The 144,179-nt window shown below is 40.1% G+C and overlaps 1 protein-coding gene across 1 annotated transcript; it reads left to right on the top strand.

The window, feature by feature from the left end:
* The first annotated feature begins 3,991 nt into the window (after nt 1-3,991).
* On the top strand, nt 3,992-119,224 carry pcolcea (procollagen C-endopeptidase enhancer a). Its single transcript, XM_028799033.2, has 9 exons — nt 3,992-4,190; nt 51,924-52,032; nt 68,875-69,133; nt 70,471-70,595; nt 78,571-78,707; nt 85,554-86,029; nt 90,258-90,338; nt 116,208-116,378; nt 118,229-119,224. Exons 1-9 carry the CDS (start codon nt 4,096-4,098, stop codon nt 118,357-118,359), a joined length of 1,584 nt encoding a protein of 527 aa, XP_028654866.2. The 5' UTR covers nt 3,992-4,095; the 3' UTR covers nt 118,360-119,224.
* Nucleotides 119,225-144,179: the final 24,955 nt, after the last annotated feature.

A 144,179-nucleotide genomic window follows, 5' to 3' on the forward strand; every position in this document is an offset into this window, starting at 1 on the left:
TCTGCTGGAGATCTCAGGAAGGATCTTGGCTTGAATATGATAGATAGATAGATAGATGGATAGATAGATAGATAGATAGATAGATAGATAGATAGATAGATAGATAGATAGATAGATAGATAGATAGATAGATAGATAGATAGATAGAAATGCAGTCTCCTAAGATAAAAAAGCCTGCTCTGCTCATTCTTAGATACAGTGCATCCAGAAAGTATTCACAGCGCATCACTTTTTCCACATTTTGTTATGTTACAGCCTTATTCCAAAATGGATTAAATTCATTTTTTTCCTCAGAATTCTACACACAACACCCCATAATGACAACGTGAAAAAAGTTTACTTGAGATTTTTGCAAATTTATTAAAAATAAAAAAAAATGAGAAAGCACATGTACATAAGTATTCACAGCCTTTGCCATGAAGCTCAAAATTGAGCTCAGGTGCATCCTGTTTCCCCTGATCATCCTTGAGATGTTTCTGCAGCTTAATTGGAGTCCACCTGTGGTAAATTCAGTTGATTGGATATGATTTGGAAAGGCACACACCTGTCTATATAAGGTCCCACAGTTGACAGTTCATGTCAGAGCACAAACCAAGCATGAAGTCAAAGGAATTGTCTGTAGACCTCCGAGACAGGATTGTCTCAAGGCACAAATCTGGGGAAGGTTACGGAAAAATTTCTGCTGCTTTGAAGGTCCCAATGAGCACAGTGGCCTCCATCATCCGTAAGTGGAAGAGGTTCGAAACCACCAGGACTCTTCCTAGAGCTGGCTGGCCATCTAAACTGAGTGATTGGGGAAGAAGGGCCTTAGTCAGGGAGGTGACCAAGAACCTGATGGTCACTCTGTCATAGCTCCAGAGGTCCTCTGTGGAGAGAGGAGAACCTTCCAGAAGGACAACCATCTCTGCAGCAATCCACCAATCAGGCCTTTATGGTAGAGTGGCCAGACGGAAGACAACTCCTTAGTAAAAAGGCACATGGCAGCCCACCTGGAGTTTGCCAAAAGGCACCTGAAGGAAAGAAAATTCTCTGGTCTGATGAGACAAAGATTGAACTCTCTGGTGTGAATGCCAGGCATCACGTTTGGAGGAAACCAGGCACCATCCCTACAGTGAAGCATGGTGGTGGCAGCATCATGCTCTGGGGATGTTTTTCAGCGGCAGGGAGTGGGAGACTAGTCAGGATAAAGGGAAAGATGACTGCAGCAATGTACAGAGACATCCTGGATGAAAACCTGCTCCAGAGCGCTCTTAACCTCAGACTGGGGAGATGGTTCATCTTTCAGAAGGACAACGACCCTAAGCACACAGCCAAGATATCAAAGGAGTGGCTTCAGGACAACTCTGTGAATGTCCTTGAGTGGCCCAGCCAGAGCCCAGATTTGAATCCGATTGAACATCTCTGGAGAGATCTTAAAATGGCTGTGCACCGACTCTTCCCATCCAACCTGATGGAGCTTGAGAGGTGCTGCAAAGAGGAATGGGCGAAACTGGCCAAGGATAGCTGTGCCAAGCTTGTGGCATCATATTCAAAAAGACTTGAGGCTGTAATTGCTGCCAAAGGTGCATCGATAAAGTATTGAGCAAAGGCTGTGAATACTTATGTACATGTGATTTCTCAGTTTTTTTATTTTTAATACATTTGCAAAAACCTCAAGTAAACTTTTTTCACGTTGTCATTATGGGGTGTTGTGTGTAGAATTCTGAGGAAAAAAAATGAATTTAATCCATTTTGGAATAAGGCTGTAACATAACAAAATGTGGAAAAAGTGATGCGCTGTGAATACTTTCCGGATGCACTGTAGTTACTAGACCCGTCCAACCTATAATTGATGTGGACCCCCAAGTACTTATAGTGATGTACTCTCTCCACATCCACTCCCTGAACAGTGACCAGATGTAGGGGCTCTTTGGCATGCCAAAAGTCAATAACCAGTTCGTTGGTGTTGCTGATATTAGAATGCAGACAATTCTCTTTGCACCAAGAAACAATCTTCTCCACCTGACTCCTATACTCCGTCTCAACCTTATCAATACACATGATAATTGCAGAAAAATATGAGGATATTTGCAAGTGACATGACCTGGTGTTTTATTTATGACTCCATTTGGTCCCATGGCTTTTCCTGGGTGTAGCTTCCTCAGTTGTCTCCTTACTTAGCCTTCAGTTATTGACAGTCCATATTGATGGTCAGAGGTGGACTTGTCATTGGCCAATCTATTAAAAAATTGCCTCAGGTCATTAGCTTTGTCAACATTGTCTTCTAGCATCTGAGCCCTGAATTGTTTGAATCTAGAAATTATGCCCCGTTCTCACACGAAGTGAGGAGTGTGTGGAGCCAGCAACATGGATGTGTTGATAAATGGAGCCTCATAGAAAGTGCAACAGAATATTCGAGTGGCAGCAGTGTTGGAGGGCAACCAGGGAAGTTGAGTCCCTCCAGTAAACCTTGCTTAATGGAGCAAGGGAGAGACGCTGAATTTCACAGTTTTTTAGGCCACCAGCTTGATGATAAAAAGTCAGCCAAATAATGTCAGAAAAATCACACACAATGAATATCTATGAACATGTTGTCATAGAGCACAAACACCAAATTAAATTATTAAAAGTTACTGTCAAGTGCATATCCAGTTTAAAGGCTCAGGTGATGGTAATTCTCCACCAATCCAGGGGATGCCACTCCGTGATATTGTTCTCTCTTTTTCTCCCTCTGCAGAACAGAAGATTGACAGCTCTCCTCCACCACCGTCACTTCTGGTGTTCATCCAGCTGCACCCACCTCTTTCTCGATTTTGCGTCTTCATGGTCTTTACTTTGGAAATTAAATATTTTCAATTATTTGGGGTTTGCTCCAACACTCTGTCTGTCTCTGTTATTTTATTATACTATCTTAATATCAATATCAAATAATCAACATTGAAAGCAGAAATACAAATGAATATTTATAAATTTCCAATTTTTAGATGGGAAATTCATATCATTCATGATAATGATGATGGCTACTCAGTTATAGTGAGATGTGCAAGTTCATGCACTCTGTAAATTGCATCACAAAAAATCAGTCAATGGATCACTTAAAGAGGGTTGCAGTCTTCAGACCCCAAAGCAGAAATGAAAATATAAGACTGTGCAGTGCACACATTAGCAAAGGTAACCCAAGACAACTTCATGGTTGAAGGGCCTTCCCAAGCACCCTGGAAATGGAATACTGGTGCCAGGCACAGAGAAAATTTCACAAAATCCCCCCCAATTTTTTTTTCTACATCAGGGTTTGCATTGAGCCTACCATGGAAAATTGGAAAATTCTGATTCTGCTAAATTAGGTTGTGTTTACTGTAAACAATTTAACAATTCGTTAAATTACTGAGGCAAGTTTACCACTTTTTTAATTTCTGCACAGCATCGACATTTCCTGGAGGATGAGGGCCAATGCCACTGATTTGAACCCGGAGGATATAAAAACCTCTGGTCCTGCACCTGAAGAGATGGCATGGCAATATATAAATGATACTGCTGACCTCAGTAGAAAGGACAATGGCAGTACCAGCATCAGAAATGTGCAGATTTGATCACTGTAGTCTAAGAAAGATGTGGAGATGGCTCGAGTGGTGCTATGTTTAGCCCTGGACTTGCAATTTCTCTAACATTTGTTCCCTAGAGATCGGGATGTTCTTGTTGTGACAGCTTTAAGGATCTGAAATACAGTAAGTATAAATGATTTTTAGTAACATTTTTTGACAGTTGTTTCTGTCTGCAAATTTTCTCTGTTGAATGCCTAACTTCAATCATTGACCTGAGAAGTTCAGGAAACGACTTATTCAAAGTGAGATAAGGAGTTTTCTTGGCTCTGGAAATGTTGTGTCTTCTTTCCTAGACCCCATCCCCCTGCACTTGGACTCTTAGTTAGGGTGCACAGATCCATCTGCTAGTAATTACAGCTTTGGTTCCTCCCTCCTCCCTCCTCTGCTCTGTTACTCCCTCCCTCTCACTCTCTCTTCTTTCTTGGATTTGGTGGGTAAAGCAGACACCAGTTTGCCTTCACTGGAGCGCTCAGACTCTCGACTGAACCTCTCGACCTATGCTCCACAGGGAATCATGTCAGCCCTCCTCGCACTGAGCCTCTGTCTCATCGCTGTCTCTGCCACCTGGGCTCCTGTCTCCGGTCAGTCTCAAAGGACAAACTATACAAGGTAAGCATGGCTTTAGATTTGGCAGGGCATCTTGAAGCAAGCTGTACTGCATAAAAGGATTAAAAATGTCACAGAATGCTTACTTTTTAACTTTTAGTTTATTTTCTTTGAACATCTGGTCATAATCATATTTGCAGATTAGCAGGAAATCTTAATTTGAGAATAGAATGGACAGGTGACTGAGGGCCACCTTCAGTTTTAATAGTTGTGCCTGTTCTACATCAGAGTGAACATCCTCTTCACTGAGCCAGTCTCATTCTCTCTGTTGTCTGTGGTGGACCTGATTGCGCCAAAGCAGTTACCGCTATGGTTATGAGTCATAATTTAAGAAACAAAACATTGGAAAATCCCTTGCCTAAATGTAAAGGGAAGATGCTACCTTAGATTATGATGAACTGTGGGTCGGAGAATGTAAAGGTAAACCAATAGACATTATCAGTAAAATTGGACTTGCTCCCTCTTTAAGCTCAACAGTTAATAACTAGAGGCAGAAAACTGCAGAACTTAGGCACACGTTTCACTGTGTATCAATTTGCATCTCCTCCTTGCAACAGTTAATAGGGCAATGGTAAAGAGGCAGTAAGATTTGAAAAAGCATGTAAAATATTATGGAGTCTTCTGTACAAATGTGGTGAGTTACAAACAGTACTGTCCCAGAATGATGGAGCTTCTAGTTTTGGGACCTTCTTACACAAAGATCTGGGTCCAGGTGGATGGACACCAGAAATGACACCGAAAATGTCCTAGCCATCAAGAGAGAGGGGCATTAGGACACAGCACCAACCCTTGGAGTGGTGGTTGAATTGCAGTCACTAGGGCCCTTTAGCTGTCCCCACTGCATATGGGCATGACGCCCAATACAGCTACTCAAGAAGATTTGATAAAATGTGCTTATTTACCTAATGTTTTAACAAATTACAAGCATTGGGTACATCTGTGTGCAGCCTTCTGACTACACTCGAGCTCCTTAGTTATTTCCTTATTACACACACCCTGTTTCTGTACCATACACCCGCTTTCACACATTTGACTGCAATACCTTCTAACCATGCGTGAAAACCCCACTCACTGACACCCATCCAGTACATACACTCATCCCAAATAGACACACTGTATTCCTGCAAACTCAATGATTTCCATACAAACTAATTTGTAATTGTACAATGATGTGTGTTGACATTTTGTTTGGACATGCAAGTAAAGAATTTCACTGCACTCTGTCCATGTGACAATACAACAAAACTCAAAGAATCGGTCTTTAACATATATGGTAACGTTCACAAAAGGACATTACAGTGGCACGGTGATTAATATGCAGTCTTAAATCTCCGGAGACATGGCTTCAATTCTCAGCCTGTGTGGAATTTGTCGACTTTCTCTTTCATTCTTGGGTGCCTTCTCAGTTCTTAAAGATGTGCAAGTTTAGTTGCATTGTAAATTGGCCCATGATGGACATTAAGGTTGGTTGTACTTGACATAACCTAAATAGACTTCTCAGCTCCAAATTCCTGCTATGGATAAAGTGGGTCTGGAAAATGAATGAATGGACTGAAGCATTCAATTATTTGGCAGTTTCACTTTCTTAGAAAAGCAGATTGAAATTTTTATCTAGTGTGACACATTGTGAATATGAGTGAACAAACAAGTTCTGGCTCTAGGAAACTCTTTGTTGGAAGATTTGGATTTAGAAAACTGATTTAGGCATACGGTGGCGCAGTGGGTAGTACAGTGGGTAGTACTGCTGCCTCGCAATTAGGAGACCCAGGTTCACTTCCCGGGTCCTCCCTGCGTGGAGTTTGCATGTTCTTCCCGTGTCTGTGTGGGTTTCCTTCGGGTGCTCCAGCTGTTCGGGGTTTGTTTCCTACCTTGTGCCCTGGGATTGGCTCCAGCAGACCCCCGTGACCCTGTGTTAGGATATAGTGGGTTGGATACTGGATGGATTTAGGCATTAGTGAAGAATTTTAAGAAGTTCCACAAAGCAGTGACAGTGTAAATAAAAAATGAAGAGGAGGTACAGTAGAAGTCTGCAAATGTATTAAAAACAAATTTAAAATATAACTTTCAGTGAACTCTGTAGACATTGTTAGAAAGCTTAAACACAAGAATAATACAGTACATGTAGTACAGAATAGTAAGAAACCCTCCCAAAGTCAATGTTGAAAATAGTTCTTCAGACGTTAACACTGCTGTCTCACAGTTCCAGGGACGCACATTTCTGTGCTAGATTTCATGTGGGTTTTCTCTAGTACTGTAGTTTTCTCTTCCTTTATGGGGAGATGCATGTCAAGTTCAAATTTGACTTTAATGTCGATAGGTGTGAATGTGCTCAGTGAGCTGGTACAAGAATTCACCTTGCATGTAGCTCAGGAATCCTCACTTTTGGCTATACTGGCTGCAGATTTTGTTCTGATCCAATTTTGTAATTGTCTGCAGATAACATAAATTGTTATTTCATTTTATGGATTGTTATTTTTTATATTCTGTCACCTCAAGTCATATTGCAGATTCTTCCTTTCCATGGATACAATCCAAATGATCTGTGCCCAGGAGGGAAGGAGTAATTTTCAGTCTTTCACTTTTTTCTCTTCCATTTCATTCCACATATTTTATAAAAATAGATAATTCATGAGGAACACATTAAGGGGTAATTGGGACCAAGACAGCCGACTTCTGGTTCATCTGTCATGCACAGAAAAAGGTAGAAACAGAGTGGACTGTTTAGGAGAAGCCAATAAGAGTTGGGGGATCTAAACAAGTGAGTTAATGAAAATGAATCAGTCATTACTTCAGCATTAGTAATTGACTTCTGAGTATGAAACTGGACTGGAACAAAAATACATGGCCACTGTGGCCATCCAGATCTGAACTTACTGGATGACCCTTGATATACATGGAATAAGCTCCTGAATTTTGTAATCTTTGTTGTTGGTTGAGGGTAGGACACGACTTGAAAGAAATGTTGGGGTTCCAGCCAGATCACCCCGTTTACTTGCAAACAAAAGGAATTGAAAATAATGTGGCACTTGATAGCACGATGAGTTAACTTTGAGTCACTGGCTTTGACTCGATAGGCTCTGAAGATGAGTCCAGTTACAGGGTCGGAGCTCCATAATGTTGGCAACTCATCTCCTGAATGAAACTCACAAACTTGAAAGGACCATGTCAATTGCTCTCAGTGGGCATCTTCTCTGAGCTGCGGGTGGTGATAAGAGAGTTAGTGATCATGCCCTCTGGTGTCTTGGAGTGGTAGTGCGTTCCTCAAATGAGACTGGAAAGTGACCCTCAGACATACATGCGTGGCACCCTGTATAATTTACATTTAAAATTATTTGTTTATTTAAAGCAACTTACAAAAGAGGTTAACATTTTTAAGTAGCATCAGTCTGGGGACTCTTTGGGGACAAGTGTAATAGGACAAGGTTACAACCAAAGCTCTCAGAATATCTCAGAGTGTAATGAATGTGTATGATAAAAAAGTTGATGAACAAACATTTTTGCATTGTCTCCACATTATACAGTATATTTCCAGTTACCGAAGTTACTTTCTTGTGTTTTCTTGTGGTTTGATACCACATGTGCAGTGCTCTGTCAAACAGATGACAGCTCACATTTTTCCATCTGCTCTCATAAACTTCTACAGGTGCACAGATAAGTCCAACCTCACTGCGTAAAATCCTGGTATGGCACCTGTTCAGGTCAAAAGTGTAAAGCACTGTAGAGGGTAGTAAAGTCAACAAAGAATACTACTGGCAGCCACTTGCCTTCTGTCCAGGATATATAGAAAAGCAAAGAGTCTTATTGAAGACCTCCTCCCTCCTTCATGGTCACTTTTCTCACACCTCTCTTCTGCAAATGGTAAAAGACTATTAAGTTTAGGGACACTTTCTACCCACAGGTCATAAGGTTACTAAACAAACAGTCATAATAAAAAATCAGTATGTGTACTTGCATATAAATAGTTTATGTAATTGTATATATGTTTGGATTCAGTATGTGCTTTTTGTGTGAAAGTATGTGTTCTTTTGTTGGTATTGTATCACACTAACTTTCTGACGAGACATGCAGCTAAGAATTTTATTATACTACAGTGTATATTTATGACCAGAAACTTGAACATGAACAATACTTACACATAAAATGAAACACGGTCCTGTATTTATGGACACTAAGACCATACTTTAAAGCATTTTATCTTATGTTATTTATATTGTCATGATTGAATATCATTTATCATAATGGTCGTATCTTCCTCTATGTGTTCGTAACACTGAAGGTCTTAGTTTTTCTCTTTTTGATTTTTCTCTTTTCCGTTCAGATTTGTTTCCTTTATTTTTGTATATTTTCATGTTATGTAGTTCTCAGATATCACAGGTTCATATTCATCATAGCCTTTGACATTACTTTACTTTTGGTATAAATTCAGGGGTGAGCCGAATGCTTGTCATCCCAAAAATCTTTCCAAAATGCCTGTTCTTGGTGTTAGTCAGCTTTTACTCATGGAGTACTTTTTAGTTTTATCCCTGCCTTCCATACTTGCTTTATTCCTTTAACTTCTTGCTTCATTATCATCTGATTCTTTGTTTTGACCTCTGCATACACCTGGTTTCACTCTCAGCTTTGTGTTATCATCTTCTGGCGTTTCCCCAATCCTAAAAATAATTCTCAGGCAGTTATACAGCAGTATAATATTTACTAACTAACTGTGTAAGCCTGAGCTGTAAAAAGCCTGGGGTCCTGGAAACTATTGAAATCATCAGAAAAAAAACTGATGTCAGGTAATTGAAAGGAAGTACTCTGTGTTATTAGCGGCTAAGCGAGTTTTCTGTTTCCTCGGAGGTGGAACCCTTACCCCAACTCCACCTCTCACTTTTGGGGCCGGACAGACATACACACTTCGATGCATAGACGTTTATACTGTATATAAGATAACTGCTAGACTGACTTTCAGAAGCTTTAAAAAATAAAAGGAATATTGATAGTCTAATACCGTATATTAAGTAGAGAATGTGTAGTCTGTAGGTGAGCTTCAAGCCCTTACAAGTGGTAATTCTCATGAAACTTTAAAAAATAATCACTTCATATTCACACAGCAGTACATGTAAAGGCTTGTGCTTATATAGGAATGGGTAACTCCTAGACTGCCACATATTTATTGTAACAGACTTTTTAAATTGAGAGACAAAGTGCTCAGTTTTGCCTAATTTCACACCTCATCTGTCTACTGCATTTTGTGATTTTGTCTGCATGGTCTGCTTATTTTGATTGTTTTTTGCTTCAGTTGTTGAAAGAGAATGAAGAAGATGTTTAAGAAGGCATAGTCCCCAGTATTCATTGTCATTTATAAAGTACATGATTTTGCAGGGGCGGCACAGTGGGTAGCGCTGCTGCCTCACAGTTGGGAGACCTGGGACCTGGGTTCGCTTCCCGGGTCCTCCCTCCGTGGAGTTTGCATGTTCTCCCTGTGTCTGCGTGGGTTTCCTCCCAAAGACATGCAGGTTAGGTGGATTGGTGATTCTAAATTGGCCCTAGTGTGTGTTTGTGTGTGTCCTGTGGTGGGTAGGCTCCCGGCCCGGGATTGGTTCGTTGGCTGGGATTGGCTCCAGCAGACCCCTGTGTTTGGATTCAGATGGATGATTTTGCAGATTTCCAGCTTTAAATGTAATTTAGAATAAAAATACGACAATGAAAGGTAGTGAATTAATTAAAGGTGCAACCGTAGTAAATGCATTTGCTTTAATTCACACTCTGGAGCCATTTTAATCCTCAAAATGAATGGAAAACAGTAAAAGCAGAAATCTAATTGAGTAACATAAAGCATAATTTAGTCATTTAGATGGTTTGACTAAGATAAAAGCCATAACTGCTTTGGCTCTTCAGACCCAGTGTTGGCTGTCTCTCTGCTGACTGATACCCTTCCACTGCTCGATCATATGGTGCAAATACACCAAGGTGTGTAATGTTACATAATGTCTTATTCTGTCCTAGATAAAGTCTGGCAGTTAAAGGGGAAATTGAAAAGAGGACAAAAAGTAATCCAAAAATAAAATGAAGATTGATACCTGATATTGATGATCAATGGAGGCTCTGATCGGGGCTCTCGAGAGACTGAGCGAGGAGTCTGAGTGTCTGGGCTTGCGAGTGTCCTGGATAAAAACCAAGATCCAGGCCTTTAATTATCTCTTGGGCACAGCCATCAGCAGTGTGTCTGTCTGCAGAGAGAGTGTTGACCTTGTCAAGACGTTTACTTGCCTTGGCAGTGACATTCATGTCTCTGGTGACTCTTCCTATGAAGTCAGTAGATAGATTGGGAGAGCATGGGGGATCATGAGGTCGCTGGAAAGGGGTGGGTGGTGCTCCCAATATCTATGCAAAAGGATGAAGATCCAAGTCTTTAGAGTCCTGGTGCTTCCTGTCTTGCTATATGGTTGCGAGACATGGATGCCATCCAGTGACCTGAGACGAAGACTGAACTCCTTTGGTACTGTGTCTCTCTGGAAAATCCTTGGGTACCATTGGTATGACTTTGTGTCGAATGAGCGGTTGCTCATGGTGACCCGAATGAGGCACATTACCTGCATTGTGAGGGAGTATCAGTTACAGCACTATGGCCATGTGGCGCGTTTTTCCGAGGGTGATCCAGCTCGTAATATCCTCATTGTTGAGGACCCAAGTGGCTGGACCAGGCCAAGGGGTCACCCACATAACACCTGGCTGTGGCAGATAGAGGGTCATTTCCAGAGGGTGGGACTGGACCGCATGTCTGCCTGGGGGGTTACCAACCGGGATCCCATGCTGTTTCGTCATGTGGTGGGTGCGGCAACACACTGTACCAGTGCATGCTCCCCAACTTGACTTGACTTGACTTGATTGATGCCAACAAGACAACCAAATATCTGTCAACAATCAAAGTGAAAAGTACTGATCTGAGAGTTCCTAACTAGGAAGTCATACAAAGCCTTGCAAAAGGGTTTTTAGAACAGATCTGTTCTGCCACAGACAGAAAAAAAGGCAAAGAGAAGTAATTTACAATTATTTGCTTAGGAGACACTTTTATCCAAAGTGACTTACAAAAGAGGTCAACATAATCGAGTAAATGTCAGTCAAGTGTTACAGGACAAAGTTTCAAATTTGATCACAAATGAAGAGCGCAGAACAAGATGCAAGAAAGTTACAATTCCTAGGTTACAAAAGCCTAACAGCTAATAAGAGTTATACAGAAATGTACCAAACTAGAGGGCCTTCAAATGCGTCTTAAACACATTGAGGGAGTCAGAATCTGAAATGGTGGGCAGCTCATTCCATCTGCGAGGAGCTATACATGAAAAGCGTCTATGTTGAGATCTGATACCACGCAGAGGTGTTATCATCAAACATTGTTCATTAGCAGATCTTAGAGGGCATAAAGGAGCATAGGCTCCACAAGTGTTTCCATAAGCATACTGTACATGCTGACCTTCTGATTACTCTGTAGGCAAGCATTAAGGACTAAACTTAATACATACCACTACAGGGAGCCAATGTAGTGGATCTGAAAGAGGTGTGATATGTGTTCGTCTTGGCTCATTGAACACCAGAAATGCTGCTGCATTTTGAATCTTCTGCTCTAGCTTGGTGACAAATGCCAGTACTCCTACCAGCAGAGAGATGCAATAGTTCAGACAAAACCAAAGCATGGACAAGGGATTGTGCTCTATACTCCATCAGATATGGTCTGATCTTGCTGATGTTGTATAAATTGAATCTGCAAGACCAAGATACAGTAGAAACATAGTCAATAAATGATATCTGGTCATCAATTACCACCCCAAGGTTGTGGACAGACTTGGCCAGTATTAGCAATAATGTGCCAAGCTGAACAGAGATAGGGTGCTGAATAGAAGGATACCAAGAATGTCCGTTTTTGCTGATTTGAGATGGAGATGGTGTTCCTTCATCCAAGTTGAAGTATCAGTGGGATGGGACATGCAAAGATTCTAGCTGATACTGTATGGTACTTAGGTATAGCTGAGTATCTTCGGCATTGCACTAATAAGAGAAACCATGGGATAGTACGGTAGGCCTTAGTGAGGAGGTGTATAGACAGAAGAGGAACGATTCCAGTACTGATCCTTGGGGCAGTCCCAGGCTTGCCTGTTGCACCCTTGACATCTCTACTAAGCAGGACATACAGTAGAATCTACCGAGAGGTAGGACTCAAACCACCTAAGGGCAGTCCCAGTGATGCCAAGGCCAGAATGTGTGGCAAGGAGGATCTGATGGTTAGCTGAGGAGAGATCTAGTAGGATTTGGATAGATGATGTGTTGGTAGCTCTAGCCAGCTGTAACATTTCAATAACGGTAAGTAGAACTGTCTCTGTGGATTGATCATTCTTGAAACCTGACTGGTTAGGATCAAGCACTCTGTACTACTTGAGATGGGATTTAGAATGGCCCAGGATACGGGTGCAGGAAGTGTAAGTAGAAAAAGCCAGGAAGTCAAAATGAAACTAAAATGACAGAACAAAATAGCAGTCAAATAATAATAATAAAAAAACATGAAATCAATTTCAAATCCCTAAATAAACAATAATAAAACGATACAACAACAGTCCCAAATCTCATATTTGAAAACAAAACATTGGAGAAATGTGTACAGTATCCACAAACTTGGACAAATAAGGATACAGAACACCAGTTTAAATTTTACTGCATCAATGACATCACTTTTGAAAACATGCCCCATAGCAACAGTGAGTCACATAATAATAAGAATTGCCCAAAGAAAGAAGCCACCATTAAATATTAAAATAGCATTGAGAGATGTTCACATAGCTATAAGAAAAAAAATTAATAAGCCTCAAACACACACACATATGTATATATATATATATATATATATATATATATATATATATATATATATATATATATATATATAGTATGTGGCCTGGTGCAAGAATAATAGGTCATGGAAGGATTAAAGGTGGGACATCAACCTGGACATCCTGTTTAATCAAAAATAAGTCCAATAAGAGAAACACCTCTTGGCATTGTACAGCCAGCCCTTAGTTGAAATATAAGCAATGATATCTGGATCTTAGCTGCAGAAATAAGGGTTGATTCACAGGAGCTCCATCCATCCATCGGATCGTAAAAGACACCTCGTTCTAGGCAGCCTGGTTTCTTATAGCAGACTAACTGGAAGGGGCGTGGCTAAGTGTCCTCACTGGGGGGTTTCTCGAAACTGCAGGGAGGAAAGGAAAAGAGAATGTTAGTGATAGAGCCCCTCTCACCCTGGAGGGCTATCATATACCCTGATCAAGACCGCGAGGGCATCCTCTGACATGCATGTGTGAGAAGTAATTAAAAGTAAATTTGAATTTGACATTCTTCCAGACCTTAAGAACAAAAATGATCAAGTGTGGCAAAAAAATAACAAGTCAAGTCAAGTCAAGTCAAGTCAAGTTGGGGAGCATGCACTGGTACAGTGCGTTGCTACACCCACTACACAACGAAACAGCTCGGGATCTCAGTTGGCAACCCCCCAGGCAGACATGCGGCCCAATCCCACCCTCCGGAAATGACCCTCTATCTGCCGCAGCCAGGTGTTATGTGGGTGACCCCTTGGCCTGATCCAGCCACTCAGGTCCCCAACAATGAGGATCTTATGAGCTGGATCAGCCCGGGAAATCGGGCCACATGGCCGTAGTGAATTTCCCCTTGGGATTAATAAAGTATCTATCTATCTATCTAGTGACGTAATTGACACTCCCTCACAATGCATTATATCCAGAAAGAATTTCATAGGTAAGTTAACATGGAATTCTTACCTCCCTCTTTATGGTTTGGGCTGCAGAATGTCCCAGCTGGTCTAATATGTCATATCAAAACCTCAGGCTAGAGTGCCATTTATGCAGAGCTTGTGAGTTTTTCCTGCATTTTGAAGAGTTTCTTGGCACCATCCAAAGACTGTTTTTTCTGCATTTACTTGCTGTGGTATGACTGGCATCCTGCTTACAGAGCAGACTCTGTGACACCATACAACATTATGTGGGAATTAAAAAAATGAAAGAATTACTTTTATTATTAACTTCCCGTTCCAAATATAAATAGCACAGTAAATGAGCCCTGACAAGAACAATATTTTGCTTTGTTCATAAAAAATCGTTTTTCCTCTGGCATTCATTTTTAAAAGGGAGGATCACCACAATGATCACTGAAGCTGACTTTGCGTGTAAGTTTATTTAAATCTGCCTCCATGCTGATAGTCATACACGCTGATGTTAATACATGCTCTTACTGGTTTAATTGCTGTCATATGGGTTTTACTCCAATATACAGTTCATTCATTTACTCATTCATCTTCTAATCCCACTTTTCCATTTTAGGATCTGGGTCGAAACTCATGTTGGTCGAATTAGGGGTTAGACAGAAAACAATTCCGTTGCAAGACCCATTCGCCATTAAATACTTGTAATGGGTCAATCTAAAATTGCCAATCAATCTAATCCAGTATGTTCAACACTTCTTCTGGAAAAGGGGATGAAGCAAAACTACCCTGAGAAAATTCAGACAGACATGGAGGGAAATGTAAAAATTCAACAAAGACAAAGTCCAAGCCACCTCCTGAACCAAAGGACCTTAAAGGCTTTGTGTCACCCATCAGAAAGCTCATCTCATCAATCCATCTCATTCTCTGATTAAAATTCACTAAGGCAAAACATTCATCTGACATCAGTGCCCATCATATGCACACAAGTTCAGTCTGCTTATACAGAAGCAGGACATTGACATCCTCCAGACGGATAACATATCAGCTCCACTCTGAACAGAACCCGATGCTGTTTATAGGCAGCCACGACACTGCCTCCTGAGCCAAAAAGTGAAAGTCACTGCCCTAGCTGTCTCTCTCTGTTTACCAAATTATCGCTTACTAGAAGTTTTCCAACTCCCTTAACTCATCCCAGGGAGGTTTTCTTATCTTGAAATGCTACTCACTTGAACATCAGCTTTTTGCTGACTTAAGACACACGGGTTGACTTGAAAAATGTGAAATCTGGGCTGGTTGGAAGAGCTCCACTTTCAGCCCCCAGCGCCTGGGACACTTTCCAAGAGTTTGTGTGAGTTAAGATTAATTTTTTTTTTTGTAAAGAAATAAACATCTGCAAAATAACTCTGGCTATAAAGTAGCAGTCTCCCTGCCCCCTTCATCTTCGACAATATGCTACCATTACAAGCCAGGAAAAAATCGCCTTAAAAATCATGAAAAACAATAGGGACCCTTATTTACCCCTTCTGGTTGTTTAAGGAAACTGACAGGTGGAAAAAATTATACATATGTATTTTAACTCAGCAGCAACCCTTTCTTCCTCTCTATGCTATTAAAAACTAATTTATATTGTGTGCTTATTTTCATCATGTCCCGAGGTTTGGTTTGTGTGTTAATTATTTAATATCATTATCTTGTGATCTGGATTATGACTGAAATTTTTTCCAACTATTTCTTGGCCTGATTGGAGTATGAGTTTTAGGGTTTCTGAGGCCATATATTCATTTTTCGCTTCCTAGTTTGTGTAACATTGTTAAAAATGATTCCTATTCTGCAGGGGCGTAATCTTGTTTTCCTTATGGAAGACTGGTTGGCAGGCTCTGTATCTGGGATGTGGCTCTCCAACGTCACACGTCATGATGTAACTAGCAAGTGCCACACATTCCGGGTCGTCTAGGATTGGATTCATGAATGAAGAAAAAAAAAACTTTGTGTCACTTCATATTGTTAGTTTTGAATTTACTGATTACAACATTTTTCTGCTCTCTTATTACAGTTTTGATCCCATGTTTCTTGGCTCTGGTCATGTGTGTCGTTTTTTAGCTTGTGACTTACTGCGCTGCTCTTTAACTATGACTTTGGCTACATGTTCTGTGCTTTGTTAATTTAATCATAGTCTTCCTGTTTATGAAGACTGTGTGAATTGTAACTTCTCCAAGCAATTTTCTGATTCCGCTCTCTTTCAAAATTTCCATCACCTTGGGCATGTAATACATTTTAGACATGACAATTTGTCACCCTCTCGCACTGACCTCTCACAGAATTCAAAATGCTGGAGGACAATTAGAATGTGGAGCATGAAGACTCAAAGTGGGGCTTCATCTGGCCATTTGCACTCACACAAGCAGATTCAGGGATAGTTTCTACCCAATACAGTGACCTCCATAATGTTTGGGACAAAGACACATTTTGACTTGATTAACCCATCAGCTCCACAGTTTAAAATTACAAATCAGACATGATTAAAGTGCATGTTGCAGACATTCATTTAAGGGTATTTGCATGCATTTTTGGTCAAATAATGTAGAAATTACAATACAGTGCAGGCAGTACAAAAAGTAAAGTTGATGCGCCTAAATTCCTAGGGATGGTTCGCAACAAATGCTAGCACTGCTGCAGTGATTCCTGTACCTCTACATTAAATTAATAAAAACAAATAAATACTTGTCCTCAAGGTAGCAATGGTAATATCTAGTTCGATAAAGTTTGTGGATGCTAGGTGGCACTGTTGCCCCTTTAAACCCAGCAGACAGACACGCAGGATACAGAATAAAAGCACTAAGAAGAATTTTAATTTCTTTTTCTTCTTTTTCAGTGCTTCCAAGTACCACAGCCACAATAAACATAAGTAAATTATATAATAGTCACAATTCTTTCTCTATACAGCTTCCAGCAAGCTTCGTCTGCCTCCACCCATCTCTGGCTCCGTTGCTGCGTTCACAGCAGTCCTTTATATAGTCCTTGACCTGGAAGTGCTTCTGTTCTTCCTCCCACATGACTTGCCATCACTTCCGGGTCAGATGGAGAATTCCAGGTCTTTAATCAGCCTGGTAGTACTCCGGGCCTTCCGTCTTTGTGACTCACTAGTACTTCCGGGCTATAAGGGAAACATGACTCCCCAGGTCCTTTCACAACACTCCCTGGCGGCACCCACGGCACCCAACAGGGCTGAGAAACCGAACTCCAAGTCCCAGGATGCCCTGTGGGAGTCTGGGCACCGCTACATTCCAGGGGAGCTGCCATCTAGCGTTTTGGGGGAGGCAGTGTTCAAAAGTAGCTGCCTTCTCCCATCCTTCCACTTCAGGGGTGTCCTGGCTGGGCTGAGGCTGCTGGCCATCTCTCACAAATTATTATAATACTCTACAGTAAGACACATCCACACCGCAAGGAACTGCAGCAGGTAAGTTGGAGTTTATTTACATACTGGTCACTGCGCATCAAGAAAGGAATTTCACGTTGTGTTCAGCTTTACATTTTATGCATAATGAGTATGTCTACAAAAGTCTGATTGCACTTAATATACCGTAATCATTTGTTTATGTCTCATCTTCCATTATATGGGACTTTCTAAAGAAATTAGGACTCTGTGTAAAATGTAAATAAAGACAGAATGTGATGATGTGTAAATCATTTAAACCCATATTTAACTGAAAAGAGAACATATCAGATATTGAAAATGAGAAATTTTATTGTTTGTTGAAAGACTGAAGCCAACACAATACCTCACAAAAGTTGGGACAGGGCACATTTACCACTGTGTTGTATCACTTCTTCTTTTAACAACACTCTGTAAATGTCTGGGAACTATGAAGACCAACTGCTGTACTTTTGAAAGTGAAATGTTGTTCCATTCTTACCTGATACAAAATTTCAGCCACTCAACAGTTTTGGGTCTCCTTTGTCATATTTTTCAATTCATAATGTGCCAAATGTTTTCGGTGAGTGACAGGTCTGGACTGCAGGCATGCCAGCTTGGCAATTCGACTCTGTTACTACAGAGCCATGCTGTTGTAATATGTTACAGAATGTGGTTTGGCATTGGTCTTGCTGAAATAAGCAAGGCTTTCCCTGAAAAAGATGTCTTCTGGATGGCAGTATAAGTTGCTCCAAAACCTGCATGTATCGTTCAGCATTAATGGTGCCTTCCCAGAAATGCAAGTTACTCAAGTCATGTGCACTAATGCTCCCCCACACCGGCAAAAATGCTGGCTTTTGAACTGTGCTCTGATAACAAGCCAGATGGCCCCTCTCCACTTCAGACTAGAGGATGTGGTGTCCATGATTTCCAAAAGAATTTCAAATTTTGATTTGTCAGACCACAGGTCAGTTTTCCACTTCACCTCAGTCCATCTTAAATGAGCCCAGAGAAGGCGGTGGTGTTTCTGTATCATATTTATATATGGTTTCTTCTTTGCTAGGAAGAGTTTTCCCTTACATTTGCAGACTGTGTTCATAGACAATCATTTTCAGATCTGTTCTTGAATCCATTCAGTAATTTCCACTGCACATGTCTGTTATTAATGCAATGCCACCAGAGGCATTAAAAGTAATTTTTCATGGGGTCATAGTGTCATTATTGTCACATGTACAAAGTACAATACAATTCTTACTTTTATGTGCTTAACCAACAAGTGTCAAAATGTCAAAACTCATCAGCACCATGATTAGTGAGTAGAACTGCCTCTTGAAGCTTCTGTTTTCATTACCTTAAAAGCCTCAGAACACAGTTTACAACACTATCTACCATTAGTGATTATAAAATGACAGTAATAAAAGTAAATATACTTGATATTCCAGCTGATGAGAATATCAATAACTTCATTAGCCTCTTTAATTATTAACTAAATAACATTTGATTCCAGACTGAACAGTCAGAGGAATTTGTTAAACATGGTATCTTCCTAACACTTTATAGTTTATAGATTAATGTTGAGGTAGATGACTCTGAGGCTAAGTATCTGTGCTGGTGTCTGGAAGGTTGCTGGTTCAAATCCTGTTACTGTTACTGTCAGAAGGGACCCTATTCTGTTGGGCCCTTGAACAAGGCCCCTAACCTGAAAATTGCTCCAAGGTTGCTGTACAATGGCTGATCCTATGCTCGGACCTCCAAAGGTCATGTGAAATGGCAATTTCCCCTTGAGGATTAATACAGTGTACCAAATAACTGAACCTGCCATTAATCTTAAATAAACACTTATCAATACAAGAAGACATTTTTGTGTCATATTTTGTATATGAGGTTTTTTTTTTAATAATTCCAACATAAATACACATTGTACACAATGTAGCGGAGTGAATGATAAGGCACGGCAAATCCAAGAATAATTGGGGTGCTAACCGGGCAAAATCCCATTTAATCTACTCTCTATATATAAAATCCTAAGCCTAAAAGTGCAAAAATTTTATGTGATGTTTTTATGTCACGTTTTTTGTCATGCTTTAAATTTGGCTTATTTTAAAACCTACATATATATGTTTGGTATCATTCTTTTCAGAATTTATTGAACTTTAATGTGATAATGTCATGAATTATTATTATTATTATTATATTGTTAGATTTTCAGATTCTTATTCCGTTTTTAAATTACAAACTAAAAAATATCAAGAACTCAAGTCCCGCGAGATGAGAGTTTCTGCCAAAAGATTTAACCACACCCAAGGCCGGAAATAAAAAACAAAGAGTAGGACGCCTGCTGTACAGGCTTTTAAATGTTCGAAGCACCGTGTGAGATGCAGATCACGCAACAAGGCAGCAGCAGCAAGCAAGCAGCTGATCGAGCAAAAAGGAGGTAAAAGAAAAAACTGGATTTGCTTCCCATTGTCTCACCGTTTAAGACAGGGTTTCGAGGGAGCGACCATGTCTCAGCCCCCCTCTTCACAACACGAGCAGCAGAGATGTGAAGTGGCTGGCACATAGCGCAGGCTTGGTTGGTGAGCGAAGTGAGCAGGGGGTGAACCCCCTAGTTCAAATAATAAAAAAAAAGAACTTCAAATGAAAGATGCACTTCATTGCGCTGTAATGACAGGCCAGCCATCTTTTCAACTGGTCACATGGGATTCTCTGAGAAAATATCTGTCTAGTGAGGTCACATCCAAATGAGATACCATCTTCCCTTTTATACCGGACAGACCAGAAGGGGTGTGGTTTTGTTGGCTCCATTGCCCTCAAGGGGCGGTTTCTTGAGGCTGTGAAGAAAAAAGGAGATAAGACTGTTAGTGACAGTGCCCCCTCTTGTTCCGGGGCGGTGCCTCATACCTTAGGTGTTGTGTTGTCATTACTTTGTGTTAGCAGGTTACGTGATGTTTTGTGATACTAAGCAGCGGTGCTGCTTTTCATTTTATTTGCATTTTAAATGAATTTTTATATCATTCACCTGTCAAACAGTTATGTGGTCTAGTGGATACAATACTGGACTGTACACATGTCAGCCAGGTCAGTCTCCACCCATTATTATTTTTCAATCCATCACTGTAACCTTTTGCTATGCTCCCTACTGCTAAACACATCTACTCTTGACCAGCAATGTTACTTAAACACAGCCACATGACATCTGTTTATTATTAACTGCAGGGTTTGTATGGTTTGTAGGGTTACAGAATGGTTAAGGACTCCTAAGTGTGACTAGACACTTGTTCTTACAGTCAGTTCTTTAGATCAGGGGTGGGCAAAGTCATTCCTGGAGGGCCGCAGTGGCTGCGGGTTTTTGTTCCAACCCAGTTGCTTAATTAGAAAACAATCCTTGCCAATAATTACATTTCATGGTTTGTTAGTGTTTTAACTCTGCTATGTCAAGTCATTCTCATATTCTAGATTTTTTTTCCATTCTAAGGATATCATCCAAATACTTTGAAGTGTAAAACGGATGGGTAATTCTCAATCCTTCACTTTTTTCTCTTCTCTTTCCATCCAAGTATTTAATTAAACCAAATAGTGCACGATAAATACACACAGGTGTAAAGGGTAACAAGCAAAATGGTTAACTGCTGGTTTCTTTTGTTATTTGCATCTGATTGCTAATAAGGAGCAATTAAAAACCGAGAATGTAGCTGTTTAAGACTTAAATAAGCAATAAGGGTTCAAAATCTTAATGAGGGAGTTAACTAAAATGAAGCAGAAGATGTTTCTAGAGCAATAAGTGCTTCTTATTAAGAAATTGGGTTGGAACAAAAACCTGCAGCCACTGCGGCCCTCCAGGAATGACTTTGCCCACCCCTGCTTTAGATCTTAAGCTACCCTCCCTAGTTTTTGATCTTTGAGCTGTTTTTTTATTCTTCTTTAACACTGGCCTTATTCGATTACATTCTTGCCTTATTTACTTCTTCCTTGTACGGACATATTCCAAATGATGTTAACCTTCTTCTCTGCAGCTGCTCATCTTATTATAACGAACCCACAGTTTATTTTCACCACCGTTCTCCTCCAGCTCAAAGTCCTCCATGCTCATGTAAACCAGAAAGCCAACTGGAGGAAAAGCCTGAGAAATTAGGAGGAAGTAGAGATTCAGCCTTGGAGGGGATTACTTATGTTGATGAGATTATTTGAACCTGTGAGCAAATTATTTAACCTACAAATGTACCAACTCAAAACACATTTAATGTAGTAATAATGAGGATTTGTGATTTGCAAACTACTTTGGATTAAAGCTTACTAAATAAGACTTTCAAGTACATTCATTATACCACTGCATTGGCCTCTTATAATTCCAGACAGCATTTACACAAATATAAAGCACATACAGTAAGTCCCCTTAGAGACCCCAGCTACATGTTTTGATGACTCCTGTGTGGTCAGTTATGCCCTAAGGAGACTGCAGCTCCACATACATTTGCCTCTCGGGAATCCTGGCCTGCACAAGCCAGCCCTGTATGCTGCTAGTTTATTTTGTATATACCCTCCCTGGATACTTACTTTCAAAACAACAGGAAGGTTTGCTTGTGAGTCTTGGCAAAGTTGAAACAGTCCTTTTTCTGTATTTGAAAACATATCAAAGCCTGTGAAGTAAATGTGAAGTCAAACAGCCGGCGCTTTATGGATTCCATGAACCCCGAGATCTGTGCTATGATTCGGGAACAGCAGGCTGCTTGTTTGACTCCAACTCCACTCCTGTAAAGACGGACTTTTCGGCTCCCCAGCATCAGCAGTGTCTTTTTGGATCTTTCCCCTCTTTGGCTAAAATGGCTAAAAATGAAAGAGTCACTTAGTTAACAGGACCGGTCTGTGTTGCTGGAACCTTACATTTGCTGCTTTAGACTTTCCTTTAAATGTCTTGATTAAATTGATTTTTTCTTTAGTTTTGAAAAGTTTCATTTGCTTCTTTTTGGTTAATTGTTCAGATACCATAATTGTACACAATAACAGTATTATTTACAAAAAGTTTATTGCATTTACACATGTAATTAATAACAAAAAATAAGCCTCACTTCTTACCACAAAAGAACAGACACCATCGCTTCATACCTCTATACAATATAATAAAAGTGAGCTGAAAGTGTCCAGCTGAGCACAGTGCTTCTCATTATACAATATACATCAGTGGTCTCAAACTCCAGTCCTGGAGGGCTGCAGGTTTTCATTCTAACCCTTTTCTTAATTATTGACCTGTTTTTGCTGCTAATTAACTTCTTTTGAATTAATTTTAATTGACTTGCTCTTGAAGACTCATTCACCTTAATTGTTTCTTTTTCCTTAATTAGCTGTCAAACTAACAGGACCAGCAAACGGTGTCCATCATACAAAATCTGAAAATAAAGAAGGGTGAAGGTCTCAGGAATGTTAAACTGCTCAGATTCACAAAACATTTGATCAGTGCTCTTAGGAAAGAGAAAATCAATAATTTCGTAAATTTATGCTACTGCACAATGAGAGCAGAAACAAGCCATAGAATTATAGAACGGGTTTAATTAACAACAAGACTCGCTGCCTAATTAAGCAACTGGTTGGAGTAAAATTGGTTGGAGTTTGAGGCTCTGACTTAGTTGGTCTTCTGTTGGCTTCACATTTCATTTCTATTTGGGTGTCATTTAAGGAAAGAAATGAAGAAATTCAGAGGAACAATGAAGAAATTCATGGGAACAAATCTTAAAAAACAAGTCAATTAAAATGAAAGGAAAAGGAGTTAATTAGCAGCAAAACTGGTCACCAATTAGGAAAAGGGTTAGAATGAAAACCTACAGCTACTACGGCCCTCCAGGACTGGAGTCTGAGAACACTGATATACAGCGTTCAACAGTGGTGCAGAGCAGTATATCTAGAAGCCAAAACTGGCATAGCTATTGTCCAAGTGACAATATCAAACATGTCTACAGGTTAATGTGTTTCAAAAAGAAGAGACATGATTGAAGTGTCTAAAACTATGACGGGAATTAGTACAGTGATTGAGACTGTGAATTTGAAATGAGTTTCATCAAGAACATGTGGAAATAGTTGGGAACATGTTAAGGCTACATTTCTCATGAACATTAGGAAGTTTTTCTTCACACAGAGAACAATAGACACATGGAATAAGATACCAAGTAGTGTGCAAGACTTTGGGGGATTTTAAAACTAGACTTAGTGTTAGATAGATAGATAGATAGATAGATAGATAGATAGATAGATAGATAGATAGATAGATAGATAGATAGATAGATAGATAGATAGATAGATAGATAGATAGATAGATAGATAGATAGATAGATAGATAGATAGATACTTTATTAATCCCAGGGGGAAAATGCACCGCATTTTATTGTGGAAGAATTCAGTGGATATGACTGGTGAGCTTTGTTGGGCTGAATGGCTTGTTTTTATCTACATTTTTCTTCTTCTTCTTTCAGCTGCTCCCATTAGGGGTTGCCCCAGTGGATCATCTTCTTCCATATCTTTCTGTCCTCTGAATCTTGTTCTGTTACACCCATCACTTGCATGTCCTCTCTCACCACATCCATAAACCTTCTGTTAGGCTTTCCTCTGTTTCTCTTTCCTGGCAGCTATATCCTTAGCATCCTTCTCCCAATATTCACAGCATCTCTCCTCTGCACATGTCCAAACCAATACAATCTCACCTCTCTGACTTTGTCTCCCAACCGCCCAACTTGAGCTGACCCTTAATGTACTCATTTCTAATCCTATCCAACCTCGTCACAACCAGTGCAAATCTTAGCATCTTTAACTCTGCCACCTCCAGCTCTGTCTCCTGCTTTCTGGTCAGTGCCACCGTCTCCAACCCATATAACGTAGCTTGTCTCACTACCGTCCTGTAGACCTTCCCTTTCACTCTTGCTGATATCCGTCTGTCACAAATCATTCCTGACACTCTTCTCCACCCATTCCATCCTGCCTGCACTCTCTTTTTCACCCCTCTTCCACAATCCCCATTACTCTGTACTGTTGATCCCAAGTATTTAAACTCATCCACCTTCGCCAACTCTACTCTCTGCATCCTCACCATTCCACTGACCTCCCTCTTATTTACACACATGTATTCTGTCTTGTTCCTACTGACCTTCATTCCTCTCCTCTCTAGAGCATATCTCCACCTCTCCAAGGTCTCCTCAATCTGCTCCCTACTCTCGCTACAGATCACAATGTCATCAGCAAACATCATAGTCCACGGGGACTTCTGTCTAATCTCGCCTGTCAACCTGTCCATCACCATTGCAAATAAGAACGGGCTCAGAGACGATCCCTGATGTAATCCCACCTCCAACTTGAATGCATCCGTCGCTCCTACCGCAGACCTCACCACTGTCACACTTCCCTCGTACATATCCTGTACAACTCTTACATATTTCTCTGCCACTCCCGACTTCCTCATACAATACCACAACTCCTATCGAGGCACCTTGTCATATGCTTTCTCCAGGTCCACAAAGACACAATGCAACTCATTCTGGCCTTCTCTATACTTCTCCATCAACATCCTCAGAGCAAACAATGCATCTGTGGTGCTCTTTCTTGACACGAAACCACACTGCTGCTCACTAATTATCACCTGGTTAAAAACTCCACTGCCATCTCTATTAAACACCTCCATGCTTCCACAGGTATGTCATCTGGACCAACGGCTTTCCCATTTTTCATCCTCTTCATAGATGTCCTTACTTCCTCCTTGCTAATCCGTTGCACTTCCTGATTTACTACTCCACATCATCCAACCTCTTCTCTCTCTCAAAGTACTCTTTCCATCTGCTCAACACACTCTCCTTGCTTGTGATTACGTTTCCATCTTTATCTTTTATTACTCTAACCTGCTGCACATCTTTCCCAGCTCGGTCCTTCTGTCTAGCCAATCAGTACAGGTCCTTTTCTCCCTCTTTAGTGTCCAACCTCTCATACAACTCATCATACGCTTTTTCTTTAGCCTTCGCCACCTCTCTCTTCACCTTGCACCTTATCTCCTTGTACTCTTGTCTACTTTCTGCATCTCTCTGACTATCCCACTTCTTCTTCCTTTGCCATCCTCCTCCTCTGTATACTCTCCTGTACTTCCCCATTCCACCACCAGGTTTCCTTTTTCTCCTTCCTCTGTCCAGATGTCACACCAAGCACCCTTCTTGCTGTCACCCTTACTACATCTGCTGTAGTTTCCCAACTGTCTGGTAATTCTTCACTACCACACAATGCCTGTCTCACCTTGTAGTCTTCCTTTTTCAACTTCCACCATTTGATCCTTGGCTCTGCCCTCACTCTCCTCCTCTTCTTGATCTCCCACGTCATCCTACAGACCACCATCCTATGCTGCTTAACTACACTGTCCCCTGCCATCACTTTGCAGTCTTTAATCTCCTTCAGATTGACTCTTCTGCATAGGATATAATCTACCTGTGTGCATCTTCCTCCACTTTGTAGGTCACCCTATGTTTCTCCCTCTTTTTAAAATATGTATTCACCACAGCCATGTCCATCCTTTTGGAAAAATCCACTATCCTCTGACTTTCTTCATTCCTCTCCTTGACATCATATCTACCCATCACCTCCTCATCTCCTCTGTTCCCTTCACCAAAATGTCGATTGAAATCCAGTCCAATCACCACTTTCTGTCTCTTGGGTACACTGTTCATCACTTCATCCAAATCACTCCAAAAATCTTCTTTCTCACCCATTGCACACCCAACTTGCGGTGCATATGCATTAACAACATTCATCATCACACCTCCAATTTCCAGCTTCATAATCATTACTCTGTCTGACACTCTTTTCACCTCCAGAACACTCTTGACATACTGTTCCTTCAGAATAATCCCTACTCTATTTCCCCTCCTATCCACACCATGATAGAACAATTTGAATCCACCTCTGATCCACTTGGCCTTACTCCTCTTCCATTTAGTCTCTTGCACGCACAATATATCAACCTTCCTTCTCTCCATCATATCAGCTAACTCTCTCCCCTTACCATTCATACTGCCAACATTCAAAGTTCCTACCCTCAGTTCCACTCTCTTTACCTTCCTCCTCTCCTGCCTTCGTCTTCTTCAGCCAACAGTAGCCCAATTTCCGCCAGCACCCTGTTGACTAGCAGTACTGGTGGCGGTCGTTGTTAACCCAGGGTCCAACTGATCCGGTATGGAAATTTGTATTGTTGTCATCCGCATATTGATTTGGCAAAATTTTACACCGGATGCTCTTCCTGATGTAACCCTCCCCATTTATGCGGGCTTGGGACCAGCATGAAGAAGCACACTGGTTTGTGCATCTCCTGTGGCTGGGTTTTTTGTCTACACTTTTCTAATGTTTTAAAATGATTAATTCTTCAGAGCCAGACATTCAGACAAAGTCCTAAAAACAATATAGCACACAATGATAAATAAAACTATTGGCAATTTTTCTAAATTTACATGTCATAACATACAGTATGCTCTTTCACAGTACTTACACTCAAAATGTATACAACTTCTAAACAGTATTTACCACCTTGGGGATTTTCACGTTTTGCATGTTGTTATAATCCAACATTGAATCTCAGTGGGTTTCATTTGGCTTTTATGACACTGTTCAACAGTTAAAGACTCGATAATGTCAAAGTGAAGACACAGTTGCTTGCAGTGTTCTTTACTCTTCATTGTATAAGTTAGGCCACCATACTGACTCACTACAAGTCGGCCCTTCCAGATAATGTGCATTGAGACTCCAATCAAACAGAAACCACAGTTGGGTGACCTCCATTGAACTAATTCTGGGACTACTAAACCAAATGGCTGCAGCAGTCCTGATTTAGGTGTGTTCTATTGACGGAAGTGAATACTTATATGTTCAATTAATTTGTGTTTTATATTTGTAATGAATTTGGACCACTTTGCAGAGATCTCAATGGGTTTAATTTTTCCTTTTTGACACTGATCAATAGAAAACGATTCTTTGATGTCAAAGTGAAGACAGTTCTCAACCTTCTCAGAGTTGCTTGGGATGTTCTTTTGTCTTCATTGTGTTGGTTAGGCCACTATACTGACTCATCACAAGTCAGCTCTTCCATATAAGGTGCATTCAGACTCCAGTCAATGGAAACCCTACACAGGAGTTCTCCACTCAGCTAATTCTTGGATTTCTAATCCAACTTGCTGTCCCAGTGATGATTTAGGAATGTCATATTGAAGGAAGTGAATACTTCACTGGATTAATTCATTTGTGTTTTATATTTGTAATGAATTTGGACCACTTTGCAGAGATCTGTTGGACTGATATGAAAATGCCAAATTAAATCCACTGTGATTTACTCTTGTAAAACAATTAAATGTGAAAACTTCCTATAGGTGAATACTCCACATAGGCAGTGCATATGTGCATTTCAAGGGTACTTATACCATATACAGTACATCCTAAATACAAAGAGACCACCTAGTAAACTATGGACTCAGTATTTACATATTCTTATGCTCTTTTTGCCAAGGGTATCCTGTTAACCTTATTACTTGAACAGAATTTCAATCAAGTTTCATGACCTTGTAGGACCCTGTATGTTGTACAATCAAAAGATGTACTGAACTGGAAATCTTTCAGGTCATATGAATTATACTACAAAGAGACAAAGAATGATTGTGTCTATTGAATAATGTACTTGGGTTTTAGGAAGCAGTTTTTGATTATTTCTTCGTTATCACCTAATATATAATGCTGAATGTGTGTTGGCATGTTTGTCCGGTATGCAAATCCACTCTGTTGATCCTGTCTTTGCCATATTTGCACAGATTTCCTATCTGTATATGGGAAGACCATAAACTGTGCTTCATTCCAAATTGTTTCCCTTTGAGGAAATGTATTTAATGATCCACTTGTAATTTATTACAGAAGTGCTCCTGAGAGGCATTTTTTTGTGTTTGCTGCAGAAATGCTGGAGGGTTTACTTAGTGAAATTATAGTTTGTTTCACGGAATGATAATAGCAACAACTTCATTAATCTGTTACATATGATTCCAGAATGAGCAGTCAGAGTTTTACTGAAAGCATGCAACTGATGACACATGGAAATTGTTAAAGGTAATATCTTCCTAATATGGTTTATGGATTAGGTTGAGGTATAAAAATTGAAACTACTGGTAATCTTAAATAAAGACTGATACATTGCAAGAAGATGCTTCGTTCCAAGATTTTTCCACTTGGGAAAATTAATTTAGTGACCGCACTTGCACTTTTTGGAAGTTCTCCTGGGGTTTTGCTCACCATGGTGGGTTTAACTAATGAAATTCTAGTTTGGCGCAAAACATTTTTCTCCCAAGGATATTTATTTAGTGACCGCACCTGCACTTTAATTTCCACTCGATGGGCAATGACAGGTATCCCTGCTAGTTCAGTATAAATGTGCACAAAAAAATCAGGAAAATTTCTTAAGCTCAGGGCCTGAATGTACAACAACAATACTGTAAAATGGAAAAAGGTTTGTAATAATTTTTTACTATAAAACCATATATATACTACAAAAATTTCTACCCACCTATCGTCAAGTCCAGTTCAATACACGTGCAGGCCTGGGCAGGAGTCCATCACAGGCCTGCTCATGCGCACTCTTACACTCGCACAGCCAGTTTCGAGTCTCTGTTTAACCTTGGGCACAACACTTTTGGATGTGGGTGAAAAGCCACACAAACACCAGGGGACGGTGCAAACTCTGTATAAAGGCTGCTGGAGATTCAAACCAATGTGCCTCATTTATAAAACTTAGTGTGGATTTGACTGTGAACGCATGTGTGTGCCAGAAAAACTTAAAAATGCAGATGGCAAAAAAAAAATCAGATTTATAAAACCTGGTGTACGCATATTTCTACGCAGTTTAACCTTTATAAAACATAATCACCTTATATATGTGCATGTGTGAATGCCGCCCTGAAACATACATATATGGAGTATACTAATCAACATCATACATAAAAAAATCACGATGTTGCAGAACTTCATTGGCTGGTACAGCAGCCTCCCACCTGGCACATTGAGAACCCACCACCTGCATTAAAGAGCATCCAGCAACTGAGAGCATAAGATCAAGTGTGGCATTACAGCGCCTCTCCTCTGCATTCTGGGGTAGGATGCCAGTGTCTGAGTGGATAGTCACAATTATCTGGCACATGTAATGACATGACTGCTGTTACAATGAATAGCGCATGCCATGTGAAAAACTGAATCTTCAGTCAGTTGCCTTACCAACAAGCCAGCCACCATGAAAAGTACCATCACATCTGTCAAAGCTGCTTTGTATCAAAATTAATGAACCATGGTTTGACCCAGGCTGCTGACTAACCACTGAGATGTCAAACACATTTTGGCATCATAGATGACTTGTGCCTTAAAGGAATGTCACAGCTCTTGCTAGGTGCTCTTATTGCAATATGAGTGCAGTAAATTGCTTCAGTTACGTTAGGAGAACTGGACAGTGCTGCAAATTCACTTTAAATGTAAATATATGCATGTTTCCCTGTCACGTTTTCTTTTATAAATCATAACATTTACATGGAAAGTTGTGTTTGCACAGTTCAAGCCCCCTTTTGTGTCTAATCAAGCTTTATAAATGAGGTCCAAGAACTTTGGAGCAGTGAGGTAACTGTGCTACATTTTTGTTCCTCCCACACTTTTAGAAAGCCAGGGTTATCAAAATAATTCAATGTAAGAGTCTGAGAAGTGTTGTCAGATTTGCTGTTTAAGCAGAACCAGAGCTGGATCTGGGTCACGCAACAAAGCAAACAAAAAGATCCATCCATCCATCCATCCATCCATCCATCCATCCATCCATCCATTGTTTTTTCCTATTCTTTTGATTATTTATGCTTACTAAAAATGAAACTTTTTTATTTAAAACCTAATGGAATATTTACACATATTATTCAGATTAATAGAAGGATAAGTACAGCTCTGCCAGCTCTACCTGAATGGTGCTTTGCTGGTTTAATAATTTCTTTAGAGCTCCATTTAAACAGGGGGATGCAGGAACTGGAGGACAAAAAAGGAGCTCACACCCCACCAGCTCTGTGCTTTATTTTGTTTTACATCTTCTTATCTCCTCTGTATGGGAAGCTGCAACCTGCCAGCATGTGACACCAATTTGGCTGTTCTCACACAGGCATATTGAAGCAGACACCAAGCTTTATTTTGCCCTGCTTTGTGGCAAATTTGTTCTTTAGGCATGGAAGTTTCTCAAGTCATTCTAGTTCAGCACTTTGTGATTCCACGTTTCAGTTCTGACTACTAAGCTTGCATAAATAATAGGTAGACCCACCATCAGGCAAATGTGCTTTGAGTCCACTGAGTAGGAAATGAAAAACAACGAAACATAAATCTTCAGCAAGTGAGGGTAACCCAAAAGGGGGCTGCTCAACCACAATCCTACTAAAGGAGGCATACACATATGTTATACACACTATAAAAACAAAACTAGCACTTCCATCAAGTTGGAAATAAATACATATTAGTAATAGTCAGTCTGACTTTACAGTATTCATATGAGTTGTCTTCCTAATCCCCTGAATAGATATGACAGTAATTGAGAAGGTGCAGTTTCAGGTTTCAGGGTGTGGCATTCAAAGCACAATCAAGAAATCCACACAAACAGCCTCTGTAATTATTACTGCCAACATCAGCAGACACAAAATATTGCCTAAGAGGCAGAAGGATAACTAGTGGAAAATTGACTTGAACACTGTTGAGCACCTTACATTGGGTTTCCCTTGAAATGGTTGTTTTCAGAATATCCCTCACTATAAAGATCACCATTCTGATATTGGAAGACAACCAAAATGTCCAAAGCAAACGTATGCATCCAGGAAATCAAAGCTGAGATAATAAGAAACATGTTTTGTGCCCAGGTTGGCCATAGTCTCATATATTCAGATGCAAAAGAGTAGATGAAATCCCACTGCTTACATTTTTAACATGTCAGACTACTCATCACCATAGATAGATAGATAGATAGATAGATAGATAGATAGATAGATAGATAATAATTTTTTTTTTTAATAATTTTTTGCATTTATATAGCGCTTTTCTCACTACTCAAAGCGCTCAAAGTGTTGTTTACAGGGAGGAGCGGCAACAACATGCGTGCGCCAGCGTCCCCTCACCTGTACTATAGATAGATAGATAGATAGATAGATAGATAGATAGATAGATAGATAGATAGATAGATAGATAGATAGATAGATAGATAGATAGATAGATAGATAGATAGATAGATAGATAGATAGATAGATAGATAGATAGATAGATAGATAGATAGATAGATATAACTTTATTTGTCCCCAGGGGAAGCTCTTTGAATAAATAAATAAATACATAAAGAGGTAGGTAGATAGATAAAGACATAAACAAACAAACAAACAAACAAATAAATAAATAAATATACACACACACATTGGTCTAAACACCCACCAGAATGACTATAAAGCAAAGAAAAGGTCACAGTCCCCATAAGGCATTATGCAGATGTATTACTGTTTGTACGAAGGATCCCCCATAGTGTTTCTTGACACACTTTTTCTGAATAATTCATTGGCTGAAGTCCTCAGTGTGAGTGTGTCATAGATAGGATGTGCAGCATTGTTCATAATGGCACTCAGTTTTGTTTTAATTCTCTCCTTTTGGTACAACCACTAGGGGGTCCAGAGTACGTTCCATACCTGAGCCTGCCCATTTAATTCACTTGTTGATTCAGTGGGCTTCTCCTGAAGTGATGTTACCAGCCCAACACACCACAGTGTAGAAAATCACCCTGGCCATCGTAGAGTTATAGAAGATGTGAAGGCTGTCACTTCCCACATTAAAGGAATGCAGTCTGCTAGGAAAAAAGAATCTGCTCTGCCTTTTCTTATATAGTTCCTCTATTATGTACATTTTGTTAATTGCCATACAGCTAAAATCCTTCAAAGTCAGCCTCCTCGCTTGGTCTTTCTCTGCAGGTCAAAAATCAATTGAAGGTTGCTTTTTCTCCAGCATTTAAATTGGGTATTCTGTTATTTGAATCTTCTGCCCCTACGGTACTGATTCTGATTCTACTGTACTGTCTATTGTCAGTCTACTCTGATGCACTGTCTGTATGCTTGTTTGCTTGTAATGTATCATGTTTTAAATGATACTATGCTTGTTACTTTGAATTTTGGTCTCATTTTGTAATAATAGCATCTATGAAGGGTGCTATTTAAAATAAAGTTTGATTGATTGACTGACAATATAAATCAAATTACACTGTGAGTGTCCCTTACAGTTGGTGGTAATAATAATAATAATAATTTTTTGCATTTATATAGCGCTTTTCTCACTACTCAAAGCGCTCAGCAATTGCAGGTTAAGGGCCTTGCTCAAGGGCCCAACAGAGCAGAGTCCCTTTTTTTTTTTTTTTTTTGGCATTTACGGGATTCGAACCGGCAACCTTCCGATTGCCAGTGCAGATCCCTAGCCTCAGAGCCACCACTCCGGTATGTCAAGATGTTCTTGGTACCTTATGAAGTAAGTTAAGCCAATGTCACATTACACAACTTTTAGTTGTGGGATATGTCAGATTTGCCGGCTGTTGAAGCGAATCGTGTTGCAGCACCGTGTCAAATCACATGACTGAATTTGAAGCCAGGGTCACATTAACCGACTGAGCATTGATCTTTCAACACAGTTGCGCTTGCTCCATTTCTTGACAGTTAATTGTGTGCAGCCCTGACAGAAAGGGTGGTGTACAAAGTGCTAACAACTAGGGCAGGTTTGGCAGCAATCTCTGTCCATTATTTCTTTTTTCCATTCTTTTATAGTATATAAAATATGGGACATCAAGCAGACGAGTTTCTGTTCTGTTTGTGAGGTCCATAGCCCCATTGCTGCCTGACAAAGCTGGTGGTGTACCGGCATTGTGTGAAGGGGTAACAGCTGTGGTGCATTCAACTGCAGTCTGTGCTCTTTTTTCTTGTATTCTTTTTCTCTTAGCATATAAAACACGAGACATCAGACAGATTAGTTTCTCTTCTATTTGTGAGATTCAAAATACACATGTTTCTTATTCTTCTTCGCTACATTCTATGCATTGTGAACACTGATTGGTTCTCAACTGTTGTACGCAAACAGCTTGCTGCTCCTTTTTCTCCAAAAAGCAAATCAAACCTGTTTGATTTTATCCTAGCCAGTTGCAGACTGGTGGATTTCAGTCATTAGGTGTGTCACAGTAGACGATTGACTTCATGGGAGCGCACAGCCGACTGCCTCTGACTGGCTAAGATTATGTAAATGAAGGCATAGAAATGTCATCTAATGTGACATGGGCTTTAGTTTCAGTGTGCAAACTTCCCCCATGGTAATCAGGGAGATCCTGAACATCTCCAGTGTGGGCTAAACACTGAAATCTTATTGTGATATTATGGAGCATAGAATAAATTAGCTGTGGAGAATGTTATCAATTAGACATGAATATCTTAAGTAGTTACACACATAAGCAGTTTACAAACAAAAGCCATTCCACCTTGTACTTCTGAGTAGTATCATGCAGAACAGTCACTTTTCATGAGAGATATGCTGTTAGACACTGTGCATGCAACTCTAAAATGGTTATTTCATTATGCACATTGAGATAATTACAGCCATAAATCAATTTACCATCCTGCCCTGACAGACGAAAAGTGCAGCCCTAGTTAGTTAAGAGCACTGAAGGAAGAAGTCGGTCACTTTGAGGATGGAGGAGTGTTCCCTGCAATCTGAACCTTGTTGGTGTCACTTTGTTATGAGACAGAGGGTCTCCTGAGATTTCTGTGAGCAGAAATGGAGCGGGCAATGAAAACACAAACCAAACCAGCAATTTTAGTTGAAGGTAGACAGGGGTCATTACTGAGACAGAAAACAAATTTTTCAATCTCAATTTCAATTCTTTATTGTCATGTGTACAAGTACAAGTACCATGTACTGTACAACGAAATGCTTGCTTGCATGTGCCCCTGCAGACAGTGAACATAGACCAACAAAAAAAGAGTGATACCAAAACCAAATCACTGAACCTGAAGTGAAAGTCAAAGTGAAAAAGGAGGCAAGAAACCTAGCGCTAGGGCCTAGTTGAGACTGAAGCCATTTGTAAAAGTTGTACAGAACTGTAAATTTATTGACCAAGGGATAGTGAGTACTATGACTGCCACCATATCTATAGTGGCACTTCATGTGACGTCAGAAAAACAATTGAATTGGTCGAATGGCACTACTCAGAGTATTGCATAAACAATAAAAACAAGATACCAAAAATAATAAACTTTAATTAACTTTAATTAATAAACTGTCAAAATAATCTTCATTGGCTCCAGCAGACCCCTGTGACCCCGTGTTCGGATTCAGCGGGTTGGAAAATGGATGGATGGAAAATAGACTTCAAATCTGTAATCCTGAACCCAAAAAACACAAAAAAACTAAATTACTTGTATAGAACATGTTAATCATCACACACTGCACTTTCTGCTACCCACCATTAAACTCTCTCACTGAGTATGATTTTGAGTTGCTGCAATGACATTTTGGCAAAATGGACTAGCCTGCCACATCATTTTTTCATTTTGATTTTTGGGATGTCTTTGAATTCAGCCCTCTGTAGGTTGATAATTTTCATTTCCATCATACAATGTGGCATCCTTTTGTTCCTAACTCATTACCCAGTCCATATCAGTATAGATATACAGCAGGATTGTTTTCCCCATTGAGATCTGATGTGTTTTCAAAGTGTTCCTTTAATTTTTTTGAGCAGTTTATGTAAAGGTCGGGAATCAGATTCATCAGATTGGTCGGCTCAGCACTGACTCCGCTGTAGAATGGCCAATAGGGGGGAGGCGACTTGTTGGCGAAGGTCTCCAGGTCTCTGACTGTGTCTGCCTTGTCTCTGACTCCCTTCCTACAATCTGGCTGTGGTTCTCCAACTAGCTGGTGGACAGATATGTTGTTTTTCATTTTTGTTAATTAGTTTCTACTTTGGTTTTGATGTATTTTAACAAATCTGTATCCTTATATGTGAAAGTTCTGTATTTAGGGAGTGGTTTAATCTGCTGTTGCAATTTGCCCTGAGCATTGTAGAGGTTCTCTGCACATGCACTCGTTGAGTACTGCTATGTACGAACAAAGTAGTTTGTACCGCTGTATTGTATTTCTAAGGTGGCCATGACAGATTTACCATCTAGCTCTGTGTTCTGTTTTTTGTGTTGTATTTACCCCATTTTTTGACATGCATTTCACTCCCAACCTACCTGGAAGAGGGTCCCTCTCTGAATTGCCCTTCCCAAGATTTCTTCCATTTTTTTCCTACAGGGCTTTTCTGAGAGGTTTTTCTTGTCTTCTTAGGGTGTCAAGGCTGTGGGAGACTTTTAAAGTCCATTGAAGCATTACTTGTGTGCTTTTGGGCTGCACAAGAATGAAATTGTTGTCATTGTTGATGACATCATTGTCATTGTCACACAATTGAATGAATCATGGGAAAGTTGCCACAGCAACAATTAACACAAACCTCATAAAATGGCAGGGCCTTTTACCAAAGAAAATGGTGTCTAAAAATATTGGAAATATTAGACAACTTTTAAACTGAGACGCTACACAAAAGTGAAATGTAGAGAATGGATTTTATGAATGAAAAAAAAAAACTGAACATGTGTGAAGTTGATTTTTTTGGGCTTAAGGGAAACAACCCAAGAAAAATAAAATAAAATGTCAATTATTACAGAATCTTCTTGAGGCTTGTCTGTATGTGATTCCATTCCCTGCAAGGCGGCCTAGGGCTGCTCAAGCCCCTAGCTCCATTCAATGTTTTAAGCTCTCCAGCTCTCCCACCAGTGAGAATCTGTCTGCCAGGTTCTCTCTATTTTCTTGAATGCCTAGTAATTGGCACTGAGTGATTTGTAACACCATGTATTTAAGATTAATTTGGATTTTCAGGCTTTCAGAGTCATTTTAAGATATTTCTTTCTCTCAGAATCTAAAGAATTTGTGGTCAGTCTGTAAAGAATTAATCTGACCAATAAACCCTCCGCCAGATTGCTGTGCTGTCCACCAAGACGCAAATAAGCAGGCACTTCTTTCTCCACATCAAAACAAGCGATCATGTGAACCAGGAAAAGTTGGTAATTAGAGCCACGTGGCCGACAGGCAGGGCAGATTTATATGCAGTATAAACATGTGGGTGAAAAGAGAAAAGTTTACCAAGTCCAGACACTGAGATCTTTAATGACCACAGAAAAAAAAGCCCTGCGTGCAATTAAGCACTGAAGGAGAGAAAGAAAGGCTGTGCCTCTGATCTCTCACGCCATTTGTAATTTTTATGAACCTCAGCTAAGCACAGAAATAGAGAGACACTGGACTCCTGCCTCATTGAACTGTGTAACATCCGGCAGGTTATGTCCAGCCAAATGGGTTAGAGAGACGGGGGGTCTGATTATAAAACCATCTGTGTAATCCTCAGCAGTCAGCACCCTGCCAAGAGCAGTAAGAATAACCGGGTGGTTGATCTCAAAACCTTTTGTATAATGTCAGTGTATTGCATGAAGCCAAGAAGCTAAAAGGGAGGCCGTGCTCCTGATTTCACAACTTCTGTTTGACTAGCGCTCCCAGCCGACAGTGTTCTCTCTCAGCTCCTGTGCCGTGCACAGACAGAGACGGGGCTCCATTTGATAAACTGTCTCCATTTGTGACTGAATAAGCACAGCGTCACAGAGAGAGAGAAAGAGAGAGACGGGGCTTTTGATCTTATGCTGTGTTCACATGTTATGAGGACTTTTGTAACTTGACTCCCTCCTAGTTCGTTCTGTACGCGTGACATTTAGAATTGCATTTTTGTAAGAATAGAAAGGTCTCTGTTGATTTACTACTCCACAAAAAAGCAATTGAAGTGTAACTATTTTTGTGAAAATAATAAGCAAACTAAATGTATCAAACACGTGTTACATCAATCCGAAAACAATGCTGACCACAAAAATGTATCAATAAATGTTAATATATTTTAGTCAGTGATACCTTTAGATTTTGCTAACTAATCTTCCACTATGAATACCTAGGTGATTTTAGCCATCAGTGAAAAAGGCATTAGTTAATTCATTACTCAATATTGCACACAGCTTTCAAGATGGCCATTCTCCACAATATATGAAGGATTGAACCCTAACTGTAAATGATACTATCAAGCACCCGCCCTACTAGCTCAGATGTTATGGGATTATTCTAAATTAACACCATGTTGGGAGAAAATATTCACCTATCTCACAGATACTATCAAACTTACAATTATACCTAATCCTTAAATGGCATTGTTTGGAGTAACAGCGGAAGGAATAAGATTATGCAGCGATAAATTCACTGTGATTTCCTGTACTATGTTGCTTGTGTGCTCATTTATTTGTTCTGCTTGAAAGAATCCTAACCCACCCTCCAGAACTCAGTAGGGAAATTCTTATATTATCTAAAACTAGAAGAAATAACAAAGCTACTTCAGAATTCTTTTAAACAATTTACTTTTGTAGTTCTAAAAAAAGCCTGCCAGACCTCTGCCTCTGTTCTGTTTTCTTTTGATGACCTAATACAGGGGTCTCCAACTAAAGTCCTGGGGCCTCGTGCATAACGCCGTGCGTAGAATTCATACTAAAACATGGAGTATGGACAAAAGCGTAAATATGCGTATGCACAAAAAAATCCAGATGCATAAATCTGTGTGTATGCCAACTTCCACGTTCTTCCGCTCCATAAGTACCGGTCAACGTGAAAGAAATGCACGCGCCTGCTGCCACTCCCAAACTCCTTGCAGAATTACGCCTCTTTGAATATGCAAATCAATATAAATTAGCCCTTAAGCTCAGTGTTCTGTGAAAAGACAATGGCAAAAGCATGGGGAAAAATAAAAGAATTTCAGTGAATACCAAGTGGAGGCAAGGAAAACATACTATTTGTTGGTTTAAACAGTGGTATAAACAACAAAAGGAAGTTGATCGAGTGACATTGAGTGTCGGTGAAACTCGAAAGCTCAATTTCACAAAGTCTCACAGTGCCCAAAATAAAAAAGAAGTTGTCAGATATCAAAGTCGCCGTGAAAAGACGAGTCATAGCCCCACCGCCTGAGTGTCATATGAAAGCTTATTAGGGTACAGAGAAAAGAAAAAAAAATAGGGACACAGTGGGTAAAAAGCTCGAAATGTCAACTTTAATCTCGAAATTTCCACTTTAATCAAGTAGTTTATTTTGTCATTAAAGCAGAACATCACAAACTTCATCTTAAAATCGTTGAATTTACTAGTTTCTCAAATACCATAGAAACTAAAGTAGCATGTTAAATGCTTTGTATTGTATGTGTTCTTCTGTGTGTGAATCACTATGTGCTTCTTAAACAGCTTTCAGTTCCTCCGACTGGACACAGAATCCATTACATTTGTGATATTACAGCTCTGTGAATAATTAAAATGCTGAGATGTATACTTGATATCATTTTCATGATGATAGGAGTTAAAGCATGTTATTAAACATGGGCATACGGTAGCGCAGTGATAGTGACGAGGTGTCGCCCTGTCCAGAGATTGTTCCTGCCTCCCGCAAGATGCTTGCTGCGCCGTGCGCGACCTTCGATGAAATAATTTATTGCAGCAGTACTGTCTCTTTCAAACGTACTAACCCCCAATTCCTGTCCTTCCTCTTCTTTCTCCAAGTAACCAATTGCCACACAATCAGCTATGTAATAGATGTTAAGCCGTCTGTAAGCTTAGAGTGATTTTTCAAAAAGTTTAAGGAACATTGAAATATCTTTGTAGTACATGTTTAATTATTCCATCCATCTATCCATCCAGGGTCACGTCAGTCCCAGCAAGCATACAGTGCGAGGCAAGAACAATCTTTGAATGGGGCACCAGATCGTCACTAGTGTTGCTTCACTGTGTCTTCACATGTTTAATTATTAACAATATAGATTATTTAAATGATGTTAACATTTTATCTGTATAATGTAATAAATATATTTTGCTACATTTCGTCTTATAAATGATATCGTCATCATATGTAAATACGTGCTTTATAAAGTGGCTCAGGTTGTGAAATATTATAACTGTATCGCAAATTTACAGTGGGGTGATTGTACTAGATAGATAGATAGATAGATAGATAGATAGATAGATAGATAGATAGATAGATAGATAGATAGATAGATAGATAGATAGATAGATAGATAGATAGATAGATAGATAGATAGATAGATACTTTATTAATCCCAATGGGAAATTCACATTCTTCAGCAGCAGCATACTGATACAATAAATAATATTAAATTAAAGAATGATAATAATGCAGGTGAAAAACAGACAATAACTATGTATAATGTTAAATGTTAATGTTTACCCCCCCCCCCCCCCGGGTGGAATTGAAGAGTCGCATAGTTTGGGGGAGGAACGATCTCCTCAATCTGTCAGTGGAGCAGGACAGTGACAGCAGTCTGTCGCTGAAGCTGCTCTTCTGTCTGGAGATGATACTATTAAGTGGATGCAGTGGATTCTCCATAATTGATAGGAGCCTGCTGAGCGCCCTTTGCTCTGCCACAGATGTTAAACTGTCCAGCTCCATGCCAACAATAGAGCTTGCCTTCCTCACCAGTTTATCCAGACGTGAGGCGTCTGTCCTCTTAATGCTACCTCCCCAGCACACCACTGCGTAGAAGAGGGCGCTCGCCACAACTGTTTGATAGAACATCTGCAGCATCTTATTGCAGATGTTGAAGGACACCAGCCTTCTAAGGTAGTATAACCAGCTCTGTCCTTTCTTGCACAGCGCATCAGTATTGGCAGTCCAGTCTAATTTATCATCTCGCTGCACTCCCAGATATTTATAGGTCTGCACCATCTGCACACAGTCACCTTTGATGATCACTGGGTCTATGAGGGGTCTGGGCCTCCTGAAATCCACCACCAGCTCTTTGGTTTTGCTGGTGTTCAGGTGTAGGTGGTTTGAGTCGCACCATTTAACAAAGTCATTGATTAGGTCCCGATAGATAGATAGATAGATAGATAGATAGATAGATAGATAGATAGATAGATAGATAGATAGATAGATAGATAGATAGATAGATAGATAGATAGATAGATAGATAGATAGATAGATAGATAGATAGATAGATAGATAGATACTTTATTAATCCCAGAATAATAAGTAATAAGTACAAACAGTTCTACAAGGAGCACTTGATGGACTAATTGATTGCATTTATAGTTCTTGGAATGAAACTGTTTCTGAACTGCGAGGTCTGTACAGGAAAGGCTCTGAAGTGTTTGCCGTATGAAAGCAGTTCAATAGGCAGCATGTGCTTGATGCTGTATACAGATAATTCTCTTTCCGATCAGCTGCTGTAAAGCTGTGATTCCACACTCAGATACAGTGGGATAAATACTCTGAGTATTGCATTGAGAGGAACGCTAGAGCAGCTATGGTATTTGGAATAGTTTGGCCATTCCGTGAAGCATTATATTGTTACAGGTTAATTACAATCAGATGCCATAAACTAATAAGCAATATGCGGTTAATTTCAGTGTATTTGATAAAGCCGCATCAGGGATGTGGATCTAAAAAAGAAAGGCAAACCAGACTGGAACAAAAGCACTGCTTTGACACTGGGTGCTGCCAGTTTGCAAAACCGAGCGGAGAACTTGCATACACCAAGCATTTAGCTGGTGTGAAAATGTGCATGGCTTTATGCCAAGTTTAGGTTTTATACATCGCGATGTTAGCGTGGAAACTGGCTTACACAACATTTTAGTGCGTACGAACCATTTATACATGAGGCCCCTAGAAAGCTACTGTGGCTGCAAGTTTTCATTCTCTTTTCTCAATTAGTGACCAGATTTTTGCTGCTAATTAACTATTTCCCTTTATTTTAATTGACTTTTCTTGAGACTCTGACCGCTGAATTGATCCTTTTTTCCTTAAATGGCACCTAAACATAACATTGATATGAAGTGAGCCGACAGATGACCAACTAAATTGGGGCTTCAAACTCCAACCAACTTCATTCAGTTTCTTAATTTGAAGCCAATTCTCATTGCTAATTAAACCCGTTATTTAATTCCATGGCGCTCATCCTACCATGGCAGACATTTCCAAAACTGTTGATTTTGTTTTTTAAGAGTGCTGTCAAAATGTTTTGTTGACCTGAGCAGATCAACATTACTGAGGCCTTCACCTTTCTTTATTTTCAGTTATTATGTGATGGACACAGGTTGTTGTTTATGTGTTGGTACTTTGTTGCTAATTAAGGAAAAAAGAAATAATTAAGGGACCTGAGTCTTAAGTTGTGCATCAATTAAAATTAAGGCAAAGTGTTAATTGGCAGCAAAAATCTGGTCACTAATTAAGCAAAGAGTTAGAATGAAAATCTACAACCACAGTAGCTCTCCAGGACTGGAGATGGAGACCCCTGACCTAATATATATGAGAAAATATGAGTGAAATTTTCGGATAGCTCTCTGAACTGGTGAATAGTGAACCTCTTCTGTTGATTATGATTTAAGTTATTTCAATCTTATTTTAGGAACGTTGTAGTAATTGTTTTTTAATATATATATATATATATATATATATATATATATATATATATATATATATATATATATATATATATTTTTTTTTTTATAAAAAAAATCTTGGAAGGCTTGGAAGGAGATGATACATGATTTTCAAAGAGACACTTTAACGTCCCGTGAGACAAGGCAGTGAGACAAAAGGACAGCTGCTGCTGTACAGGCTTTTAAATGAATGACGCATAGTGTGACAAGCAGAACACGGAGCTCGGCAGCAGCAGCAAGCCAGCAGCTGATCCGACCGCATCTCCTTAGCGTGCGTTCAGCCCCTCCTTCACAACTTGAGCGGCAGAGATGTGAAGTGGCTGGCGTGACGCGTGCCCTGGGGAATGGGTGCCCACTATAATAACAAAGACACATTTTTCCTTGATTTCCCCCTCTGCTCCACAGTTTACAATTACACATTAAACAACTCAGAAGTGATTAAAGTGCACATTGCAGACTTTCGTTTAAGGGGATTTGCATACATTTTGTGACAGCTGACATTACATGTGTTTGTGATTCCTCAGGTGTTTTTCATTGTTTCATTAGATACCTTGGCCTGTTTCAACCCTTTGGAGTGTGCAGATGCTATTGTTCAACCTGAGTTCAAGAGCTGGGCCAATGAAAGTGAAAGAAGCAAATATGAGGCTGAAACACAAGAATAAAACCTATTAGAGACATCGGTGAAACTGATGATTTTGGGATTTTAAGATTCTTAAAATAAACTGTTTGGAATATCATTTAGAAGAAAGAATGTAGTGGTGAGTTCAGTAATCACAAAGGGACTGGTAGGCCAAGGAAGACCTCAACTGCTGATGACAGAAGAATCCTCACTATCATAAAGAAAAAGCCCCAAACATCTGTCCAAAATATCAGAAACAGTCTTCAGGAGGCAGATGTGTACATGTCAGAGAAAACTATCTGCAGAAGACTTCATGAACAGAAGTACAGAGGTTACACTGCAAGATTTATTCCACTAGGATGGGCAAATCACAGTTTGCAAAAAAGTACCTACAAGAGTCTGCAGAGTTCTGGAAAAAGGTTTTGTGGACAGACGAGGCAAAGATTAAACTGCATCAGAGTGATGGCAAGAGCAAAGTGTGGAGACAAAAAGGAAATGTCCAAGATCCAAAGCAGACCACCCTAATTGTTAAACATGGTGGTGTGGGTGTTATGGATTGGGAAGGTATGGCTGTCACAGGTACTGGCACACTTCTCTTCATTGGTGATGTAACTATTGAAGGCAGTGGCACAATAAATTCTGAGGTGTATAGAAACATCTTATCTGCTCAAGTTCCAGTAAATGCCTCCAAACTCATTTAACGTCGCTTCATCCTACAACAAGATATGATTCCAAACATTCTGCTAATGCAATACTGGAGTTTTTCAAAGCTAAAACATTGAATGGCCCAGCCAGCCACCCAATTTGAATGCAATTGAGCATGCCATCCATATAGAGTAGAGAAAACGTAAGGGGACAAGCCCCCAAAAAAGCAGCAGCTAAAGATGGCTGTGTTAGAGTCTTTGCAGAGCATCACCAGAGAAGATCCTTAGCAACTGGTGATGTCTGTGAATAGCAGACTTCAAGTAGTCACTACATGCAAGGGATTTGCAACAAAGTACAAAATATGATGGCTTTAAAAGACCTGCCATTGCTGTGTGCCAAACATTATGGTTCCCTGAAATGGGGGGACCTCATAGAAAAAATGTTGTGTTTTCTACCTGGTGAGGCTGAAATGTATGCAAGTATGCTTAAATGAAAATCTGCAATATGCACTTTAATCACTTCTGAATTGTTTGATTTGTAACTTTAAACTGTGGAGAAGAGAGGTAAATCAAGGAAAATTATGTCTTTGTTCCAATCATTGTTGAGGGCACTGTGTATATAAATAGGTTATGATTGCTATACACATGTACACTTTATTAATAATAATAAGAAGAAGAATACAAATAAAAAATACAGTAATTAATAACTAAATAATAATACAAGAATATGTGTTTTTCATACTTGCAACTGTAAACCTACTTGTGCCCACCATTGTATATGCACACTAGATGTGCTACCCAGCCTCACATAGGAAATTTTGTAAGACAGTGGGCCCCAGTTATAGCGCTGTCAATTAATTGGGTGTATCAGAAGTTCTACTGTATGTAACTAACTGCTTTTCTGTACACAATATTTGTAGGTCTTTTTTTTAAACTAAGGGCTAATACAGGGCGGCACGGTGGCGCAGTGGGTAGCGCTGCTGCCTCGCAGTTGGGAAACCTGGGGACCCGGGTTAGCTTCCCGGGTCCTCCCTGCGTGGAGTTTGCATGTTCTCCCCGTGTCTGCGTGGGTTTCCTCCGGGAGCTCCGGTTTTCTCCCACAGTCCAAAGACATGCAGGTTAGGTGGATTGGCGATTCTAAATTGGCCCTAGTGTGTGCTTGGTGTTTGTGTGTGTCCTGCGGTGGGTTGGCACCCTGCCCAGGATTGGTTCCCTGCCTTGTGCTCTGTGTTGGCTGGGATTGGCTCCAGCGGACCCCCGTGACCCTGTGTTCGGATTCAGCGGGTTGGAAAATGGATGGATGGATGGAAGGGCTAATACAGGTGCTGGTCATAAGATTAGAATATCATGACAAAGTTGATTTATTTCAGTAATTCCATTCAAAAAGTGAAACTTGTATATTAGATTCATTCATTACACACAGACTGATGTATTTCAAGTGTTTATTTCTTTTAATGTTGATGATTATAACTGACAACTAATGAAAGTCCCAAATTCAGTATCTCGGAAAATTAGAATATCAATTAAGACCAATGCAAAAAAAGGATTTTTAGAAATGTTGGCCAACTGAAAGGTATGAACATGAAAAGTATGAGCATGTACAGCACTCAATATTTAGTGGGGCTCCTTTGGCCTGGAAAACTGCAGCAATGCGGCGTGGCATGGAGTCGATCAGTCTGTGGCACTGCTCAGGTGTTATGAGAGCCCATGTTGCTCTGATAGTGGCCTTCAGCTCTTCTGAATTGTTGGGTCTGGCGTATTGAATCTTCCTCTTCACAATACCAAATAGATTTTCTATGGGATTAAGGTCAGGCAAGTTTGCTGGCCAATCAAGAACAGGGATACCATGGTCTGTAAACCAGGTACTGGTAGCTTTGGCACTGTGTGCAGGTGCCAGGTCCTGTTGGAAAATGAAATCTGCATCTCCATAAAGTTCGTCAGCAGCAGGAAGCATGAAGTGCTCTAAAACTTCCTGGTAGACAGCTGCGTTGACCTTGGACCTCAGAAAACACAATGGACCAACACCAGCAGATGACATGGCACCCCAAACCATCACTGACTGTGGAAACTTTACACTGGACCTCACGCAATGTGGATTCTGTGCCTCTCCTCTCTTCCTCCAGACTCTGGGACCTTGATTTCCAAAGGAAATGCAAAATTTACTTTCATCAGAGAACATAACTTTGGACCACTCAGCAGCAGTCCAAAGGCGAGATGCTTCTGACATTGTCTCTTGTTCAAGAGTGGCTTGACACAAGGAATGCGACAGCTGAAGCCCATGTCTTGCATATGTCTGTGCGTGGTGGTTCTTGAGGCACTGACTCCAGCTGCAGTCCACTCTTTGTGAATCTCCCTCACATTTTTGAATGGGTTTTGTTTCACAATCCTCTCCAGGGTGCGGTTATCCCTATTGCTTCTACACTTTTTTCTACCACATCGTGTCCTTCCCTTCGCCTCTCTATTAATGTGCTTGGACACAGAGCTCTGTGAACAGCCTGCCTCTTTAGCAATGACCTTTTGTGTCTTGCCCTCCTTGTGCAAGGTGTCAATGGTCGTCTTTTGGACAACTGTCAAGTCAGCAGTCTTCCCCATGATTGTGTAGCCTACAGAACTAGACTGAGAGACCATTTAAAGGCTTTTGCAGGTGTTTTGAGTTAATTAGCTGATTAGAGTGTGGCACCAGGTGTCTTCAATATTGAACCTTTTCACAATATTCTAATTTTCCGAGATACTGAATTTGGGACTTTCATTAGTTGTCAATTATAATCATCAACATTAAAAGAAATAAACACTTGAAATACATCAGTCTGTGTGTAATGAATGAATCTAATATACAAGTTTCACTTTTTGAATGGAATTACTGAAATGAATCAACTTTGTCATGATATTCTAATTTTATGACCAGCACCTGTATTACTGGCAGGCAGTGCATTTTAGAGGTTAAGGCTTTGGAGTTCAAATCTTGCTACTGACACTGTTTGACCACAAATAAGTCACTTCATCAGCCTCTACTCAATTTGGAAAAAGAAAAGAAATAGAAAACAATTGTGTCTCAGATGAAGGCATCAGACAAATAAGTAATAATATTATTAGGTCACTGGAGCTGCTTCATTGTGAACATTATAAACTCAATTGTCCATGTGTGAAACACTCCTGCATTAGATTAATTCCTGCTTTTCCTAGTGGTTTGGGGTATTTTGTTGGCCATTGCGTAACAGTTTTACAGAAAGTTGTATTCTTTTGAATTGAAATGTGTAACCAATAGTAATAATGTGAAATTTTAGAAGGTATTATTTTTAAATGTTAATGATTTTAATTTGTGTATGCCATTCATTTCTTTTCATGTTTTTCATCAGTTGGTTGTAGTCCTCCTTCAAAGTCCATAGATGTGAAAATCAGTGCTTGAAGTGGAAATACATAAGTGATGGTTCCCTATGTGTTACCCTGATAAACGCTGTCAATTACTAGAGTGTTGTACTGTGTTAGCCACTATGGATGTAGTGAGAAGATTAAATCATTACATCTTGCCTGAAGAAGGGGTCTGAGTTGCCTCGAAACTTTGCATATTGTAATCTTTTTAGTAAGCCAATACAAGGCGTCATTTTGCTTGACTTCTCACTACTGATAAACACTGTGATTGAAGAGTATATTTGTACTAGCCAACCCACGGCCTAGCATACGCCGCATAATTATTTATTGATGGGTGAACACTTCCTGAACGACACAGTTGTTCAAATGGGGTGGGTCTGAGGATACGACTGTGAGTGAATGAAAAGATGGATCTCTGGAGAGAGCAACATACAAGTCCGTGACTGAAAACTGGTTTTGGCAGATACAGGCATATCGTTTTGAAAGTTTGTTCCTGCGCCTTATTAATTGTCATTGCAAAGGCTAATCTAACAGGAAATTGTCTTTGTGTAAAAGTAAAAGGCAAATTTGAATCTGATGGGGTCAGGGATATCCGGGGAATAAGGACAGTTTGTGAAGTAGGAGCTGCGATAGTTTTACACTGCAGTACATTGTGGTGAATGCTGGTAACAGTCCTTCTTGCTGGCAGGAGGTTTCTGAGAAGCATGACGACTGAACCTATTTTAATTTTGAGTTTATGCGGAGACATGCCAGTGGGAGTAAGACTGTTAAGAAATTCTTTGGGGAATGAAACTTGATCTGTGTGATCGTCTGTGACGATGGAGGCAACGCTGGTGAAAGTTACTTCGTCGGTAGGGATAAGTTTCAGCACTTATTCATTATGGTGTAGTGAGTCTTCGTTAATGACGCTTAATATAGCTCGCGTACTGAGTTGTTCCGGAGTCACAGTTGAGAAGTCGATGTCGCCATATAGTTGTTGAATGGGATCAGAAATAAAAGGAAAACAATGTGAAGGTAATGGACGTGGGAGGAGTGTTAGAGTTGGCAGACGGGGCTCTGTCGTGCCTGCCATGGTCGGCTGCTTAGTGAATTGTTGGTGGGCGGGGCTATGTGAGTTGGCGGGCGTGGCTCTGTCTTGCATGCGTCTTGCTTGCCATGGACTTAGTGAATTATATATATAGATATACTGTATATATAGGGGAATTCTGTAAACAAAAATAAAAGGAATACTGCAAAGATACGGGGTTGGAATGGGTACATCATTTAATAACAAAAGTGAAAACAGAAGAAAGAATCAAAAAAGGTAAGAGGCCTTGGTCCTTGTTAGCTTCTTGCTCAAAGGTTTCCCCTTCATGAAGTTCTCCTCTCAATCTGAGTGGGGTCCAAAATGAGTAGCAATTTCAGTAGCTCCTGGGTTGGAGGGGTCTAATCCTCTGTTTCTCCTTCTTTACTTTTGTATAAATAAATTCTCATTTATGAAAATTTTGTGTTGGATTTGTCTCCAAGGATGTGGTTTTCTGGTTCCTGACCATTGTGGAGCCGATGATAGAAAAAGAACTAATCTTATTCAAGTCCTTTTAAGAGTTCTTTGGATCTGCCCTAATTAATGTGTCAAAATGAAAGCAGGAATAAACCATATAAATAAATAACACATTCTATTAATAGCTTTAAAGAAGGCATGCTGGCCTCAGAAGACATTATTTTGAGACCATCACGGTCATACTATCAGATACTTCCCATGACAGTCAATGGGCTACAATGCGATTTAGGACTTCCTCTATCATCCATTTTTACTTCCTGTTTTTAATTTCCTTTATTAGGTTATAACAAAGATGTGTATTCTGTTATAATAAAAATGCAATGGATGTTGAAATAAGGCAGGTTGGATGCATGGATTCATGCTGTTTATATCAAATTCTGACCCTACCATCTGTGTTATTAATGCACACAACAAACACCTTGGAAAGTTGGTGTTGATAACAACGGCCTCATGTGAGAGTGTCTTGAGCTCATTTCAATTAGATGACAATTCAGAAATTAAATTTAAGGGCTAAACCAGTAGTCTATAATTTAGCATGGACAGGGCCAGTTTGCACCCACCACAACCTCAGCCTTTTGTTCTTGGCTGACAAGAATGGAACCTGACGTGGTCTTCTGCCATTGAAGTCCATCTACCTCAAGGTTTTACTTGTGCATTCCAAGATACTTTTCTGCCCACCACAGATGTACAATGTAGTTATCTGAGTTAGCCTTTCTGTCAGCTCAAAGCAGTCTGGCCATTTTCCTCTGACCTCTATCAAAAAGACATTTCCATCCATAGACCTGCCACTCAGCAAATGTTTTGTTTTTTTTGTATTTCACACCATTTTGAGTAAATTCCAGAGGTTGTTGTGCATGGAAATCCCAAGATCAGCAGTTACAGAAATACTCAAACCAGCCCGTCTGGCACCATTAATCATGCCACTGTCTAAATCACTGAGATCACATTTTCCCCCATTCTGGTGTTTGATGTGACCATTAAGTAGAACTCCTAACCTCTATCTACATGATTTTAGGCATTGTGCTGCTATTACATGACTGGCTGTTTTTAGGTAATTGCATGGTGTGAAAGGCGCTATATAGCCCCTGACCCGGCACAGACTGACACAGAGGCATGTACTTAAATAAACAGACTTTTATTTTTTTTCAGCCATGGGGCACACCTTCCCCGTGTCCCACAGGCGTAACACAGTCCCAAAACACTCACAATAATCACAACAATCCTTCTGGCACCACCACTCCTCCTTCGGCTTAGTCCTCCTCCTCCCGACTCTGGCTCTCGAGTGGTTGTGGCTAGCCCTTTTTATAACCCACCTGGAAACGTTCCAGGTGCTTGACCACCTGGTCCTAATTGCACTTCTGGGTGGGGCTGTAGAATCATCCAGCCGGGCTGTTGGAAGGAGACAGCCCCCCCTAGCGGCCACCCCGGGCCCCAACCAAGCTGTGGAGGACTCCATCTCCCATAGAGCCCTGCGGGAGGTTGGGGAATCAGCGTTGGCCAGGAAGGCTGCCACCAAGCGCCCCAGGGGAAGTATTGAGCTGTGCATGGCTGCTCCCCCGGAATATACACAGCAGGGGCGTCCCAGCCAGGCATGGGACCCGGCTGTTCGTCACAATGGATAAGTGGGTGTATAGGTTTTCCTAATTTTCTGAGTGTACTGTGTCAATCCATAATGAACACTACTATATCATGAATCCATCTATAGATTGATGGGCTAAGTAGGTTGAGGCAGGTATGAACTCTTAGGTTGCACTTTTTCCTACAATAACCTGATCTGACTATATTTCCATATTTTATGTTGTTATTTATCACATCGCATTCATCTGACAACCTAATGGCTCAGCATTACATATCATTTGGACAAGCACAGTGAATGGCCTCATGCTCCTCTGTAATATTCTCAAGGCTGTGGTCAAGTAGGAGCAAAGCAACGGGCATCCTGATCTCTTTCTCTCTCTGCCAGCCTACATCCTTCCAAGAGGGAGCAAAAGAGAGAGAGAGACAGAGAGAAGAAACAGGATCCTAACTATAAACACACGTTTAATATGGACCAGGGTGTATGCAACAAAGAGAAGAGAAAAAAGTGGCATTATTTGATCTCACACACAGTATGTAAAAGATTCAGTTTGACCGCTGTGGTCTGATAAACAGCTCAGTGGAGTTAACCACATTAAAAGAAAAGACTGACAAATTTTGCAAGCCATCAGAATAAAGTTCATCCATCCATCCATTTTCCAACCTGCTGAATCCAAACACAGGGTCAACGGGGGTCTGCTGGAGCCAATCCCAGCCAACACAGGGCACAAGGCAGGGAACCAATCCTGGGCAGGGTGCCAACCCACCGCAGGACACACACAAACACACCCACACACCAAGCACACACTAGGGCCAATTTAGAATCGCCAATCCACCTAACCTGCATGTCTTTGGACTGTGGGAGAAAACCGGAGCGCCCGGAGGAAACCCACACAGACACGGGGAGAACATGCAAACTCCACGCAGGGAGGACCCGGGAAGCGAACCCAGGTCCCCAGGTCTCCCAACTGCGAGGCCATCGTGCCGCCCCAGAATAAAGTTCTCAAAGCAAAATCCACACCTAAAGAACATGTTTGTCCTTTCTGAGACATAAGACAGAAACTTAGCCAGGTAAAGCTCAACCCCAGCCACTGCATCAAAATACAATGCTTGCTGTTCTCATTTTTTAACGAAGTATGAGGAAATAGAGGAAGAATATCATTCTAACAACTCTGGGTAATTCCCTATCATGCTGGAGGAACTAGTTCAGTTGGCAGTGCTAAATGAAGTTATTCAAGCCTGGCACAACCAGAGGATGAACAGGGAGGAAATTACTAAAGACTAAGGTGTTAAAACAAGAAATTAAAGAACAGTTTGCTATTAATTTGTGCATGATTAGATGTATGTTCATTGTAAAAGAGCAAAACAGGAACGACAAAGGATTTGGAGTCACAAAGGGAATACTTCACTTAATGTGATTGATGTTGTAGGAGATGAGGGTTGCCAGCAATGATAACTAGCACAACAAAGCAATGGAGATTAGGTTCCTTGTGGTCTTCAGTTAGACAGGGTGAATTTGAGAATAATGTCCTTTAATACTGGAGTCCCAGAAGGGGAGGAGAAGGAGGATGGAGAGATGGCCAAAATCAAAGGTACGTGTTCTTCATGTGCGTCAGCACCTACTGGCCTGTGGAGAAGGCAGACAGAATTGTGGCTCTCCTGGCTTCTCCAAACACCTTTGAAACCTTTAGTTTAGCCCCTGTTGAATGGACAAACCTATTACACCTTTATTGCTTTTCAGAATCAAGAACTTAGGGAGCAAATGGCTACTCTAGAAACAGTAGATTCAGGATACCTGTCCTCAGTTGGCAACCAGTCCATCAGAGGGCAGTGTGCTACTTATTCATCATTCTTTTTTATTATTGTAACTGATTCATAATTAAATCAATATGCTTTTGCCAGGCTTGCCTTAGATTCTATAAATTATACAGACACTTTTTTGGCTGTTTGACAAGAGGCACATAAACCCGAGGTAGGATCATGAAAATCTGGATATATTTATCAGCAGAGATGGCACGGCTATGTGATTAAAGACAGCCCTAGCGCTAGCTACACTAGTGCAGTCCTCCATTAATTTAGTGAAGAACTGGAGGCAGAATGCTCCTCTTAACTTTACACTAGTTCAAGTAAGTCTAACCGTCCCCAAAGTCTCGGTGCAGACTACCAGTAAATTCTGACATGTTTGTTTTTTGTGTTTCAGGCCTGTCTTCCTGTGCGGAGGTGAACACATTGCTGAGTCCGGCTTCATTGGCAGTGAAGGTTTCCCCAGCTTTTACAAGCCAAACCGCAAGTGTACATGGTATATCACGGTAGGCGCTGACTCTGGGCAAGGATGGGAAAACTCATCAGATATCGGCACCACTCCTTTATGAATTTATAGGTTTATATACTGTAATTGTCAAAGGTACAATGACATTCTTATGTCCATGTGCTAATCAACAAGTAACCTTTCCCCACTCTAAGGTGCCATTATTAGTTAGTGTTGTATATTTGTATGTCTATTAACCAGTTAAATTTATATTGATCATGATTGACATTCCCGTTGTTGGTAACTTCCAGTAGAATGTTAGGAGCTGTGATTTTAAAGGGATAAAAGGAAGTTCTTAAAAGGGATTTTATCTGTTATACTGAGAGAACGCAATGAGAAATTGGCACACCTTTTACAGTTATTAAACAACTAGTTAAGAATCGCCTCTCAACGTCTATGTATCATTAATCAATACTGTAGTTAGTATCACAACTTTACCTTGAAACATTTGTCTTCCTTATGTGAACAAAATCTCAGAACATATTTGTCCTAACTTAGCATTTTAACAAAAATCAGACAAACACAGTATCCCATTAAACTCATTGATATAAGCAGTTAAAAATCATATGAATTTTTACTAACATGCCTTGTTTTTCTAAAGTTAGAATATAATTTAAAGTAATATATAAATGTAGCAGTACCTGTTTCATGAACAGGGTGAGGACCAACTTCTAAAGTTTACTTTGACAAGTAGGGAATTATTATTTTCATTTTTCTATCTCTTTGGCCAAACCAGAGACTTCCCATCAACTCATCCATTTTCAGAAGCCAATTTATACACAACAGGTTTCTTCAAGTAGTGACCTTCTCGTGTAGGAAATAATTTTGAAAAGGAGTGTCAGTGCATTGCAGAACAAGCACACACAAATTGACAAAATACGACATTTCCATTTCCAATTATTTGCTTAGCAGATGCGTTTATCCAAAGTGACTTACAAAAGAGGTCAACATAATTGAGCTCCATCAGTCTGTTTGGGAACGTCTTACAGAACAAGATTACAACATTGATGACCACAAGTGTAGAGCTCAGAAGAAAATACAAGATAGTTATGATTCCTAGATTATAAAATTCTAACAGCTATTATCAGTTAGACAGAAATTCACCAATGAAGAGAGTTTTCAAAAGCTTCTTAAACACATTGAGGGAATCAGAACTTCAAATATAGGTGAGCAGCTCACTCCACCTGCCAGGAACTACTCCTAAATAGACTGGATTGAGATTTGATACCATGCAGATGTGGCATCACTAGACACTGTCATCTGAAGACCGGAGTGGTCGAGAAGGAGCATAAGTCCTCACATGGGTCTCCGTATGTGTAAGTGCTGACCCATTGACTATTCTATAGGCAAGCATCAAGGATTTGAACTTAAAACTGCCAAAGTAGTTATCTGAAAAGACCAATTTTGAGTCACAAATTTACTTGAAATGGATGTCTTTTGAATGCGGAAGAAAACCTTGACGATCCAGGAGAAAACAAATGCAGATAGCAGAAGGACATGTAAAGTTCACACAGCCGTCAATCCAGCTGGAAACTTGACCTGCTTTTCAGAAATAGCAGAGCTAAGCAGCATACCACTGTGTCGGCCACAAAAAGGAGTCTGCAGACATAAAAGACAGCTCTGCCCTAAACCTTGGCTCTGTCATGCTTAGTAACTCAAAGGCAGGCCAAGTCTGACAGTCGTAAAGGCTGCACTCTATAACATTCCTAGCAGACCTTGTTGTAGAAGCTTCTAATTTAAATTGCTTTATCAAGTGCTTTGTTTCTGTGTCAGCATACATTAAAGGAATACTCCACCCAGCAATTATAGTTTTTTATACGTTACCTAGCCCATGTAGTTTGTAATATATTATGTTTCAGCCAGGGTCTATTCCCTGATTTATGTTATTTTCTGGTTAATTGTTATTGTTGCTGCTTTTGAATGATTGTTTTTCCTATTTCTACGCAATTTGTTTATGATTTAAGATTTATGCGCAGTCTCTTTAAATTTTCTGAATTTTCATGTACTTTGTGGGTGGAGCCCCAGGAGGCGGGGCCACCCCAACTTTGCTGCTGCTGGGACCTCCCTCTGGCTATAAATTGAAGAGAGAATCTCAGCAGAGGATTATTAAAGTTGTGAAGGAGTTTGTATATAATGCTGGTCTTTTTTTAGATTTACTGTTTAATCATGACTTCTTGCCCTGCTTTTCTGTATTTCAGAAATTGGATAGTGTTTTGGGAGTTGTTTGCTGTAAGATTTTGGTCATTTTAAGCATTTTTGTTATTTCTTCTATTTTTGTAATTAAAAGCAATTCATAAAAATTACAATTTGGGATTATCTTTATAAAATATAATATACACGGCTTTATCTGCCTTTTAATGTGTTTTTTAATGTTTTTGAACTTTGAAGGCCAGCTTCCCATTTGGGGCCTGCTGGGCCTAGTCTCGCTGAAGCCAGACATATAATATATATATCTGGAGACAACTATGAGTGAATTTTGCTTTAAACTGGGTGGGAACAATTAGGGTGTCACATTTCTAAACCAATGCAACACTTCATGAATATAGCATTTAAAGTAGGGTTGGTAATTTTGAACTGCAAAGACAGTGGTGCTCTCGTTAACCTGTGCAGACAGGCAGCAAGTTTCTGTTTACGATGAACCATCTGCAGTCAAGTTCTACTAAAAAAAACCCTATTAGACATATAAATGAGTGTTGTGTGCTCAGGGAGCACACTGCACGTTTTAAAAATAAACATGACCTGATGCAAGGGAAAAACCTTGTGTAGCATCAGATTATACATTGGCATTGGATGGTATCAATGCATGAACAGTAAATGTGGATGATATGTTGTTGCTGGTGCTGTGTCTGCTGTCACCTGTTCAGCATTACAAGTATAGCATAGGAGTCAGGTTAAAAGATTGCTATATCATTGGAAATTTGGATTTTCTGCATCTACTACTTTTTTTTATATGATTATGAATATCTTTGCATGTTTTTTGCTTTATTACATTTGGACTTCTTTCTGTTGCTGACTTTGTCTCTGCACAATAGACACTAAAGTTTAGTTCCTAATTTTATCATATATTTATTTATTTTTTTATCTTTTATTGAATTTATTAAAAACATATAACATTCCATACAATCAAGTCAAACCTTAACAAAGCTAAAATCAAATCCACCCCCACCTATGAGAAAGAGAGGAAGGCCAACAGCCACATCAAAACTGTTGAGATTAGTAAAGAGAGAGAAGTAAAGAGAGAAAGGAGTCTCTTCCCCTAATATAACCAGGTATTTAAAAAAGTTTTCAACAGATCATCTAAGTGAGAATTAGATTTTTTCCAATTTCAAATCATATATAACATCAGTCACCCACTGACATAAAGCAGGTGGGTTAGGATCCTTCCAGTTGAGCAAGATAAGTCTACTGTATATGCCAATAGTGTAGTAAAGGTGATCACAGTTTGTTTGTCCTTCTCCACTTTAAGCCCATCTGAGAGTACACCAAATACAGCTGTGAGTGGATTAGGAATGATTGTGACACAGAGACTATCTGAAAGGCATTTAAAGATTTTGGTCCAGAATTGAGGCTCAAGCTCGATTGCAATGTTCGCAGGTTGGATCTTGCCCTGGAAACATTTTGGACAATTTTAAACGAGAGAGATGTGCTCGATAAAAGATTTTAAGTTGAAAAATTGAATGCTTTGCACATATGGAGCTCGAGCAAATTCTGTGTGTGGCTGCCTTCCATTCCTTTTCTGAAATGTTGTGTGACAGATCCTTTTCCCACTTTTCACTCTGGGATCTTTAACAGGAAGGGACTTTAAAATGTTTTTATATATTATAGAAATGCTGTCTGAGTCCCCAAGACTGATCAGTATCTCTTCTGGAATAGACACATGTGGGAGGTGAGGAAAATTGGGCAAGTTTTGTTTAGCAAAGTTTCTAATTTGGAGATAGTGGAAAAAGATAGTGTGTTGATGGGAGACTAAATTTGGAGTGTAATTGTTCATAGGATGCAAAGACATTTTTTATACAGTAATCCCTCCTCCATCGCGGGGGTTGCGTTCCAGAGCCACCCGCGAAATAAGAAAATCCGCGAAGTAGAAACCATATGTTTATATGGTTATTTTTATATTGTCATGCTTGGGTCACAGATTTGCGCAGAAACACAACAGGTTGTAGACAGACAGGAACGTTATTCAAACACTGCAAACAAACATTTGTCTCTTTTTCAAAAGTTTAAACTGTGCTCCATGACAAGACAGAGATGACAGTTCAGTCTCACAATTAAAAGAATGCAAACATATCTTCCTCTTCAAAGGAGTACTGTTTGGCTTTTAAGTATGCGAAGCACCGCCGGTACACTCTGTGGGGGACCTAATGCAGGTCTTTAGAGTTCTCAAAGGCAAAGATGAAGTAGATCCAGTAAAATTCTTTTAACTGAATGGTGAAACATGAACTCGAGGACACCAGTGGAAATTAATGACAAGTTCATTTAAGATTGCAAGCATTTCTTTGCACAAAGAGGTGTGGGAATCTGAAACTATTTACTGAGACACGAAGTTGAAGCAGAAACCTTGACAACCTTTAAGAAGTGTCTGAATGAGATTTTGGAATAGCTTATCTATTAGCTAAACAAATGAGCGCAATGGAATGAGTGGTCTTCTTTTGTTGGTCATATTTCTTAAGTTCTTATGTTTTCAGGCCTGGGGCATCACATTGAGCAGTCGGCTCACTTTAGAAGTGCAGATGGAAGGCTTAAGTGTGACAGCATGGAATGCTTGAGCTAAAGAATGACCAAAATTTAGATAAATTGGCCCTAATGTGTGTGCTTGGTGTGTGGGTGTGTTTGTGTGTGTCCTGCGGTGGGTTGGCACCCTACCCAGGATTGTTTCCTGCCTTGTGCCCTGTGTTGGCTGGGATTGGCTCCAGCAGACCCCCGTGACCCTGTATTCGGATTCAGCGGGTTGGAAAATGGATGGATGGATAGATACAGATTTAACACTTAATGGATAAAACTTACAGTTTTAGCTTTAAGTGAATCTTTTCTCAAGGATAAACAATTAAAGAGATAAGGCACAAAATATTTCACCCACTGACAAAGTTTGGATGTGATAAGTAACAGGTGGAAGGGACTGCATGGCAGATTTTATACTTTGAATATGTATGGCTCAAAAGGAATAATTTAGTAGTAGTAGCAGTTACAAACTTTACTTTACAACAAAAACAGCAGGGGTTCAATGGACAACTTAATCATTGAGATAAACAGGGTGCAACATCAGACCACAAGAATATCTACTGATAAATAAAGGGACTACAATTTGAATCGTGAAGAAAAAAGAGCACAGAATTAATATTATTTGCAGGTAATGAGTTTATTTAGTACAACTGGTAAAGTTATTTTATATATAGGTCTTGACTTGTATTTCGTTATAGAGAAGAAACCATTTTGATCAAATCAGTTACTCAAAATTAATTCTAAGCAGAGGGCTGTGGAATACGTGTATTCTTGTGTGGATGGCTGGATGGCTGGTTATTGACGCTTGGTTTAAAATTTCAAGGGCAGCATATGTTTCTAATCCAGCTGGCCAGTTCAAGTTCATAATTCTGGACTGTCAGTTGATTACAGGTTGCTTTTCTTTTTTTATTTACTTAAGTCAATAGCCACAGCAGTGCTTCGATATTTTTTCTCCTCGTGACCCATCAATTTATTTTTAGACATCATCTGAAATGCCATCAATAGATGCTGCATCACAATTTTTCAAAGCAAGTAACTCACATTTGTTTTAAGATTTAATAGTCTTAAGGGTTAAGATTTCAAAACAGATTAGAAGCTTTAAAGAACACAACCATTATGTCAATTGCTGATTTGCTAGCTGACTTATAATGATACTTCTTCAGCAACAGAAATATCTTCCAAGTGATTTGATTTAATGGAGTGTGAAAAGATTTTGGCAACAAGTACAACAAGTTAAACAGAAGCTGGACAGCCATGCCTAATAACTCTTTGCAAGTAGAACCTTTGGGTAGTGTTATGCCATAATTTTACTAAACTTTTCCAATCTGTGCATAAAGTTTTCATAACCTTTAAAAACAATTTCCAAATCCATATTTTTCTAAGCAACAGAAAACAAAAGTGATGTTCAACAGTATCAGAAACTCTATAAAAGTCTTCAAAATGTATAAAGTTGTCATCCAATATAAAATAATAATCAATCCATCTTACTAAACGAAGGTTGTAAACCGGATATGGATGCAGGGCGCTGGGCACATCGAGGCGCACGTGCACTGCAGCACAATATGGACGAGCCCGCCACAGAGCAAAGCAATAGCGCAGGGCGCATCGAAGCGCACGCGCACTGACGCACTGCAACGAGCCCGCCACAGAGCAAAAAAAGAAACAAGAGGATTCGAAGGTTGTATTACAGTACGGAAACCCCAAAGGTCCACACTACACAGCACATTTGAATCACATTACAGTATTACAGTACGGAATCCCCAAAGGTCGAGACTACACAGCATATTGGAATCACATTACAGTATTACAGTAATACATTATTAACAGTCCAGCCACAGAAAACACAGAAACGCCACCAGATGGAAAGAAACAATACACAAGCGCTCCGTATTAAACGTAAGTGCGATTATAATTCTTAACAGTAGACACCGTATAGCTAACGGAGTCACGGCTCCAAAAACAAACAGCTCAACTAACGGAAATACAAAAACGAGCCCGCATGGATTCACACGATGAACTCAGGCACCTACAATGCGTGTCTAAAACAGTGGAGGCAAAACAGTCACGGCTCCAAAATGAAACAGCTCAACTAATGGAAATACAAAAACGAGCCTGCATGGATAGACGCAATGAACGCAGGTGTCTACAACACGCTTCTGAAACAGCGGAAGCCAAGGAGTCACGGCTCCAAAATGAAAGAGCTCAACTAACGGAAATACAAAAACGAGCCCGCATGGATAGACAATCAACGCAGGCGCCTACAACGCTCTTCTGAAATGCCACAAGCAAAGGAGTCACGGCTCCAAAAAGAAAGACCTCAAGTAACGGAAATACAAAAACGAGCCCGCATGGATACACACAATGAACGCAGTCACCTACAACGCGGAAGAAAAACACTCATGGCTCCCACTGTGTCAGTAATGTTGATCATATAGCGGTCATTCAGTTTGGCACCCGCCCCAGAGTCCAGAGTCAAACGCAGCGGCGTCCCGCCCAAACAACACAACCTGTGAGCTACACTTGCTCTAATCCACTGTGACAGTAATATAGATCACATGACGATCACAGACTCTAACCCAGCGGCATCCCAGACTCAGTGGCTGGCACACAAACACCACAACCTGTAAACTGAACTTACTGTGCTCCACTATGCCAGCAGTCGGTGTCAGCAAAGGCAACAGAATCACGTCTCCACAAAATGAGACCGCTTTACTACAGATATGCTTATGTAATTAAATGACATTTCCCCAGACGCACCCACCCTCCATGATATGTCATCCATCCAGATATCGGACGGAACAGATACTCATTGCCATTCTTGGATTTCCGATTCGCTGGCGAATCGCAGGCTTACTGGTAAGATCAAAAGCTAATCTAATGTTAGCAAATATGGCAACATTCACATTACCAGGCTGAAGTGACTCAAATATGATTTTTTGAATTAATGTGATTCAAATCTGATGTTTTCAGGGCTGTATAGACACAGTAATCTGATCTTTGCGAATCCGATTTCAGTCACTTTCTTATGTGGTCCAATTTGTGGCCATATGACATGAACAGAAAAGGTCAGATCAGAATTAAGGTGCTTTTTTGCCTCTTCACTGTCATCAGACAGCACCAGCAGCACAGCAAAACAACAATGGACTAGAGCTACAGCTGTGACAACAGTCACAGTCCCATTATTGTTGGCTCCATCTCTTGGTGGAGCAGTGCCAACAATAGGTGCAAAAATGGCAAAAGATAGCCATCTGGATCATTTTTACCTTGTTGACCTAATCATGTATAACCAAAGAACTGTTTGCCATCTTCCAGAGCAAAATGAGATGCGTACACCAGCTACTAGCAGATTCGGTTGGTTGGTTTTAATACCTGTAGTCATATCTCAAATATGACATTTATTGTTATTGGTGACGCAGATGACACACGCACAATGTATCAATGTGTGCATGCGTACCATTTTGGAGGACAGGTGCATTCACATTACAGTTAGATACAGGTCACATATACTTATGAACGAGAATTGTCAGTACAGTGATCCCTCGCTATATCGCGCTTCGCCTTTCGCGCTTCACTCTATCGCAGATTTTATATGTAAGCATATTTAAATATATATCGCGGATTTTTTGCTGGTTCGCGGATTTCTGAGGACAATGGGTCTTTTAATTTCTGGTACATGCTTCCTCAGTTGGTTTGCCCAGTTGATTTCATACAAGGGACGCTATTGGCAGATGGCTGAGAAGCTACCCAACTTACTTTTCTCTTTCTCTCTCTTGCGCTTTCTCTGATCCTGACGTAGGGGATGTGAGCAGGGGGGCTGTTCGCACACCTAGACGATACGGACGCTCGTCTAAAAATGCTGAAAGATTATGTTCAAGTTGCTACCTTCTGTGTGCAGCTTTTAAGTATGCTGCACGGTGCTTCGCATACTTAAAAGCTCAAAGGGCACGTATTGATTTTTGACTGAAAAACAAACTCTGTCTCTCTCTCTCTCTCTCTCTCTCTCTCTCTCTTTCTCTGCTCCTGACGGAGGGGGTGTGAGCTGCCGCCTTCAACAGCTTTGTACCAGTGGTGCTTCGCATACTTAAGCCAAACAGCCCTATTGATTTGTTTGCTTTCCTCTCTGTTTCCTTTGAAGAGGAAGATATGTTTGCATTCTTTTAATTGTGAGACAGAACTGTCATCTCTGTCTTGTCATGGAGCACAGTTTAAACTTTTGAAAAAGAGACAAATGTTTGTTTGCAGTGTTTGAATAACGTTCCTGTCTCTCTACAACCTCCTGTGTTTCTGCACAAATCTGTGACCCAAGCATGACAATATAAAAATAACCATATAAACATATAGTTTCTACTTCGCGGATTTTCTTATTTCGCGGGTGGCTCTGGAACGCAACCCCCACGATGGAGGAGGGATTACTGTATAGGCAAAACCAACCTGAACAAAAAATCAGAATTGAGCAATGAAGCTTGTAATGTGAACATAGCCTATGTGTCTGATACTAATAAAACTGGATTGATTTTCATCAATCATTATTTCAAAGGTGTATTCAGTTCTTTTAGCAAATACCATGGCAAACACTTTATAATCATTATTAAGTATAGTGATAGGCCTCCAATTACCAATGAATAGAAAGTTAGTTTTTTATGTTTAGGTATTAGTTAAATTATTCCTTCTGTCATGCTAGTATGAAGTGAACATCACACAATGTTTTCAGAGAACATCTCAAAAACAAAAGCCACTTGCATTTTAGAAAAAAACTTCCGAAGTGATCCAGTTATTCCAAAGTGACTTGCTATCCTTAAGGCTATTAATCACCTTAATATGATTAATGTGACACAAATCTGATGTTGTCAGGGCTGTATGGATACAGAAATCTGATCTTTTCAAATCAGATTATTATTTCTCCAAATAGTAATTAGAGAGTCACACATTAGTTTTTCATCCTTTATTTCACTCATTCATTTTCCACCACCTATCTGAAGCCAGGCCATAGGGGCAACAGTCAGCAGTAAGGCGTATATGTCCTTTTCTCCAGCTGCACTTCCCAACTTGTACTGTGGGATCCCAAGGAGTTTCCAGGCCATATAGGAGATATAATCTACCCAGCGAGCCTTGGGTCTTCCCTGGGGTCTCCTTCTAGCTGGTCATGCCCATAAAACCTCCACAGGGAGGCAACCAGGAGCCATCCATATCAGATGCCCAAACCACCTAAATTGGCTTCACTCAATGTGGAGGGTCAAGAGGTTTTTCATCCTGACTATGAGAACTTATATTATTAAGAAACAAAGAAAATTAATGCCTTATCATAATTAAATTTAGATTTGCACCATGTATAGTAATGGGTATACAATTTGGAAATTTGGAAATTCAGTAACAGTTCCTTGAATATTCAACTACCTACCTCAATTAAGCTTTGTGGAGAATTTTCCAAGAAGTATGCAGAGGTTTGCTCTCCAAGCTCTATCCATTTCTGTTTAGACCTAATGTAAGCCCCCTCTTCTCTCATTTAATATAAATCATCTAATTTGCTTTGCAACTTTCTAAACGTTGACCCGAACACTTTTGATAAAATCACTTGTGGTAAATTGGAAAGGGATATAATATCTGAAAGAACCTTTTCCTCCAGATCATGTCTAGATTCTGCTAGAGTTTGGCTGATAAAACCGTTAGCACCATAAACAATATAATTTTGTTTTTAAAAAGGCTTAAAATGCAGTAACTTAAACCACCTTCGATTATTATCAGAGACCAATGCAAATATGTAACCTATGCTCTCATACATGTTGAAGGTTGTGTACATAAAATTAATCCCAACATATAAGAAGCACATATTTTTTCCTTTGCACACTAACACACAACTACAAAGTAAAGTGTACCATAATCATTTTAGCAAAATCAAGTGTCTAAAATAAAGCAAGAAATGTGCTTAATCACACAATAAGAATAATCTCGCCTTCTTCCTGAATGAAAGCTCTGTCTTCTATAAATGGGCTTTCTTAACTTCTGGCCACAACATCTGTCTCACTCATGATCTGGCTTGAAGTAAAATCTTCCATAAAATGAATACCACAGTCTTTCAAATATGAAGAGTTTTTACCTGCCTTCTACACCATATATACCAATATGTGAAATAAACTGTATGAGAATGGCTCTAGACCATCCACCTGCACTCTCTGCCAGTTCCTGTCTAGGTGATGTACAGTGTCAGTGGTATTAACAAGCCTATCTTTTCTTCTAATAAGATCTGCTGACAAATAGTTAATAATAGTTTTAAGTCAAACATTCTCTTGGGTAGATTCTAGATCTCCCATTAATTTCAATTCCACCTTGTCATTTAAGATTCTAAATCCTAGATTCTCCTCTGTGTGAACTTAAAAGGACACCCCATTCTTTCAGCTTGCTGCTAAAGATTACCAACATTCACAGTAACAGTCTGAAGGTCAGCAACAATAGTTTCTGACTTTTTTGCTCAATTCAGAGATTTGTTTTTCTACCACATCAGATTTGCTATTAAACTCCTTAGCATTACATTTTTTTCTCAAAAAAAACATAAAAAGGTTTGCATTTTTTGGCTTGAAAATGACATTTTAATTAAATCTCATCTTATTACTGTAAAACGTGTAAAATACAGAAAGTACAAAGTCAGAAGTGTAAAAAATATAATAATGATACAAATAATAATAATGAATAATAATAATAATATCAATAATAATATGAAATGAATAATAATAGTAATAATAATGCTAATACTGTATATACTGTCAAAATATGTCTTTTGTGTGGTATATCTTTGAATGGGAAAACTGCTTAGGTGTACGGTCATTTACCAGACACTGTTCAGCATAACATTTCATCTCAGCAAATATTCTTTTGATCACATCATCATCAAGAAATAAGTAAAGTAAGTGGATCCTGGCTGTCAATGTTCATTTTATTCCTGGCAGCCCACAAAATCAAAACAAGGTGGTGCTGGTTTATTTGAAGCAGGGTCAACAGAAACCCAGACACAAGTTTCATTTTTGGATTCATCACAGTCACTTTTGGTTTCACTGTTCATTTCAATTTCATTGCCTGAAGACAGATTCACTTAATCATTGCTGCTGATAAGAGGCTCCTCAACATCACTGCTCGGGATTGGGACACCAGACTATCCTCCAAAAATTCTTTGCCTCACTGTGCGTGCAGATACACTTACACCTACCTGCTGCCATTCCTGAGCAAGCTCTGTACTGGTGGTGCCCCAATCCTGAGCCATGAATAAAGAATGGTACCAAAACATCCTCTGAGAACAACTTCTTCCATCCATCCATGAATAGTTTGTTGACAAACAATGCCTTTTCCAGCATGGTAAAGCACCGTTCCATAAGGCAAGAGTGATAACTAAATGGCTTGGGGAACAAAACATTGAAATGTTGGGTCCATGGTCAGGAAAGTCCCCATTGAGAACTTGTGATCAATCCTCAAGAGGCAGGTGGAGAAACAAAAGCCCACAAATTCTGACAAACTCCAAGCATTGATTATGCAAAAATGTGATGCCATCAGTTAGAAGTTGGCCCAGAAGTTGATTAACAGCATGCCAGGGCGAATTGCAGAGGTCTTGAAAAAGAAGGGCCAACACTGCAAATATCGACCCTTTGCATAAAGTTAATGTAATTGTCAAAAAAAGGCTTTGAAACTTATGAAATGCTTATAATTATACTTCAGTATATCATAGAAACATCTGACGAAAAGCTTTAAAAGCACTGATGCAGGAAACATTGTGAAAACCAATACTTGTGTCATTCTCAAAACCTTTGACCACGACTGTACATTAAACTGACGGCAATGTTAATAAACTAACATGCAAACTGAGAGGTAAAGTCACTGATGTGTTAAGAGGTTTTTAGCATTCTTTCCAAACGTCTTGGTTTCTAGAAATATTAAAAACTGCCCACAAGCTCAACATGTGTGTCCATTAAGGGAACCATCTTGGCCCATCCACTGGTCAGTACATGATACTGACATTAATTTTTCAGATTTTTACATATTGCTAAAGGTTCTGCCTATGGAGGGCAATCCTGGGACAATACTACAGTAGAGAAGCTGCAATGGTAAAAATGAGCTGAAAAGTCCACAGCAGCTTCTTTTGACTCTATATAAGGAATTGTTAAAAAAATTCTTTATTATAAAACTTACAGCAATTCCTTTTTGTCCACCTTCAAAATACTTTCTCTGAGACTCAGTGCACTTATCTAGCACTTCTCCCTTTCCTGGGAACATCTCCTGTACTCATTTTTTCTTACTATATCTTACTGTATCTGGAACCTCTTGTAGTTTTTCCTGAATTTCTTTCACGTTAGCCAATCTTCTTCCCTTCAGTCACAGTTTTAACTTCAGGAACAAAAAGAAGTCACAGGGATCAAGATATGGCAAAGGTGGGCGCAAAGCAACAACCCCAGTGCTTTTAGTCAAAACATTTTGGGTGTGAAACTTCTCTGGATGTGTTTTCCTGGTGCTTTTTCAGATTCTTTTTTCCGGATGTTTCCAGCCTCTGCAGTTTGTTATCTTGCTGTTTAATAACCTGTCCATGAGGAACAGACTCTTTACAAACAAGTGGGTCAATGTCAAAAATCACGATCATCATCTTGAAAATCTGCTTGTAAAAAATAAAATGACCAAAATGAAGTGCATGATTGTAGAATAAATGCAAGAAATATGTACTCAATAAATTCATTTGAAATTGATTAACCAGACTGTAGGCACATGATATCTAGCAGCATATTCAAAAAGTACATCCTACTTGTATTCTACTGAACGATTCCCCACATTTTTGTGCTCCTCCTAATACGCTGCTACAGCCTACTGAGGCTACATACAGACTGCAGTTAACAGTGTCTGTGTTTTGGCTCATTTGCATTTTTTTTTTGTAGGTGAGTCAAACCTGACATGACTTTTTTCCGATATCCATTCTGAATCTGCAAAATTAATAACAGATTTGACCTAATAAACAAATGTGAATGCCAGCTGCATGCAGACTTCAAATTATTTAGAGTGCAGGACATCTGCAAATTGTTCAGCTCACAACAGCAAGTGGTCAAAAATGCTTTGAGTCAAGTCATCACTGCTAAATCTGTCTGCAAGACTCTCTCAGAAAAAAATAAACATGTTAGGCGCGACACAGCAAAAAATACATAACAATGGGGCTGTGTTGGCAGGCTTTCTTCTTATTTTTTACATTTCACTAAAAGTGAAAAACACATTACAGTACTGCTGAATGGCAATAGAAACAAGTTTTGATTATCTGCCTACCAGATGGTTTACAGTGATGGTGACAGCACAATTTTTATTTTACTATGTAGCCACATAAACTATAACTATATAGGTTGTAAAAAACTGACTAACTTAATATAATTACAACATTCAAAGAAATCAAAGTATAATGATTATCTCTAAACATTTAGCCATGATTCATGTCTACCATATCTTTACTAATGAATGCAAATAACACAACATCACCATTTAATCAATTTTCTTCTTCTTCTTCTTCTTTTGCCTGCTCTCGTTAGGGTTCACCACAGATCATCTTTTCCCATATTTTCCTGTCCTCTGCATTTTGCTTCATTACACCCACCACCCTCATGTCCTCTCTCACCACATCCATAAACCTTTTCTTAGGCCTTCCTCCTTTCCTTTTACCTGGCAGTTCTGTCTTTAACACCCTTTTCCCAATATACCCAGCATCTCTCGTCTGCACATGTCCAAACCAGTGCAATCTCACCTCTCTGACTTTGTCTGAGCTCTGTCTCCTGGTTTTTGGTCAGTGTCACCGTCTCCAATCTATATGACATAGCTGGTGTCACTACCGTCCTGTAGACCTTTCCTTTCACTCTTGCTGATACCCGTCTGTGACAAATTACTCCCAACTCCACCAACTCCACCCTGCCTGCACTCTCTTTTTCACCTCTCTTCCACACTCCTTGTTACTCTGTACTGTTGATCCCAAGTATTTAAACTCATCCACCTTCGCCAACTCTACTCCCTGCATCCTCACCATTCCACTGACCTCCCTCTCATTTACACACGTGTATTTTGTCTTGTTCCTACTGACCTTCATTCATCTCCTCTCTAGAGCATATCTCCACCTCTCCAGGGTCTCCTCGACCTGCCCCCAACTCTCCCTACTGATCACAATGTCATCAGCAAACATCAAAGTTCCTGTCTAATCAACCTGTTACCATTGAATTAATGCATGTCATCAGTTTTTCCAGCCAAACTGACTATGGAGACCTTTTTTAATGTGTGAGTGTGAAGAGTACAATAATCAAGTCATTTATGGTGGTGAACAGCAAAGGACAATATTTGTAGAGTTTGAAGCAAAGTTTTAGTGTAAGCTCATTTGACAGATGCTTATAATTTTAATTAAATCCAACTTTAGCATTTTATTCAAAGACTAAAGTTATAGTTCTGTTTCTGTGTTTATTATTTAATTTGACTTTGCTACGTCAGTCTCTCCTGTTCTACATCAGTTTGAGGATTATTAATATTATTGTCATTGTTGCTCAATTATTATTATTGTAGCATGTCATTTTTTGCCCTATCCATATTGCATTGTACATATACCAATCAGCCACAGCCTTAAAACCACCTGCCTAATATTGTGTGTATCCGCCTTGTGCCACCTAAACAGCTCTCTCCCATCGAGGCATGGAAGATGCCCTGGGGTATGTAGTACCAAGACTTTAGCAGCAGATCATTTAAATCCTGAAAATTACAAGGTGGATCCTCCAAGGATTGGACTTGTTTTTCAATACGTCCGACTCTTGCTCGATCAGACAGATTTAGCAAACTTGGAGGCCAAGTCAATACCTTGAACTCCTTGTCAAATCCTCAAATCATTTCTGAACAATTTTTGCACTGTGGCAGGGCACATAATCCTGCTGAAAGAGACCATCACCATCATGGAATATTGTTGTCATGACAGCTACTCTGACTAAGTCATCTATCCATCAAAATCTGGCCTTTGCCAAAGCTGCTCAGATCCTTCCACTTACCCATTTTTCCTGCTTCCAATACATCACCTTTCAAGAGCTGACTGTTCATTTATTGCCTAATATATCCCACCCTTGATAAATGCCACTGTCATGAGATAACTGATGTTATTCACTTCACCTGTCAGTGGTTTTAGTGTTGTTGCTAATCGCTGTATACTGATTATATAATTTTGTAAAATGTTGTTAATTGCAGAAATTTGTTTAAGGTGTTGGTCACAATCTCTGTTGAAATTCTCCTAAGTTTGTGTTGCATGTATTTATTTAAAAGCACAGGCGCCACCTAGCTTACAGGACAGTCTGAAACAGCCTAGATACGTATTTAGGGGAGAGACAGCCAAGTTTTGTTTCAAATTCAGTTTCATATGATACATTTTTATTGTTTTAAATGCCTGTATTATGTTTTATTGTTTTGAAGTTTTCCTTTTACTATTATTAAGCATTTTTTTCTGAAACTAATGCATTGTATTTGAATTAAGCCAACTGTCTCATGTTTAGCAAGGGTATCTTGCCTCAGGCAGCATTATTTAAAGTGCTGGCCTTATTGGAACGTAGCCACTCTCAATGGTGTAATCGATTGGGAAAGAGGGCAAAGATGAAGCAAGAAGTGGGGTGGATTAATAATAAGGTGAGGTGAACTACGCATGTAGTAAATAGAAGGCCAGTAGGGTTAGGTTTTGTTATTTTCAACCCTTATGTGTTTCATTAGTCTTTGCTTTGATTTAAAAAAACATATATTTCTGGTCCACATTTGGATTTGAGGGCAATTCACAAGCGCCCCTTATAAGTCCACACTATTCAAACTGACATGCTGAAAAGTAAATTACAATGAATGGCATAGCCTTATTCTAAAATTTAGAATTTTGCATAATTCTGTTGTTACATATAAATTGTAAAATTCATCTGCAGATTAATATATAAGATTATAGTAGGTATTAAATATTTTTATTTTTAGCAAACCCTGTAAGTACGTTTAGAGGGTTGGTGTTGATTTCAGCAGAAACTGAAATAACTTCTTTACGTTCTCCTTGAAATTCAGTCACTTCTGTAATGTCAGTTAAATCTTATTTCACACGCACTTCTTATTTGCTTTTCATCAGGTGCCGGACAATCATGTGGTGATGCTCTCTTTCCGCCTCTTTGACCTGGAATCAGACCCCCAGTGCCGTTATGACTTTGTTGATGTCTACAATGGCCACTCTTACACCTCACAACTCTTAGGGCGCTTCTGTGGAACTTTTCGACCTGGCGCCATAATCTCTACAAGCAACAAGATAATGGTGGAAATGGTATCTGACTCTGGGACTGGTGGACGGGGATTTGTAGCGGCATTCAATGGAGGACAGCCTCATGTTAATGGTAAGGAAGTGCAGCATTAAAGGATAAAAAGATAATGGTCAGGTCAAGTCAAGTTTATTGCAATGAAATTCTTACTTGCATGTCTCATCAGAACAACTGACAAAAATAATAAATAAAAACAATTCATTTAATATAACATATAATGTATATATAAACACAATTATATACAACAAGCATTTGGAATGATTATTTATATACACTGTTCATCATGCAGTATCTGCTGTTACAACTGGCAATATCCTATATTCTGATACTTCATTATTCACACAGCCTATGATGGATGCATCATCTGGGAATTTCTGTAAATGGCAAGCACTGGTATTGTGCTGGAAGTCTGTTACGTTTAAGGTAAACAGGAAGGCAGCTGGACAGTTTCCTGAGGTGTTCCTGTATTACACACTGCCATTTCTGACACCATAGTCCCTCAGATATACAAACTGTTGTTAGTTGGTCAGGAAGTCCATGATGCAGGAGATTGTGGGGGCATCAAGATGCGTAGCCTTGAGCTTTTTCTCCAGTCATGAGGCAGAATGGTGTTAAAGGGAATGGAAAAATCAAAGAACGTGATCTTGACTGTGGTGCTGGCTTTGCCCAATCGGGTGTAGGCTCTGGGGAGCATGTAGATCAGAGCATCCTCCACATCTATATGTCCCTTAGAAGTAAACTGCAGAGGATGCAGATGTTCTGAAACCAGGGGTTGGAGTTGTTTCAGGTTCAGCCGCTCAAAGGTCTTCATGATGCATGAAGTAAGAGCAACTGATCTGAAGTCCTTGTTCTCACTAGAATGCCATTTCTTTGTCACTGGGACCACACAGGAAGTGTTCCATGGTTGGGGAACCTTCTGCAAACTCAGGGAAAGTGAGAACAGGTCTTGAAGGACACCAAAGAGCTGGCTGCCCAGACTAATATACTTTTAAGTTCACTTGCATTCATTTGGCTATTTCTGCACAATATATATTTATTATTTACTAACCAATCTATTGATTGGTTGTATTATTTGTCCTGTGAGTCTCTTTTGATGTTTCTGCTGCCATGCACATTTAAATTTCCCCTAATCTAATATTATTTCAGAAATATTAATTTTATATGGGACATAAGGAAATCATAGCACAATTACACAGACTAGAATTCCAGTCTGTGCAGAGCACACATATACATGCATACACCCTTAGGCAGTTTGGCATTTCCAGTTTATGTTGTGTGGAAGGAAACCCCACACACATGGGCAGAACATTCAGTTTCCACTTTGATTAAGTTCCTTGAAAGAAGACATGAGAGATAGCAACAAATAAATAAATCATTCTTATATTTCACCTTGGTGTCATCTCAATCTGCAGACCACCAGTTTTGTGGAGGGAAGTTGATGAAGCCTCAAGGTTCACTGAAGACACCCAATTGGCCAGAAAACGACTACCCAGCTGGCATCAGCTGCTCTTGGCACATCATTGCCCCAAGTAACCACGTGAGTATTACTGAGGGGTAGTGGGTAAAATTGTGACTCTACGATAAATCATGCCTGGAGAGCAGCTGGAGAAGAAAATATAAAGACGAACAGTAGACCTGTGACCATAAGAGCCAGAAAGAAATGAACATGGTGTGCAGAAAGATGTGGATTAGTTATGAAGTTTGTTCTGATTACTTTGTATAAATTCAGAAGGAGCTAAATTTAAAACATGATTAAATAATGATGAATTAAAATATTATGCATTGTCATCTTTATGACCAAATTTTATGACTTAGTAAAGACAAGAAGATTGTGAGTTGTGTCCTGAAATGTAGCTTACTGTCTCATAAATCTGTATCTGTGTACTTATGTATCTATAAATCTACACAGTACATTTATTAAATATGTTGAGGCCAAAACCTGAAATCGGTCAAAACAGGAAGTGTCCGGCCAAATCGGGAAATGGCCAATGTCGCTGTAATTGACCAACAAATGTCCGATCTTTTCCTCGATTTTGGGATTTGGCCAGCCAGTTTGTTAAATGGCATGGGGCGATCAGCCAAAGTCAGAAGAAAAAAGGCATGAGCAGGGATTTGTTGAGCACTTAGTAGTGCAATTGCATCGAGTATAGCCTTGGCGGCTCATGTTCAGAAAGCGGACCCCACTTGGTTGTTTCACAATAATTAAGATTAGGTATATAAGTAGGTTTCACATTTCTGTTATCGTTATAGCACTAAAATAGTGATTTAACATCAGGGACCTATTTCATTGACCTTAAGGTTAGTGTTTGGGTGAGGGGAAGGCCGTCTCAAGAGGCGTCCGCTTTCTGGACAAGACCCGCCTTGAGCATTTTTCTTATGCAGAATGGAAAACTCACTTCTGAATCTACATCTGAAAAATTTTAAGCATCATTGCACCTTGAGCGGACAGTCTTACATCAGCCCATTGGATTTTGGCCAGGGAGTTCTCGCTACTTCGCAAAATGGCCGGCTGAAGTAGCATATACACTGGTCATTTCTAGTAATTCGGACTTTGGCCACACCTCTCGGCCAAAATGCGAAACGGCCGGCCAATTCGGGAACTGGCCGAACTTCTGGTTTTGCCTGTAACATATTTACATGCAGTATGGCTCAGTGTACCATTTAAAGAATGTAAAATGAAAGTTGTGTCTACTCTCGGTCTTGTCATGATTAACACTGGTAAGTTGGTAAGGTGTCTTTAAATATAAATGGCATATAAATATAAACATATAAAGGAGACCAGATGAGCTCGCTCAACAGGCAAGGCTTGAATGATGCCATGGCTTGTCTGGCAGGTTGAGGTCTTCATAGTTGTAGACAGTAATGGAGAGAGCTTAGTTAGGTTGCCCCATGTACTTACAGTATATGTTCGTCACAGGTTTTGTCTCCAAATATTTCACTTTCTCATCATAGGCAAAGTTAAAATTCTCTCTTCTGGACTCTCCCTACAGTGGCCTTTCAAGCCCAACTTGGTTCTCTCCATCAAAGACTTCTTGATATTTACATAATAATTTCCACAATGAACACACTAGACTACAGAAAATACAAAGGCAATTATAAAATAAAAATACATCATGTATATTATCTTTTTTTTCTTCTTTCGGCTGCACATGTTAGGGGTTGCCACAGCAGATCATTCATTTCCATATCTTCCTGTCCTCTGTATCTTGCTCTGTCACATCCACCACCTACAAGTCCCCTCTCACCACATCCATACTTCCGCTCTCCTAACCTTCCTCCTCTCCTCCTGCCTCCAGACACGCCTTCCCCCTCTTCTTCTCCTTAGGCCAATAGTAGCCCAATTTCCCCCAGTGCCCTGTTGGCTGACAATACTGGTGGCAGCCATTTACAAACATAATTTAATAAATGCAGACAACAATGATGAAGAGTTGGGGGCAACATCAGGTGACCCTTATGTAATTACAGGCAAAACAATAAAAAGTTCTGTGATAAAAAAACAAAATAACATCTTTTTAGATGCTAGTCCACAATGTGATTGGCTCAAGATGGTGGTGTCTGTGATTTTGTATGATCCTAGCAGGAAGGGCCACAACAGAAGTGACATCAGCAGTGGAATGGCTGTCAGTCTTCTGTTCTGCAGAGGGAGGAAGAGAGAAGGAATTAAACAACAGTGCCAACTACTGGTATGGCCAGTAATTACCTAGAACCCTTAAGCTGCCTCCTATGCTCACACACATAACAATGCATACATATACATTGTAATCAGTAGGGGGCACCACTGAGCCTCAAACCACAGAAACAATGTCACCCAACATAGTATAAAGTTGTTTTTTTTGTATTTATCATCAACCATTCCAAGTGAACACAGCTAACACATGCTGTGACAGATGGCCGGGGTCCTTGCCTGGCCAGGACGCCCTTTCACCACATCTGCCAGGGGGACAAGGGTGGGAAGCCCAGTATCTCCCCCTAGATGCTAGATGGCAGCCTCTCTGGGTTGCAGCGGTGCCTCGGACTCCCCCAGGGCTTCATGGGGGTTGAAGTTCTGTGCAGCTCTGTGGGGTTCCGCAGGTGCCACCTGGGGGTGCTGCAGCAGGAGCTGCTGGCCCCTTTTGGGCACTGGTTTCACCTTACCCAGAAGTGCAGCCAGATGTTGCCAATCAAGCACCTGGAGCACTTCCAGGTACCCAATAAAAGGGAGCCAGCGACCACCACTCAGCGGCCAGAGTCGGGTGGAAGGAGGACAAAGCTTGCTGAGGAGGAGTGGTGGTGAAGAAAGAAGAAAGTGCTTGGTGTGATTTAGTGAGCTTTGGGACTGTGTTGTGTCTCTGAGGACGGGGAAGGCGTAGCCCACAGATGAAGAAAAATATAAGTTTATTTATTTTACACGTGCCTCCCGTGTTCAATCTGTGTCAGGTCGGGTGCTATATAGCATCTTTCTTACAATGCACAGCACAATATCCTTTTACTCCTTCCACCCTCCTACCAACTCTGACTCACTAGGAGATGTAGCAGGCTTCTTTTAAACTGGACCCAGGGCTGTTTCTGGTGTTGCAGCAGTGGTCATCTGGTGCACATCTGGGTCATAAGGAAACCAGGGCAGTCTTCCCCTAACAACATCCTTTTGTGGCACCCAAGGACCCTGACAGGGCTTCTCTTCTACACTCCAACTATCATGCAACCCTGTGGGAGTCCTAACTGAGACCAGCCTGGAGGGACACTGCCACCTATTGTGTGGGGGAGTGATCCTTAGTTGCCCAGTGCATCCGTTAGCTTTTAACCATAACTAAGATAAGGATTGGTAACCATCCTGACTTTGTTGCAGCTCCTTACATGCTGTCCTTCCGTTATGGCCTCCTGGGATCATTCTCCATCCCAGTCAGGATGCCAGTTCATTCATCTTGGCACTTACAACATATACACCTTTTATATACCTTGTGTGTAGCTTAGTTCTGTTACTTTATTCAGGTTAGAATATAGTAACAGAATGAGTGGGTCTCCAACACGGATTTATCTTACAGAACTACATAGGCGTTACCAGTGCCAGCCAAGTTCAACTACAGCTTTAGACCATCCTTCCCTTGCAGCTTACTCTGACTTCAGGTTTCACATCTCTGGCCGTGGAGGGAGGCAGTCACCATTTTCTGTCTTGTACAGATATTATGTTTAAACCCCAAGTTGGCAGTTTAATTCCACAACTTACCAAGTCAGGTGTGACCCTGACTGAGTCACTTAACTTGTCTGTGCTTTAGATTGAAACAGCTTCACTATTTATATGTACGTGTAAAGAGCTTTGTGCATGTGAAAAGTGTAGATAACATGTAATATGATAACAGTTACAATCTGTGTAGTTCTATATCGTGTATATTTCTGCCCTACACAAGCAATCATAACTACTGCATCCTGGCTTGAGAGCTCTGAGGATTACTCTTAAAATTACAATTTCAAAATAGCCTCTATGGTGTCCTAGATTGCATGTACTTCCATAAACCTCTGCAAAAAGCAGCTTAGACAACCACCTGGTTATAGCAAAGTTCAGCCCTGAATGTCACTTACTGTATATATTTAATGGTTCCTCTTATTTATACAAAACAAAGACATTATCTGAAAAAAAAGATAATGGCTATCCAGAGAGGACATTAGCTATAATAAACAAACATCTTATATTCTACCTTACTTATAAGTGATATGCTACTTTTGAATTCATGCAGTGATTTCATCAGCCTGTTTACTCCATTTGAAGTCACAGGGAGGTAGGGGCTATGGGTGCAAGAAGAAAAATTAAAATCCAGTATTTATGTTTGATATGGGTTGAATTACAGTTTTTTTTATCACAGCACCAGTTGCTATAAGGCAGAAATAAACATGTCAGTCCTACACAGAGCATATTCACCTATTCATCCTCACTCACTTGTACTGAGACACCCTAACCTTGAGATGTGCAGGCAAACCTGAGTACCACACAGACAGAGGACAGACTGGGGTTTAAACACAAGGCTCTAGAGCTGTAAGACACATTGGTCCTAAATTAGTAGTTTATGTGTCACACAAGCTACCTTTAATTTATATAGCAACTTTCAATAGTCAATGCTGCTCCATGCAAGTTAAGCTGCTGTGATAGACAGCCCGACCACAGACAGACAGACACTGGATGTTGAATGTCACAAACACTTTCTTAAACTATTTACAGTAACCAAACAGTCCTGCACCACACACAGTACTCCAACACCAAACACCCTCCAATACTGGCCTTTAAATGTCCATGGGCCGACTCTCTTCCTCCTGTCGCTGGAGCTTCGTCCAGCTCCCGACTCTAGCTCCCCGACTGTAGGAAGGTGGCCCCTTTAATATTCACCCGGATGTGCTCCAGGTGCTTGTTGATGACCTTCTGGCGGCACTTTCTGGTGTGGCGGATGTGCCGCACTAGCACCCGGAAGCACTCCGGGTGTCCCTGGAAGGTCCTTCCTCCACCTGCCCAGATGTGGCAGAAGTGCAGATCTCCCGGGCTCCACAATGCTCGGGGCGCCCCCTGGTGGCAGCCACGGGCTCCACTGGGTTTGAGCCTCCTTGTTCCGTCCCTGTGGTCCCCTCCTTATCCAGGGCAGTTGCCCCCTTGTGGCCCGGGGGACATACAAACTGCTTCCCGGTCCTTCCAGGTGTCCCGGCTGGGTCTGGCCCCCAGCCTCCTGCCACACTGCTTGTAGTGTTCTAGTAAAAATGAAGTTATGTCTTTTAATACCTTCTTGTTATAATGCAACTGAAGAGTAGCCACATGTTATATGTTAGATGGACATGAAAGTAAGAATAGATAGATAGATAGATAGATAGATAGATAGATAGATAGATAGATAGATAGATAGATAGATAGATAGATAGATAGATAGATAGATAGATAGATAGATAGATAGATAGATAGATAGATAGATAGATAGATAGATAGATAGATAGATAGATAGATAGACTTTATTTTTCCCCAGGAAGAAATTTGGCTTTTTACAGAAGCTCTTTTAATAATTAAAAGCTTAAATAAATAGATAAATCAATATATATACACTGCTCAAAAACATGAAAGGAACACTTTGAAAACACATCAGCTCTCAATGGGAAAAAAAATCCTGCTGGATATCTATACTGATATGAACTGGATAATGTGTTAAGAACGAAATTGATGGCACATCGTTTGATGGAAATGAAAATTATAAACCTACAGAGGGCTGAATTCAAAGACACCCCGAAAATTGAAGTGGAAAAATGATTCAGCAGCCGAGTCCATTTTGCTGAAATTTCATTGCAGTACTCAGTAGTTTGTATGGCCCCCATGTGTTTGTATGCATGGCTGACAACATCGGGGCGTGTTCCTAATGAGAAGATGGATGGTGTCCTGGGGGATCTCCGCCCATCACTGAGCTCCTGGGCAATCTGAGGTGCAACCTGGTGGCGTCGAATGGACCGAAACATAATGTCCATAGAGATGTTCTATTGGATTTAGGTCAGGCGAGCGTAAGGTCCAGTCAATGGTATCAATTCCTTCATCCTCCAGGAACTGCCTGCATACTTTCGCCACATGAGGAGTGCACCAGGAGGAACCCAGGACCCATTGCACCAGCATAGGGTCTGACAGTCCTAATGGCAGTCAAGGTACCGTTGTCTTGCTTGTAGAGGTCTGTGCTCTCCTCCATGGATATGCCTCCCCAGACCATCACTGACTCACCACCAAACCGGTCATGCTGAACAATGTTACAGGCAGCATAACCTTCTCCAGGGCTTCTCCAGACTCTTTCAAGTCTGTCACATGTGCTCAGGGTGAACCTGCTCTCATCTGTGAAAAGCACAGGTCACCAGTGGTGGACCTGCCAATTCTGGTATTCTATGTCAAATGCCAATCGAGCTCCTTGGTGCTGGGCAGTGAGCACAGGGCCCACTAAAGGACAACGGGCCCTCAGGCCACCCTCATGAAGTCTGTTTCTGATTGTTTGGTCGGAGACATTCACACCAGTGGCCTGCTGGAGGTCATTTTGTAGGCCTCTGGCAGTGCTCACCCTGTTCCTCCTTGCCCAAAGGAGCAGATACCAGTCCTGCTGATGGGTTAAGGACCTTCTACAGCCCTGTCCAGCTCTTCTAGAGTAACTGCCTGTCCCCTGGAATCTCCTCCATGCCCTTAAGACTGTGCTGGGAGACACAGCAAACCTTCCGGCAATGGCACGAATTGATGTGCCATCCTGGAGAAGTTGGACTACCTGTGCAGCCTCTGTAGGGTCCAAGTATCGCCTCATGCTACCAGCAGTGACACTGACCATAGCCAAATGCAAAACGAGTAAAAAAACAGTCAGAAAAGATGAAGGAAAAATGTCAGTGGCCTCCACCTGTTAAACCATTCCTGTTTTGGTGGTCGTCTCATTGTTGCATCTCTGGTACACCTGTTGTTAATTTCATTAACACCAAAGCAGCTGAAACTGATTAACAGCCCCCTCTGCTACTTAACTGACCAGATCAATAGCCCAGAAGTTTCACTGACTTGATGTTATACTCTGATTAAAAAGTGTATACACTATGGTCTCAACACACACCAGAATGACTAAAAAAGGAAGAACATTGTGTGTTCTAATGCCAAATATCAAAAGGAGAATAAATAGAATAGACGAAGAAACTCGAGCTTTTCCTTTCAAATAATTTCTCTAGATAATATTCACTTTAATAAAAGCATAAGTGTCTGTGTGTTTGTCTGTGTGTCCATCTGGTTGCTACATTTTTAGCAATAATGCTGCGTTCCATTTATCTTGGAAATCAGCTTTAGAGCTGGGAATGACGTCACACCTGAGCTGACCACATTCCAGTAAAACATTCTGAAAACCAAAATGGATGAGTTCAGGATAACTTTTGTTGTGCTTGCTCCACTGGAATGAAAGCAATTGATAACAACACATTATGTAGTATTTTGCGTATCTGAACACTGTAGCAACATGTCCACAGATAGAAGCTGGACAGTACTGTGTGTATAAGTGAATTAATGAGACACAAATAGACAGAAGAGCTAATAAACACTAGAATATTACAACTTTCTGCAAATATCGTGGTGTAGTTCACCATTTTAGATTAATGCCATAATCTGAAGTTGAACAAACATGGACTTGACAGATCAGTTCTGAGTTTTTAAATTGGAAATCTGACTTAAGTGGGGGTTCCAGCTGAAAATTCCAACTGGAAACTCAGAAATTTCAACTTCCCACTTCAAATGGAATGCAGCTCAAAAGGTATTGCATTTTGTCATTCCAACAGATGGCACATCACAAACATTAAAACTGCTTTAACAAATCTCATACTAAATAGCATATAACAGCGACATACGCATTGCATGATGTACTGCAAACGTTAACACTAAGGTCTACATTGATTAATTAGATGTAATGTTAGTATTATATTGTAAGAGTTCATAACATCTAATGTTAAAATTTAATGTATTTGGGAATCTAGTGTTGAATTTTGATACAGTTGTCCCTTCCACTTCTTGCCAGGTGATTGAAGTGAAGTTTGAGAAGTTTGACATTGAGAACGACAACTACTGCCGTTACGATTATGTAGCATTTTTCAATGGCGGAGAATCCGATGATTCCAGGAGAATTGGGAAGTACTGTGGAGATGTAGCCCCTGAGTGAGTATACGTTCCCCACTTTCTATTTATCACTGGAATTGCACATTCCATTGTGCATCATCTGTATGTTAAACTCCTTGAAGTGCAGCTGTTAATTTTGGCCAGCTAGTCTGAAAAAAATATCATGTTCATCAGTGACATTCCCATGTCAGTGGAAAGATCGGCATAACCACTGCATTAATATGAACTGTCAACAGCATGTTGTATTTCTTACATCAAATTAAACTTGTCTTGAAATAAGTTTCTTATTTTCTCTTATAATTCTTTTTTGTGCTTGCTCCAGGTACCTTCCATAACAAACACGAGACACAACTGCCACAGACACAGTCCCAGGCTAAAACAAAATAAATGTTTTTATTTTATAACAGTGCCTTAACAGGTTCTTTAAACCCTTCCAGCACAGTACAGTCCCACCTAAGTGCTTTACCCGTCTCCTTCCACTCCTTCTAATCAAGCATTGTCTTCTTCCTTATTTTCTCTTATAATTCTTTTTTGTGTTTTCATCTATCACGTATGTCGCAGGTACCTTCCATGAGGGGTGTGTTAGAAAACATTTTAACTAAAGAAAGAAACTTATTCTCAGTCGGGATAAGCTTGATAAAACCTTTTTGAGTTAGTAATCAGGTTGGAGAAAAGCTGTTCATTTTGTCATTTCATTACTCCACGGCATCCATCACAGCATAGTCAGAATGATCAAAGACACAAAGGGTAGAGGTTAATTTTATAAACTTTTGAATTTACCTGGAGTGTCAAGCAATACATACATTTAATCTGGTTGGTTTCTTGGTTTACACATCAGATTATTTAGGAAATAAAAGTCTGTTTTTGTTATTCCTGCTCTTCCTATATCTTTAGATTTAGCCATCACCCTCAAAATTTCTGTGCATGTGACATCTGTCCAGTCTTATTGCTATGGAACATCTGCTGATCTCTTAGTCATCTTTTCAGTACATCTTTGTCTTTGTTTACCACTTGATCTTTATCTGATTTCCTGATGTGCCTGAACAGATTTCTGACATTTAGTAACCCTTTTATAGTTCTGAAATGAATGCTATATTTTTATATGCAAAGCATATCAAAACACTTTACCCTAAATGACAATGTGATCCCTAAATCTAATTTTTCCTTCCACAGCGGTGTAAAGATACAGGCCAGTGGCAGACCCAAGAGAAACAAGAGGGATAATATTTCAGTTGATCTAGCAGGGATCACAAACAGCTCACTGAGCCTGATCAATCCAAGTTGAGTGGCAGGTCAGGCTATCCCAGTAACATCCAGTACAGGGCAGAAATCTGCCAGTCCATCGCATCAAACACTCCATTGCATACTGCATACACATTAACTCATATACAGTGGCAAAGTGAAAACAGATCTGTGCAAAGTGGTCAAAATTAGCTACAGATATAAAACACAAAATAATTGATTTCATAAGTATTTAACAGGCACTGAATATAACTTTTATCCATTTAACACACATATTTTTGGAATGCTTAATGCTACCACTCACTATTAAATACAGTTTGATCCTTTATCTCATTAAGATTTCCTATTATGACTGAGCTGGTTTGCTGATACTCACTCTTCTTTTGTTATGTCACTGTCTAGGAATGCCATACTTCTAATACTTCTAATATTCCGTACAGAAGTCTTCTTAGCACCAGTATCACCATCCCCATACACCATTGACTGTAACCATTTCACCAATTGATGTCTTATGTCAATTCTTCCTTATTTTTTTTCTTAAATATTAGCATTGGTGACATGGAGCATTTTACAAAATGTCTGAAAGAATATAGAACTGAGCCCAGTTTAATGTGTATTCAAATTCTCACTTGGAGGAGATGTGCAAAACTTTTTCAAAACCTGGCAGCATCTGATAAATAAGATTTTAGAATAAGCATTTAAATTGAGGAAGTGGATTCTCTCCCCTCCTTTTCTTTTATATCTATTTTTATTTTTTTATTTACATATTTTTACTATTATTAAAGTGCTACTCTACTCTAGCTCTCTTTCTAATGCCTAGGGGTCGATTTGTTTCAAACCAGTTTTGTTAAACTTAACTTGCATGTATGGAATGTTTTTGATTTTAATAAAATAAAACATCTCTCTATTATATGAAAAAATCTTGGGACAAGACGAGACATTTTCAGAGAGATAATTTCAGGTCCCGCGAGAAGAGACTTTGTGCCAAGGGATGAGATGAAAACCTAACAGGTCCAAGCGGAGGCTGAAATAAAAGAAGAAGAAAAGACAAAGAGTAGAAGACAAAGTAGAACGTTGTAAAGAGGTTCAAAAACGTTGCTGCGATACACATGCAGAGCAGGTTAGAGATTATGAAAGTACTAAAATTCGAAAGTCTCAAAAACTGATAGTAAAGATTGCATTAGCGCTAACAAATAGAAATTATTACTTAGTGAAATAACGGAACGGCAAAAAGAGATTGAATATATGGACATAGGTGATATGTCAGAAGTATGTAGATATTGTTTGCCTTTAATGTTTAAGTCGGAGACTTGTAGATCGTCTAATTCATGTTGCCATCAGGGAAAAGTAGTGTTTGTTCCCAATGAAGAGGCCTATCCGCGAGAATTAAAAGATTTGTTGTTTGATGAATGTGAAATCCACAAACACTACAGGCAAAATATCTGAATCTACAATAATCTGTTCGCATTTGCATCAATCAATGCTCAAAATGTAGATTTACATGATTCAGGACCAGACACTGCGAGAATCTGTGGTCCCGCAACATTATAGCTACTACAAGTTTAATTTCAAAGAAACCACAATTTGGTCAGGTTTATATTTATGATCATGGAGAAGCGATGCAACATAGAATCGAAAGAGTTAAGAGACTGGACGTATTAGAAATGGATATAAATCCAGACGTCCAAAAGTATCGCAATTTACACGAAATTCAAAAGACAGATATCAAAGACAGAGTTGATTGATATTCGTGTTTATCCAAAAGCACAGTACGATTTGTTGCAAGCGGCAGATCCAGGAAATGACTAGTGCAGGGGTGGGCAGATTCAGTCCTGGAGGGCCGCAGTGGCTGCAGGTTTTTGCTCCAACCCAGTTGCTTAATAAGAAGCCCTTATTGCTCAAGTAACACTTCAGCTTCACTTTAGTTGTCTCGTTCGTTAAGATTTTGAACCCTTATTGCTTATTTTAGTCTTAAATAGCTGTATTCTTGGTTTTTAATTGCTCCTAATTAGCAATACCATGCAAATGACAAAAGAGACCAGCATTTCTCCATTTAGCTTGTTTTCATTTACACCTGTGTGTATTTATCGTGCACTATTTGGTTTAATTAAATACTTGGAAGGAAAGTGAAGAGAAAAAAGTGAAGCACTGAGAATTACTCATTTGTTTTAGATTTCAAATCATTTGGATGATATCCTTAGAAAGGACAATAAATCTAGGATATGAGAATGACTTGACATGGCAGAGTTAAAGCACTAGCAAGCCATGCAATTAAATAATTGACAAGGATTGGTTTTTAATTAAGCAACTGGGTTGGAACAAAAACCTGCAACCACTGCAGCCCTCCAGGACTGAATCTGCCCACCCCTGGACTAGTGTGTAGAGCCTGCACAGGGGTGGGTGAGCAAACCAAGCAGTGGGCAGAGCCCCCTAGTATATACATAAAAAAAATAATAAACTACAAGATTCTTTGCAACTCTGTGGATGTCCAAACTGGAACCAAGTTCTGAGGGTTTGAGGGATGAATTGTTCTGGATATAATGTCTCCCCTACTCCATCCATTCCATTATTCTTTCACCCTGACTGGGATAAGAACCAAAAACTAATGGGGCCAGGTTGTTCCTCCATCTATGCTATCATTCCATTATGGCCTCCCAAGATATCCCCCTCCATCCTAGTCACAACGCCAGTCCATCCATTATGACATTCATAGTGTATGGTCACTACAACAGTCTTTTTACTGAAAGGATTTCTGCACAATTATGAGGTGCCTTAAAAAACCACAAGTGAAGAGTAATGTTATTTTTCTTTTTTAAGGCAAAAAAATTAATTAATTAATCAATTAATTAATTAACTTTATAATTAATTAATCGGTTTGCTTCTATCTACCATTAAAACAATGTTTTTAAAAGAGGCTGAACATGCTTTATTAATGTTATCTGCTTTGTTGTACTTATTCTTTTTATATCCACCCCATCAGAATGCTTTGCTTAATCTTCAACAAATTAATTATAGCAAATAGTAAGCCCTTAGAAAAATCACACAAATCCTTCTACTAACTCCTCTTGTTTACTTTCTATTTTCAAATAAATCAGTCATATAAGCTGTTTGAACAGGTGATCTCTGCTTTTTTAGGTCAGTTAAATAAGTGAGGCTGAGTTTTTTGCATTATCACAACCACAGCATGCTGTCTTCTAGGACATGTCAAGCTGCATTATTTATATGTGCAATGCCTTATCATCCCATACTATTTGCTAAGCCCAGTTAATGCTGAACAGGGTTGTGGGGTGCTGGCACCAGAACTGGACTGCGTCCTGACCAAAACATAGGGCACAAGGCAGGAGCAACTTCTGCAAAAAGGGTGCCAGTCCACCGCAGGGTGAACAAACTCACATGCCACACACACACTCACACGCACATTCTGGGTCAATTTAGAGTCGCCAGTCCACCCAACCTACATGTCTTTGGATTGTGGGGAGAAATCCATGCAAATATAACATACAAACTCCACATAGGGAGGGAGGACCTGAGACATGAATATATATACATAAACAGGTTTGATTTTCTCTTTGTTCGGAGTGGTGGGCTCTTTGCGTATGTGACTTGAGAACCAATGAGCGTTCAGCTGGAATTTCAATGCATAGAATGTAGCAATGAGGATTAAGGAACACAAATAGAAGAGAAGCTTGTCTGTTTTATGTACTAAAACTGAATGAGGTTAAGGAAAAAAGACAGAGATTGAGGATGAATTTGCTGCAGCTTTTAACCCTTTGTACAGTGTCAACTCCTTCAGTCAGCACACTATTTTATGTCAGAAAGATGGGTGAGAATGACTGTATTGGAGGATCAGTGCTCGGCTGGTAAATGTGACGTGGAGTAGCGACAAGATTAACAACAAATCTGATATACCTGACCACAAAAAAGTTGTGTAATATGAGATCGGATTTAGATACAAAGCAAGAATTAACCCTGGAAGGAACAACAGTTCACCAATCAATGCCATTGATTGAGTCTCAATTGAAAGTAACTAGAAAATCTATAGAATGTGAGAGAAAACTGGGGGTAAACTGGCAGTAAAAATTCTCATGGACAATGAGGAATGTGCAGACTCCACAAAGATGGTGGATGTTGAACAGACTAAGAATCGAACTTGTGTCTCTGGAGCTGCGAGCCAGCATCATTAATCATCAGTTCACTTTGCTTTAGGGAAAAAAATGTAAATCAGTTTGTATTTTACTATACTTATAGTACAAGCCTGCTTTTAAAGTAATCCAATTTTAAGACCCAGCACTACTGATAACAACATGCGAGACATGGCTGGCAGCATTTTCTCAGCTGGCAGAGATTTCTCATTTACAAGCCTTTTCTACTTTTCTACCTTTGGCATTGCATTCATCACTTCAAGTGCTACTATTTCCCATTGGATTCATATTTGGCACCTGCAGGAATGTTTCCTGAGTGCTGCGAGAAGACACTGAGGTACAAAATGTTTTCAGAAAAACTATCCAATGAAGATCCAACACTTTCACAGTGAAGTCTTCACATATTAGCACCATTCTCTCAATACACCTCCCCTCTCGGAACTATCAGCCTTTCCCATGTTTTCTCTTATCAGTGCTATACCAGTGACACTCAGTTATACCTGCTGTTCCCTCCAGAGGACCACACGGTATCAGCAAGAATCTCCGCATCTCTGACTGATATTTCAACATGGCAAAGATGGGCCTTCTTATTATTCCAGATCATCTATTCTGCAATCCATCTCTGTTCAGCCCATCTCACACTCTCTAACACCTTCACTGATCCTTCACTGTCCTTCATTGCACATTCAATCTATACAACATCTACAAGATCAGACCATATCTGATGTTTGCAGCGCAACTTCTGGTCCAGGCTTTGGTCTTGGCCTCTCTGGACTACTGTAGCTCTTTGCTGGCAGGAGTATCTGTATCTATCGCTAGGCTGCTGCAGTGGCATCTCTAGTGTTCAGCCAGCTAAGGTGGGCACAAGTCACTCCTCTTTTCAGATCACTACCTTGGCTCCCAGGAATAGCACATATTAACTTCACATCCTTGATGCTTGCCTACAAAATAATGCTCCTTCTTGCCTACTCAGTTCTGCTGATGAAGAGTGACTGGCGATGCCACCTCTGTATGGCGTCAAATCTCAATCCGGCTTCTTTTCATGTGTAGCCCCTAGCTATTTGAAACTGACTGGCTGTTAGTCTTTTGTAACCTACAAATTGTAACTTGCTTGTATTTTGTTGTGAGCTCATCACTTGTGGTAATCATTTTTGTACTTTTGTCCTGTAACATTTGTCCCCAAACAGTACCTGGACTGTTGTGTACTTCATTATGTTGACCTCTTTTGTAAGTTGCTTTGGATAAAAGCGCTGCTAAGCAAACAAAACATAAATGTAAATGGCATTAATGCTATCTGCTATACTTCCTCTGACAATTTCCTAGGGTTCATGAACAGTACTTTTTGAACTGATGCCATACTTCCTCTGCAAATGTTCACAAATTTAGGAAAGACCAACCACTTTTCTCAAATCATGTTCAATATTTCCCACAGTTTCATTGTTTTCATGTGGAAGGATTCAAGTTAAATTTAACAATTATTATGTTTTTTTTTTTGTTCTAGGGGGATTGTTTCCTCCAGTAATGAGCTGCTGGTGCAGTTTGTTTCTGACCTCAGCGTGACCTCGGATGGGTTTATGGCTGTGTATAACACTTTACCAAAGGGTTCTGTATCCAGCACTGGAGGAGGAGGAGGAGGAGGAGTGAGAAAACCCATCCCCAAACCTGACAAAACCATCAAACCGACCAAGGCCCCCACCAAGACTACAGCTAAGCCCAAAGTAAAGCCTGTTAAGCCTCAACCAACACCAAAGGCCATTCCTCCGCCTACTGTAGAATCCCGTATCCCCACTTCTGCAACAAAGCCTACCACGAAAACTGGTGTCAGACAGCCCATGAAGCCTAAACCTTCAGTGAAACCTCCCACCAAGCCCACTCGCAAGCCTGTAACTGGACCGATTCGCAAACCTGTTGTCAGACCAGCTCCAAAGCCTGGCACCAGAACTGGAGCACGCCCTGACCAAAGGACTACTACTAACAGTTAGTATTAATTATTATTATTATTATCTTTATTTAGCAGACACCTACCGTATACCCAAAGAAAAGATCATAAGTGTGTTCGATAAGAAAGTACAAAGTTAACAAGCGATCTTTTTCTGTAAGGGGAGATGAAAATATCTGGAATCTGAACATGAAAGGAGTGCTCTGCAGTGTTGATTTTATAAGTGAGAAAAGAGCAACTCCTCTGTACTCAAATATGAGGAGTTTTTAGCTTTTGTGGTTTACAGTGTATGTCATTTTAGAACCAAATCCACATGGATGTCAGAAACCATTAAATCAGCTATTGTTCATTCAGTTTCTAACACTAGAAAACAAAATCCTGTGGGGAGTGATTCTCATTTAGTCAGGAACAGTCACCTCCATGCCATTTTTAAGGCATGATTTCTCTTGAAGATGACCCAACATCTGGCTGGCTGACTTTCAGTAACAGAAGAAAATGTTGCCACTGTGGAGTGATTCATAATGGACAATCAAGAAATGACAACATCTGAAATAGCAGACACTATGGTAACAAATTAAATCATGCAAAACCAAATCAGAAAACACAAAAACAAATCAGAAACACAAACACAAATCAGAAAATGCAAAAACAAATCGCAAAATGCAAAAACAAATTGAATGCACAATAGCAAATCAGAATGTGCAAAAACAAATTAGAAACGCAAAAACAAATTGAATGTGCAAAAACAAATTGAATATGCAAAAGCAAATGAGAAAACACAAAAAAAAACCAGAAACTGCAAAAACAAACTGAATGCACAAAAATAAAATGGAAAAGCAAAACCAAATCAGAAAACACAAAAACTAATTGAACGAGCAAAAACAAGGTGTTTTATGTATTGTGATTTGTTGTTGTGTATTCAACTTTCTTTTGCGCATTCAATTCGTTTGTGTGTTTTCTGATTTGTTCTTGCTTTTCTAATTTATTTTTGCATTTTCTCGCCTCAGAACCATCAACAAGAACTTGAGATTCTAATAATCAAAGCTTCGCACATCACAAACTGGGATTTTTTGTATCCTTGATTTCAGACAGTCTAGGAGTGTCTGATGCTGACCTTGCTGACACCACAAAGCATCTCAGATTGAAGATTTGCACTGTGGTGTCCTGCTAGTGTGAAATAATAAGAGAACTCATAGTCTCGGCTTCACAGAGAATAAAATGTTGTGGTGTGAGTCAACAGCAATACAGTTGGCGACAAGGGTGGGATTTGCACTATGAACAGTTAGAGTGTAGTGGTGGCTTTGTGCAGAAGAAGTGGGAGCTGACAGAGAGAGAGTGTTCAGCTGATGTCACCAGGACGTTTTCCACTCATAATGTTCAGAAGTAGCCGCTACACAGTTGACTAAAGGCATTCTCCTGTTAGCTCATGCTGCAAGGAGGACCGCTCTGACCCAACACAGTGCAAATCTTCAAACTGAGACATTTTGTGGTGTGCGTTCACACCAATACACTTGGTTACATGAGTGGGATCATTGCCATTACTGTACATACCATCTGACCAGTGGTATCTTACATCGCTGGTCGTTCTAAATGACAATGCAGTAGCAAATGCCAACAAAATGAAACCCAAAGGGGTGCTGCTAATTAATTCCAAGATGGCATCACAGGAAGATGCAAAAATACTTTAACATCTTTAAAATAATGTTATCTATAAAAATAAAGAATTTGATTTGTATTGTCAAAAGCCAGTGTAGAAGCCAGAGTAGTCCAGAATTTACCAAGAAACAAGAAAAACAAAATCAAAATGAAAGCAGATTATAACAATGATGTTTAGGGTGTAGTCCTTATTGATGACATACCTGAAAATGGACACGTAACTGGTCAGTGTTACTTGGATTTGTTTTGATGTTTACAGCTGTCCTCCTCAAAGAAGCTTCTTCAGTTCGAAGGACACTATGGAAGAGAGTCCATAGTGACATGTTTCTCCAGGTCTGAACCTGCTTGACTATCACTTGTTCCTCTGCATGGGACTTGCTGTGCCAATCAGGAAGATGTCAAGTCAGCTACAGAAAAGTGGTTTCACAGTCAAAGAAGAAAAAACAACTTATTTGAGCAGCATAGAAAAGCTTGATGAAGGCTATTCAAAAAGTGTATTAGCATTCACAGGAAATACAAACTTGTGTTTCTTTAAATAGATGAGGCACAAATCTTCTTGATCACTCCTTTTATATTCATGGCTGCCTTGGACATTACGGACATTGATGTAGGATGTGTTATTAGCACTTCCTCTATTACTGATCATTTCTAGCATTTTCTCTACTGCCTATTGTAAAATGCATCCTGCTGGAATGTTTGAGGTGACCAGATTTTCAACATGAAGAAGATTAAGGAAGGTTGGGTGGCAAGATGTGTTGTCTCATTGTGTCTGACTGGAGTTCTGCACTAACTAGTTAGCCTTTGAATGGTCTGAAAAGAACTTGGGCATGACCAGATGATAACCATATATTAAGCATTTGTGTTTTTTCAGATTGGGGTGAATGATGAGCCAATTTGCTGTTTTATTAGCAATTTCTTGGTATACCAAAACATGCCATGGTATTTGGTCACACTTTGTCTCCTCATACATTATTGGTATTCAAACTTTAGTGAAGGCTTATTTCCTGGAATTATTTGAAATTCTTCTGTCACTACCAGCACTTTCTAAATTAGGATTTATATCTTTTGAATCTTGGCCAGAGGGTGATCAGTTATTATACACCCACTTCTTGGACTGTTAACATACTACTGCTAGTATAAACAACACGATTTTTCAAAAGATTTGCTTCCTGAAATATTGTTGGTGACTATTTAAACAGCTTCAAGCTGAACATAAAGATGAATTCTGATAGACTGCATCACAAAGAAATTAGGAGAAACGTGAAATTAATTTTTCTTGCATTTAGTGTGTTTAATCTCTTAATGATGGCGGCACATTGCATTAGTTCAAATGATCTAAAATGTTTTGTTGCTGATTTTCATTTGAACTCCGCATCTGATGCTTCTCGTTTCAATGTCCAACAGCAGTGATGGATTCCACTTGCTCTGATACAGCTTTCCTATCATTGCAATGTCCTGGTGAAACCTTTCTTTAGGTTCATCACTAATAGGATTAGCAGGAAAGAACTCTGAGTGTGAATGCAGAAAATGAATCTTTAGTTGCATGTTGAGTATGGTTTTGTATGACAGAAGCATGTTGTCACCCAGCTGGACACAGTTTGGTGCTCTGAAGTTGCCAAGAAAATTCACAACAACATCCTTGAATTCCTTCTATGCAGTTCCCTCTGGTCCCACTAGAAGATCTTTGAATCGCTTGTCATTGATGATGTTTCTGATTTGTGGACAAACAAAAATGCTTTCCTTAATCTTGGCATCAGTTACTAATGGTACATCTGTCTCAAATATCAAAATACTTCACCTTCCTTGTTCATCGCTTTTATGAAATTTTTAACAGGCCTAAGTTGTATATGAAGAGGAGGCATAAATATCTTTGCTGGGTCAACAAGTGGTTTATGTGCCACACTTTTCTGCCATAGTTCCAAATACTTATGGAGCAGCAAGTTTATGGAATATCTGAGCTGCATTCCAAGTAGCAATGCCACTACTTTTAGATCACCACAGATGTTACAGCTGTAGTTGTTGTACTGTATATGTAAACTCATCACAAAAATAGACGATTGCAATAAAACAGGAACATTTAAATGGCATTTGTGTGATCAGCAGGCCAAAATCCATAAAATACATCCAAAAGTTTTCAGGAAACAAAATCCTTGCTGTCCTGATTTGCTAGAGTTCTGACCATTCCAAAATCCTTGCCTATATGGTACCTCCTGTATCACTTCACATCCTTCCTAAATTGTTACTTGGACCTCCTGTTTCACTTCCTAAACTGTTATTACTAATTTTTACAACCCAGTTTGCTTTAACAAATTCTTCCTCACTGCCTTCGCGTCTTAATTTAGTGTTATTGCATCTTCAGTACCCAAGAGCACTTTTTAAATTGTTATTCATACTTCATTCCTCACTGCCTGCCTTTCTTTACTTACTATTAAGCTTTTATCCTCATTTTGATATTTCCTGATCAGTCAGGTGAATGATGCCATGTGTTGCTGTAGACAAAGAGGTGCAAAGTTAACACAGAAGCAATCACAGTGAGAACTGAAATGGTATACTGGCATGGTTACCCACTATTCAGTAGCTGTAAAGAACTTTTATTTCTTTGCTCTGCAGATGGTAAAGCCAACCCTCTGTGCCCGGTCCAGTGTAAGAAGAGTGGAACAATTGAAAGCAACTTCTGCTCCAGTGAATTTGGTAAGAAACATCACTTACTACAGTAGTGTACCAGTCAGAAAAGAAAAAAAAACCAAAAGGGTGAAGACGGGGGTTTCAGAGAGACCTATTTGTTTAATGGTGCAGTCTGATCATCCCTCCTCTCACTATTAACAAGCAGAGTAGTAATGGGAGTAAAATAAATAGTTCATGAAAATCAAGTCGAACAGACAGCATGGCAGCAGGCTCAGACTAACCACAGCAAAGCAACATTTTGCTACAGGTAGTGAGGAAGGCATGCAAATCAATTGTGGCAAAGGAAGCCAATAAGCAGATGCCTAGGAGTTACCATGGAAACCTCAAAGCTGCAGGTGAGATGCCCCTCTGGGCTACGCTGGCTCAGTAAACGTCGATCTCCATCCCCACTACATGTCTGGTAATATTCAGCTCAAATTCTGTTGAATTATTTTTTATTCTCACTCTAAAATCCTTCAGATTCAGCTCTTGTGCAGCAATAAAAAAGAAAAAAAGTTCTCTGCTACATTAAACTCTCTTAGCATGTGCAGGGTGACATGACTTTTTAATAAGTCAAGCTCTGGGGATTCACTCACTTGTTTTATGCTACCTTTATTAGCATTTATTTAGCTAATATTCTGAAATGATACATAAGTATTAAAAATGACAGAAACAAACTGAGCCAATGGCTGTGCACATTAGCTCCTTAAACGTTTGCTTCACAAGTTAGGGGTTTGTATTTTTTTTTGTCAACTGAATAATAATTTTGACTGCACTTTTTATTTAAGGAAAACAAATTCCATCAATAGACTGATGGACACCAAGCGAGTCAATGGTGGCCGTTGAATGAAGCCTCATGGTTTACAGTTTAAGGGCACTTCGGCTGGCTACTGAATCTCTGGCGCCATGATTATCGAGTATAACTTCCTTATCTCGGACATTCTGTTCTTCTTACCTGAAAAAATCTCAGAGAGTATTTGTAATACAGGAATATTCATTAGGGTTATGTCTAGCCCTGGAGCAATAAGCCAAAGGCATTTAATTTGTTTCAGCAAGAAAAAATTTTATTATGTGTAACGGAAACATGTAAATACCAAAATGTAAATTTTACATCATTTCACAGTGTCGTTACTATCACTAGATTCAGCTAATGGTTTAGTTTCCATTTGTTCTAAAATTGGCTTTGCAGCTTTTTGTTTATGTGCTTTTGTGTGTTTTAGTTGAAGGCTCCACCCCACTCATAAATATTGATGAGTTACATTAGAGTTACAAAACACGATTTTCTTTGGATCATGTTATTTTTTTCCACTAAATGGCAGCACTTTTCAACAGATTATAGTAGCTTAACCTGAGAGATGCTCGGCTGTAACCATTTTTACATAAAATTCCAAGCCCAAGAGATGCTTTGGGTTAATTCCAAGTAGGTTAAAAAGTGGGAGCCTTCACCTAGTTTTAAATTACTCAAATAAGATGAAACATGAAGGTCAATTAATCAAAGAATGGGAAATTTAGGTTATCCTGTATATTATAAATCTGTGTAAGTACTATAGTGGATTCTTGCCTGGCCAGGAAGCCATAACGGAAAGACAGCATGAAAAGAGGGATAACCCGGCTGGAGTGGGGCTGGATTATTATCCCAGTCAAGATTAGTGATTAAAGATTAGTTGATGGATTATTGGAGGTTGTTTATCAAAAGTAGTTCCTCCCCCAGTTCCATCGATGGCGGTTCTCTGCTAGTGTGGACCTAGTCTGGACACCTGCAGAGATCCATGGGATTTGTAGTTCTGAAGGACTACCCTGTTGGGGTCCTTGGGTGCTTCCAGAGGGCGCTGCAGGGAGAAAGAATCCCTGTTTCAGGGGGCTTCCGCTTCACCTGGAAATTCCATCGAGCTGTGCCCTGGCACTGGAAATACTCCTGGGTCCAACATAATAGGAAGCCGTCCAACCTCTTCCTGTTGTGTCAGAGTCAGAAGGCAGAAGGGAAACCTCAACTGGAGGAGGAAAAAGTGTATTGTGAATTACATATTGTGGTTTGGACAGTAAAAAGGTATTTGTAAAGTAAAAAAATGTTTATTTTGCACCCAGGAATGTCTTGGTATGGGTGTATTTGGGGTTTGGTGGCTTAGTGGCACCCCCTGGTGGTCACACCATTAAAAACATTAGAAACATTTTGTCAAGAACAGGATATTCAGCCCATCAAGTTTTCCATTCATATTCACTTAAGTTCTTTCAAATAATGTTGAGATGAAATTTGAAGGTCCTTAAAGTCCTACTATCTACTATATGACTGTGTAACCTATTTGATGTGTCCAAGGTTCTTTGTATGATGAAAAACTTTCTAATATTTGTGCAAAGTGTTCTTGTTGAAGATTTTCATAAACCTCTAGTTTGGTAATGGAATACAATAGCTGTGAAATAAATATTAATGCAGTTAATTAAACAGATAGATGTGGTAGATATGATATCGTAGATGTGGTTTTATATTTATCTTAAAGAAAATAACTTCATCATGTAACTATAGATCAGATAAATGTTTTTTAATTCATTTTTTAAAATATAATTAATATTTTTAATGAATATTTAATACATATTCTAAGGTCGTATAGTGAGTAGCCACAACATCTCATGGACCCAGCATCTTGGGTTTATACACCAAGCCCAGTTGTTGCCAATGAGAATTTTGCACTTTCTCCCAATGTTTCTGTGCCCATACAGCTAAGTAATTGGTTTGTAGTAGAGTGGTGAATTGGCATTTAATTATATTAATCGATTCTCATCATGAAAGAGCAGTGTTAGCATTGTACATGCAACATTTAAGTGAGTCTTCTTCTTCTTCTTTCGGCTGCTCCCGTTAGTTGGGTTGCCACAGCGGATCATCTTCTTCCATATCTTTCTGTCCTCTGCATCTTGTTCTGTTACACCCATCACCTGTATGTCCTCTCTCACCACATCCATCTCCTCTTCTCCTGCCTCCGGACATGTCTCTCCCCTCTTCTTCTCCTTCTTCGGCCAACAGTAGCCCAATTTCTGCCAGCACCCTGTTGGCTAACAGTACTGGTGGCGGTTGTTGTTAACCCGGGGCTCGACCGATCCGGTATAGAAATCTGTATTGTTGTCCGCATATTGATTTGGCAAAATTTTACACCGAATGCCCTTCCTGACGTAACCCTCTCCATTTATCCAGGCTTGGGATTGGCATGAAGAAACACACTGGTTTGTGCATCCCCTGTGGCTGGGTTACAACATTTAAATGAGTATATCTCATAAAAAGTGGATGATCTACCTGATGACCAGAAGTGCAAGGTGCAATGAGGCTTGTTTTTAGATTGGTTATGCCTGTATGATGTGACTTATCTACTTAAGCTATGCATATTGGCCAGTTCTACCATGTCAGCAAGCTAAGTGGTTGCCTATGGTGGTAAACATTTTTCTTGGGGTGGGAGGGGGGGTATTTTGTTTTTGTAGCCATTGGCATCATGAGGGTGGCTTTGGGTGATGTATAGCAGGTGAGTGTCACTCTCCTTTGCTTCTGTCTCTGATCATCTGGGTGAGGCCTAGGGCTCTTTTTTTAACCTGGACCCAGGAGTACTTACAGCACATCAGCATGGTGACCTGGAAGCAGTTCCGGGTCAGGCAGAACTTCAGGGTCTTGTAGCCCCCTGCCTACAATAACTCCCACACAGCCCTGCAGGTTACCAAATGGGAGGCTTACCAGAGGGATGCTGCCACCAAGCCTACTGAGGGGACACATGGCCCTGGGAGGCAACCTTCCTTCTACTATAATGGCCACCCTGATGGAAAAGGGAACGACCCATACCCATCCATCCAGGTTGTCTATTCATTATGACTTTCCAGCTGGGTAAAATGTACCATTCACCCAATCTATGATGGCAGTCCATCTATGCCTTCTCTTGCAAGTTCAGCAACCTCACAATTGTTATATTAAAAGATTTTTTTATCTTTTTTTTATTTTTTATAGTTCATCTTTGCTCTAGTTTTGAGTTTCAGGGTCAGGCTGATTTTAAAGTTTGAGGCCTATTTTTAAGATTCAGGCTCTTTCTGAGTTTTCTGAGCCAGTTCATTAAAGTCTGGTTTTCCAATCACCTGCAAATTAAGTTAATCGGACATGTGCATGAAAAGGCCCCACAAAGGACTGCAGCTCTGTTGAGGGCTGTTTCCTGGGGATGCACCAAGTACTGCTGGGATAAGCACTGGTTATCTGACATCCTAAATTGGATTATTCAGGTTTGAAAATGGCAAGTTGTAAAGAAAAACACAAAAGAGAACTGAAAATGTTTGGGATCCTAGGTGGAAAAGTCCATTTTAATTCTTGAAGAAAGACTTAAGGTGTGTGTGAGGATACATCTGTTGTTGTTTTTGAGCCCACAAGACAAGGACTGGGGTCTTTTTTCAAAGAGTTGTAACAGATGCCTCAGAACTGCATAGATGATCCACTTTAAAGACTCCCTGGGAGGAGGTGGCTTATGGGAAGTATGTGGAGCCAGCTGAAGGTCACTGGTCTTCATCCAGGTTGGTGATTTCAGTGCCGAAAGTGAAGCAAACATGCATGCAATGTCTTGGGCATCTTTTGTCCTTTACCTGTGCTTCTTTTTGGTCACTCCTGTTAGACTTAGTACAATTGTCAACAGTGTGCTATTTATTTGTGAATTTCCCCTTGGGATTAATAAAGTATCCTATTAATATTAATAAACTATCTATCTATCTATCTATCTATCTATCTATCTATCTATCTATCTATCTATCTATCTATCTATCTATCTATCTATCTATCTATCTATCTATCTACAGTATTCTATGTATTTAGACATGCCTTATTAGTTATACATTGCTCATATGTGCAAATAAAAATTTTCTCTGGTGATCTGGACTTAGAAGTTTCAGTAACATGTAGTGGCCTCTCCACCTGGGTAGCAAATTAAATTTGGGATGTGGTGACAACCGTTAACAAAAACCCATGAGTTGGGGGAATTCACTGCTGCTGTTTATAAAAAGATTAAAAAGCATTGGCTTCTGGTGCTCATTTAGATATTGCTCTTCTGTTTTACTTCTGCTCATGCTAACGAAAAAAGAAGATAAAAAAGCTTGCTTCATTTTTGTGGTTGCATAATTTATATAATAGTTCAAATAGTTTAGTATGGCAATAGTAGTACAAAAAGAGCTTTGGCTATAACCCAGATTTTCTATAATGCATGTGTTTAACTGGGTGGAGTGGTGGCTCTGAGGCAAGGAATCTGTCCTGGCAGATCTGCGTCGTAAACACCAGAATTGACTCTACGCCTTTGGGCCCTTGAGCAAGGCCCTTAACTTGCAGTTGCTTCGTCCCTTGTATGACATTAACCTGTGTCCAGCCCTGCAAGCAGATCCTCCAACTTGCAGGGAAAACATGGGGTTTGGTGGCAGGATTGGCAGTCCAGCCACTGTAAAAAACATCACAGTGTTCCATTATATTTGAACTTGTTGAGGTGTTGCACAGCTGCCGCTCAGGTCCCAATCTGACAGATAGATAGATAGATAGATAGATAGATAGATAGATAGATAGATAGATAGATAGATAGATAGATAGATAGATAGATAGATAGATAGATAGATAGATAGATAGATAGATAGATAGATAGATAGATAGATAGATAGATAGATAGATAGATACTTTATTAATCCCAAGGGGAAATTCACATACTCCAGCAGCAGCATATTGATAAAAAACAATATTAAATTAAAGAGTGATAAAAAATGCAGGTATAACAGACAATAACTTTATATAATGTTAATGTTTAATCCCCCCCCCGAGTGGAATTGAAGAGTCGCATAGTGTGGGGGAGGAACAATCTCCTCAGTCTGTCAGTGGAGCAGGACAGTGACAGCAGTCTGTCGCTGAAGCTGCTCCTCTGTCTGGAGATGACAATGGTTAGTGGATGCAGTGGATTCTCCATTATTGACAGGAGCCTACTCAGCGCCCGTCGCTCTGCCACAGATGTCAAACTGTCCAGCTCCATGCCTACAATAGAGCTTGCCTTCCTCACCAGTTTGTCCAGGCGTGAGGCGTCCTTCTTCTTTATGCTGCCTCCCCAGCACACCACCGTGTAGAAGAGGTCGCTTGCCACAACCGTCTGATAGAACATCTGCAGCATCTTATTGCAGATGTTGAAAGACACCAGCCTTTTAAGGAAGTGTAGTCGGCTCTGTCCTCTCTTGCACAGAGCATCAGTATTGGGATCAATCTGGGATCCTGAGGTGGTTTGTTGTGTGGTGGGTGCGGCAACACGCTGCAATCAGTGCATATTCCCAAAACTCCTGCTCCTCCTCATTTGTTTAGGAGAGGAGATTACACAGTTTCTGATCTGTTCTTTTTGTTTCAAATGATCCCCATCTATCTTTCACAAACCAAGAGTATTGCATTGCCCCCAGGTTCAGAGAAAGCCCACTGCTATCTGGTCACAATATGGACAACACAAAGCATGATATGAGGGGCTGGGAATCTGTCTGCTGCAGCACTTGAAGTCTTCTAATATGGGGCACTATAAGTCTACTGCTGTTGTCACGTGCCATGACCCTAAAATAGATGTTTTCTGGCAGAGATGAGTAATAATGCACACCAGACTGTAGTTGAAAGCCAGTCAACCCATAAATTACTTGTCTAACTAGGGAACAAACTTGCTGAAATGAGTCAAAAAATAGTCAAAAAAGACCAAGCATCTGCCACGATTTAGACATTGCTAAAATATATATTAGGTTTTGAAAACTGAAATTTTTAATGCATTTTTAAGTTTTTTGGTATCCTTATTTGGTCCATATCAAGTTATTAGAGTTAATTACTCACCAACATCCTAGGCTCAGAATGATTTATTCACCATGATGTTGGTAAAGCATGGAGCATTTCTGTTGCTGAGTTAATAAACATTTTCATGATGATGGAATGTATCTCCCTAGGCAGCAACATGGATGAATTCAATCAGCATTTCGATGTCTGGATTACACATTTCAGTGTAATGCTCACTTTTTCACTGTTTCTCATTCACATAGATGTCCAGTCCCCCTCCATCTAATTATATCAGTGGAAATTCCTCCAGAATTAAAATGACATCTGAAATAAGAATTCTACACCAGTTCTCCACAGTACCCAAAATGTCAAAGTATCTGAACTCGCTGTGACTTTTCATGAGATATATCAGTTCATCCAACTTATTTTAAAGCGGTTGAGCATTCCTCATTATATCGAGGCAGGCCAGATCTGAAAACTTTCCACCTTACTTTTATTCTTACAACCATTCACTTCGCCCATTCCACCTTTGGATGAGGTGTAAGGGAGTTCCTTAGGTGGTAATGATTGCAGTGCCACTAGGCGAGTACAGGACTATTTAATATACCCCACTTTACATTCCTCGGAGTCTCTTACATTCTCAAATGTTAAAGATGAAAAGTAGCCTTCAGGTCCTATGAACTCACCCTGCAGCATCTCTCAAGTCAGTACCTTATCCGAAAGGAAGTTAAGACGAGCCGACACTTGGGTTTGCAATGACAGAAACAAATCTTCAATTTGACATCCATTTAGAAATTTATAGTGACAAGCCAGATGCCAGATCACATCTAAGCTTAACATTAATATTTAAGAATTGTTTAAAAAAAGTTTACCAAAAGTTAGGAGAGAGCTCCAGTAAAAGGTTGCCCCCAGTGCAGCACCCAGAGTATAATTTACATTTGAACAGTAAGAAGTCCTTTGGTTAGCTCTAGGAGGCATGAATGTATCATTTTCTTTACATCTTACTATGACAGGCTGGTTTTATAATAGTTTGGAAAGTCTTATAATGGGGCTATAGGTGCCAATTTTACTGCTACCGAGGAAATGATGGCTGATAAAATCTGAGGTAATGTGGACTCCATTACTTGCATTTGGAGATGCAGGGAGTATGTTACTTTATTGCTGTTGCTAGCAAGAGTGCTCAACTTGTCTGGGGTGGGGTGCTACTGCATTCCTTGGAGGTTTAACTACATCAAAGCAGCCAGTAAAACAAAACAACAACAACAAAGCAAACTTAACAAAGAAATAATAACAATGCCCATTGTAACTCGGCCATCTAAAGCTATCATCCTCTACAGTCCAGTGTGTAATGTCTGGTAAAGGGCTGTGCGATTATCCCCAACATGTTTCATATTGAAGTTACATCATGTGACAATTTGAATCTATCAAGCCACATAAGAGAGCCATTTAATACAAGATCAGATGTGTTTTATGCTTGATAAACTGTGTATGAGGATATTTAATTAGGTATGTTTATGAAGTCTCCTCTTTTTTCCGTGCTGTTTGACCCTCTATCATATGACAGGCTGTAAGCTAGTGATAATAAAAAGCATTACACAAGTCAAATGCTATTTTGGTTCACACTTTGACCTTTGGAATTGTCTAACAGCACTAACCACGCTCACATCATGCAAGGAAAATAAAAACAGAAAACTATGCTGCTAATCCCCACCATCTCTTTTTCCAGATGGGCCCTTGTGAACTGTACACTAAACAGGGGATGGTACTGCTCTGAGTAATGAACTGTACTAATCGCTAACACGTATCACACACGTCACTTGATTTGGACCTCACTTGCAGGGTGGTGGACTCAGGAGCCCCCATGGCACTTGTCTTTAGCCCCCACTATTGTGTTGTGTATCTTCATCCTTTCAAAACTTTTAATTTTCTCCTGATTGCTTTCATCAGTCCATTGATTTCAATGCTCCTTGTCAGCAGTATGTTTCATGTTTAACTAGGTGTCATATTTGGAGCGTAAAGATAAATAATCATATTTTGTCATTTCCTTAATATTCTCATCAGTTATCTCTTGTGTCCTGAGTGTTCATGTGTTGTTAAACAATTTAGGAATTTCTCACTTTAGACTTAAACTAGTGGCTTAAACATGTGCAGATCACACATCATTTAATAACTTTATTCCCTTTTTGTTTCTGTGCTTAGCTTCTTCCGTTGCTTTGTCACTTAAGTCAGTCAGTCAGTCGGTTATTTGAGCTTTATTTTTTAAAAGACCTGTTTCAGTCTCCTGGATCAGAAATAGCCAACTTCCTGGCTGTCGAAGCTTGTTAACCATTAAGCAGTAATCTTTTCACAGCTCAGCTCTTACTTACCTCAATTAACCGTTAGCCTTTGACTCCTGGTACTCTGGTGTTAACTACACGTATGAGCAGACCTGTGTCTCAAAATGCAAAGGACAATTCAGGACTATGCAAGAAATCAGGTCACTGATCATATTCAGAACAGCAAGACCATTCCTCCTAATATCATGTCACAGAGAGAGGTAGGAATGCTTCACTCAGAATCATTTCACTGAACGAGAAAATCAAAAGCAGTGGCACACACAATTAATGAGTGGCTGAAAATCAGTGAGTGTGGAGATTTCGAGAATTGTCCCTTATGACCAGCACACTAGAAGAACAAAAAACAACTTTCAGAGTCAACCAAGCTAAAGAAAAGTGCTCAACTGTTTGGTCTTTTGACTTCATGCAGCCATCTTTCAACAGGCATGAGTAACGCAACTCTAGCTAAAACCGATATTAGGCATGTGACTGATAATGTTCAAGCATCAGTCACAAAGTTGAAGTTACTCAGGGGTTGGACATTCCAACAAGACAATGACCCAAAACACAGTTCGAAATTAACAAAGGCATTCATGCAGAGGGAGAAGTACAATGTTCTGGAATGGCCGTCACAGTCCCCTGACTTGAATATCATTGAAAATCTATGGGATGATTTGAAGCAGGCTGTCCATGCTCGGCAGCCATTAAATTTAACTGAACTGGAGAGATTTTGTATGGAAGAATGGTCAAAAATACCTCCATCCAGAATCCACTCATCAAAGGCTATAGGAGGCATCTAGAGGCTGTTAGATTTGCAAAAGGAGGCTCAACTAAGTATTGATGTAATATCTCTGTTGGTGTGCCCAAATTTATTATGCACCTGTCTAATTTTGTTATGATGCATATTGCATATTTTCTGTTAATCCAACAAACTTAATGTCACTGCTGAAATACAACTGTTTCCATAAGGCATGTCATATATTAAACGGAAGTTGCTACTTTGAAAGCTCAGCCAATGTTAAACTAAAATCCAAAGAATTAAGAGTGAGTCCCAAACTTTTTCATATGACTGTATATAAATATATTGTAACAGTCTGGTAAAGAAACAGAGACAGTGTGTTCTAAAAGGCATGCAAATGGGTTTGCTTAGAGTGCTGCGGAGAGGGGCGGACAGAGAAGCCACATCTGCCATTCTTAAATAAAGCAATCATTGGGATGCTGGGGGTGGGAAAAATTGTTAAGGAAGTTCCGTTATTTTTTCTCTTTAAAAAAATAAAGAGAACTGAAGGTTCGAGTTGGTGAGGTGTTTGACACGTGGTTGTTTTTGTTTGGTTTTATTTCTGGGCACCATTGATTTTGATTTTTGGAGTTGCATTGTTCAGTTAAGGTAAAAGAGCAATAAAACCTTTGTTTTTGGACTGCTACAACCACTTGCCTGTGTGGTTTATTTCTTCCACCTGGAAAGAGACGCTACAATATACTATATATATATTATATATAAATATATTACAGGGGGTCCTCGGGTTACGACACAGTTCTGTTCCTACAACAGTGATGTAACCCGAATTTTGGTGTAAGTCGAAACTCACCCTAGCCTAAGTCACTTACCTATTCCTAACACATTTGCAAAATCATAATCAAGAACATAAAAACACAACTAAGCCACAGAAAAAGGAAAAGGACATAAATATACTGTACTGTACACTGTACTGTAGTAACAGAAGAAATGAGCGTAAAAAAAATCCTTACCTTTATTCCGTCTCAAATCTCAATTTTTTAAAAGTTTTTATGGGAGTGAGAGTTGTAAACTCGAAATGTCGTATGTCGAGACATTGTAACCCAAGGACCCCCTGTATACGCTGGTTAAGTTTGCAGATGAGTCCAATCTAGGTGGATTGACAGATAGTCTGGAATCTATTGAATCATTATGGAGGGACAGAGAGACAGACAGACAGACAGACAGACAGACAGACAGACAGACAGACAGACAGACAGATAGATAGATAGATAGATAGATAGATAGATAGATAGATAGATAGATAGATAGATAGATAGATAGATAGAACTTTATTTTTTCAAAGGAAAATTAGAATTAGTGTCAGATGAAATGTGTAAGTAAATGTAAAGTATTATATGTAGTAAATAAAAATGTTGGTGCTCTCTTTTAGCCACAGCAGACTATTACCGGTAATTTTTATTTTTCCACATATCAATATTTTCCAGGTTTTCACTGTTTTCTTCTTAAATATTTTTTGAAATAGATATTGTATGATGACACAGAAATGCAAATAGGAGTCAAATTAGCTGCTCAGCTCTTGGCTTGCTTTGCATTTCATTATAGCTTTGTGTTGGAAACAAGGCATCTGAATTGCAATAACCAAAACACTTTATAATTAATACAGATGGAATCTTCACCCTGCGGTGGGCTGGCACCCTGCCCAGGGTTTGTTTCCTGCCTTGTGCCCTGTGTTGGCTGGGATTGTCTCCAGCAGACCCCCGTGACCCTGTAGTTAGAATATAGCGGGGTGGATAATGGATGGATGGATGGAATCTTTACCATTAGCAATGGGAATTGGTGGATAATTAAGAAAGTGGCTGGAACAAAACAAAGCAACCATTGCTGCCCTCCAGATTCTGAGTTTGACACCCATAGAATAGATATTTACACATGAGTCTGGTCTTTAGTTGCCTCCCAGGGCCATATATATATATATATATATATATATATATATATATATATATATATATATATATATATATATATATATATATATATATATATATATATATATATATATATATATTTGCAGTTGAAGATCCACGAAGGGAGAAAAAACGAATCACGTATCATAAAATAGTTTTATTCCTGAGCTTTCAACCCCTATCAGAGGATAATGCAGTTCCCAGGCTACCTTGAGGGTATCTATGCAGGTCCCGAAACCCAGGGAGACTGCCACCTATTGTATGCTGGAAGTAAATATTCCATGCAAGTGGTCTCCCCCTGTCCTTCCATTATACTGGCCTCCTGGCTGGGTAAAGAGCCATGAAATACTTCAGCTGAAACACCAGCCCCTGCCTGGAGTCCATGACACAAGTTAAACCCATTCTGTAAGACTGAGGAGATGAACCTTTTCAGTTTAATCAAACTGAGATTAAGAGGTGATATGATTGAAGTTTTTAAAACCTGTAACACAATCCAAAAGTAAAGTCAGAGAACAACAACAGAAAATCAGATAAACCAGTAAATCCATAAGAACACCAATACTTCCAACACTCCAAATACAACACAGTAATACGCTTCTGGATCGCTCCATCCCTTGATGGTGACAGGGAGGATCCAGTAACAGTGATGTCAAGGTGGCCCCACCTCCTGTGGCTCCACCCACAAAACACATGTAACATCAGAACAGTTAAGGAGACACTAAATAATTACAAATACAAATGAAGATACATAATAATATGAAAAATCAGTCAGTCATTTTCTAACCCGCTTAGTCCTGAACAGGGTCACGGGGGTTTGCTGGAGCCTGTCCTAGCTATCACAGAGCACAAGGCAGGAACAAACCTTGGACAGGGCCCAGTCCATCACAAGGCAAACACACATCAACACCAATTCGCCTAGCCTGCAAGCCTTTGGACTGTGGAAGGAAACTGGAGCACCAGGTAGAAACACACGCAGTCATAGGCAGAACATTCTAACTCCTTGCAGGGAGGACTCGAGACTTGAACCCTGATCTCCTTACTGCGAGGCAACAGTGCTCACACTGTGCCACCATGCCACCCATTATAAAAAATACAAATTTTAAATTGACAATAAAACTTACAGACCTGTACATAATAATATGAAAAGCAATCCTTGTAAGCAAAATGCTAGACAAACATACAGAAATGGTCATATTTATTTCCTATACAAACCACATAACATCTTAGAAAGGTTTTTACACGTGATCTTGGATGCTGAGTCACAGGGATTAAACATTGTTGTATATTGTATATTAAATCACAGAGAGCAATATTCCAGATCCCAGCCAACAGTTTCCACATCTAGGCAATGGGATTACAAACTGGTGATGCAGTATTTACAAAAGCATTACATTAATAAAATAAAACATTGTTTCAGACCAAATTCCCAGAAGAACAAGAAATGAAATCTAGATTTCCTGTGATTAAGAAACACCTCAGACAAAAATTTGTAACAGCTGCAAATTGTTTCTAGAGTCTAACAGATCATAATAGGGGGCAGGATCAGTGGATATGGGAAATGCGGGCAAGAAACGTCTAGCACAAAGGCGGGCAGGGTCCACCAAAGCCATGGACAACAGGGAGAGGGTGAGGGGCTCAGTGCATATGGGTTTGCCAGAGGATGATCTTACATGTTTATTTTTTTTAATAATGTTTGAGAAGTAACTACTCTGTAAGAACTGGTCTAAGAGAAGGGTCATGGGGGACAATCAGCAAAAAATGACAATTTCCTCAGACCATTAGGGAACAGCATGAGGTTCATAAATAGAGTGTATCAGCCCTTAACCTTGCATTATGGTAGCCTTGGAAAATGCCTGATAGATGAAGCTTGCATTGGGGATTAGGGTATGGAGATCTCTAGGGCAGCAGGAAGAGCTCTGGGAAGCAGGTACAGCAATAGTATTTAAAGGATACTCCTTGCCGGTGGAATTGAGTTGGCTCAGGGACACAAATGCTGGGTGGAGAAAATGCCAAGAGAAAGTTTGTTTGTTGTGACTTGTGGTCATAAACATGGTGACAGGGGTGTGTGACCTCCAAAATGCTCCACAAAGCAGGCCAGGACTTTCAAAGGCCGGTCTAGAAATGGACTCGCCTGAGGCAGTAAGCCCCCCCCCGCAACACCATAGACAGACTGTAACCTACACAGGCCCCAAAATGAGGGAGCTGGTTTTACAAGTTCAAAATGTGCAAATATACCTCATAAGAAAGAGGAACCATGAAACTCCAGGATGTTGTAATTCTAATACCACAAAAGGGTGAATCATATACTCAAGGTTACCAGTGGAAATTAAGGGGAAGTGCATTTCGGAATGAAGCCAGGAAGCACTTCGTTGCTTAGAGTTATGAGATTCTGCAATATGCTACTGAGACATAAGTGAAGCAGAAACCTTGACTGCCTTTAAGAAGTATTTGGATGAGATATTGGGACAGCTTAGCTATTAACTAAACAAACAAACCTGAAGAACTGAATGTTACTTCTCATTTGTCAAATTTCTTATGTTTACATGTTTTAAATTGCAGAATGGGTGAGGTCTTCAAAAATACCCAGAAAACAGGCTAGGATCCTAAGTGGGTTGCCCAAAAACAGGGTTCATCTCAGGGGAGCCTAACCCTAGGAAGCTAGAAGACTTTGACATACTGGATGCCAGACAAAGAAAACTGGCAAAATAATTACAAATATCCCAAAATACAGTATATCAAGAATATCAAAAAATATCGTATCCAGGAAGAAAAAAACATAATAAACTTTGGGTGTAAGGTAATCCTAAAGAAAGATTCTTTATAAAAGACAAAAATAGCAAGAATAACAAAAATGCTCAAACACGGCAGAAATAACTTGCATTAAAGGCAATCCAAGGTAACCAAGTCCAATCCACAATACTGTGATGCGTGAGTCCCTGTCTTGCACCCCAAAACACAAGGCTGAGTCTCAGTACTTTAGCAAAACCAGCTTTTTCTACTTGAAACAGGGACAGCACAGTTATTTATTGTAGCGGGATTTACCACACTCCTATACACAGACACAGAAAACAGGCAGGTTCGAGAAGTAGCCAAGTTATAATGTTCCCTGCATTTATAATGTTCTTTGCATCACCCACCAGCTCATAGTCGCTTCCGCGGCGCTATGCTATGCAGTGCTATGCTATGCAGCCCTCAACATATGTGGCAATTGTGCTTTGGCGTGTCGTCCCGAGTCCCAAATAAGTTCAGAAACCTCACAATATGAAAACAGTAATTGAATAACAAGAGCAGAAATATCACAATAATTAGAAATCCAAATAAATACAGCAACACTTACAAAAACTCCAGCTGAGGGCCTTCATAAACTGTAAGACACTCGCTTTTCCAGCCAACCTTTATAGACTGGGGGGCGGTACCTTAGCTGTGAGGTAAGCATGGACCTGTCTCTTGGGGCTCCACCCACAAAACACAAGGACCATAATAGATCATAATTACACACATAGAAGCTAAACAATAAAAACATATAAATAAATTAACAGAAAATACATAATCAGAAAAATAAATGAATAGAACAATATTAACAGAAAGAATTATAACTAATGAGCAATATTGAAAAATATTTTAAAAAGAAACTTAAATGTATACTGATGAGGAACCCTGGCTAAACCATAACACTGGTTCATTAAGATAAGTCCCAAAGGATCTCTATAAATCAAGAAATTATTTAAATAAAAATGTGAAAATAGCAAAAGGCAAAACAAAGGCAAAAAACCTTTGTCTAAAAAAGAAATCTAAGGCAATCAAATCCGAGATAAGCAAAGTACAACGACAGAAAGAAAACTCAGAACTGGAAAAGTCAAAAGAAAGCAACCCAGAAAACAAACTGACATTGGGCCCGTGTAGATCGAGTGTTGGCAGCTAGCAATGGCCAATTAGGATTTGCACTTCAAGACAACACTGACCTCAAAACATTGGCCAAATGTGGCAAACAGACAGGAAGTCCGAAATTGGTGATGAATCAGACAAACGTCCATACCTTGCTAGTCCATCCATTCATTTCTTATACTCAGTTTTCCAGGATTGGGCTGTGTGGCAGTTGGAGTTGAAGCAACAGGCATAGGCATGAACAACACCTGGAATTGGCACCAGCCAATCCATCACAGGGTGAACACGATCAGACGCACACTCTAGGACTAATTTAACATCACCAGCCCATAGAGCCTGCATGTCTTTGGAGTATAGGAGGAAACCCATGTAGAAACAGGGAGAACATGCATACTCCACTCAGGGAAGACCCGGCACATATTACCACATTCTCCTTACTACAATAGTAGCAGTTCTACCACTGTGTCACCATGCCACTTTCCTTTAAACTTTTTATTAGTGTTTATTTGGTTTTTAATAAATTAAGTGATGTATAATTAAAACAAAATGCTAATGTGACTTTAAACTATTTATTCAAACACAATAGGCAAATAATAACATCTACAATCAATAAAAATGTAATACTCACCAACATTTGCAGTGTTACTTACACTGTGACAATACTTGAAACCACAGGGGTAGTGATTGCATCGTCCCAGTCTTATCAAACCATCACTCGGCTAACAAGGCATTTTACTGCCAGCAATTAACCCATTTTGGCATGTCAGGGGAACTTTGCTAAGGGACCCCTTGTAGCAACCCCCATTTTTAGTTGGGTTCTCCCAATCCCACACTGCTTGTAGTATAAACACATGTTGACACTGTAGGTATGTTTGCGTGGGATGCTCACAACTGAACAACTTCAAGTCTCCATTGCTGGGATCCTCTCTCCCATCTCAGCGTAAAGGCAGATGGAGGTCCAAGCAGCAGTGATGTCAGTGTGGCCCCGCCTCCTGGGGTTCCAACCACAAAATACAATGTTGGAAGCGCATCTAAAAATACAAGGCATAAATGGTAAACAATAAAAAATAAAAATATTAATTAAAAAATACATAAAAACATTAAACAAACTTCAAAAACACAACAATAAAAAGGAGAATAAGCACAAGCTAGGGAATAAATTCTGGCTGTAGCACAACATTGTTGTTTTTGGTTGCATTGTTTTCTGCCTTCCTTCGTCTCTACCTTGTATGTTGTTTTCTATTAAACACTCCATTGTGGTGTACTTGCCCTCCTTGCATCATTCTGGGTAGAGACAGTTAGTATGACAGTGCCCCCTAGTGTTACACTATAAAATAGGCTAAACACTGGTCTGAGAAGAACAACCAAGTGCATTCCTGGTTTATAAAATGGCATGTCTTGTGGTGTATGTGTGCTCTCTGCTTGCCCTGGCTTCAATCTCATTTCCCCACACATTCATCTCCTTGGTTATGTAGTCTACAAAATTTCCCACCCGAGTTTCTGATTCCATTTCTGCTATCGTAGACAGAGCAGGCAAACGTGTCATCACATCAGTATTTTCTGCCCATTCACCCCTTGAGGCTCTTTAAAGATTTTACATCACTGTGACCTTTAGTTAAGATTTGCGCAGCTGATTTTTAAAATTTTAAGTACTACTGCTTGCTACGTAAAGTTTTGTTATAGTTTTTGAAAATTTTACTGTTGTTTTCACAATACATTTGCCCACATTTTTCAAAAAGGCTTTTAATGTATTATTTGGACAATCTCTCTAGTTAAAATGGGTTTTCCCTACTTTTCAATTTGCATTTTTGTGACTCATTTATTCATTGGGGGCGGCACAGTGGCGCAGTGGGTAGTGGGTAGGAGACCTGGGTTCGCTTCCCGGGTCCTCGCTGCGTGGAGTTTGCATGTTCTCCTCATGTCTGCGTGGGTTTCCTCCAGATACTCCGGTTTCCTCCCACAGTCCAAAGACATGCAGGATAGGTGCATTGGCGATCCTAAATTGTCCTAGTGTGTGCTTGGTGTGTGTGTGTGCGTGTGTGTGTGTGTGTGTGTGTATGCCCTGCGGTGGGCTGGCACCCTGCCCGGGGTTTTTTTTCTGCCTTGTGCCCTGTGTTGGCTGGGATTGGCTCCAGCAGACCCCCGTGACCCTGTAGTTAGGATATAGCGGGTTGGGTAATGGATGGATTTATTCATTGGCAACATTGTACTTAATTTGTTATCAAAATGTTGCTGCCAAATATGAAAATTATCCTGAATTTTCAAATCTGTGGGAAATTAAATTGGGCCCAGAAGGGGATCTCTGTAATCTCTATCCTGCAAAACTCTTTGATCCCTGCCACTAGCTTTGGCTGAAGAGCCCAAGTCTTACAGTTAGTCCCCCAAATTTTATGTTCCTTAAACTGTGATGCTTCTTTCCTTGTTTTCTGTCCCATTAATGTAACTACCATGGAGTGTGTGGTCATATCGAGCCATCAGACCTTTGAAGCAGGTAATGAAGGTGGCTGAGAGAGCTCTAGAGAACACAATCAGGAATCCGATGAAAGTTAGCCAAATGTAGTTTGGTTTCATAACTGGAAAGGGAACAACAGATGTGATCAAGAACAGCATCAGGTGAAGGGAAAGAAGAAGCTGCTTTATGTGTTTCTAAATCTGGAGAAGGCATTTGACAGGGTGTCAAATGTGATGGAGAAGTGTGAATTGAGAAAGTCTGCTGTGGATGAATGGCTAATATCTGTGGTGATGCTGATGGATGATGAAACACAAATGGTGGTCAAAGATTCAAGATCCCATGGTGATCCCTTGAGACCCATGTTGGTTCTAGCACAATGTGGCTACTGCTGCCACTGTGTTGCTTGACAGTGCTCTAGAGAACTTACAGTGGATTCAGAACCCTTCACTTTTCTCACATTTTGTTATTTGTGCTAAAATCATTTAAATTCATCTTTTCCCTCATCAAGCAATACTCAGGTCAGGTCAGGCTGGGGAGCATACACTGGTACAGCACGTTGCTGCACCCACCACATGATGAAACACTGTGGGATTCTGGTTGACAACTCCCCAGGTAGATACGTGATCCAGTCCCACCTGCTGCAGCCAGGTGTTAATTGGCCGTTCCCTTGGCCTGGTCCACATCCTGAACAATGAGGATCCTACGAGCCAGATAACCCTCAGGGAATCACTCCATATGTCTGTAATGCCGTAACTGACACTCCCTCGCAATGCAGGTAATGTGCCTCATTCGGGACTCTGTGAGCAACACAAAGTCAAACCAGCGGTACCCAACGATTCTGCCAAGAGACACAGTATCAACGGAGTCCAGTCTTCATCTCAGGTCACTGGATACCATCCATGTCTCGCAACCATATAGCAAGACAAGAAGCACCATGACTGTAAAGACTTCGACCTTCATCCTTTTGCAGAGATATTGGAACCACCATACACTCCATTCCAGCGACCACATGACCCCCAGTGTTCTCCCAATCCATCTACTGACTTAATGGGAAAAGTTACTAGAAACATGAATGTCACTGCTGAGGTAAGTAAACCTCTCAACAAGGTCGATACTCTCTCTGCAAACAGACACACTGCTGATGGCTGTCCCCAAGAAGTCAGTAATGGTTCTATTCAATAAGGGCGCGCACAAAAAGGCGACCTTCAAAAGGGCGACCTCAATTGGGCGCGGAGAATAAAAGCGCACATAAATAAAAGTGATCTTCAAAAGGGCGACCTCAATTGAACACCAAATAAAGGCGCGCGTAAATAAAGGCGAGCTTCAAAAGGATGACCTCAATTGAGCGCCGAATAAATGCGCGCGCAAATAAAGGAGCGCTTCAAAAGGATGACCTTTGGAGCGAATTAAATTAATTGTCCTTGATTATGCTAATAGACCGCATCTCGAATATCTACGTGGCAATAATAGACCGCATCTCGAATATCTACGTGGCATTGCACATAATCTACAGCTTCAAGTGTAACTTGCTTTCACCTTTTTATACATTCAGTCATTGCCTTAATCGAATTTTCTGTAATTTTGAAAACAACGAAATATAGAGAGCTTTAGAAATAGTTCGTTAGAAGTAGTTCGTTAGAAGTTCATGCATTAATTAATTGGATGTTTTAATATTTTTGCTTTCACCTTTTTATACGTTCAATCATTGCCTTTATCTAATAAATTTTCTGTAATTTTGTTGCGTTTGCCTTTATTCGCTGCGCCCAATTGACGTCACCCTTTTGAAGCACTCCTTTATTTATGCGCGCAGTTATTCGGCGCTCAGTTGAGGTCATCCTTTTGAAGCGCTCCTTTATTTGCACGCGCATTTATTCGGCGCTCAATTGAGGTCGTCCTTTTGAAGTTCGCCTTTATTTGCGTGCGCCTTTATTCGCCGCTCAATTGAGGTCGCCCTTTTGAAGATCGCTTTTATTTATGTGCGCTTTATTCGCCGCGCCCAATTGAGGTCGCCCTTTTGAAGGTCGCCTTTATGTGTGCGCCCTTATTTACGGATACCGTCATTAATGGCTTGGATCTTTGTTTTAAGCAACACTCAATACCTGAGAATGACAAAATGAAAATAGGATTTTTGATTTTTTTTTTTAAAATAGAAAATAAAAAATGGAAATATCCACAAGTATTCAGTCCCTTTTCTCTTGACTTTGCTGAAGCACCTTTGACAGCGATAACTGCCTGAAGTCTTCTTGCGTATGATGCAACAAGCTTTGCACACCTGGATTTGGAGATTTTTCTGCCATTGTTCTCTGCAGAGTCTCTCAAGCTCTGTCAGGTTGGATAGAGAATGTTGGAGACCACAGGTATTGTCAGGACTCTCCAGAGATGTTCACTGGGTTCTAAGTTGTCCTGTTTTTGCTTTGTGCTTAGGGTCATTGCCCTGCTGGAACTCTGAGCAGGTTTTCATTACTTTCTTTACTTTTCTCTGTTCAGCTTTCCCTCAACTCTGTCTACTCTGTCAGTCTCTGACACTGAAAAACAACCCTACAGCATGATGCGGCCACCACCATGCTTCGCTGTTAGAATGGTATTGCACAGGTGATGAATGGTGCCTGGTTTGCAGACAGGATACTAATCTTTGTTGCAGGGCACCATAAAATCTCATTTTACTTGGTCTGAGGGTCCTCTGCGTGCCTTTTTGGGGAACTCCAAGGAGACTTCTATGTGCCTTAATGAGAAGAGGATTCCACTCTGACCACTCTGTCACAAAGATTAGAGTGGAGTGTTGCAGTGATGTTTGTCTTTCTGGAAGTTTCTCCTGTCTCCACAAAGGATCTCTGGAGCTCAGCCAGAGTGACCATCAGGTTCTTGGTCAGCTCTCTTACTATGACCCTATTCTCACACTCAGTTTGACCACATGGCCAGCTCTAGGAAGAGATGTGGTTGCTCCAAACATTTTTCATTTATGAATTATGAAGGTCACTGTACTCTTGGGAACCTTCAATGTTATGGGAATTTTTGTAGCCTTTCGCAGATCTGTGCCTCGTGTCACAAGAATGAGTCAAAGACATCATGAAGGTTTGGTGCAACCACCCATATATTGTTCCAAGGCTGCAAAATAGGCTTTTGAGATGTTCTCAGATCCGAGTCCAAAACAGAACTGAGGGTATGGTATCAAAGATGACATCTTTATTAGCCAGTACAGGAAATTACTTCATCGGCGCCGGAACCACAAGTGATGTCATCGGAGGCACCAGAAGTGGAAGTGACATCATCAGAGGTGCCGGTAGCAGTCAGAATTTCCCGAGAAAGGTCTGCAAGTAACTGAGAGAGACAGTCAATGCACTACTCAGGCCCTTTAGCTGCCTCCTACACGCACATGTGTGACACTCGACACAGTTCTATATCTAAGCTCTGCTGGTAATTCCTTTAACCTCATGGCTTGGTCTTTGCTCTAATACGCACTGTCAACTGTGGGATTGCCTTATATTGACAAGAGTGCGTCTTTCCTAACCATGTCCAATCAGCTGCCTTGACCACAGGTGGGCTCCAAATAACATCTCAATAATGATCAATAACATGGGATGCACCTCAACCAAAGTGTTATAGCAAAGGGCCTGAATACTTACGTGAGTGTGACATTTCAGATTTTTATTTTTTATAAATTTGCAAAATTCTGTTTTCATTTTGTCATTCTGGAGTATTAAGTGTTACATGATGTGGGGAAAGATGAAACTGAACAATTTCAGCAGAAATAGCAAAATAAACAAAAAGGGAAGAGGTCTGATTACTTTCTGAACCCACTGTACACCTGTTGTCTTGTTTCTGCTTTTTCATCCAACATGTGACTCAAACTCCTAGTTCATATTTTTGGTTTGCCATTCAGTTGTTCAGCATGACCTTGTTCCAGATGCAGTAGCAGGCCTACATTTTTGGGGCCCTGAAGGTTGAACTGTTACAGGGGCCCCTTCGCAACCAGCCACAAAGTCTGGGTATCCATTGTTATCTTCTTCATTGGGATTGTTCCATGACAGATTACCACAAAATTAAAACATCCAAAATGTTTAAACAATGTGGACCAAAGTCGCTTCTGAGGCCCCTCCTTTGGTAGGGGCCCTGAAGCTTAAGCTTCGTTAGTTTCATAGTACACCCAACCCTCAATGTCCAGATGCAGCTTCCATAGTTTTGTTGTGTATCTCTGACTTTTGGTCCTTCTCAGTAGTAAATGCTCACTGGATATTTTGGTGGGGTCTGTTTTGATTTTATGGATAATCTGTGATGTTCACTATTCAGCAAAGACCACTTTCTTTCAGTTATAACTTGTCCAGCAGTATAAAGGCAGATTGTTTTAAAGAGTCTGTGGCATTAAGCTCCCACGCAGGCCTCCTTATGCAATGGTGTCCCATACCAGTAACTCCTTTCTCCAGATCCATGTCACACAGCTAGGCTGGGTTAGGAGAATGCGCTGATAGCGTGTTGCCGCACCCATCACACAACGAACCACCTGGATTGGGACCCGAGTGCAGCGGGTGACACCTCAGCACCACATTGAAACAGTGAGAGGATTTTTACAGTGACCAGAGTGCCAACACTGTCACCAACCCCCAAGTCTCTCCTCTAAGTTGGTGGACCTGCTTGCACCGCATAGGAAGACTGAGAAAACTGAATTATGGTTCCCAGTTTCATCTGTCTTGGAAAGCTAGCTTAGAAGTGCAAGGCCTCAAGGTAAATGCAGGAAAGACCAAGGAGATAGCTGGGGTCGAAGGGGCAGAGGGAATGAAAGAGATGGGTATGTGGGTGTACAGCATGTGTAATATAGATGGTCTCAATGCAGACAACAGGTTGTCAAAAATGGGTAAACAAATGTAGTAATGTGAAGTATAGTCTGTTGGCAACACTGAATGTAGTAAGTGTGAATTAAAGGCATCGGTACTTGAGTTGTTTTGGAGAAAGATGGGACATCCTCCTGCTGCAGATAAAGGGTGGACACAGTAGGGATAGCAAGGGTTAGAGGTGTATGGAGGAAATTCCAAGTGTTGTCCTCCATTCTGACTTCTAAAGGAGCTTCTTTGGCATTTAAGGGAAAAGTTAATGACGGCTCAGTAAAGAGTAGTAAACGGTAAGGGATTAACACAAGGCTAATAAACATGGAACATGAAGCAAAGCTGGAAATAAAAGAAATGAGAATGAGCATGTAATAATGAAGACATCTTGTATGTGTTTTTATCGATTTCATTTTTTAAAAATATAATCCTGTTTTTGATGGTTTTCATTTTGTTTAATTTGGGATGAGTTTTATTTCACTACCATCTTAGTTTTATTGGTTTGCATGACTCTGTTGAGCCACATCACATGACCTCATTGTTGTGTTTGTGACGCCATCATCATTATAAATACGCACTGGTGTTATTCTGTAGTCTCCCTTGGTGGATAAACAGTGCCTCGTTTTGTGTGGCACAGTTAGCTTATTTTCCAAGTAGCCTCTAGATTTAGATATTTACTGCTCATTTTTGCCTAGAACTTCTGACTAACATCTTGCCCTGGTTATTCTTTGATCTTTCTGCTTTTGAGCCATTTTTGTTTCTGACTTCATTCCCATTTCCTGCTCATTTTGTTCCCACACAATAGTTACGTTGTCTCTTAACAAATCTGATGGATGTGTGGAGTGTCATGAAGTGAGAGGAGGATGAATGCTGAGTTAGGTGTGGAGGAGACAGGTGCTCTGCTAAGGAGAAGCAAACTAAGGTGGTTTGGTGACGTGGGAAGAAAAGCAGAGGATGACTTGGTTAAGAGGTGGACCAAAATGAAAGTACAGGGGATGAGGCCAAGAGAAACATGGGCAGGAGTGATGTAAATGATGATATGCGAAGAATGGCTCTCATCTTACAGGATACTCTGAACCATGAGTAGGTGAGGAAAAAGACTTGAGAGCCAAGTGGCTAACATGAGCAAACCTAGGAAATATTGGTTAATCCAGTGATGATAATACACTCTATTGCCAAAAGTATTGAGGCGCCTGCCTTTACACACACATGAACTTTAATGACATCCCATTCATAATACATAGGCTTTAATATGGAGTTGGCCCACCCTTTGCAGCTATAACAGCTTCAGCTCTTCTGGGAAGGTTTTCCAGAAGGTTTAGAAGTGTTTATGTGGGAATTTTTAACTGTTCTTCCAGGAGAGCATTTGTGAGGTGAGGCACTGATGTTGGATGAGAAGGCCTGGCCTCACTCACAGTCTCTACTCTAATTCATCCCAAAGGTGTTCTATTGGGGTTTAGGTCAGGGCTCTGTGCAGGCCAGTCAAGTTCCTCCACAACAAACTCGCTCATCCATTTCTTTATAGACCTCACTTTGTGCACCAGTGTGCAGTCATGTTGCCATCCCCAAACTGTTCTCACAAAGTTGGGAGCATGAAATTGTCCAAAATGGCTTTGTATGCTGAAGTATTAAGAGTTCCTTTCACTTGGAACTTCACTGAACCCCAAAAAACAACCTCACACCATAATCCTCCCTCCACCAAACTTTGCACTTGGCACAATGCAGTCAGGCAAGTACCGTTCTCCTGGCAACTGCCTGACCCAGACTCGTCCATCGGATTACCAGACAGAGAAATGTGATTTGTCACTCCGGAGGATGCGTCTCCACTGCTCTAGAGTCCAGTGGTGGTCTGCTTTACACCACTGCATCCGATGCATTGCATTGCACTTGGTGATGTAAAGCTTGGATGCAGAAACCCATTCAATGAAGCTCTCTCTCTCTCTACGCACTATTCTTGAGCTTTCGGAGGTCTGGAGCTATTGGCTCTGCAGAAAGTTGGCGACTTCTGCACACTGTGCTCCTCAGCATGTGCTGTCCCCGCTCTGTGATTTTACGTGGCCTACCACTTCGTGGATGAGTTGCTGTTGTTCCTAATTGCTTCCACTTTGTTATAATACCACTAACAGTTGACCCTGGAATATTTAAGAGCGTGGAAATTTCACGAATGGACTTATTGCACAGGTGGCATCCTATCACGGTACCACGCTTGAATTCACTAAGCTCCTGAGAGTGACCCATTCTTTCACAAGGCCGCCTGCATGCCTAGGTGCTTGACTTTATACACCTGTGGCCACGGAAGTGATTGGAACACCTGAATTCAATGATTTGGAGGGGGGTCCCAATACTTTTGGCAATATACTGTAGTATATCTTGTAATGAGAGTAGCCTTGTAAAGCAAATTCCTATTATTCTTGTTACTAACGGCACCATATAAAATAAAACTCTGCTGGTCATGAAATGTATATAAAGCAGGAAAACTACTTTTGGAATGTTACACGCTAGGGGGCGGCACGATATTTGGTATCTATCAAGCGCATGAAGTCATCTATTCATCCATCCATTTTATACACTTCTTGTGTCTGTGAGGATCTTGTACAACACAAATTCTCAATTTCTGTATAACATAAGAGCTGCAGATGGGAAACAGGAATGTCAATACTCTATTCTTGGTATCATTTTACCGAAGATGATTTTCTTTGCTATTGGACAATCTTTACTCACCTGGTGCCATAACAGCTTTGTGGGAGAAAACCCATCTCTCCTCATGCTTATTTAAAGATGTTTCTGTGCAGCATTACATTAGATGTAGGCCAATGGCCAAGCATTAGAGGATTCCTAGGGATGTGCTGCAGGATGTGCCATGGTGCTCTGGTCAAATAAACGTCCATGAAGTGTTGCTGTTTTCTGTGCCTTCTGACCCACACTTTCTTACTTTTTTGTGTGCAGTAATCTCAGGGAAGCTGACCTCAGTTGCCTCCGGCCCCCGAGATGCCCTCTATGCTACAGTGCAGCTCCTCCACGCCTACAAAGCAAGCAACCTGCGCATCCAGCAGGCAGGCAAAACAATGAGTGCCAAAATAATAGTCACCTGCAAGAAGTGCCCACTTTTCAAGAGAGGTAAGCCGGTGTATGCTTTTGTTCATCACTGATGCACTTGGTGTGCCCCTCTGTGTCACCACTACACCCTGTGTGTCACAAGACACCTGTGAATACTTCACCTTTAACTTATGCGCCGCTGTAGTCTTTTTGTCTCTGTTTGTTGCTATTTCCTCTTTTTGTGTGTGTGTGTGTGTGTCCTAATTGACAATCATGTGAAAAAGTAAGTACACCTCATGAAGTGTTTCTTCTTTTTTAACATATGTGGATGTATGAAGATGTGCTCTTCAGTTAAACAGTATCTATAAAGGTGATGTAATATAAAAAAAGCAATGAGAAGTTGACTTTGCAATAAATTATTCAATGATTTCTATTTAACAATTTATACAACATAACATTTTATTTGCCTTTTTATTTGCTCCTGTGTATTGCTTAGGGGATGAAAATGTTTTGTCAACATAAACCCCTAAATCCTTCTCAGAGGTCACTTCTTGTAGGACAGTGCCGGCCACCATTTTGTATTCATAATTGATGTTCGATTAATTTCAAGGCAGAGTGGTGGCTCTGAGGATAGGGATCTGCGCTGGCAATCGGAAGGTTGCTGGTTTGAATCCTGTAAATGCCAGAAGTGATTCCACTCCTTTGGGCCCTTGACCTGCAATTGCTCTGTCCCAGATATGACGTTAACAATAACAACAACATTTTTTTCTATAGCACATTTTCATACAGATGATGTAGCTCAAAGTGCTTTACAGGATGAAGAAAGAGAAAAAAAGACAAAATATATTAGAAAATAAAATTAGGCAACACTAATTAACATAGAATAAAAGTAAGGTCCGATGGCCAGGGAGGACAGAAAAAACAAAAAAAAAACTCCTGACGGCTGAAGAAAAAAAATAAAATCTGCAGGAGTTCTGAGGCCACGAGACCACCCAGCCCCCTCTAGGCATTCTACCTAACATAAATGACCTCAATCAGTCCTCATTGTATTCCAGGTTCACATGGAAGAACTTGATGATGACGGTCATGTGGACTTCTGGCCTTTAATCCATCAATGTAGGAACATCATGGTGCCCTGATCAGGAGGGGGTGGCGCAGATCGCCACCACAGAAAACCGGAAAAAGAACAGAGAAGAAACTAGGGTTTAGTACGGATTATGGAGCCAGCAGGAATGATATTGATAATTAATTGAATATACAGAGCATCAGAATTAAAATAAAATGAAGCTATGAGAAAGCCATGTTAAAGTAACGCAGTGCAGGTCAAATTTAGGGGTTGGTGACAGGATTGGCACTCCAGCCACTGTTAAAAACCTCCCACCGTTCCATTCCACCTGAACTAGTGTGGTGCTGAGGTGTCACTTGTCGCATGACTGCACTCAGGTCCTAATTTGGGATCTTGAGGTGGTTTGTTGTGTGGTGGGTGCGTCAATGCACTCTATCAGTGCATGCTCCCAACCTCTCTCTCGCTCTCTATTAATTTTGCAAGTTTACCAACTATACTGGAATCAGTGTCATTAATACAAATTAGAAAACTGTAACAGTCCCAGAACAGACCCCTAAGGGTCTCACTATAATGGTGAATCTTGAGTCTCTACCCGTCCATTGAGAAAATAACATTAAGCAACAAAACTGTCAATGTGGGTCCTATATATATCTGGACCAGGCTTCCATTTGAAACCATTGCACCCCAATAGTGTAGGCCGAGCTCAGACTCAAGCTGTCTCTTGATTTCACTCAAAGTTTAAAGAGTAAAACTGGGCAGTTGCTCCGGGGTGTTTTACTTTTTTGAGCTATGAACAGCAAACTTTAAATATGTGCAGGCTGCTATGGATACTGATGGGAATGCTACTCTTGTGTCTTGTTTGCAGGCATCAACTATGTCCTGATGGGCAAGGTGGACCAGGAGGGACGTGGCATCATATCTCCTGAGAGTTTCATTGTACCTTACACTGCCAGTAATCATGGAGTTCTGTCCAAACTACATAGCCAACCCTGTTGATCTCATGTGGCCCCAGACAGTCTGAGCACAGGAAAAACAGTCCCTGCCCACCCCTTCCCACCCATTACCTTTATACTTTTCCATTCATAGTAATATATGCTGATCAGAAGTAAAGTTCAGCACTTTGTCAACCCTGGAGATGAAGAAGCCGCTCATTTGTAATATCATGAGGCCAGGAGTGTGTCATTCTTTTTTGAATTTATGAAATTGGCCAGTTGAGCATCATGTGCCTCCTGCAGCCAACACCCCGTCTCCAATACTTTCTGCTTGAGCTTGGCTACTCCAAGAGATCTGTCTCAGGTGATGTATAGTAGCATTAAATGAAGGAGACCCATTCATTCTTCTAAATTCAAAGACGTTTGAGTAGTGAATGTTTTTGAGCCCTCTCACCGCTCTGTCACAGTGGTCAGCCTAAGTGCCCTGATAATCTTATCCTGACTTGTTTTGATCTTTGCTCCGTGCCACTTCTTTGATGGACTGCACACACTATGCTTCCTCCATCAAAATGTGCATCTATCTTTGACCAGTGAGGATGGCCATCTCCTGTGCCCAAGTGCTGAGTGATTTGTACGTCTTTCTTCTTAATCTAAGAAGAACTCCATTCAGTGGTGCCACTCACCCTGCACTTTTCTGATCCCATTTGTTTTATTTCTTTCCTTGTTCACACTGGCCATGGGAGATCAGCAAGCACTTACATCTCATTACATGGGTCAACTGTGGCTGACAAAGGCTGACCAAGACCAAATACTCTCAGTTCCAGGAAGCCTACATCAGTTTATGATATGATGTTTTTATTAATCACATTTTATGTTTTCAATATTTCATGCTTGTATTGTTAATATATAAATATATTATCTGGTGTCGATTTCTTTTTGTCTCATGTTTCTTTTTGTTTTAAGTTAGTGGGTTTGTGAACTGGAACTAATTAGCATGTTATGAAAAAGTATGACCCACAGTTTTCCAGCCTCTCTTTCACAACACTCTTCTCACGCAATTCTGGATTGCGCATCTTCACAGTCACGGAGAAGTTGGAAATATGCCCCCAAATCTTTAATGTCATTTCATTTATCTGTACTGTAGAACAGGGTTAGGCAACGTCGGTCCTGGAGTGCCACAGTATGTGCAGGTTTTTGTTCCAACCCAGTTCCTTAACGAGAACTCAATTATTGCTGATGAAGCACATATTGCTTAAGTGACATTTTAATGCTTCATTTTAGTGGTCTCGCTTGTTAAGGTTCTCCAACCTTAATTGCTTATTTCAATCTTAAACTGCTGCATTCAGTGTTTTAATTGCTCCTTATTAGCAATAAGATGTAAAAGACAAAGCAGCCAGCAGTTCTCCAGCTAGCTTTTTTCCAATTACATCTGTGTGTGTTCATCATGCACGGTTTGATTTAATAAAACACTTAATAGAAAAATGTGACAGACTGAAAATGATCTGTTTTAGGCTTCAAATCATTTGGATGATATCCTTGGAAAGGAAAAAAATCTACGATATAAAAGCCTTACATTGCACAGACTAACAACCCATAAAATTAAATAAGGTCTGAGACTGGCAATGATTGGTTTCTCATTAAGCAATTGGGTTGAATGAAAACCTGCACATACTGTGGCACTCCAGGACCGAAGTTGCCTACCCCTGCTGTAGAATACAAAATAGACAAAAGAGTTTATGGCTCAGCCATCAAGGAGGCCAATGCTGCCCTCTACTGGCATCACTGAGATTAGTCCTCAAATGGTACCTCACAAGCTTTATTCTGGAAAATAGTGAGAGTTCAGGTTTTCATGCCAGTTTAATTTTTGTTTTTCACTTTCTTTTAAGTAATTATTTTTATTTTTCCATTTTTGTAATTATTATGTTATTTTAAATTTATTCTAACTGTAGCCACCGGAGTGTAAAGCAAGTTCAAGCAAAGGTAAAACACGTGCAGAAAGAAATCTCAGTCCAAAAGTTTGTTTTAAAAATATTTAGTGAAATTTCAAAGCAAGTAATCCACACAAGAAAAAAGAAAAAAGTTGTTACACACGTAGAATAAAATGCAAAAAAAAATGGAAAAATGTATCTTCTCTAAACTTAGCTTTTCTTGTAAAACTTTAGTTATTTCTGTACTTAAAAGTTCTTTACTTCTTCTTCTATACTTAAAGATTCTTAACTTCTTCTTCTGTATGCTTTAAATGTACGGCTCAGCACTTTCAGTTAAGTACTTTGTCTACAATATTTCTTAGCACACAACACATGCACACAAGGTACGCAGTGCTTAAAAGGCACAAGACGCACGGTTTAAAACCATGTGCCTTCTACACCTTACACATGGCAAGGCTGATCACTAACTGAGAATAATGTTTAGTCAGAGCTGTTAGAAATGGCTAGAATATACCAATTCAGTTCTACTTATGGGGGTTATAGGAACCTCCCATAGATAATGCATTGTCATCTAGTAAAACATTTACGATTCTTATGTAACTAGGAAATGGCTCTTACACTAACAATTAAGTTCTGGAAAATAGTGTGAGTTCAGGTTTAATTTTTATTTTTCACTCTCTTTTGATTAATTTTTTTTATTTTTCCATTTTTGTAGTTTTTTTGTTTTTTGATTTTTAGTCTAACAATTAAGTTTGCTTTATACATAATGATGAATGTCTTTCTTACATTTCATTTGTTAAGTTGTTTTATATACTGTATATTCAGACCCCTTCACTTTTTTACACACTTGGTTATGTTGCAGCCATATGTTAAAATCATTTAAACAAATGTATCCCCACATCAAACAACACTCAATAACCCCAGAATGACAAAGCATTTTTACAAGTAAAGTGTGCAAATGTATTGAAAAAAAAAAAAACTGAAATATCCAATTGACATTAGTGGTCAGATCCTTTGCTGTGACACTTCACATTTGTTGCAGCTACATCCCATTCTATCGGTCGTCATTGAGATGTTTCTACACCTTATTTGAAATCCACATATGGTCAATTTAATTGAGTGGACCTGATTAGGAAAGGCACACACCTCATTGTAGAAGGTCCAACAGTTGATAATGTCTATTAGAGCACACATCAAGGCACGAGGTGAAAGGAAATGCCTGCAGAGCTTAGAGAACAGATTGTGTGGAAGCACAGACTGGGGAAGGCCACACACAAAAAAAAAAAAAATCCTGCAGCATTGAAAGTTCTCAAGAGCCCTGTGGTCTCCATAGTTCCTAAATGGAAAACGTTTGTAGAAACCACAACTCTTCCTAGAGGTGACCACCCAGCCAGACTGAGCAATTCAAACAGTAACAGAGGTGACCAAGTACTCAATGGTCACAGTGGCTGAGCTCCAGAGAAACTGTGTGGAAAGCAGAAACTTCCACAAAGGCAACCATCACTGCAATACTCCACAAGTCTGGGCTTTATGGCAGAGTGGTCAGACAGAAGTCTCTAGTCGGTAAAGATACAAGGAAGCCTACATGGAGTTTGCCAAATGCACCTAAAAGGCTTTTAGACTGTGAGAAACGAGACTCTCTGGACTGATGCAACCAAAATTAGCATCATGTCTGGAAGAAACCAGGCATAGCTCATGACCTGTGCAATGCCATTCCAACAGTAAAGTATGGTGATGGCAACATCATGCTGTGGGGTTGTCTTTCAGTGGCAGCGACTGGAAGACTAACAGGTTTGAAGGAAAGGTGAAGTACAGAGATATCCTGGATGAAAACCTGCTGCAGAGCACCTGGAACTGAGCTGAAAGTTCAACGTCCAACAGGACAATGACCCTCAACACAAAACAAAGACAACATAGAAATGGCTGAGGAACAACTCTAACAATGTTCTTGAGTGGTCCCGCAGAGCCTAGACTTGAACTCAATTATACATCTTTGGAGAGACCTGAAATTAGCAATCCACCGACAATCTCCATCCAACTTGATAGAGCTTGAGATGATCTGCAGAGAAGAAAATCCCCAAATCCAGGTGTGTGATGCCTGCTGCATCCTACCCAAGAAGATGCCAGGCTGTAATTGCTGCTAGAGGTGCTTCAACTAAGTACTGAGTAAAGGTTCTCAATACTTGTCATTTTTTTATTTTTAATAAATTTGCACAAACTTTAATTTTGTCATTCTGGGTTATTGAGTGTTGTTTGGTGTTGAGGAAAAATGAATGTAAATGGTTTTAGCCAGTGGCGTGCAGTGGGGGGGACCGAGAGAGCGACAGCCCCGGGCATCCAATCCAAAGAGTGTTGCTCTCTAGGAAAGCCCTGTTTCGAAAATACTTTTAATTTAATATGAACAAATTTAAATTATTATAGCTCATTCTCAGTGAAGCACTATGACTTCTAAGTGCTAGAAGTGCTCACACTGGGTCTGACTGGGCCCCGCGCAGCGAAAACAGGCCTTCCCTTGAAAACATTAAGAAAACTACGTTTATTTCACATGGAACAGGAAATTGAACCCATGAGTCAAACGGCCTTGAAAAGAGCTTCAGCACGAGAGAGATGCTCCTCTCCCTCTCCCTCCCTCAGTCCCATATACGCAGTGAACATGTTAAGGGTCCAACCTTGGTGCAGTGAAGTGTTTTTCTGAGACTGAGTTAACCTCACTTATTTAATCTCTCATGTTCTTTTTCTAGCTAGTTCAGTAAGGTAAGTCGGAGAAATATGTAGTCTGTGTAGCCACAGTAAATCAGGGCTATGTTATAATTTTTGCATGTACAGGAGTTTGGTTGGGATTCTTGACCTTTCACATGCGAGCTTTATAAGCACACTGAGTCGACTGAAAATGGAAATTGAAGACCGCAGTGTTCATCTTCAAGACCTTCAAAACCAATTTTCATTTCTTCTGGATTTGCATTCAGTCACACATGAAGACGAAAAAGAAAGAGAGAGATTAAAAAAGGAATGTTCAGCCGTTGCAGATTACTATAAAAATGATGTGACAGCAATTCAATTATATGATGGAATTATTGACTTTGTTATTGACAGAATTCCTTCAGATTCCCCTGATCCTAAGGATGCTCTGCAGTGGTTAGTACAGTTTGGAAGGGATGTCTTTCCCACGAATTGCATTGTGTACAGATTACTACTTAGATAGATAGATAGATAGATAGATAGATAGATAGATAGATAGATAGATAGATAGATAGATAGATAGATAGATAGATAGATAGATAGATAGATAGATAGATAGATAGATAGATAGATAGATAGATAGATAGATAGATAGATAGATAGATAGATAGATAGATAGATAGATACTTTATTAATCCCAAGGGGAAATTCACATACTCCAGCAACAGCATACTGATAAAGAAAATATTAAACTAAAGAGTGATAACAATGCAGGTATACAGACAGACAATAATTTTGAATAATGTTAACATTTAACGGGTGGAATTGAAGAGTCTCATAGTGTGGGGGAGAAACGATCTCCTCAGTCTGTCAGTGGAGCAGGAAAGTGACAGCAGTCTCTCACTGAAGCTGCTCCTCTGTCTGAAGATGATACTGTTCAGTGGATGCAGTGGATTCTCCATGATTGACAGGAGCCTGCTCAGTGCCCATCGCTCTGCCATGGATGTCAAACTGTCCAGCTCCGTGCCTACAATAGAGCTTGCCTTCCTCACCAGTTTGTCCATATGCAGCATCTTATTGCATATGTTGAAAGACGCCAGCCTTCTAAGGAAGTATAGTCGGCTCTGTCCTCTCTTGCACAGAGCCGACATTGGCAGTCCAGTCCAATTTATCATCCAGCTGCACTCCCAGGTATTTATATGTCTGCACCATCTGCACACAGTCACCTCTGATAATCACGGGGTCCGTGAGGGCCCTGGGCCTCCTAAAATCCACCACCAGCTCCTTGGTTTTGCTGGTGTTCAGATGTAGGTGGTTTGAGTCGCACCATTTAACAAAGTCCTTGATTAGGTTCCTATACTCCTCCTCCTGCCCACTCCTGATGCAGCCCACGATAGCAGTGTTGTCAGCGCACTTTTGCATGTGGCAGGACTCTGAGTTGTATTGGATGTCCGATTTAACATCACATTTTCAATCGCAAGTTGTGAAAGATCATTTTCAAAATTGAAATTAATAAAAACTCATCTGAGATCTTTCATGTCACAAGAGTGTCTGACTAACCTGGCTTTAATCAGCATTAAAAAAGAATTCCTCACAGATGATGTAAAAAATGAAGTAGCACAATTGTTTTCGGAGAGTAGATCTAAGTTGGGGAAATGAACTTAAATGAATATTTAATTTGAATAAAGTGCCTTTTTTATTATATTCATATGCTTTCTTTACCATTCACTTTGACATCACCTCACCTTAGGGGGCATACAAACAAGGAGTTTACCCTTGGCATCTTCTAGCCTCTGCACGTCACTGGTTTTAGCACAAAGCTGAATCATGGCAAAATCTGAACAAAAATGATGGGCTCTGAATTCTTTCTAAAGTCACTGCATATTGCTTTTGTTAGGGCAGCATGGTGGCACAGTGGCATGCCCATTCTCCTGTTGTATTTCTGTAGCCTGCTTCTTGATTATGTCCACATGCCAAAAGATTTGCTGTTTAGCCTGATTGGAGACTTTAAGTGGTCCTTTGTAAGCGAGTGCCCAGAATATCAATCCAAGTTTGGTTCCTCCCTTGTGACTAATTCCATCTGGATGGGCTCCAGCTCTTTATGCCCTCTGTACTGGACAAAGCAGCTTACATGAATGGATGGGAGGTCAGTTCAAATGCTTGTTCATGTCTGAGGGTGTTCCATTTTTACTTTTTTCAGAAGTGGTTTCTTTAACAATATTTTAGTAAAAGTATGTGTGTTTGGGACACTGTGAGCATTTGACTTGATGGATGCATTAAGCAACACAATTGAGATTTTTTTTTATGGATGTTTTTGATATGGCAGCACAGTGGTGCAGTGGGTAGCGCTGCTGCCTCGCAGTTGGGAGACCTGGGGACCTGGGTTCGCTTCCCGGGTCCTCCCTGCATGGAGTCTGCATGGGTTTCCTCCCACAGTCCAAAGACATGCAGGTTAGGTGGATTGGTGATTCTAAATTGGCCCGTGTGTGGTGGGTTAGCACCCTGCCTGGGATTGGTTCCTGCCTTGTGCCCTGTGTTGGCTGGGATTGGCTCCAGCAGACCCCTGTGACCCTGTGTTCGGATTCAGCGGGTTGGAAAATGGATGGATGGATGTTTTTGGTATTGTTTGCTGTTGGTCATCATAGTCCTCTGATATCAGAAAATTTTGTTATCTTCATCTGTATGAAAACATGACAATAAAAAACTTGCCAGGGAATTACAACAAACTGCATTGGGTAAGTAGCATACTGCCTCGCAGTAAGGAGATAATATGTTCGTATCTTGGGTCGTCCCTGTGTGGAGAGCGCTTTGAGTAGTGAGAAAAGCACTAAATAAACAATCTTTTTTCCTCATGCTCTTTAAATGCTGTTTGGCAAACTTCATGGAGGAGTTTAGTAGCACTACCATAAACACTTGATTGATACAGTGCTGCTGAAATGGTCATCCCAACTCAGCAGAGAACGTCTGAAGTTCTGTTAGAGTGACCATCAGGTTGCCTCCTTTCCACTTTGCCCAGTATTGACGTATGACCAACTGTAGGAAGAGTCCTGGTGGTTCCAAACTTCTTCCATTACATAATTATTGAAGCCCCTGTGCTCCTAGGAACACTCAAAGCTTTTGAAATGGTTTTAACCTCTTGTCCTGATCTCTACCTCACCACAATTTGATTGTGGAGGTAAAGCTCTTTGGACTTCATACAGCAGCTTGGTTTTTATCCCGACGTGTAGTGTGAATTGTTGGACCTCCTTTACAAAGGTGTGTGCCTTTCTAACTGATGTCCAATCAAATAAATTTGGCATGGAGGGACCAAATCAAATTCTAGACACATGTCAAGGAGAATCAAAGCAATTTGGAGTGCCACAGCAAAGGGGTGGGATACTTAGAGAAAGGGGAGATTTCAGTTTTTGATTTTTAATAAATGTGTAACCTCTTCTGAAAAACATGTTTCCACTTTGTCATTATGGATTATTGAGTGTAGATTGATGGGCAAATATGGCAAATGTATCCATTTATAAATAAACCTACAACACAGTAAAGTGTGGGGGTTTGAATATTTTCTGAATCCGCCGTGTGTGTGTATGTGTGCACACTGTATTTTTTTCAAAGCTAAATGCACCTTATTTTATATTTTGCTTCAGCTGCCTGAAAGATTGCTGACCAACGCAGACTTTCCATGGCCTTATTTAATTATGTGATCAATGTCCATTGACCAGTCTCTGAGGACGAGGTCATTACCGGCCATTCTTTTACTCTCACCTCTCTGTCGTAGAAGATGTTCGTTCGCTTTGCACTTTGGCAAGCTGCCCTACTTGCAGCTCATTTTCCGGTTAGGCATAAAAGAGGTCAGCACAGTCCCAAGCATGATGGAGGGGCTGTCTGAATTCCACTGACATTTTAGGAAATACCAAAAAAAAAACTATTTAACTGATGCATGTTTTAAATTACAACTGGGTAAAAAATATTTATACATTTACAGTGATGGTGGATTCAGTAAGTCACTCGAGGTCAGACAGGAAATCAGTTCTCTTCTCATACTATTAAGTCCTGCAGGCCATCCTGTCTGCCTCCTGCTGCCTCTGACTTGATTTGCTTCTGCACAATCTTTCCCTACTTATCATTCCTTCAGTAAAAAAGGAGGCTTGCTCCTGTTTAAACCTGCATGATACACACCTACACTACCATAGTTGGCAAGCTTCATTCCCAAAGGGCTTTTCAAGAGTCTCATAAGATGAACTTGCCTATAAGGGAACACCAGGCTGAGCACACAGTGTCAAGTCTCAGCAAAGTTCTCCTGTCTGTACAATGCTATGAGATTACCTGGAATTGTTTCTTAAAAATTCATCCCTGATGTCACGGCATAAGCCCAAGGGCAGTGAGATAAGAGGCTGCCTCGCTCCAGTCTGTAATACGTACTGTAATCGACACTGCCCTCTAGTGGCAACTTTGCCTAGAAGTTTACATGCAACTCTTCTGTTAGCTGAAGCAGACATTGCAGGTTATCCCACTCAGCCTGCATTCACTTTCCTTCATATGAAAGCTCTGCCACTAAGAAAACGTCAGTCCTTCACGTAGTGAGATTGCTGTTCTGTGCACTGTTTTTTTTCAAGACTTTGAAGTCATGGCTCTTCAAATGTAGGAAAGCAGGTTTCATTTAAAAATTTTTCGGACTTGGCCATTGTTTTTCTAATCTTTATCAAACCTGATTTGGATGGTGAAGTATTTAGATTTCAGCTTTGTAATATTTTTCAATTTTAAAATGTATGTAATGTAGTTAAATATTTTTGTGTTGTTCCCTGGCACCAGTTTGTTTAGTATGGGAGCCACCATTTTGTGGCTCTGTTGCTATGGCATTATGTGGGAATCTGGCTGGCTCATGATGTCACCAGTCTAAAGGTATAAAGGTCAGTAAATTTCACTTCCTAGTATCTGTGGCGAAGTGTGTTAGCGGCCCATGGTGGTGCAGGGCTTTTAAAAGACAACACAGATTCTGTGAATGTGCATGTGTGGGGTGAAAGCCTTGTAGCTGTTTAGAACCTGATGAACGAATTGGCTCATTGTGTGGGTAAAAAAGGGGCATGAGAGTGAGTTGGGGGAACATTGAAAACTCAAGGGATAAATGTGAAGGCAGCAGAATTGGGTGACTGTGGAGAGGAGACATTGCAAACCAGGATGCTCCATGGAGAGTGACAGGAATGAAGCTCTAATTAGGAGCAGGAGCAATCATGTGCTGCCATGGCAGTCCTACAGTCATCAGAGGAAGCTCACTCTGGGGGTCTCAGCTGTGAGGCAGCAGGGACAAGAGTCAAAGCAGGTTGACCATGTTTGCCGGTGTCTTAGCCCTACTGAAAGATCTGAAGGGTGAGCATGGGAGACAGCATTGAGAATGACACACTGGGCTTGAGAAGAAAAGAAGAAAGAAAAGCCAATTCTGTTTCTTTTATTCTTGATTTTAACTTATTTGAAAATGACTCAGTAACCCCAATAGACTGAAGCTGGCACAATATAACTTGTTCGCAATGGCTTATGGGTAGTTCAGTCACACATAGTGCAGTGCTCTGACATTAGTCCAGTTGAAGCCATCATCATATGAACAGGTTTCACTATCTCTACTGTGCATTTGTAATAACGGTGCAATCCTGCAGCAGAGTGTCCATGTCCATTTGATCTTGGCTGCAACTAAACTAACAGCAGAGCACTGCGATGCGAGTGTTCGATCTACCCATAAGCCATTGCAAATGTGTTGTATTGGGTCAACCTCTGTCCATTACAGTTATCACGTAATTTTTAAATTGCCTTTCCTTTTTGATTTACCCTTGTGCATTATCTCTATAGTGACATCATCAGCATGACAACAGTGACTGTGATAGGCTGAATCACAGAGTTAGATTTATAAGTTGTAACACGTGAGTCGATGCATTGTGTCAGCTTCAGTCTGATGGAGTTACTGAGTAATTTTCAAATTCTTTTTACTTTTTGATTTACCCTCATATAGGGATCTAATTATTGATTGGTTTGAACTTCCACCAAGGCACCATTTTTAAAGAAGATTTATTGGAAGAATATGCACTGCACTTTTTGGACACTGATTTGATTGTTGATAATAAATTCACTAAGCACATTTGCACCATGGCTTGTTGTTTGTGTCCTTATTGTCCTAGTCCATCTCAGACACCCCGTCTCCAGGCATCACAGTATCTAAAATTGCAGATAATTTCCTTGAGACTTGGGTGTGAATTTTTTTTTGTTTAGTGTTTCCTGATAAAAGAACTCCAGCTATGACTTTTGACTTTGATTTTCTGGTTTTGGCGACAGTGTGTTTTTATCTTCCAGTATTGAACTTTGCATGATTGTTTTGACTATGTGTCGTCTCCTGGCTTCTTTTCTATTAAATCTATCTTCTCCCAATTATGGCAGAGCGCTCACTAAGGAATGACGGCACTAGCCTTTCAGCTAGTGAACGTTTAACATTTAACACTGTCACAAGCCGTCTACTAAAACAGATGGCCTGCTAGTAGTTTGGGACCGACCAGGACTGAGGGGGTGATAAGAGAGGCACGAGAGAGGCAGATGTTCAAAACAAAAGGTAATTTTATCATTCCATGATAGAGCAGTGAAAAAAAAACAGTTGTTGATGTAAAAAAGGATGCACAAAAACATATAAATAATCCTGTGACAAGACAAAATCTAATTATGAAGAAAAAAAAAAGACGAAAAATAGAAATTGGAAAACATAGAGGCTCTTACCCCAATATATATATATACAATCAATTCCAGTCCATGTAAGGGCATCAGCAGCCTTAAAATAAAACAAAACTGGACTCTGTTTCAGCCCTGGTCAAGAGTACAACTCCTCAAAAACAAATCTCAGGAGTCGTTTTTGGTCCTCAGGAGCCTAACACACTCCTTTACATCAACCAGCAGCTCAGCCACCAGGCACCTTTTAGTCTGGCGTGCCTCGCACTACCTAACCCTTCTTAATTCACTCCAAACGATTGTTCCCCCTCTTGCGGCCACAACTGTACTTACAAAGCCTTGTCCATTACCAGGATCGGCTTGCCTAAACATTGGGAGATACCATTTAAGACCTGCCGGGGAAATCGTACACTTCAAGTATAAATCAAAATATCCGACAACAAAATATGCATAATAAAAAAATAACAAAACAAGAAAAATATTTATATCTAACCTCGAGGTTACTAAGATACAAACTTAAACATTACGGTACACGTACACTACTAATACAACTTGGACTCCTCCTATAGCTGTCGTTTGACCTTCCTAGGCACCCGTGACTGCGTTTACCTTCGGCGCCACCCTTAAAACAGCAGTCGGCAAAAATGGTGTGTTACGCGCGAGACTTGCACCCGAAACATACGGTGAAACATCTGAAAAAGAAAAACTAAACAAACAACCTAATGGTAAGACCAAAAATCTTATAAAAGTAAAAAAAAAAAATCCTTTTTTTAACTTGCTGGTATATTGCACATTGTGGTTCATACGTAAAGCTTATCGAGAGTCTTGCCCCGTATCTATCCATACTATAATGTATCAGCGTCACAGTGAGACTATAGCGTCACAAACACAGCTGAACAGAGGAGGGAGGACTCTGTCACCCACCAGTTTTCAGCAGAACTCTTTTCCCACATTACTATATGGTTGTGTTAAAGATACCTGCTTGTCCAGAATTCTTCAATGGGAGCAAACATTTCTTTCTAAGGAACACAAATAAGGCCATGTGAAAAAGTAAGTTGACCCTTATGGAAATTGTTGACTTTTCAAAATTTTTGAACATGCAAACAGTAGAATCTTTATATGAACTGCCTACAGACAAAGGTGATGCACTTGAATAAATGACATTTATAACTGACATGGTGTATTCATTCTCACAATCTGAATTAACAAAAATTCAGCTTTGTCAAGTGAATAAAGTAAGTACACCTTTATGTCACTAAAGATCCATAAAATTAGAATCAGGTTTTCCAGATTAGGTGCCAATGATTAAGAACTCCTTAGGTGAGTGTGCAGGTGGACCTTGTCTTATTTAACACTAGAATTACCAGAGCCTACGAAAAAACTCGTATATCCGGCCCACCTTAAATCACTTCTTAAATCCGTTCACACCTCTCCGCCAGCATCCTTTGTCCTCTAAATGTGCTGATAAAAGACAAGCTGCCAGCAGCCGGCTATTCCATCCCCCCACCGACTTAGAACGTGAGCGAACTTTTCCCAGCTCATGCCTTGATTGTTTACCTGGGAGTGAAGTGGAGTTTTACAGTGGAAATGATAGATCGTTATTTGGAAGACACGCATGAAATGCGTGTTCCGTTTCTAATGTAATCTGTGTAAACACATTGTTAAAACAGAAACTTTTTCATATTTTAGTAATAAATGTTACAAAATGTAGTAGGCATAAACTATAGAATATGTAAAGCCCGAATTCCAAAGATCAAATAAACACTTTCACAAAAGCTTCAAGAATGATTCAACAGCGTCTGTGGCGTAGTGTGTTAAAATTTGCCTCTTAGCGCAGAGCAGCTTTTCCTTGCCTCACAGACCTGAGTTCGATTCCCCACTGGGGATGAAGTGTTGCTTTTTTTTCTTTTCTTTTAAACCTCAAACGGACATAAAATGTATACATTGGTATGCACTGTCAGTTACTGAGATCGTTATATTTTCATGTGGGATGCTCCTTTTAAAATATTTTTTTAACAATTGAGACTGCAATTAACAGGAACAACTGTCCTTATAACTTATTTTTAAGATCCATAACACACAGACAGACAGAGCACTGCGTAATAGAGAGACAGACAGGCAGAGAAGTCACTAGATATATAAATAAACAGGGAAGCCACGTGTACTGAAAGAAAAAAAGATCAACATGTGCGTTGTCCCTGCTGCACTGAATAAGCTCAGGCGCTCTAACATCACCCCTCCCCCTTGTTAATAATTAAACATGTGAGGACACGGTGCCGCAGCACTAGCTAGTTCAGGGATTGTTCCTGCATTGCGTTGTATTCTTGCGCTGACGCGACACTGGAAGGATAGACGGATAGAATAATTAAACATGTACTACGAAGATATTTCAATGTTCCTTAAAAGTTTTGAAGAATTGGCGTTCTAAGCTTACAGATGGCTTAACGTCTATTACAGAGCTGATTGTGTGGCGATTGGGTATTTGGAGAAAGAGAAGTTAGGACAGGAATTGGAGGTTAGTACGTTTGAAAGAGACAGTACTGCTGTGATAAATTATTTCATCGAAGGTCGCACATGGCGCAGCAAGCCTCTTGTGTGAGATATGAACAATCACTGCGCCACCGTGTTCCCATGTTTAATAACATGCTTTCATTCCTATCATCATGAAAATGATATCACATATACATCTCAGTATTTTAATTATTCAGAGAGCTGTAATATCACAAATGTAATGGATTCTGTGTCCTGTCGGAGAAAGAGAAAGAACGGAAGCACGTAGTGATTCACACACATAGAGCACATAGAAGATCAAATACAGAACAAAGCATTTAACGTGCTACTTGAGAAACTAGTAAAATAAACGATTTTAAAATGAAGTTTATGATGTTCTATTTTAATGTCAAAATAAACTACGTGATTAAAGTAGAAATTTCGAGATTAAAGTTGACATTTCGTGCTTTTTTTTCCCACTGTGTGCCTATTTTTTTTGTCTGTTCCCTAATAAGCTTTCATATCACACTAAGATGGTGGGCTACGACTTGCTTTTCACGGCGACTTTGATATGTGATTTCTTTTTTATTTCGGGCACTGTGCGACTTTGTGAAGTTGAGCCTTCGAGTTTCTCCGACACTCTGTCACTCGATCAGCTTCCTTTTGTTGATTATACCACTGTTTAAACCAACAAATAGTAGGTTTTTCCTTTGCCTCCACTTGGTATTCGCTGAAATTCTTATATTTTCCCCTGTGCTTTTCCCATTGTCTTTTCACAGAAGGCTATTTATATTGATTTGCATATTCAAAGAGGCATAATTCTGGGAGGAGTTGGGGCGGGACACAAGGCGCATGCACGTGCATTACTTTTCACGCTGATCGGGATTTATGTAGTGGAAGAACGTGAAAGTATGCGTGCGCACAGATTCCTGCGTCTGGATCACAGAATTGTTTGGCTACAGTAACAGTAGATATGTTAGGCACAAACTGAAAACTGCATTTCAGGAGAAGAACCTCAACCATGCTGGCGTAAATGTTATGGATTGGTGTTGCTTTACTACTTCAGAGCCTGAGCAGCTTGCAGTCATTGAGTCAACTATGAATTCTGCATCATATCAAAGAAGATTTGGAGGCCATCTTTCTGAAAGTTGAAGGAGAATGAGAAATGGACCTTTCAATGTTTTAATGGTCCGAAGCACACCAGCAAATCCACCAAGGAATGGCTCAAAAAGAAGAAATGGAGAGTTATGGACTGGGTTAGTCAAAGCCCTGATTTGAAACTCCTTGTTGAAACAGAGGTACTTGTAAGAAAACCCACAAATATCTTGAAAGAATTTTGCATGGAGGAAAAAAATTCACTGAATCTGTGACAGAGACTGGTGGGCTGTCTAGCAACACACCTACTGTACAAGAAGTCATTTCTGCTAATGGTGGGATACCAGTTACTGAGGCCAAGGGTGTACTTAGTTTTTCCCCAGTAGACCATTTCATCTATTGGTATTTGTGCTGAATAAATGATCGAAATGACACAGTTTCCTTTTGTTTTATTTAAATATAACACCATCATCTGAAGGCACTGTTTGCCTGATCAAACCTATTCAAAATGTCAACAATTTCTGTGAGGTGTACTTACTCTCACATGACTGTAAGCACACTAAATTAACAAATCCCAAAGTGACTACTTCGGAGGGTCTCAGTGGGTAGTGTTAATACCTCATGGATCCAGAGTGGTTAATTATGTTAAAATTTACAGGACTCATAAAACTTTCAATCAAAAACTAAGCCTCCAAGCTCCTGAGGGGCCTGTATTCACAGAAAGCCTTACTCCAAACACAAGAAGCAGGCTTTTCTTCTGCATAAGCCAAAATATGGGTAAATTCTTAAATATCTCAAAAGGGAGAAGGAAACTGTTAAAAACAGCCTGTCCCACAATAACAAAGCAATGTTTCATTATATTTAAAGAAATATATAAGAAAATAATCCATATTACTAACCGAGAATGCTAAACCGGATGATGGACGCAGGCACATCCGGCCATGGGCCGTAGCTGCAAAAAGACGTACTGCGCAGGCGCAAAAAAGAGTCCGCGAGAGTCGGCTGAGGAGCCGAGAAAGGCGGACAAAAGAGGGCGAGAGAGGCGGATGAGGGTCCGCGAGAGGCGCAGGCGCAAAAAGAGTCCGCGAGAGTCGGAGAAAGGCGGACAAAAGAGGGCGACAACAGCGGATGAGGGGCCGCGAGAGGCGGACAAGACCACAGAAAATAGGAGTGAGCACATACAAAAAGGAGTCACAGAAATGAGGCGCAACAAGCACCGAAAAAAGGAAAAGGCACATAAAAAAGTAGTCAAACGCGGGCAAAGCACGAAACACATTGCACACGAAACTAAACACACCAAAAAAAAAGAACAGACGAGCGCACAACAGCAAGGCACGACCACACCCCCCCCCCCCCCCACCCTACAGGCACGGGATGGGACGGGACGGGACACACACCAAGAGGGGGATTCAACAAGCCCATGGAAGACAAAAAAAAAGAACACAAAACCACCCCACAGACCCTACAAGCAAGGGACGGGACACACACAAAGAGGGGGATTCAAACAAGACACAGGAACACAAAAAGAAAGAAGACGCTCGCGCAACAACAATCCCCCCCACACATCCATAAGAAGTTACACCCAAAGCCACATATTCTAAAGTGAACGTCAACACCTTCACACTAGGCAGCATAGGTGTCGGCATAGGTATCAGCATAGGTGGATGTCCTTTCAATAAAGCACTATTAACCATTCAACTGCAGAAAAGGATACATATTAACAGTGAGTGCGATCCTCCTTATTACTTATCCATATTTCGCATGCTGAGAAAGAAACAAGTCATGAATACACGGTCACAGGTACAAAACGATTCAGAAAGGATAACGGGAACAAACACACGAACACGAAAGAAACAAGAAAATAGACGGCGGCGCATAAAACGCGCTTCTGAAACACCGGGAGAAAAAATGTCTCGGATCAAAAAACGCAAAGCGCAAGTGACACCGTTACAGAGACGTGCCGAAATGGACAGACACAATGAACGTAGATGCATTCAGCGCGCGTGTCAAAGTGCTGCATCGAAACAAGCATGATTTCAAACCGAAAGAGCTCGTGTATCAGACATACAAAAAAGGGAGCGAAGAGACGGAATAAATGAACGGAGACGTGAACAACGCGCAAATGAACTGACAGAAAAAAAAAAAGCAAGACGCGAAAAGCAACAAGCTCAAATGACCAACATACAAAAACGGACAAGGCTCGATACAAACAATGCACGGCGTAGACTGAAACGGACTTTGCGCAAAGCAGAGGCGAATAAAAAAAAAGAAAAAAATAGCGCGTCACAAATAATGGACATGCAACAAAAAGGCAATCAAACGCAAAAAACAAAACATGCCCGTCGCGGACATCAACGCCACACACCTGTTAAACGCTTACGCCAAATGGCTGAAAACGCCTTCAATAAGGAATCCACTATTGAGGAAAATTCATTGGGATTAATGAATGTCATTTGCAATCATTGTCATTCACTTAACTTCACAGAAGAAACAACTGGCAATACAAATAATGAATTTACACGTTGTTGTCAAAAAGGTCAGATTAGACTGCCTCCTTTACATTCATATCCTGAATATCTAAAGAAGCTTCTAACTAACGATGTGCCTGAAAGTAAAAACTTTATGAACTGCATTAGATCCTACAATAGTTCATTTGCTTTTGCATCTACCGGAGTAAATATCAGGCCACCAAAAGGCAATGGCCCATACTGCTTTCGCATATGTGGACAAATATTGCATCGCATTGGAACAGTGCACCCTGAAACGAATCAACAACGCAAATATGCACAAATCTACATCCTAGATCCAGATGAGGCAATCTATCAACGCATGAACCTTCCTGAAAACAAACAATGCACAGAGCTTATAATGAGAAACGTCACTCATGTCATAAACAATCACCCATTAGCTAAGTCTATAAAAATGCTACATGAAGTTGAAAAGGAGGCAAATACAAAAGCAAATGCAGAGGGTATAGCGGCAACTACAATTGCTTTAGTCTTGATAAAGGACAAAGAACAAGATCCAAGACGATACAATCTGCCCGTCGTTAATGAAGTGGCAATTGTCTTTCAAAGTAAAGATGGTGAGCCTCCATTTCACAGAGATATTGTTCTACATTTACGTCCTGATAAAAACAACACACCTACATTCCAACGCATAGACATTTGCTTTCCGCTTCTTGATACTTTAACATACCCCATATTATTTCCAACTGGACAGGAAGGATGGAGTGCTACAATTTCAAGAATTAAAAAACAGCAGGCACAGAGACGATCACGTGTATCCATGAAAGAATATTTCTTAAAAACGGAACAATAATCATGCTATTAAGAAACCTTAACACAAAACAGGGTTTATGCAATGGCACACGGTTAGTCGTCAACACCATGACACGCAATGTTATTCAAGCAACAGTTCTTACAGGATCACATGCTAACAAAACTGTTCTCATTCCTGGAATTGACCTTACAAGTTCTGACCTAGAATTACCTTTTACATTGAAACGGCGACAGTTCCCCATTAAACCTGCATTTGCCATGACCATCAACAAATCACAAGGACAAACCATGGACAAGGTTGGCATCTACCTCTCTGAACCCGTTTTTGGACATGGACAACTTTATGTTACCTTCTCACGTGTTCGACGTTCATCTGACGTTAGAGTTAAAATTATAAATGATCCATGCCAAGGAAGACTCATTCAAGGACAAGACACCATCTTTACTACTAATGTTGTATACAAAGAAATATTCCAATAAAACATTAATATATGCCGAACACTCTATTTGTTATTTCTATGCGCATCATCCAAAGCTGCACACTATTCTATATCTAATTCATACATCTCACTCTTTGTCATGTCCCAACGCCAGGGGTTGGCGAGCGAAGCGAGCAGGGGGCGGAGCCCCCTAGTAGAAATAGAAATAGAATAAGAAAAATACAAGACCAAACCAGATTTATTAAAGGCAGATACTTAGCTTCTAGTCTTCGACACTTGCTAAATACAATATATTCACCCATTAACATCTCAGAAATCTTACTGTCTTTGGATGCAGAAAAAACATTTGATATTGTTGAATGGGGCTATTTATTCATCACATTGCACAAATTTGGGTTCGGCCCAAACATATTGTATGTGCACGGATCAAACTACTCTGTACTAGTCCAGAAGCCTCAGTTCATATTATTATTTCATACTACTTCAAAATAGAACGGGGTACTCAGCAAGGATGCCCCCCATCATCATCGTGCCATTGGCTGTTTACTTTTGAAATGCAGTAGAAATAAATGAGATTTTCAGAGAAGGACTTGAACAAAAATATCTCTATATGCAGATGATATGGTACTGTATATATTTGACCCACAAAATTCTGTGCCAGCAGTTCTAAAAGTCCTAGCAAATTTTCAAAAGATATCTGGATTCAAAATTAATCTGAATAAAAGTGTGCTTTTCCAGTGAACTCTCTAGCACACAATATTAGACTGGACAATTTCCCATTTATCTTAGCAGATCAGTCTAAATATATAGGGGTACATATCACAAGTAAATATAAACCTCTTTTTCAACAAAATTGTGCTGTCTGCATGGAAAAAATTAAACAAGATGTAAATAGATGATCCACCTTCCATTTCACATTAGCAGGGAGAATCAACACTGTCAAGATGAACATCCTTCCCAAGCTTCATTTTCTATTTCAAAGCATCCCCATAAACATTAACAAATCTTTTTTTAAGACATTATATTCAATCATAACCTCATTTATTTAGAATTCGAAACATCCACATATCCAAAAGGTGACTCTACAATGACCTAAAGCAAAAGGGGCCATGGCACTACCTAATTTTCAATTTTATTACTGGGTGGTAAATTCACAGGCCATAAAGACCCGGACATTGACGCAGATTGATGATCATATGCAAGCCTGGTCTGCAATAGAATTAAAATCTTGCAGTACTTCTTTATATTCACTGCTATGTGCTCCAGCAAATACAAATTATTGTCAATATACTAATAATCCAATTGCCCTTCATTCACTCGGAATATGGAACCAACGTCGGATATACTTAAAAACAGAGTAGCTGTTATCTGTTGCACCGCTACATGACAACCACTTTTTTCCACCCTCTCAAGACGGAAAAATACATAGCATTTAATGTTTGGAAAGTAACTTGGATTAAAACATTTGGAGACTTTTGCACAGATAATATTTTTTTTGCATCCTATAAGCAATTAAGCTTCAAAATCTTTGAAAGGAAGGGACTTTAACATGTTTTTATAAATTATAGGGATGCTATCTGAGTCTTCAAGACTGATCAGTAGTTCTTCTGGAATAGAAATAGGTGGGAGGTGAGCAAAACTGGGCCAAAAGTGGTACAAGAAAAGGAACAGAAGGCAGCCATGTGAGTGTACCAGTTAAAATCATTCTGGACCAAAATCTTTGAATTCCTCTCAGACAGCCTTGGTGTCACAATCTCTCCTGATCCATTATCAGCTGTGTTTGGTGGACTTCCAGATGGGGTTAAAGTGGAGAAGGACAAACAAACTGCAATTGCCTTTACCACACTACTAGCATGTAGACTTATCTTGCTCAGCTTGAAGAATCCCACCTTACCACTTTCAAGTTAGTGTGTAACTGATGTTCTGTACTATTTAAAATTGGAAAAAAATCAAATTTTCACTTAGAGGATCTGTTCAAAACTTTTAAAAAATATGTCAGGATCTAATTAATAACATTTTAGAATAGGCTTCTATATTGGGGAAAATGATACTCTTCCTTCCTTGCTGCTTCAAAGATTTGCTTTGTTGGTTGGCTCTTCTCTCTTTCTTTTGGGTGGGGGTTGAATTTTGTTTTTTGTTAAGTTTGATTTGATTGTATGCATTGCTATTTGCTTTTAATTAAAATCAATAAAATAAAAAAAGATTTTCAAAAACAAAAACAAGAAAAAAAAAACAACTTAAAAAAGAAACAAAAAGATGTCAAACCTAGTGGTAACCTAACCCAAGTCCATAATCCAACAATCACAATCCATAAACAACAGTCAAGATTTAATAACCACATAATCAAAAAAGAGTGTCTGCAATAGATAAAATGGAAAAATATACAGAGGTTTTCTCTAATTTCACAACACTAGCACTGAGGCTTAGTCAGATTAATATTAATCTATAATGGTCCCACAGCTGCAGCATTAGGGGGCTCCCCACCTTGGGCTCCACATAAAGAGGACATGGAGGAAGATACTGCAAAGCAACAGCAGTTCAGAGAGAGAAGATTACATGGAGAAGTCAGAATTCATGCAGGGGTTGTAACCAGCAAAACTCCAATTAAATAACAAATTTAGGACTTTTAGCCAGAATTGTAAGCCAAGAACAGAAGAGTAATTTGTAAGCCAAATAAGGGTACATGCAAGTGCAGTCAGTCTGCATCTGAGTTGTTTCATTTAAAATTCATTGTGGTAATGTACAGAACCAAAATTAGAAAAAAGTTATCTCTGTCCAAATATTTATGGACATAACTGTATACTCGTGGATAAGTTCTCCCATGGATAAGTCGGGACTTGATTTTACTGTATAATTTCTGGTATTTTATAATGTCAGTCGTATAAGTTGAATGTGGAAAACTCACGCTATTGGTCCAAGAGATAATGATATGCTAATGCCCACCTGAGAGAGTAACCATGGAGCAAACTGCCTTTTTTCCATGTGGGTGCGGCAATGAGTTGCATCAGCACATGTTCCTAACGTCTCTCTAACTCTCTCCATTGTTCGTATGTGACCACACGGTAATACCCAAACTATTCCGAAGCGACGTTTGCACTGTTTTGTGCTTTTTGTATCTCACAACCTCACACACCTTTAACGTAAGAGCATCCCTTATCTATGATGGAGCATTTGATTAGAAATATGAAGCTGGTTTTAAATTAAACGTCGTTGAAGTGGCAAAAGAAATTGGTAACTGTGCTGCTGCAACAAAGTTTGATGCGTCTAAGAAAGTGGTGCAAGATTGGAGGAGGCAAGAAGATGAAAAAAAAAATTAAGTGTCACATTTTTGAACAGGTGTATAAGTCAGGGTCTGATTTTGTGATCGATTTTTCGGGTTTCAAGACCCGACTTACACATGAGTATATATGGTAATAAAAAGAATGTTAACGTACACTGGATTTTCTCAGTACAGTATTCAGCTAAATGTTTGCAAGATAACATGTGGACTTTATCAAAATATAACTGGAGAATTTAACTTGACAAATCCGCTCAAAGGGGACACGTGGACCTTAAAAGTGAACCCCCTTAGGCGTGAGGCCTGGAGCGGTTGCCCCACTTGCCACCCCAAAATGCCACTCTTGCCCAGGTTGATGGATTATTTGGTGGCAGTGCTACCTTCTTTGCTGCATTAACAAAAGCCTAGCTCTTTTGTAGCAGTGGCGAGTCAATTCCTTATCGGCTAAATCTATCATGATGGGGGCTCCACTCAATTCCAGCCAGGGTCTTGAGCAAATAAATCACTACAGATGTTTTTGAATTCTTCATTTTACTTTATTGTCAACCCATGCCTGGTGTGTCCAAACTACATGCTTTGAGAGGCAAATAAAAGGAGGAACAGGAGAAGGGTGCAAAGAGAGTGAAGAGTGCAGAACAACACAAAAGCAAAAACATACATGGGCCCTGCTTAACAGTCCAGCTGCCCTGACTTCCCACCACATCACATCCCATCACATGTCTCTATTATAATAAAAAAATCTTGGGTTGATACGTGAGCTAAGTGAGCAGGGGGTAAAGCCCCCTAGTTGTTCAGATATGAAAGACAATTTTTTTCATCCATTTTAGAGTCAACAATCATTCTAGCATACTTGTCTTTGGGATCTGGAAAGAAAGCACGTGAAGGCATGGAGAATGTGAGAACTCACGTCCCTAGATCTGTGAAACTGGAGCACAAAATACTGAAACACTTCAGTGTTATACATTGTGGCCCACCAGGCTGGCACCGCCAGCTGAACCCGACACAGACAAACGTGGGACACAAGTTCAAGGCACACCAGGTTTAATTTTCTTTTTCCCTTGTGGGAAACGCCTTCCCTGTTCCCCACAAGTGTAACATAGTCCAAAGCACAGCACAATGCACCAACAATTAATCCCTTCCTTTACTCCTCGGGTGAAGCCTCATCGCTCCTCCTCCCAACGCTGGCTGTCCGAGTAGTGGTTGCTAGCTCCTTTTATAATGCACCCGGAAGTGCTGCAGGTGCTTGATTACTTGTTTTTCGGCAGCACTTCTGGGTGTGGTGGAAGAACAACCCAAAAGGGCTTAGCAGCTCCTGCTCAGCACCCCTTGGTGGCGCCTGCGGATCCCAGCAAGACTGCACCACATTCCAACTCCCATGAAGCCCTGTGGGAGTCTGAGGCACCATTGCATCTAGTGTCCCGGGGGAGTTAACGCTCTGGCCATGCTTGTTCTCCAGGTCCTCCCAGTGTGGAGGCATCCCAGCCAGGCAAGAGCCCCGGTCGCACACTACAACATCATTTGTATTGTTTTTGGAGCTTTTGATAAATAAGAATTCAATTTATTACCATCATGTTTTTCATTGTTTATCCAATGCTGTTGAGATTTCATCACTTTGATGCCCCAATGTACTGACATCCTTAAACACTCTCTCAGCCTCTGGAGTCATACCCAAGCAGATCAGTGGTGGAGGAAATGGAGACAGAGACCAAATGAGGTTAAAAAATACTTCTTTATTATGTGCCAGCAAATAATTTCAATCTCATGTAATTAAATATTAGCACACTCTGCTGCAATGACACAGAATATATTTACAACAAGAATAAGTGAAGGTGAATCTCTACAGCATATGTAGCGGCTCTCAAATTAAAAGATATAGAAAAAAATAAGTGAAACAAACAATCAAACAACTCTTCATCTTCCTCCTTACAAGACAAAAATTAAGAGAACAAAAAAGAACAATTATCAGAAATCAAAAAGTGAAAAAATAGAACAAGCACAATAAGCTCAAGAAAAAGCATTGCTTCCCAACAGAAATATTTACTGCCCAGAGGCTGACCTTTGAATTCTCTTGAGACTTTAAAGAGATTCTCATTTATGTTTCATTTAAGAATCAACTTTGTCACAGAAGTTTCTCATAAAATTCCGTTCGAAGAAATAGCTTTAGATAAATAGAAGACATGACATACAACTGAGGTAAATGGAGTCAAAATGGAGAATTTGGTTTGAAAAGCATGCCATACAACACTTGAGAAATTATCAGTTACATGCCTTTTGTTTTTCCAATTGGAATACAGGCAGGTGAAGTGACTTGCTTGTGTCTACATGGTGTCAATAGTGGGATTTGAACCTACAACCTTCAGGTTTGAAGTCCAATGTCCAAGCACTGTGCCACACCACCTGCCTTTTCCCCAGCCTCAGTAGTATCTAATTACAGCACAGCAATACAATTTAGAGCAACTAATAGTATTTTTCACAAGCAAGGAGTGCAGTTTTGTCATCATAGTAAAGTGTTTTATTACCACAAACAACTACCCATACATTTCACCACATATTACAGAGCATACAATGCATATACTTTCAATTTGCAAAAAAATGTCTAGACACAACTTTGTGTGACTTTGCTGAGATCTTTGCTAGGACTCAAGAGCAGACACATGTGAGACTAACAGGGTATTTTTTCTCAGGAGAATGTTTTGAGAAGCAGGAGACAAAAGGAAATATCTCAAATTAATTTCTTTTTGATCTCATTGTTGTCTAGGAGAAAGAAAGATATTAAGATCTCTTTTTTGATTTTTCTCTCCTATTGGTCTTTAGACCTGGAATTCTCCAAACGTTTCCGTTACACAGTCGCTCTACAGTAACTTACTTACAGCAGCATCAGATGATCAAAATATGGCCCCTGCTGTATCTATTCCAGTTTTATATGCCAGGTACCTTTTACCAGACCAATCTCTACCTACAATGGCCCTGCATGCCAAATCACAAAGCACCACAACATTTGCCTTTTGTCTCCTTTCCTTCAGGTGGGTGCTCTCTATATCTGTGTCTTCGCTGTTACTCATGCAAAGCTGTTGGCAGTCACACATGTGTGTCTGACTCCATCTCTCAGGTAACTTCCTGAACTCTTTCCAGGACCCTTAACTCTCTTGTAGCTCTTTGCACATCTGGCTTCCATGCTCTCTTTCCTGCCTGTAACCTCCACAACATGTGGATTAATCGGATGTCCTTCCCATAGCATCAGTGAAGTAATACTGAGAGGTTGACACTTGAGGGTACATGCAGCTTGACAGGCCTCCTAGATTGACACATTCGACCAATCACGCTCCTACCTGGAGTGTGGCTTCATGATGCTGCCCAGCTTTCTCATCTCTTACACACAAACAACAGGTAAGCAAAGTACCGCTAGTTATAATACTTTGTGAGATTTTTGAACTCTTTTGAGATCCTCCCCAATGGAGTGACATGTTGAAATGGGATTGACGCATTTGTCGAGGGCTGGTTGTCCATCACAGAGCCTTGCAGGTTCACAGAGGCACAAAGGCAATTGCAAGCTCATCACCTCCTTGTGCAACATGTCTGTCACCTGATGGGTGATGTGGGGAACATCATAACTTGGCCGCTTACCTGACCCCGGCCCTGCCCATTTGCTGTGTCTGTGTGTAGTAGAGTAGTGCAATAAATAACCTTGCTGTTCCTGTTTCAAGTGGAATAAAGGCAATTTAAAAATTACACAGTAACTGTAATGGACAGAAGCTGACCCAATACAACACATTCGTGATGGCTCATTGGTAGTTTGAACACACACAGCGTAGCGCTCTGCTGTTAGTATGGTTGAAGCCAAAGTCAAATGAATATGCATGCTCCGCCGTTGGATTGCACCATTATTGAACAACATGCTGTAGTGAGACTGCATTAGACAAGGCATGCAGTGGAAACACCTGTCTTCTCCAGTAATGAAGAAATTCAGACGACATCCCTCTGTCAAGAAAGTCATGGTAACC

The sequence above is a fragment of the Erpetoichthys calabaricus genome, chromosome 3 (genome assembly GCF_900747795.2).
Source record: "Erpetoichthys calabaricus chromosome 3, fErpCal1.3, whole genome shotgun sequence".
NCBI classification, from domain to species: domain Eukaryota; kingdom Metazoa; phylum Chordata; class Cladistia; order Polypteriformes; family Polypteridae; genus Erpetoichthys; species Erpetoichthys calabaricus.

Excerpts from the sequence above, each read along its gene's own strand:
- pcolcea (XM_028799033.2), top strand. The coding sequence starts at position 4,096 with ATGTCAGCCCTCCTCGCACTGAGCCTCTGTCTCATCGCTGTCTCTGCC. Across the intron at positions 70,596-78,570 it reads TCATTGCCCCAAGTAACCAC|GTGATTGAAGTGAAGTTTGA; the intron begins GTGAGTATTACT and ends ACTTCTTGCCAG. Across the intron at positions 86,030-90,257 it reads CCAAAGGACTACTACTAACA|ATGGTAAAGCCAACCCTCTG; the intron begins GTTAGTATTAAT and ends TTTGCTCTGCAG.